The following is a 144,179-nucleotide window of genomic DNA, read 5'->3' on the forward strand; positions in this document are numbered from 1 at the left end:
TAGCCTCCCTGGGAAAGTCTATGCCAGGGTACTGGAGAGGAGAATCCGACCGATAGTCGAACCTCGGATTCAGGAGGAGCAATGCGGTTTTCGCCCTGGCCGTGGAACACTGGACCAGCTCTATACCCTCACTAGGGTGCTGGAGGGTTCGTGGGAGTTTGCCCAACCAGTCCATATGTGTTTTGTGGACCTGGAGAAGGCATTCGACCGTGTCCCTCGTGGCATCCTGTGGGAGGTGCTTCGGGATTATGGGGTTCGGGGCTTGCTGTTACGGGCTGTTCGTTCCCTGTATGACCGGAGCAGGAGCTTGGTTCGCATTGCCGGCAGTAAGTCAGACCTGTTGGACTCCGCCAGGGCTGCCCTTTGTCACCGATTCTGTTCATTATCTTCATGGACAGAATTTCTAGGTGCAGCCAGGGAACGGAGGGTGTCTGTTTTGGTGGCCGCAAGATCTCGTCTCTGCTTTTTGCGCACGATGTGTCCTGTTAGCTTCATCAAGTCAAGACTTGCAGCGTGCACTGGGGAGGTTTGCAGCCGAGTGCGAAGCGGCGGGGATGAGAATCAGCACCTCCAAATCCGAGGCCATGGTTCTTAGTCGGAAAAAGGTGGATTGCCCCCTCCGGGTTAGAGGGGAGTTGCTCCCTCAATTGGAGGAGTTTAAGTATCTCGGGGTCTTGTTCACGAGTGAGGGAAAAATGGAGCTGCAGGTTGACGGATCGATGCGGCGTCCGCAGTAATGCGGTCATTGTACCGGTCTGTTGTGGTGAAGAGGGAGCTGAGTCGTAAGGCGAAGCTCTCAATTTACCGGTCGATCTACGTTCCTACCCTCACCTACGGTCATGAACTCTGGATCATGACCGAAAGAATGAGATCGCGGATACAAGCGGCAGAAATGAGTTTCCTCCGCAGAGTGGCTGGGCGCACCCTTAGGGATAGGGTGAGGAGCTCAGTCACCCGGGAGGAGTTCGGAGTAGAGCCGCTGCTCCTCCGCATCGAGAGGAGCCAGTTGAGGTGGCTCGGGCATCTGTTCCGGATGCCTCCTGGACGCCTCCCTGGGGAGGTGTTCCGGGCTTGTCCCACTGGGAGGAGGCCTCGGGGCAGACCCAGGACACGTTGGAGAGACTATGTCTCCCGGCTGGCCTGGGAACGCCTTGGGGTTCCCCCAGAGGAACTGGAGGAGGTGTGCGGGGAGAGGGAAGTCTGGAGGACTCTGCTCGGACTGCTGCCCCCGCGACCCGGCCCCGGATAAAAGCGGAGGAAGATGAATGGATGGATGGATGAACTGAATTGAATACCTAAAAATGCTCATGAACATTCTGAGAAGTTTTCCATAGTGCAACTCGATGAAGGCTAGTAGTGGACACCAAAATGAGGTCTTTTAGTTCTCTTTCACCTACAGTCTGGAATGTGCCTGCATGACTTCTATGCTCTGTTGTAGCACTTTTTCTTGACCTTTATTGCCTAACCCCATTCTACATTCTGTATCCTCATGTGTCCCATGCTGATCAAATAGTATTTGGGCACAAGCCATCAAAAACCCCTGTGTAAAAGGAAACATTTAGGCCAATTTAAATGTAATATTGTGGTGGAATTTTTAACAACCACATATGAATAGTTTAAATTGCTAAAATTTCACAAACAAGCAACATGATAGGGTGTTTCATGGCTGTTAACATTTAAGAACAAGTGCACATAATCTGTGAAAAAGTTTTATCGCACTGCTCCTTTGCTGACTCAAAATTATTTTTTGAAAGCAAATCGATTAAAAATAGAAGCTGGTGAATAAACATATACATTTTTGTTTAATAATTTAAGAACAATATGTTTGATAATGGAAAGCCTATATGCACCTACTCATCTGGTTTATATGGTGGTATGTGACAAATTACCTGTACTGAAGAACCAGATGTCTATATCCAGATCTCTCCGTATGTTGATCTAATACATTCTTCCTATTGTTCTCTGACATGTACTATATGTGATTTTGGAGAAAATTAATAAATGTAAATCAGCATTTATGCCTTTACATACTATAGTTTCTAATATGTGAATCTTCAGTTAATTATGTGTAACATTTGGGTTATGATTTAAATACCTACACTGTATAAGTTATTTTACAGTAAGGATGTTGAATGTATTTATTCTAAAATAAATGATGCTTTTCTCCAAAACACCTTAATTTTTGTTTTACAGCTGGGTCTTTTTACTGGAGCAATTCAGGGTAAGTAGCCTACCTTGACCAAGGGTACTACAGGATAAGGTGCAATTTAAATGTAGGTCCTTTGAGAGAGAGGAAGCTGCTCTAACCATGACCTCCTACCCCCTATTAAATAGTTATCCTGTATGTATTTTGTGTCTTGATGATTTTAACTTTCTGATGGTGGATTTTTTTCATTGTTTCGTTCTTTAGATCAACATGAGTATAAGCATTTAAATCTTCCCAACTCTTTTTGACAAATCGAATTCCTCTGGGTGCAACATCAATGTTTTTTTTTTCACAAGATGCTGAGTTAACATAGCTCTCTCTTTCTCTCTCTCACACACACACACACACACACACACACACACACACACACACACACACTGAAACCGCTTGTCTCAAGTGGGGTCGCAGCGAACTGGATCCTAACCTAGTAACACAGGGTATAAGGCTGGAGGGGGAGGAGACATACCCAAGATGGGATGCCAGTCCCTCACAAGGCACCCCAAGCGGAACTTGAGCCCTAGATCCACCAGAGAGCAGGACCCGGTCAAACCCACTGCGCCCCCATGTCCCCCTGTTAAGATAGCGGTTGCATTTAATTTAAACTGGCCGTGTTTTACAGTGCTCTCTACAGTCACATTACGGTCACAATCCTTCCTAGAACACACACACACACACACACACACACACACTGAAACTGCTTGTCCCATACGGGGTCGCGGGGAACCGGAGCCTACCCGGCAACACAGGGCGTAAGGCCGGAGGGGGAGGGGACACACCCAAGATGGGATGCCAGTCCGCCTCAAGGCACCCCAAGCAGGACTCAAACCCCAGACCCCCCGGAGAGCAGGACCTGGTCCAACCCACTGCGCCACCGCACCCCCTGAATAAGAACACATTTCCACATTATTTTATTAAAGCCAAACTGGTATCTCCTCACTATCTACTATTCCATACTGCCCTGAGTGATAGTATCAAGGTAAATAACAGTAGTACTAAAAATAGGATAAATAATTTTCAGTGTTGGACAGACAAATACACTTGGGCCTACAATGAAATACCACATAAGTAGCAAATCTAACTACATTATCAACAGTGAAGGCCTATTGGTGAAGGTGTTAGCATTGTATTAGCAAATGTATTCTATTTTGCCTACAAGTAGTTACCAAGCTTGAATGTGTATCATACTCTAACACCAGTTTTTGCAGAGAGAAGCCCATGGCAAAAACTTAGTTTCCAAGAATAAAGAAAATTAGGGTCTGTCAAAATCTATGTTTAGTTTTGCTGAGCTAATATCCATTTGAGACTATAGCTACTATTTTATACTTGCCTAATTCGATTTAATGTTTGTGTGACACTGCAAGGAATATCTGGTTTGTAGCAATGAAACTAGGCAGAGTAGCACTTTTGTCTTGATCTTATGCACCTATACATGACCTTATGAAGTTGAAGAGAGTTGAAAAAGTTAAAAGCACAGCAATTTTGGCTGTATTTTGAGTAACCTTAAAAGTCTCTTTTGCATCTCAGGTGTTAGAATTTAAACTAAGATTTTGACACTGGAAAGGCTTCCAGCCGGCATGTTTTTTTAAACATTTAAGACTGATTAATATTCCTGTCATACTGTATTTTTTATTAATTTAGCTGACACTTTTATCAAAAACACCTTGCTGGGTGGGCAATTTAGGGTAAGTACCTTGATCAAGGGTAGAACCAGGAATCAAACCTGGAACGTTTTGATCGAAAGGTAACAGCTCTGACCAGTCAGCTACCATCTGTGGCTGTACCTGTATCAAAAGCTTAATGCAAATAGAGCTTATAGATTTAGGTTAGTTGGTTTTGATTAGTTTCAAACTAATAGGGAAAGAGGGGGAGCTCAGCACGAAGGCAACTGTCCTTTGCTTTGCACCGAGTTTTTCGGAGCTGACACCTAGGCTAGAGACAATGGAGGTGCCTGGGTTTTGCTAGCGCGACTGGACTGCGGAGAGAGTATCGCCAGGACTCGCCATCATCATTCCACCGAGAAAGTGGATGTGAGGACAGGTCGTTGTCGGTTTCCTGCATCGTACGAAATAGTGCCGTACCCTGACAGCAGATCGTTATGGCGGAGTACTTCCTTCGGTGGTGGACAAGGAGATCCAGCAAGTGCGCCCGACGAGACGGTACCAGAGACTGAGTCATATAAAAAAAAAACCTGGCTAGAAGTGTTCGTTTTCTGTCGTTGATAGTACTGTAATGTGTAGATCATTAGTAGTTTTCATTTAAAATATTCTTTGGGTTTATTTAATCTGCGTGTTGTGACATTGATTGAATTCTGTGTGTACGGTTCTTCTTGTGGTAAAGGCGCTGAGTCTGCTAAGTGTGATGCTTGAGAGGTTTATTATTATACTCAATAACAGCATAACTACACGACGCTAACTGGGCCTCTCCTCACCCTAGCGGGAGTCATACCCCGCAGTTGGAGAAGCAACGGTAGAAGCATCCCCAAAGTTGTGTTGTTGTAGACACCACCGATTCACCATGCTTTAAAAAAAAAAAAAAAAGAAATGAATAAAAAAACAGAATTGAGTGGGTGGGCTACGTTTTCAAAACAGATTCAAACAAATGGTTTGGATAGCAAAAAAAAGTCCGTTGGGTTACAAAAATCCATTTTGAAATTTTTGCATTTGGCATTCTGTGTCTGTGTGTTGCATGTCTTGTTGGTGACTTTAAAATTCCAGTATATACCGTTATATAAGACTTAAGAATCTCTCCAGGTATGTTTTTTTTGTGGATCTGACAAAAAATTAATAAGCTTTTCCCTTGGGAGATGCAGGCAAGTTGGAAAGTACCAGATTTCCCTTTCAGATATCTCCCATTCTCCTTTTTCCAACATATCTTGCATATCAACAACATATCTTTAATTTTCTAGACCACTGAAAAGCAAGGCTATTTTAGTTCAGCAATTTATTTATGAAAAAAGCTCACCTGCTAAATAATTACTTTTCCTTACACTCTGAACTTACATTTGAGTTAGCTAACATTTGTCTTAAAAATATGCAGGAGTTATACAATTAATTTACTATTTGAATAATAAATTCACATTATTTCATTAAAGCAGACTGGCTAGTCCTTTCATCAGAGTGCAAGTCATCAACAAATCACTCAGGTTAAAGTTTATACTGTCAATATGGATGCAAAGAATGTAAGGAAACATCACAGCAATAACCTTATGCCAATATATAAATGTTCTATTAAGTTACAACCATTTGTATTCATTCTACCAAAGGGTCACCATTTGAAAAGTTACACCCTCTCACTTCAGATAGATACCCCACACACCAGTCTTCTCCATGACGTGAAAATCATTTGTATATGTCATCCATGTCTACTTTGTCTGTTCAGTGCTGAATGTATGAAAATACTGTTTTAAATGCATATATTGTCCAAAACACATGCTTGACAATGCCATATGAAAAATCAAATAAACTCATGTATGTTTTAAGAATTAAATATTTTGACTTCTGTAAAATAAAGATACATTTATAAATACCTCCCTCTACATAACAAGTTCATCTAATTTAAACTGATAAAGTCAAATCATGCAGCACTTTTTCTTGGATTGTCGGTATCGATAGAAATTGCCAGTTTAAATAGATTAAGTGCCACTTACATTCCACTATTTACAATACAGTAATTTACTGCAATATTCATGGGCTTTCAGTTCCATAAAAAGAGAAACAAACGCAACAATCATCTGCTATTTTGAAGATCAAAACATGATAAGAAAAAAACATAAGTCTCCCATGTGGCAGTCCCTCTTCAGCATTTGAAAGCACTCTTCAAAAAAAGTTTGAATCCTTTTTGACTTTCCGAAGGCTCATGCATCCTCATTGGATTTCAATCTTCTCAGCGTCTTTGGCATGTGTGGAGGGTTCGCGAAGACTGCCTGACAACATCTCCTTTCTGTACCCGACATGCAAGGCCATCCCCACAGTTGCAGCGCTGAAAGATCTCCAGGCCATGGGTACCTTTTTTCTTGTGCTTTGTACAGACCTGACCCTCTGTCAGCACAGGCTTGCAGATTCTGGACCAGAAGTGACGAGCGCAGCAGAGCCCCTTGGAACAGTCTGTGGACCTCAGGCAAGTCTCACCTTCCAGACCTGGGGAACCAGCAAAAGTCAAGATAGTCAACTTCATACCAATTGTAAAGTGATTTTTCTTCTCTCTCAGAATAAAGCACTTACAAAATGATAGGTAGTCAACAATGCATCCCACATACTTTTTAGTGACTGTCTTCGTGATGTATTCCTGAGATTGCGCTCAACTGTGTAATTGCTGGTCTCATGGGCAAAATTAACAGAAAGGCCATCAGCTCCAGCTTGTTGAGCTGTATCAAGATCATTGGGGAAACACACTCCTAGAACCGCAAGGAGGTAAGGTAAGGTTAGAGAAAGTTCTATGAAGTGGAACTATGGTGACCACTCATGAGACTTTCATGGGAAAAAGAGGGTACAGAAGTATTTGTTCTTCAAATCCAATAAAGACTGAGCTGGATTCAAATTCACATCCAAGCACACATGTCAGAAGCTGTAAGGCACCATAAACATCCACTGAGGACCAGCATAGCATGATTAAATGTTTTAATAGATGGATCATTGTGCAGAGCAGTGGTTAAGACTCAAGAGCACTGTACAAATGCGAAAATCACTGTAAAATGGATTGTCTAGCATTTGGTTAAATGAAGGTTAACAGCACTGACTAATTATAAAAGTGCAGATTTTCTTTGGCGGCGGGGGGACAGTTGCACGACAGCTGTTGCAGCATTTCAGTGGCAGCGCATCAGCAGACCTCACCGTTGTTGCAGCGGTTTCCCGCGCAGCACATGGCGTGTCGTGAGCAGCGCTTCCGGCGCCTCCTGCAGGGCACACAAGAGCCACGGCTCTCGCTGCAGTACTCCTGCAGCCCGCATTCCTGGTCACTTCCACAGTTTAAAGTCTGCGTGTTGGAAAGACGCTAAAGAGTTACGCGGAGTGGACTTGGACCACAAGAGCGGTGGGTATGTTTATGCCGTAGAATAAATATGAGTATATCCTTAATGCAATTATGATAAAATGATATAACTATCTAGTCTCTGTGAAAGGGAGAATTAATGTACTCTGATGAAAGAGGACATGATTCTTCTCTTACCTGCAATGTCTCAATGGCGATGTTCTGGTGGCCGATGATGTCGAGGGTTAAGACGTCCGCGTCCAGGTGGGTGACCCCGCCGGGGGGGTTTTTAATCACGTTCGAGTGGAGCAAGACGGGCTCGCTGTGGACGGGAGCCGGCAGGCGGTGCGGAGCGACACACAAAGCCAAGAAAACGGAGAGCGAGACGGGCAGCATCGCGAGCGGCGGGCGGCAGAGGGTTGTGTTCGTCATCCGGAGCGCGGTGGAAAGCCTGGCAGGCAATGGTCTTTACCGCGGGAACGTGTTCGCTCGGATGGTCTGCTTCAGGCTTTGGGATGTTCTGCTCTTGAGGAGTTGTGGTGTCGGATTTATACACGTGCCGCCGTTGTTCTTCCCGCCCCTGTGTGTATTCGACAGGGCGGGGATGGACTCTGAAACACACTGTCTGCGGGACATTTAATTGTCATCGTGAAGTTTCACAACAAGACTGAGTTTTTTTTTCGCCCCGTTCGGTCGCTGTCTCAATGAATCAACTTAGATGTCGCTGGCTGCAACAAGCAAAAGGAATCAACACGAACACTGTGACAGATACACCTTTTGTGCCAGTTACCGCTCTGTCTTTACTTTGTATTTATTGTTTTGGTAGTCATAGACAAACATTTTTAAACAAATAATAACATAGTTAGATAGAGGCCAGCAGGTAGTGTAGTGATTAAAGGTGGTGTCCTGCTCTCAAACCCACTGCTTGCTGTAGTAGCCTTGAACAAGGTACTTACCTGAACCGTTCCAAGAAAATGACTGTTGTTAGCTGTATAAATGAGTAAAACATTGTCAAGTTGCTCTGAAGAAAAATATCAGTAAATTGAAGACTACATATATAAAGTATCGAAAGACAGTTCTTCTGAATACCTGTACTTTATTCCTTTACAATTTCCCCCTGAAACCCTTAGCTTAAACAAAATGACTGAGAGAATGAGTCAGTGACCCTCTCAATCTCCCAGTGGAACATGGGATCACTTCAGATAAAATGGTGACACAACAAAGATACATGTACATACTTTAAAATCCCTGGATATTCAGCTTTTATTTTCATGGCAACTATTTTATTTATTTACAAAAATTAATAAAACAGAGCGGCTTTGGTGTTTTTGTATTAATGTAAACAATATTTAGACTAAGGCTTATATAGAGAATTAAGTGAAGTTTGGTGAAGAAGCCCTATGGACAGTTGGTAGTGTAGTAGTGAGAGCTACTGTCTTTGGATCCAAAGGTCACATGTTTGATCCCCACCTCTGGCTGTACTTTTGAGCAAGGTACTTACTATAAAATTGCAGCAGTAAAATTCCTCAGCTTTGTAAGTGTGTAAATAATTGTAACCTTAATACTGTAAGTGGCTTTGGAGGAAAGCATCAGCTAAATGAATAAATGTAAGAAAGATGACCCTTTGGGCTGCATCTTCAGAGTTCTTTTTAGCATGTTAATAGGGGCTTTAATTTTGAACTAAACATTCTGTCTTGCAGATTATAAATAATGTATTTAAAAGCATAAAATTATTATATTCTCTGCTACACACATAAATATATATACTCGTGTGATGAGCATTGGTGCATATGGTGGAAAGAAACTAACTTTACTTAAGCACATGTCTGCAACTATGTCTCTCTCTCTTAATGTAATCCACAAATTGTATTTTCTATGAGATGTATGCCACTTTGGAGAAAAACATCTGATAAATGAATAAACGTAAATATTAAAGCACAAAGGGGGTGCGGTGGCGCAGTGGGTTGGACCACAGTCCTGCTCTCCAGTGGGTCTGGGGTTCGAATCCCGCTTGGGGTGCCTTGCGGCGGACTGGCGTCCCGTCCTGGGTGTGTCCCCTCCCTCTCCGGCCTTACGCCCTGTGTTGCTGGGTAGGCTCCGGTTCCCCGTGACCCCGTATGGGACAAGCGGTTCTGAAAATGTGTGTGTGTGTATGTGTATTAAAGCACAATTGTTTCTGAGAATGGGTTACTTCTTGTGATGAGTCATCATAATTACTTGTATACAATAGATATAAAAGATATTATATACAGTGCAAGGCACAATACAAATTAGCAGTCTGAGTCGATTGGGTTCGGCAAGCATAAACTTGATAAAAGGTAAACGGGGAAAGAACAGCACAGAAGTGCCTACTAATAATGCAGTTTAAAGTGGATTTCCAAACTCTGTGGATGTGTTTACCACTTGACAGATGGTAATGTAGTGATTAGAGTCACTGCCTTTGCATCCAGACATTACAAGTTTGATCCTTACCTCTGGTTGCAGTACCCTTTAGCACAATGCTTACCCTGAATTGCACCAGTAAAATTACCCAGCTGTATGAATGAGTTAATAATTGTAAGTTTCTTTGGAGAAAAGTGTCAGCTAAATGAATAAATACAAATGTGTTTATATGTAAATCCAAACTGGGCCTACTGTCAGTCACAAACCTGAATGTTCCTTCAGAAATGCCAAGCATAATTGACTTACTTTTATTGTTTATGTTAATAGCTGGTCTGTTCACGTTGGTGGAGAGTTGGGATAGGGAACCAGCATCAGAGAGGAATGCACTTAACTGGTTATTTGTCATTTAAACAACACACATAGACATGTATGTATGTAAATGTGTGTGTGCCCCAAACAAAAGTAACTTGTTTTTATTTTAGCATTACAAAGTTTTTGACCGGCACTCTGCAGGTAATAAAGAATTCAGCGTAAGATCTGAATACCGTAAAATGATAACGGAACATCAACAGCAAGTACGGTATGTAAAAAATTTCATGCAAGGCAATTTGCATAAATCAAGTTTATTCACAGAGCATCTACATGTAGCCATCCCACTGTACAATGCACTGAACAATACTCTTTTATATAGTATTACAGTGTGATGAGGACATTGTCTAGACTTTGTTTTTGCTTCCAGCTACACTGTATGTTTATGTACATCCGTAATGTACATATTATGTACATTTCTGGAAAAAGCCCTGCTGTGCTATGTGGTGTCGTAACTGTGCAATTTTTTTTTTTTTCTCATAAACAGAAAAATTGTTAATATTTCACTGGGAAATGTTTCAATGGAGCCTTCCTCCATTTCACTTACATTCTGTAAATACTTTTATCTTTTAAGGGGATTATGAAAATAATGTGTTTGCATATTAGTTTAATTTTAATTAGTAATGTTTTATGAGACCTACATCCTTGCTTGGCAATTCTTTTAGCACTAGGATTTTCTATGTACTGTATATGCAGGGAAAACAGCCTGAAAATCATTTATGAATCCATCAGCAAAAGGTAGATTATAACATGCTTAATTTAGTGATTGACACATTTTGACTCTGTGGCTCTTGCTTGAGATTCAGGATTTTTTCCCATTAGTTACATGAAATCTACCTCCCACCTGAAGGTTAAGGAGAGGTCAGCCTATGAAAATTTTCAGTGCAGTCATGTCTTTTGCATGTGAGGAAAAAAACTGAGTAGGACACTCATCAAAGTAGGAAATATGTCCAGCCAGGTGATATGTAATGTTCCTCATTTAAATGAAGCCTGCACAAAGTTTACATTTCACAGAAATGAGGTAATACCTATATTAATAATCCATTTTACAGCCTAACCGCAAAGATACAGTGTGTCATTTTATGTTGTTTAAAATGGACACTGAATATACACAAGGTCTTATAAATAGACAAACCAATCATACAAGAGCTCTGAGTGGATAATGATTTGAGGTGTTTTTCTTTGTCATGCAGCATTAGAACATGTCAGTTCTTTTTTGGTTATATCTGATTTAAGGCACTTGCAATAGTGTTATTCAACTTGTACAGTTAACATTTTGTACTACAACTTTTTTTTACTACAATAATAAGAAAGTGTTGGTAGAGTTGATAATAACCACTATTTGATATTTTTCCCGATTTAATAATAATAATAATAATAATAATAATAATAATAATAAAAAACCACTCTGATACTTTGAAAATTTGTTTTACAAAAAAAAACTTCTCATAAACATTGAATTTTGTAGAGTATGGGAAATCATGTATAAAATGTTATATACTTGTATTTATATTTTTTATATTGCAGTATTTTCAGACTTGTATTTTGCTGCTGTAACATAATAATTTCCCTTGTGGGATCAATAAAGTATATCTATCTATCTATCTATCTATCTATCTATCTATCTATCTATCTCAAATGCCTTTTAGCAAATTCTAAAGTATTATACAGTATGTAGTTCTGAAGCAGTCAAGTGACGCAACACGGGGTGACGAAATGACAAAAATCTGCAGACACAAATTGTGAACGCAGTAAAAAAACCCCAAAAAACTAAATGCGGAGTACACTGTACCAAAAGTGATAGAATGTGCCATTGTGCTTATCTGAATGCACCTTCGTGATCCGAATCCCTGGCTTTGTGTGAAATGTCCGAGATTAAAATCTACCTCTACGGTCCAATTTCGTGTCATTTTTTTGTGTAAAGCCTGCCACCTGCTGGTACACTTAGCGATGCATCACACAATCAAATGCATACTACCAAGGGCCCAAAATGTCATCAATATTTCATTGATTCAAGTGAATCCATGCTTTACAAAGAAATACTGTAAGATGTAATTCCTTTGATGACTCAAGCACTGCTAAAGCATAACAACCATGAAATATTTTTGATGTGTGGATGACTCCAGTTGTCACAGAATTTTTTTTGTGTGTGTGAATATGAGTCTATGCGTAAAGGGTGTGTAAATTAATGTGCATGATGTACATAGCATTCAAAATTTGAGCACCCTGACAATTAAACATATTTCCTGACCCTACTTAAAATAATGCTTCAAGAACACAGACAGCATAATGACAAAACTATGTAAGGTTCTTTCCTTGATAACTGACTGGAATCACTTGCTTTAATCCATCATCTGTGTCAGAATTGTCAAGTTCAGATACAGGTACTGTTGTTACTGTTGATACTGTTGTTCTTCAACCACCAGCTCTGGCTCCATGTTGGGTAGGCATCTAGGTGATGCAGACTCTGGCTGTTCATTTAATTTTTTGCAGGCTGTCTTGGTCCTTCAGAAGTTGCCACAGCAACACTGTGAGCCATTGCAGGAAAGAGTGATCAGAAGTCTGCATCCCAGCCAGAGTTGTCGTCCGGAGGTGGGTTGTCGTTCTCCTCAGGGAAACTGTCGAAGTTACTTGTGTCAACCGGTGATGTGACCTGATTTTTTAATATTATAAAGTCAAGAGGGATTTGTTCAAATACAAACCTAGCTCCAAAGCCATAAAAGTGCAACAGTAGATTATGCTGCAATCACCTTAGTTAATTGTACTGAACACTTTATGATTTAATTATTTCTATTTCTATCCATACATTAAGAAGAAAGTTTCAGTAATGCATCATGTGTACTCACATTGGGAATGACAGGCGGGTTTAGTGTTCCCTTCTCCAAGCCATCCCAGTTAAAGCCTTCGAACCATCTAGAAAGAACACCAATGAGTAACAGTTTCAGTAACTGAGTCACATTATGATTGTTTTGCTGCATAGTGGACACTTTTGTTCAAAACATCTTAAATTTGGCCCTTTCATATAGGAGGACACAGATTAAAGTAAAGAGATAAAAACATTAGTGAGAAATACAGCAGGGATATTTTAGGGTCATATGACTGTGCTCATAACCACATAGGAACCTGCTGTCCTTAACATTATCCGGTTTCAGCATGGGAACATGTATTGTTACTAAGTTTCATCCTATTAGGAATTTTTAAAATCCATTACTTATGCTTCTGAATGTCCTTCACACCATATTTCAGGTTTCCCAGCCTTTCAGAAGGGTTGTCCCTAAAGGAATACATTAGTTAAATAATTGACTGGAATATTATCTTTGATCTTAGAAGGAACTATTCACTGCTCTCTACGCACCTGCACAGTCTTTTTATTAAATTGGCAGCATTTTTGGTAATCTTCTTTGGAAATTCAATCATGTCAATTCCTCTCAGTATGATGTTGTATGTTTTCATAGGATCAGGCCCTGAAAATGGAGGACTGGAAAGTGTAGAAAGAAAATATTCATACACAATATTTTCAGATACATGTTTTACATGTATCTGTCTTCATTTAGATTGCAAGGTATATAAAGTATTGTATGAAAAAGGTGGTTTTCAGATAGGGTCATAAGATGTAAAACAGTGATTTCCAGCAGCAGTTAAATAAACGAAGACAACAGTCACTGATTTACCTGCCAGTTAGGAGTTCATACATGAGAATGCCCAGGGACCAGTAATCTGCCGAGATGTCGTGTCCTTTATTCAGGATGATCTCAGGTGCCACGTACTCTGGAGTTCCACAGAATGTCCAGGTTTTCTTCCCAAAACCAATCTTTTTGGCAAAACCAAAGTCCACCTGCAAAGATGGGGGTTTTCATAGGAGTCAGCCAATCAAATCACCGTAGCACACTTTGAGGGATTAGGCAATATTTCCTCCACTGTGCTATCCAAGGGATATAATACCCTTGATGAACTAGCTGAAACCCAAAATGCACTCAAAACTACATGTAGTTTTGAAGAAAACAAAAACTGATTACAAATGCTTGAGTCACACTTTGCTTGAGTCACATGTCTGCAGCTATGTCTCCTTCTCTTAATATAATGCATAAATTGTACTTTTGCTGAAATGTATGTCACTTTGGACAAAAGTGTCTGCTAAATGAATAAATGTAAATGTAAATGGACTTTTTAATTTATATTCCATAAATGCCACCATTAATGCACAAATTTGACATGTATTTTTTCTTTATTTACTTCTGTATCATTTATTTATCAATACATTAGACTTTATCAGTGTTATGCTAGTTCTATGTTCTTTCTGAAATAATCTTATAATCTCTAATCTATAATCTTACTTAGATTATCTTTCTTAGATTTTAATGCTTTTCTTTTTTGCACCACACTTCTCCATGCAAAGTACTCTTCAAGGGCCCTGGTTTCACTGGTGTCCCTTACCAGTTTTGCATAACCTCTGTGATCCAAAATGAGATTCTCTGGTTTGAGGTCCCTGTAGATTATGCCTTTGGAATGCAGATAAGTGAAAGCCTCAACTACACACGCAGTGTAAAACCTGGTCATGGAGTCTTCAAATGAACCTCTGAAAATTCAGAAATTATTTAATACATAAATGTTGGACAGCAGTACATACTGCACAGGTGCACCTCAACAATACATCCATCGGAATGAACTGAGTCTGTTGAATTATGGCAAAACCTGAAACTGACAACCATTGCAAATGTTACAGAAGTATGTTGGATTGCAATGTACAGACCTGTAACAAGATGGTCAGTGTAACCTGTGATGAAGAGGAATGGTAAACTGTAACCCTCAACCTTAATCCTAAGAGCTTTACACTCAGTACAGTGTGCATTTCCATACCTGTCCCTAAGGATGGTCCACAGCTCTCCTCCAAGACATGCCTCCATTAACATGTACAGATATTTGCTGTCTTTGAATGTCCTGTACAGTCTAGGAAAGGAGAAAAACAGATTCATAGTGTTTCACCATTGTGCATGCAGGATAACTACCTCAAACACACTTCTACATTCCCTGTGCTGAGATACCACCAGAAATGCAAATAATCACTGTAATTTTTTTAACAAACAGCACAGGGTCACAACAGCATATAGACAGAGACAGTACTCTGAGAAATTGTAAATATATCGACATACATAGAGAGATGGCTCAGGGTCAAAAGCTTACAATTTATCACAGGTATAATCATGCAGTACTTTCTAGTAATTTCCAGTAGAATGTCCATATACACCTGAATTCATTAGAACTGTAATGCAAATTAAATGACAATTTCTAAAATAGGAGAAATTTCAACACTTCATACATCCACATGTTTATTGGGAACTTCTGGTGTAGACCACAACATTAAAATACTTTATTTGCTAAATATGCAAATGTTGTTAGTCTTCGTAAAGTTTTATTTGCAACATTTGAGCATGGAGCTCTCTCTAGGCACCTTCCGTAGGGTTCTGTCTTGTACCTCACAATGAAGTCAGAATGTGTTTCCTGCATGATCTGCTTCTCTGAGCGGATGTGCTCCTGTTGCCGTGTGTCCACTATGTGCTGCTTCTTCAAGACCTTCATGGCAAATGTTTTAGCTTCATTACTTTTAAGTTGTACCTGTAACCAGATCACACACACACACACACCTTTTCAGAACTGCTTGTCCCATACGGGGTCGCGGGGAACCGGAGCCTACCCGGCAACACAGGGCGTTAGGCCAGAGGGGGAAGGGGACAAACCGAGGACAGGACGCCAGTCCGCCGCAAGGCACCCCAAGCGGGACTTGAACCCCAGACCCACCAGAGAGCAGGACTGTGGTCCAACCCACTGCGCCACCGCACCCCCCGTAACCAGATCATTCATTATACATCACTGATCTGTAGATATAAGCAGTGATTATTATGGATATAGACAAATTATAGAATATTTTGTTTGCTGCAAATGAAAAACATAAACATTGTTTGTTTTTATTTAACCAGACAACGTGAGAAATAATGTTTTTGCAGTAAAGACCTACATTCTCACAAACACTACATTTTGGAGTCTGGGAGGAAATCAGAGCGCTCACCCAGAACACGTAAAGACACAGACAGGACATGCAAATCATGACACAGACAGAACTGGAGCAGGAATCAAACCCAAAAACCTAGATATGTGGCAACGCTACCCACTGAGCCACCAGTCATCCCGGTGCTTATCTCACATCCGTAATTAAAGCTATTTCAACCAAGTTTATGCTTTGTATGTACCCGCCTTCCTTATGATAGCATTTGACTCACGATCTATATGTGAAACTGAACTGCAGGGAATGGTTGAGCTGAATTCCTAAAATTACTCATTTGAGACATTATTATTTGTCAGTCAACCCTGCTGTCTAGCCTTGGTCCACACAAAAGTGAACAAGATGCCTCTGGCAAAAGGAGACTTGTTTTCACTGTGGGCACTAGAGCACTCAAAATAGTTGAGGACAGTCAACTTTGAACTACCAGGGGACATTTTTCCCAGTCTCAGTAATGTGGGTGGTGCTTTCTGTGCTTGTGTATAAGCAGCTTCAGTCTAAACTGCAGTTAATTACAGGATTTATTTGCAGTGAGCAATGTACTGCAATTCCATTATTAATTTTTTAGTGTTTCATTAATTCACAAAAAATCACAGGGAAACTTTAAACATATTCATCACAGTATAGTTGAGGAAATTTATACATTTCTCTTATTTGTTCTGAAAAAATGGATGAATGGGTGGACATACAGGTGATCCTTGGTTTACAACTGAAGTCTGTTCCAAAAATCTCTGCGCACTACAAGGATATATAAACAATTAACATGCATGAATACTACATTGTATAATGGCCTTTCATATATTTTTATAGTACTTCTACGTTATTCATGTTAAAAGGATACTAATATAGGATTATAATACAAATACAGTAGAATATTATATTTTCATGCTGCATGATTATTTTCACTTTCATTTACTCCGTCTGTTGTCTTACGCTTTTTCTTTTCAGTGTCACTGGAACAGTCACTTATTTGCTTGCTAGCCATTTTAGATTAAAAAAATAATAACTTTAGGGAGGCAGGTGCAGAGGCTCAGTGGGCTTGGCCGGGTCCTGCTCTTTAGCAGGTCTGGGGTTTGAGTCCTGCTTGGGGTGCCTTGCGATAGACTGGAAAGGTTAATGGGACTTCTGTAAGTCCAGGTTGTTGTAAGTCACAAATGTTGTAACTAGAGTATTATACCTACCTTTTATTTTTCCAGATGCGTATCAGAACATTTAATACATAGTAACTTTATGAATAATACGATAGCGAATACATAATTTGAAAAATACATAGCACACACACTTTCAGAACCACTTGTCCCATACGGGGTCGCAGGGAACCAGAGCCTACCCGGTAACACAGGGCCTAAGGGGGAGGGGACACACCCAGGACGGGACGCCAGTCCGTCACAAGGCACCCCAAGCAGGACTCGAACCCCAGACCCACCGGAGAGCAGGACCGTGGTCCAACCCACTGCACCACCGCACCCCCCTAAATACATAGCATTTCAAACAAAAAAAAAAATAAATGTACTGAATGAGTAGATCATACCAGTTCAACACGGCCAAATCCTCCCACACCCAATGTGTCGATGATGTTGAAATCAGTCAAGTTCAAGTTGAAGAAAAAGGCCTTCTCTGCTTCATGTCTAGTTTTTAAGATGAAAAGGGGAAACCTTTTAGAGGTGTGAGTTTCAGGGTGGCATGGTGTCACAGTGAGTAATGCCGCTGTCTGGGTGGTGTGAGAGGACATGGGCTCGATCCCTGCTCAGTCTGTGTGGAGTTTGCATGTTCTCCCCATGTTTGCGTGGGTTTCCTCCGGATACTTTGGTTTCTTCCTACAGTCCGAAGACATGCTGTTCAGGTTCCTCCATGGTGTATGAGTGACACAGAGAGTGTGTGTGTGTTCCACTAATGTATGGATGAGTGACCCATTGTAAGTAGTGTATCTAGCAATGTAAGTCACCTTAGTGAATAAGGTGTGGGAAGACAACAATACATAGAGTTCATTGGAAGTTGCTTTGGAGAAAAGCATCTGCTAAAGAAATATAAATGTAGGTGTGGACTTTGTAGAACAGGACTAGGAATACTCAAGAGGCTGCTGCCTTTTCTTTATCAGAACAAGAAGCATCTTGCAATCACTGTGGTCCCACAAAAAACACCACAAGCAGGAGAGGTAGGTGGCTTTTGCCAGTCTTTATAATGTGTAATATTACACTGTTTTAGACATTCTGCCTACAAGGTGTGTGAAAATGAGATGTCTGTACCAGGAGAAGTTATTTGGTGTAGTGGCTGTCCAATGTGCTCACGCCAAAAACACAGTCTGCCAGAAACCAGTAGTCAGGCATGGGCTGGAATCTATATCAACATATGTCCAAGTTTGTGTCCTGACAGGTACTAGTCTTCACTACACCTTGCTGGTTAAAAATAGTGTTATTTTTAGCTTGGGCACATAGCGGTACTCCTTGTTAGCAAGGGTACTCCATTTAAACCATTTGCCGTAATGTTCCAGAAATAAATGGTCTTGGAGCTGCCTTTAGACATCTGTACTGAAACCTGATGTACACCCAGAATACTTTTATTCAAGGAAACTGTTTTTTTCAAGTTTCATTCAAGGAAACAGTTCTAAAATGGTCTTTCTGTCTGCAGAAAATGATTATTTGTTTAGCTCAGTCAGAGAACTAGTTAGTTTTTTAATAATTCTATTGCTATTTTTTTTTTTACTTCTAGCAACTCCAAAGTCAGTTTTAAAACATCAACAGTGCTGAATTGTTCTACTTCAAAAACTGTATGCAATACAGTATACAATATGTATAATATTTTATGCAATGTGATATGTATAGTGATGATTATTAAATAAGTATAGATAAATTACTATATAAATATAATAATGTTTGATGTGAAAAACCTTTGGTATTGGTTTTGGGACTGACTGTGTGGGAATCACACTGGTTCTGTGGAAGTATAACCTGTCAGACACCCCAGAAGAACCACAGAAAACAAGCTGTACATTTCCAGTGTCCCTTCACCGTCCTGACAGTTCTAGGATACCTGACCAAAGTCCAGGAGGGCAGAGCCAGTCATAGCGGGAGACAACAGCTAAAGCCAGCTGGTAGCTAAGACAGCCACCACAGTAAAAGGCTATCTTCCTCAAGTCATCACTTTGAATTTTTGTTTAGACAAGCCAACAGTGTTTTTAAGTATATATATTTACATCTAACCAGGGTGCTTTGATTATCTTCAACAAACATGCCCTTCTAGGAAAAGGATGGAAGGGAGGTGATGGTAAATAAGCACAACATTGGGAACATTCAGTTTGTAAACCAATTTAATCCATCTAAATCAATCTGATGGAAAACTGTAAATGCTTTACATCAACTGAATAACTGAATAATTAAATACTAATGTACTGCAGTTGTGGTATTTGGAAAATGGCAAGTTAAGGACAAACAGTGGCGGTTCTACCTTGTATGGTGCCCTGGGTGAACCCCCGCTCAGCGCCCCCCAACCCCACCAAAAAATCCTCTCTCGCTCGCTCCCCCCTCCCCTCCTGCTCTCCTTGAAGATATTACCTCAGGTGTTGCCATTGATTGGATGCCCTGAGGTGATGTCAACTAACCCCGACCCCTTCTCGTATTTCTTAGTAAGAGTAGAGGTGTGTGTTCGACTTCATAGAGTGCCTGTGCTGCGCAGTGAGAGCCGCTTATGACATCAAAGTACCGCAAGAGCGATTCAAAAGCATATGGAGGTGCAGTCTGCTCGCGAGACGCTCCCGCGGTACTTTGATGTCATATGCCGAATGGTCTGCGCAGACCTGACGTGCAAATAAGCGGTAAAAACCATTCTTTTTTTTTTTGCGCGGGTGCCCCGTGCCGCCCCCAGTAGGATGCCACCCTGGGTGGCTGCCCTTGTCGCCCATGCCTAAATCTGCCACTGAGGACAAAATTACAGCAGCGTTCATTAGGAACGTTTACTGGAACACCGACACACAAGGACATAATGCTCTCGGTCCAAGGACCCTTTTTCCTCAACGACCGACACCCCAAACCAGCCTGCTTAGCACCCCCCAGACTTTCTCCTCATCTGGCAGATGCAATCACCCGCTTATATTCCCCGTACGTCACCCAAATTCAACCAATTACAATGGATGCATTCTCCTGCCCAAACCGGTTGTTATAATATGTATAGTCTTGATAACACCTAATGCAAAGGAAGATTTTAATCAATCCCAATATACACTGTACTCAGTGGAATGTAGCTCAGTGATTGTGCACAGGCTTTGTGTGTATGAGGTCCTTGGTTCAGTCCCCAGCATTTCATCATAGGCTGGACTACTCTTCTTTGTGACTAAAAGAGTCCTTGAATATTATGGTTTAGCTTGGCTACCTCAGTCAGTAGAGCACAAGACCCTTAATGTAAAAGTGGTGGGTTCAAGCACTGCTCTTTGGTGTGACGGGCAATGCTGGTAAATAAGAGAACACTGGTATGTATGGGGACTTTATGTAAACTTAGTACTACCAGAACTCGACCTTCCACAAAGGCTGAAATTGATGACCAAAGAGCTGCTGCTCATCAACACTGTCCACTGAGTCTTTGTGCTGCCCTCCAAGGACTCAATGATTATACATTTTTGTGACATCACTGGCACTCTTCAGGATTAAAATTTGACATATCCAATCTTGCCATAATTACAGCCATGTGATTCTTAAGTAAACCTAGTTTCTTTCTTTCCACTTTATGCATGGATGTCCATCGCACAAGTAAGTGCACAAAACTCAAAATAGACTATTCCTGATCACCTCCCTACATTTTTTTTAAAGGTACACAAACATTTACATACATTACAGGAGTAGCGGCTGTGTAAAAGCTTATCTGGGCATGATCATAAAGTCACAGTGCATGAACTTTACACTGTACATGAGCTTGAGAGATCATGGGTGAAGTGAGTCCAGAAAAGGTGAGTGTTCAGACCCTTCTTGAATGTAGACAGAGTTTCTGCAGTTCTGAATGAGAGGGGGAGGTGATTCCACCACAATGCAGCCAGAACTGAGAACCTCCATGCTTTAGCTTTCATGTGTGGGACCACCAGGCAAGCAGAAGTAGACAAGTGAAACAGTCTGGTTGGGGTGTAGCAGTTGATCAAGTCTTGTAAATAGCTAGGCGCAGTTTTATTGATGCACTTGTAGGCAATAATCACACACACACACACACACACACACACACACACACACTTTCAGAACCGCTTGTCCCATATGGGGTCACGGGGGAACCGGAGCCTACCCGGCAACACAGGGCGTAAGGCCGGAGGGGGAGGGGGACACACCCAGGACAGGACGCCAGTCCGTCACAAGGCACCCCAAGCGGGACTTGAACCCCAGACCCACCAGAGAGCAGGACTGTGGTCCAACCCACTGCGCCACCGCACCCCACTCCAGCAATAATCAGGGTCTTGAAATTGATCCGGGTAGCTACAGGAAGCCAATGCAGAAAAATGAGTAGGGGAGATACATGAGAATGCTTTGGCAAGTCAAATACAACTTGTAGAGCAGTTTTCTGTATCAGCTGCAGAGGTCTGATGGCAGTAGTGGGAAGGTAACACAAGAGAGAATTGCAGTAGGCTAAACGGGATGTCACAATGGCCTGGACAAGTAGTTGGGCAGAGTCAGTTGTGAGGTTAAGGGCAGATCCTGCGGATATTACGCAGAATGTACTGTATCTGCAGGTCCATGTAGTGGCTTCGATGTGCTGAGTGAAAGATAGACTTGAGTCAATTGTCACTCCCAGACTTTTAGCCGAGGAAGTAGGCAAAACGAGTGAGATGTCAAGGTGATCAATAGATTTTGACAGGAGGACAGGCCAGCTGGGAGGTGAAGAATCTCTGTTTTGGAGAGGTTGAGTTGGAGGTGTGATGAGACATCCATGCAGATATGTTTGACAGGCAGGTGGAAAGGAGAGGAAGAGCTGGGTATCATCAGCATAGCAGTGGTATTTGAATCCATGGAAGGCTATTACTGGAACAAGGGAGGAAGTGTAGCTCAAGAAGAGAAGAGGACCCAGTAAGGAACCCTACGGGACACCGGTTGAGAGGGCTACAAGAGAAGGACAGGAGCTCTGCCAGACCACTTGATAGGATTTGTCAGATAGGTAGGACTCAAACCATCTTAGTGCCACTCCTTCGATCCCAAGCTGACTAAGAGAGGAGAGTAGAATACGGTGGTTGACAGTGTCAAATGCTGCAAACAGATCGAGGAGGATGAGGACCAAAGAGAGGAAGGCGGCTCTTGCCAACTGGAGAGCATCAGACACTGCCAGAAGCGCCATCTCCATGGAGTGACCAACTTTGAAATATCCATCGAGGACATGGTTCTGGCTCCTCCGTGAACCGCCACCTTACCGTGGTGGAGGAGTTTGAGTGCCTGAATGAGTCCAGGAGCTATGTTGTCTGGGGCTATATGCCCCTGGTAGGGTCTCCCATGGCAGACAGGTCCTGGATGACAGACGAGACAAAGCGCGGTTCAAAAACCCCTTATGAAGAAAAAATCAAGGCTTTTGTTTACCCCGCCTGCTATGGGGTCACCGGGGCCCCACCCTGGAGCCAGGCCTGGGGGAGGGGCTCACATGCGAGCGCCTGGTGGCCAGGTCTATGCCCACGGGGCCTGGCCGGGCTCAGCCCGAAGCCATGACGTGGAGCCGCTCTTCGGTGGGCTCACCACCTGCCGGAGAAACCGTAAGGGGCCGGTGCATTGTGATTTGGGCGGTGGTCGGGGCCGAGTGCCCGGCCGACCCAAACCTCAGGCGCCAACTCTGGTTTTTGGGACTTGGAATGTCACCTCACTGGCGGGGAAGGAGCCTGAGCTGGTGCGGGAAGTTGAGAGATACCGTCTAGATATAGTCGGGCTCACTTCCACTCACAGCTTGGGTTCTGGAACCACTCTTCTCGATCAAGGGTGGACTCTCCACTATTCTGGCGTTGCCCAAGGTGAGAGGCGGCGGGCTGGTGTGGGCTTATTAATAGCCCCCCAGTCCGCCATGTGTTGGAGTCTACCCCGGTGAATGAGAGGGTCGTCTCCCTGCGCCTTCGGGTCAGGGAACGGTCTCTCACTGTCGTTTGTGCTTATGCGCCTAGCGGCAGTGTAGAGTACCCAGCCTTTTTAGAGTCCCTGGGGGGCGTGCTGGAAAGCGCTCCCACTGGGGACTCTGTCGTTCTACTGGGGGACTTTAACGCCCACGTGGGCAGCGACAGTGATACCTGGAGGGGCGTGATTGGGAGGAACGGCCTCCCTGATCTGAACCCGAGCGGTGAGTTGTTATTGGATTTCTGTGCTAGTCGCGGTTTATCCATAACGAACACCATGTTCATGCATAAGGGTGTCCATCAGTGCACTTGGCACCAGGACACCCTAGGTCAGAGGTCGATGATCGACTTTGTAGTCGTTTCTTCTGATCTTCGGCCATATGTCTTGGACACTCGGGTGAAGAGAGGGGCTGAGCTGTCAACTGATCACCACACCTGGTGGTGAGTTGGATTCGATGGCGGGGGAAAAAGCTGGACAGACCTGGCAGGCCCAAACGCATAGTGAGGGTCTGTTGGGAACGTTTGGCGGAGGCCCCTGTCAGAGAGGTCTTCAACTCCCACCTCCGACAGAGCTTCAACCAGGTCCCGAGGGAGGTGGGGGACATCGAGTCTGAATGGACTATGTTCCGCGCCTCCATTGTCGGGGCGGGGGTTCGGAGCTGCGGCCATAAGGTCTCCGGCGCCTGTCGCGGTGGCAATCCCCGAACACGGTGGTGGACACCGGAAGTAAGGGATGCCGTCAAGCTGAAGAAGGAGTTCTATCGGGCCTGGCTGGCTCATGGGACTCCTGAAGCAGCTGACAGGTACCGACGGGCCAAACGGAGCGCGGCTCTGGCAGTCGCCGCGGCAAAAACTCGAGCTTGGGAGGAGTTCGGTGAGGCCATTGGAGGAAGACTTTCGGTCGGCCTCAAAGAGATTCTGGCAAACCATCCGGCGACTCAGAGGGGGGAAGCGGTGTTCCACGAACACTGTTGACAGTGGAAGTGGTGCGCTGCTGACCTCAGCTGAGGATGTTCTCGGGCGGTGGAAGGAGTACTTTGAGGATCTCCTCAATCCCTCCGACACGCCTTCCGTAGAGGAAGCTGAGGCTGGGGACTTGGAGGGGGACTCGTCCATTACCCTGGCTGAAGTTGCTGAGGTAGTCAAAAAACTCCTCGGTGGCAAGGCTCCGGGGGTGGATGAGATCCGCCTCGAGTTTCTCAAGTCTCTGGATGTTGTGGGGCTGTCTTGGCTGACACGCCTCTGCAGCATCGCGTGAAGTTCGGGAACGGTGCCTCTGGACTGGCAGACTGGGGTGGTGGTCCCTCTTTTTAAGAAGGGGGACGGAGATTGTGTTCCAACTACAGGGGGATCACACTCCTTAGCCTCCCTGGGAAAGTCTATGCCAGGGTACTGGAAAGGAGAATCCGACCGACAGTCGAACCTCGGATTCAGGAGGAGCAATGCGGTTTTCGCCCTGGCCGTGGAACACTGGACCAGCTCTATACCCTCACTAGGGTGCTGGAGGGTTCGTGGGAGTTTGCCCAACCAGTCCATATGTGTTTTGTGGACCTGGAGAAGGCATTCGACCGTGTCCCTCGTGGCATCCTATGGGGGGTACTCCGGGATTATGGGGTTCGGGGCTCGTTGCTACGGGCTGTTCGTTCCCTGTATGACCGGAGCAGGAGCTTGGTTCGCATTGCCAGCAGTAAGTCAGACCTGTTCCCGGTGCATGTTGGACTCCGCCAGGGCTGCCCTTTGTCACCGATTCTGTTCATTATCTTTATGGACAGAATTTCTAGGCGCAGTCAGGGAACGGAGGGTGTCTGTTTTGGTGGCCGCGAGATCTCGTCTCTGCTTTTTGCGGACGATGTGGTCCTGTTGGCTTCATCAAGTCAAGACTTGCAGCGTGCACTGGGGAGGTTATGGGGGAGTTGCTCCCTCAAGTGGAGGAGTTTAAGTATCTCGGGGTCTTGTTCACGAGTGGGGGAAAAATGGAGCGGCAGGTTGACAGACGGATCGGTGCGGCGTCCGCAGTAATGCGGTCATTGTACCGGTCTGTTGTGGTGAAGAGGGAGCTGAGTCGTAAGGCGAAGCTCTCAATTTACCGGTCGATCTACGTTCCTACCCTCACCTACGGTCATGAACTCTGGATCATGACCGAAAGAATGAGATCGCGGATACAAGCGGCAGAAATGAGTTTCCTCCGCAGAGTGGCTGGGCGCACCCTTAGGGATAGGGTGAGGAGCTCAGTCACCCGGGAGGAGTTCGGAGTAGAGCCGCTGCTCCTCCGCATCGAGAGGAGCCAGTTGAGGTGGCTCGGGCATCTGTTCCGGATGCCTCCTGGATGCCTCCCTGGGGAGGTGTTCCGGGCTTGTCCCACTGGGAGGAGGCCTCGGGGCAGACCCAGGACACGTTGGAGAGACTATGTCTCCCGGCTGGCCTGGGAACGCCTTGGGGTTCCCCCAGAGGAACTGGAGGAGGTGTGCGGGGAGAGGGAAGTCTGGAGGACTCTGCTCGGACTGCTGCCCCCGCGACCCAGCCCCGGATAAAAGCGGAGGAAGATGGATGGATGGATGGACATGGTTCTGGGTGAGGAATTCAGATAGTTGATCACAGGCCACCTGCTCTAGAGTTTTAGACAGGAAGGAGAGGAGGGAGACTGGTCTGTAGTTTTGAACCGAGTTGGGATCCAGGGAGGGTTTCTTTAACAGGGGTGAAATGAAAGCAGTTTTGAAGGCAGCTGGGGAACAGCCAGAGGAGAGCAAGGAGTTGATGATCTTAGAGATGAAGGTGGAGAGTTGCAGGGAGATATTCTGTAGGAGTGACAATGGGATCGGATCAAGCGAGCAGGTGGTGGCTTTGTGTGATATCAGGAGGTCGGAAATTTCAGATTCTGAGAATGGTTTGAATTTGGAAAGCATTTGGAAAGCACCAGTGCAAACCGGGCAGGGTAATGCTGAAAACTTGTCAGTGATTGCATTGACTTTGTCTCTGAAAAACAAAGCAAAGTCATCAGCAGTGAGATAAGAAGGAGTAGGGGGCAGTGGAGGACACAGAAGGGATGAAAAGGTGGCAAAGAGTCTGTGTGGTTTTTCAGTTGCAGACTGTATTTTGTTGTGGTAGAAGGTACTTTTAGCTGAAGAGACAGCAGTGAAAGTAACTACAAGTTGTTTGTAGGCATCCAGGTCCGAGCGAGTCTTGGATTTTCATCATCTTCACTCTGCAGCCAAGAATTTGGTCCAGTTGCACTAGAACAGTATAATTCAGCACATGCTACTACATTATGTGCAAATACACTAATTACACATCACAGACACACACATTGACTGAAACCACTTGTCCTGAGCAGGGTTGCGGCAAGCCAGAGCCCAACCCAGCAACACAGGGCACAAGGCTGGAGGGGGAGGGGAGGGGACACACCCAGGACATAAGACCAGTCCGATGCAAGGCATCCCAAGTGGGACTTGAACCCCACACCCACCAAAGAGCAGGCACAGGCCAAACCCACTGTGCCACTGCCCCCCCCTTTACACTGCTTATGTAAAACACTAATTTGGAATTATTTATATGCAAACTAAAAGGGTTAATGCATCAAATGTAACACATCATTGTTCACTTTCAGAAGCCATTGCTGTGTCTATGGAAATTCTTCCTTGCTGAGGACATCAACCTGCAAAACAGAAACAGGTTTGTTTGTCCTTGGCTGAGCTACATATCGAGTGCCACAACTTGGGAGGTCTCCAGCACAACCACATATAGAAGCTGTTTATACCCAACGGTTCTCAGAAAGATAACATGTGTTCAGGGAGATGAGCCAGCTGTCCCTGTACACCAGCCGCTGGGGTTTACATTCCTGTGCTGGCGCTGCCTGTCATGTGGCAGAATCCGGTCTTAAGCACAAATTTTTTCCCCTCACTTGAAACTGCGGGACCATTATGTGGTCTGGCAAGGAGCTGCCGGAAAAACCATATGTAGGTCCTAGCATATGCTTATTTGTGTTTCTAGGTCAAGTGTCCCTCGATTTCTGCTTGACAGTCTAAGCACACAACCCTTCTACACATCCTCTTAATGTTTGCAAACTAGGAGGTGGGATCACAGGAGAAGTCTGATCTCTCTTAAACATTTTCTTTTTTTGTTTTTACGATATGCATTATTATTCCTCCAAAGCATGTTTGAACACAAAGACAGAATTTGTGTTTTTTTTTTTTTTTTGCCTCAGAAAACTATGATTATACACTGCTTTAATAAAGGAAAGTTCACTCATCAACCACAGTTTTATTTCACAACCGTATTAAGATTTTGTGGTCTGTGAAAAAGGAAGCTCAACGACTTTGCATCCACCAGCTATGCTCATAATCACTGTGCTATTGGCATGGTGGAGAAATTCCTGGGGAATGCTGCAACAAAACCAGAATCACAACATAATGAATTCAATATGAACATTAAATTGCAAAACATATAATAAACCCAAATCACAATGCATTTTATACTGGAAAAGAATCCCATGGTTATATGAATGTTCAGTTCTTGCAATGTTATTTGAGGTTTTAAAAACATATGAAACACATTCACTATCAACCAAAAAAATGTTGCCTGATGTGAACAATTCCAACAGTAGCCTGCATGATATACAATATTTTTTGTCATAGGCCAGTTATCAGCAGAGAAACAAACACTAACAGCACAGTGAGCTAATAGTCATCAGTGAGTACTGGGAATTATCACCACCTTTTAGTGGGTGTGTACCTGTAGCTGTATTTTCTATTCCATTTCAAATTTTAACAAATAGTTGTTCCCTTGAAATATGTAATAAATGTGTCTTCCTATTTAGAATAACTGACTTATTGCACATATGGTCACTGACCTTCTTCACAGGATTCTGCTATACCCCGTGATGTTACACTTTATGCACATGCAACAGCGGGCAGGAGGCCCAGGGACCAAGGGGCTTAATCTTCTCCCCAGCCACCACCTCAACTGACATGGTGCCAACATGGGTATTTCATTGAGATTGTCAAGTGGGCACTTCCCTTTGCCAATGGTTTGTGGAAAGTGGATGGTATTTACCTTTCATTTAACCAAAGTTTATACCTGAAAAGTGCTTACATTTATTCCCAAAACTGTTTTATGTTATGTTTATGTTTACATTATTGGAAAAAAAGGCCTTTCACTTTTAAGCCTGAAATACCAAAAATTGACATTAAATGTTGTTTTAAATATAGCCTACTATTTAAAGGAATTTTTTCATGGGAAATTATCAATTCAACTTAAATTTATATTTTTAATTCTATTTAGTTTTGCAGAGTACTATTCTGAACAAGGTGACACAAGAAGAAGAAAAGCATGGTTGGTCTAAATGGTTTTGACAATAAATAGTACAAGTGCTGATAATGTGTTGTTTAAGGTATTGCCATTCTATACCATGTATAAAGGAACAACATTGCCTAACTGCTGCAGTGGGTTGGACCACAGTCCTGCTCTCCGGTGGGTCTAGGGTTCGAGTCCTGCTTGGGGTGCCTTGCGACGGACTGGCGTCCCGTCCTGGGTGTGTCCCTTCCCCCTCCAGCCTTGCGCCCTGTGTTGCCGGGTTAGGCTCTGGTTCCCCGCAACCCCGTATGGGACAAGCGGTTCTGGAAATGTGTGTGTGCCTAACTGCATATAATTTTGTGCCTTTGTGACTTTACACTGCAACTAGTTTATAAGCTTAAAACTCTGTCCTCTTGTGTCTTCAGAGATGTTTTGCTAAAAGAAGGTTGTACAGCATAGAAGGCCTTACGTCACAGTATAGGCACATCAGTACATTACAAGCAGAAATGAACTTCCCAAGTTTAAGCTTCTGAGACTTTGGAGAGAGCACATATAATTGTTGTGAATGCCAGTTGCCCTTAGTGCATATATGTTCCGGGTTCACATCTCTTATCAAACAAATATCATTGTATACATTTTGAGGAATCATTTTGCGGTCTTACGCAAGGGTTTAATTTCAAGCAAGTGCTTTCTGAATGTGGTTGCTGCCTCTAGGGGACAGTATTTTCACATTACAGTAGATTCTCAAACGTTACCAAAATAGCCTTCAATAATTATTAACAAGTACAGAGACTTAAACATTGCCCATTTAATTATCTCTTTAAAATAGGGAATATTTCAAGCTTTGCAAAAAACCTAAATCACAAATGTAACTTAAGCATTTAAAATATTTTACAATATGCTTTGTATGATGCTTACTTCAATAGATGGTTTTATCTCAAAAGTTCTCTTACTTACAGAAAAGAACGACTAACTCAGGGAATAAGTATCCCTGAGATGCCGGCAGTTAAATACCACAGAAGATTCCCTGGCATGCCAGTGATAGTTTGGACTACAAACAATGACTTTATAAATGCAAAATAAAGTTACATGTTTTTGCCCCCTCAGAAAAAAAGCCTTGACATTAACAGTATTTAAAAAAAAAAAAAATCACCACGTTGTAATACAAACTGTGGAGTGACAGTTTGGCATTTAATTTCAAGCTGGCAAGGTGGAAGTTCATAAAGATAATTTTACTAATGATCATAGTACAAGGAGATGGCTTCACATTGTGCAGCTTCATGTAAGGTTATTCCATGCCACATATAGTTGCTGGTTTGAAAGGACACTGATGTGAAAATGCTCTTTTTTTCTTCTGCAGAAGAGGGAAAAATAAGGGTCAAAAGTTTAGCTGAAATAAAAGAGTTAAGTCCTGAAGACTGGATAGTTTATATCATGTCAGATTTTTAAACAGAAGAGGACACCAATCACCTTACATTACACAGCTGTCTAACAGCATCGGACAGCCAAATGATCCTTTTTCCACATCATATTGCTTTTATTTGACTCTGTCCAATGTCTAAAAACATCTCACTGCCAGCAATCAAAGCAAACCCAGTATTCTTTAACTAAAAAGAATGGAGAACGCTGGCATAAAGCTGGTGAGTCTATCCCACTGTAATCAGTTATACTAAATCAATTATACTAAGGATTCTGAAATCAAATTACACAAAAAGGCAACCTTGTAACTTGTAGGAAATACTACTGTGACAAATCAGAGTCTATTGGATATGGCAACTGAGCAAAATAGAGAAATGCAACTCTTATTCATGAAACTAGTAGGGAATATCAAATGTAACGAAAAGAAAAAATAATCTGAGATGCATTCATTTGAGATTGTTATTGCAAGAATTTATTACACATAGCAGAAGAAAAAATAACCTCTGACAAAATGCAGTTCCTTCTCAGATAAACGCTGTTGTGACCCTGTACATACCTGGTGCTAATGTATCAGCTTGTGCTGCCTCACAGCACTTTCGCTGTTTGGTTCAAATCTGGCTCAGTCTGTGTGGAGTTTGCATGTTCTTCCCTGTCTGTGTGAGTTTCCTCCTACAGTCTAAAGGCATGCAATGTATTTGAACTGATGATGCTAAATTGCACGTAGAGTCTGACTGGGTGTGTGACTACCCTGTGATGGACTGGTGTCCTGTCCAGGGTGCACCCACCTAGCCTTGCATCCATGATTCAGGAATAGGCTTTGGACCACAGTGACCCTGACTGGGACAAGTGGTTAGTCAAAGTGAGTGAGGGTGAATAGTGGTCTGTAGCAGAATGAAAGCAATCTGCTTCTCCTCATCTTGCCAATAGATGGAAGTAACGTATATCCAAACACAATACAGGCAGTCTCCGGATTCAAACAAGCTTCGTTCCTCAATCTGTCTTTAAGTTGGATTTTGACATAAGTTGGAACAGTTAGGTATGGTGGGTATCTAACATCAGTTTGTCAAATGTTTGTCTTAGTATATAGTATATCGTGTACCTTTCTATGCATAACAACATTAAAGGGACACCTCTGAATACACTACAAAATCTTTAATATAGCAATAGAGTAATAATAATAATAACAATAATAATAATAATAAATGTAACTACAGTATTTGTAATAGAGAGAGACATAAAAAAGATAATGATAAATGTTACTACTGTCATGATGAATAGAGGACACGGAGGAGACTGGACCCAAGTGCAGGATTATTTATTCAGAATCAAAGGACTAGACATGTTCTCGTGGTTGGGGACGGGCGAATGGTCGGTTGGTCGATCGGCAAACTGAACAGAGGTGAGGATCCAGTACTGTGGTCAAGGGACAAGGTGGGCGGTCGTTATCAAAGAGACGTGGAATGGGACTGGGGGACAATGAGGGACAGGACATGGAAGAGCAAAGCAAGATACGTTTGAGAACACAGAGGGGACAGTTGTCTCGAGGATCTTTTATAGCTGAGTGCTCCGATTGAAGCTGCTGGTTGAGGTGCGAGCGTGGTTGTGACAACTACAGTATTTATAATAGAGAGAGAGCTTGTGCGCACGCGTGCAAAACACTGAAGAAATTTTGTTTGCTTTTCCAATGTCTGTTGGCATTTCGCCTTTTTTCCACTCGCTTTCTAATTTCTACTTTAGTTTCAATCGTGATCGTTTTCCTTTTCTTGAATGCATCACCATCACTTGCATCACATTTACGCTTTGGTGCCATGGTTAGGAGGGTAAAAACAAAAATTAAAGCCAAATACAGTAACACACGAGACACTGTTAACAGAAACATGGTCCGATTGAAAAGAACGAAGTCTGTCCTACCTCAGGCTCAAAAGCCCAAGAGCCGACAAACCGCTGTAGACGTGCAATGTTTTGATGTGGGTTGCAAAGTAGCACCTGTTTATTACGAACCATTGTATGTAACTTGAATTTTTAATATAATAGGTTTAATTATGAAATTTTCATCTGATTGTTACTTAAGTGTGACAAAGGGTGTAGTTAGGACCACATTGATTCAACTTGCTTCCACCGAGTCTGGCAGAGGACTCAATGACAAAATGAAAAATATTGCCCATATTTATGTTATGAATTGCTCAATACTGAATTGAAGAACTGAACTGAGGAATTGAACAGTAGTTTGTGGGCGCAAAATATTTTTATTTTATGAATCAAAGGATGTGGCCTAGAGGTTGAAGTGACTGCATTTAAGAACAAACTGAATAATGTACAAGTTTCCAGTCCATTTTTGTTTGCAAATGTATATGTTTCTAAATATTCAGATTTAAATTTTTAACCAGTTTCTGCAAATGGAGGCTAGCACTTCACATATCCAGCAAAGAACTCTGTGCACAGATATGGACAGCTGTCACCAAATATTTTTGTCATGTTACAATACAGATAAGTGCCATCAAAATTTGGCTGATATTATTCAGGTACAGAATTTTGGTAACAAACCCTGATGAAATCCTTTATACCCTATACGCATTCAAAGAATATTAACTCAATTTCTTTGGACACCTGCTTCAGCAGTCTGTCTATCCTCATGTCAACGCATTGCACACTCTTAAGACACTTTTAAGACATGACTGTCATAGCAGTAGAAATAGTTACACGTAGTACTGACTATGGATGGACCATGGAAGTGTCATTGAGTCGGAGTTGAAACAGAGCAACTTGCATAGTCTCCAAAGCAAGAGATGAACAGAAGTGGTTAATCCTGACTATATCAAGACAAAAAGTAAATGACATGCTTACATTTTCCCAGCAATTATGTACCACTCTGAAAATACTCACTCACACACTCACACACACACACACACACACACACTTTCAGAACTGCTTGTCCCATACAGGGTCGCGGGGAACCAGAGCCTACCCAGTAACACAGGGCGTAAGGCCGGAGGGGGAAGGGGACACACCCAGGACGGGATGCCAGTCCGCCGCAAGGCACCTCAAGCAGGACTTGAACCCTAGACCCACCAGAGAGCAGGACTGTGGTCCAACCCACTGCGCTACCACACCCCCTCTGAAAATACTCATTACGCTGAACTGTATCCACAACCAGAAGGAATGAGGTTTTCTATTAGTCAGTAATTTTTGTAATTTATTAGTCAGAATGTGCATAGCACCTAGTTATTTTTATATTATTACTGTAGCTATTGTGGACAAGAGCCATGTTTGGTTTTGACTGGATACATAAATTATTCAAGTTTTATGACAAACATGACAAAAATTCTCAAAGCAATGAAACACTTAAAGCAATAAAATTTCAAGTGCTGCCAGATATCACACGGTAATGCTCTTTATCACTTTGACTTCCTATTTAAAACAACATAATAAAAGTAAAACTATTCCCTATCATGTAAATAGAAATTTTTGATTTTTGTGTCTGTCATAGGGGGGCATGGTGGCACAGTGGGTTGGACTGAGTCCTGCTCTCCAGTGGGTCTGGGGTTTGAGTCCTGCTTGGGGTGCCTTGCAACAGACTGGTGTCCTGTCCTGGGTGTGTCCTCCTCCCCGCTTGGCCTTATGTCTGTGTTGCCGGGTAGGCTCTGGTTCCCCCCAACCCCGCATGGGACAAGCAATTCAGAAAGTGTGCGTGTGTGCGTGCGTGTGTGTGTGTGTGTGTGTCATGCTATTCCTGTTTTTTTATAGGGAGAGGTAAACATCAATCTACAGGAAGAATATTTGTGTACTCAACTAAATAACATCTAAGAAGAAATTCACAGTTCACCACTGTAATTAAAAAGATACATTTCATAATACTACTTAAATACCATTAATAAAACACAGGGTGTAATAATGGTGGTAGAAAGATATAGTGGCTTACTTTGCCTTAGCTTCAGCATCCTCATAGCCTTTATTGGACATATCCTCCAGGCCTCCGATCAGATGCTTAAATGAGCTGAAAAAAGACAGAAGCATCCAACACTGTCAATGACTGCCTTTCAAATGTTTATTAATTCTTTTAAAAATATATAGATATTAACTGTGTTCTTCAATGAATTGCCTTTTATCATTTTTGTTTTTGTACAGTGCAAAGGTACACAAAAGGGAGTTCAACTAAACTGCAGTTGATTATAATTAGTATTTGGAATTTAACATGTTTGTATCCTCATTTGTATTTACTACACCTCCACAACTGAGACTCCAGATACATAGCTGGTACATACTGTCAGTATTTTTGAGATTGGTTTACACTGTCACATCTAGCAAAACATTTTCATATAGGCCGGCAAAAAAGGGAAAAGAGGATATATTTTTTTTCAGAATTAACTCCAGTAAAGGCTAAAATCAGCAGAACTTTTGACACACTTTATCCATTAAACCTGTCAACAAAACCAGTCACATTAAAGCAGCTGTCATCTGGCACTGTCCGACTTCTCGGACCAAAACCAAAGTCCCTTAATATACCAACGATTATAATTAATACCACTAGGTTCTGAGTGATCTATTCAAATGGTAAGTCAAGCAGTGCACCCTGCAAGGACAGTAAAGGGCTTCATCAACAGTAAAATTTACACTATATCATAGAAAACAACATATTTTGGAAAAAATAGTAGTTACTGACATGAATTAATGACAAAATTAGGCAATAAAATAAAGAAACCGAATGAAACAGCAAAACCATCTCCGCAGCCATGTATACAGTCTGTCTCATAACCTTCATCACTGTCATAATCTTAAAATTTGTAAAACAGAAGGGAGACATTACTCTGCATTCTTTACATATTTCCTTGTTCATCACATTGGCCTAACTCCAAAACATACATAAACACCACAATACTAGAATCACCAGATTCTACTCTCCTCTCTTAGTCAGCTTGGGATCAAAAGAGCGGCACTAGGATGGTTTTAGTCCTACCTATCTGACAGATCCTATCAAGTGATCTGGCGGAGCTCCTGTCCTGCTCCTGTACCTCTCTCAACTGGTGTCCAGTAGGGCTTGGTACTGGGTCCTCTTCTCTTCTCCATCTACACCTTTCTCCCTTGGCCAGGTCATAGCCTTCCAAGGACTGAAAAACCACTGCTATGCTGATGATACCCAGCTCTTCCTCTCCTTTCCACCTGGAGCATCAGACACTTCTGCACGCATTGCTGCCTGCCTGTCGGACATCTCTGCATGGATGTCTGATCACCACCTCCAACTCAACCTCTCCAAAACAGAGATTCTTCACCTACCAGCTGGTCTGTCATCCTGTCACGATCTATTGATCAAACTGAACAACTCACTCATTTTGCCTACCTCCTCGGCTAAGAGTCTGGGAGTGATGATTGACTCAAGTCTATCTTTCTCTCAGTACATCGAAGCCGCTACCTGGACCTGCGGATACATCCTGCATAATATCCGCAAGATCCGTCCTTACCTCACTGACTCTGCCCAACTACCTGTCCAGGCCATGAAGACATCCTGTCTGGACTACTGCAACTTTCTTTTGTGTGGCTTTCCCACTACTGCCATCAAACCTCTGCAGCTCATACAGAATTCAGCTGCACGAGTTGTGTTTGACTTGCCAAAGCGTTTCCATTTATCTCCTCTACTCATTTCTTTGCACTGGCTTCCTATAGCTGCCCGGATCAAATTCAAAACTCTGATTATAGCCTACAAATGCATCAACAGAACTGTTCCTAGCTATTTACAAGACTTGAACAACAGTTACAAGCCAACCAGACCGCTTCATTCGTCTACTTGTGCTGGCTTGGTGGTCCCACGCACGAAAGGTAAAGCGCGGAGGTTCTCGGTTCTGGCTCCGTTATGGTAGAATGAACTCCCCCTCTCACTCAGAACAGCTGAAACTCTGTCTACATTCAAGAAGGGTCTGAAAACTCCTTTTTCTGGATTCACTTTGCCCATGATCTCTCAGGCTCATGTATGGTGTAAATGTTCATGCACTGTAACTTTATGATCATGCCCAGACAAGCCTTTACACAGTCAGTATGTATTGCATTGCATGTTTGTGTACCTTTTTAAAAAAATAATAAAATTTGTAAGAAGGTGATCAGGATTTGTCTATCCGGAGTTTTGTGCACTTACTCGTGTGATAAACATTGATGCATAATGTGGAAAGAAACAAACTAGGTTCAGGTCTGCAGCTATGTCTTTCTTTCTCCTAATGTAATCCACAAACTGTATGTACATGGCTTTGCAGAAAACACACACATGCATGGTCTGAAATCATGTATGTCAAGCAAGGTCATGGGGAGCCAGAGCTAACCCAGCAACACAGGGCATGGGGCTGGATGGGGAGGGGACATCCATCGCAGGGCACCCCAAGCAAGACTCGAATCCCAGACCTACTGGAGAGCAGGACCCAGGTAAACCCACTGCGTCACTGCACCACTGTGCCCCCCCTTGTAGAAAAGCATCTGCTAAATGAATAAATGTAAATGTAATACTTGTTTGTTTAATGTATCTTATTTGTTTGTTTATAGCACGGAGCAACATAGTTTACTTGCTATTATCTGGAAAAAGGGGTTAGAAAATTGAAATATTCTTGCTAGTCTACCAAGCCTTCAGATCCTTTCTTGCACAAAATAGCTACTTTTTTATGCAACACAACACCTGTTTATTAAGAGAATTAATTAAATTATATTCAAGTGGAACTGCTGCAATTATAATAAAGTCCTTTTTCTCTACATTTGGTATGACAAACCAGCTAATGGACAGTATGAATAGATGAAATAATGATAAAAATGTGTGTGCCCTCACAGGAGGTGAACAAAATAATGGAAATACTACATGAAAAATGAGTTTACCAATCTATCCATCATCAACAACCGCTTGTCCCAAGTGGGGTCACAGTGAGCCTTACCTGGCAACACAGGACACAAGGCCAAAAGGGGAGAGGACATACCCAGGATGGGACGCAAGTCTGTCACAAGGCACCCCAAGCAGGGCTCAAACCCCAGACCAGCCAAACCCACCACGAGTTAACAATGAAGTGACTAAATCGCAATTACAAATGCACCTGCAAATGTGAGTCATATTATGTTGGCTGCCAACTACTGGTATGTGTCATTGAAAACAGGTCTGATCATTTGCATTTTGATATGTTAACTTTCAAAGCAACAGGAGGCAACTTGCAGAGTTCAAAAAAGGCCAAATAGTCAGCGCCTGAATTGCAGATGCATTGGTCATAAAAACTGCAAAATTATATAGGCTAATGTGTCAAAGGAACACTCAAATTGTCATTACAGCATATGCTAAACATGGAAAAACTGCATGGACAAAAAGAAACAGTGGTCGCAAACTGAAGCTCATAGACAGGAATAGACAGACACTTCACAACAGTTACTAAATGCGACAAAAGTACAGTCTTGAAAAATTACAACTGAAATGAAGCATCTCTGTGACCCAGTATTAACAAAAACTGTATGTTGTGAGCTCCAAAGAGTTATAATTTATGACAGGGCTGTCATTTGCAAACTGCCTGTATCCAAGGCCGGTGCCTGAAGATGCATAACCTGGTTTGCAATGGAAAAAAGTTGTAAGGTTGATGAGTCATCTTTCACCCCATTTCCTACATTCAGAGAAAGCCAAAGGATGCCTTCAACCCACAATGCCTGTTGCCACCTGTTAAACGGGGGTGGGTTCTCCCCCTCCGGCCTTACGCCCTGTGTTGCCGGGTAGGCTCCGGTTCCCCGTGACCCCGTATGGGACAAGCAGTTCTGAAAGTGTGTGTGTATATATATATATATATATATATGCAGGATCTGAAGGCTTGGTATATATGCAGTGGGTTGGGCTGGGTCCTGCTCTCCAGTGGGTCTGGGGTTCAAGTCCTGCTTGGAGTGCCTTGTGACAGACTGATGTCCTGTCCTGGGTGTGTCCCCTCCCCCTCCAGCCTTATGCCCTGTGTTGCCAGGTTAGGCTCTGGCTCTCTGCAACCCTGTATGGGACAAGTGGTCCAGAAGGTAGGGGTGGTTTTAAAGGTCTAAACCAGATGACAGGCCATGCAGACACATCTAATCCAGCAAATAAATGATGCACTGGAAATATAATGAAAATAATAGCCTCTATATCCCACTTGATACAACAGTTTGAAAGGGGAAAGATACAGAATTTCCACAAAGAATGTTTGCTACTGTAGGTGGTGAAAAGAAAAAAATATTTTTTTCTCAAAACTGTTTGCTTTTACAAACATCAGCCAGCTGTGTCTGTGACCCAGTTCCAAAGGGTTTTACTGTGAATTTCCCATGAATCAGCCAAATATCTGGATGGCGAGAGGACATGGCAACATGACACAGCAGCCAAAGCAGACAGAACTGAGTGGGAGGTGCCATAAACCTTTCAGTCAGACTGCGTGATGAAACAGTTCATTGATTTCCAGCAGAGCAGAGATTCCTTTCAACGCCCAGCCCCTTTGGAACCCCATCCCAGTGCTGAGCAGAGCCAAGTTTTCTAACACACATACCACTGTGGTCCTGGGGACTGAAGCTGTGTAATTTATCTTCACCGTGCTCTGCACACCTTAAAAATCACCTGGTCTTTCAGGGGGTCCAACTGGGCTACAGTGCTTGAAGTGTTTCTGGTGATTGTTGTTCATTAATTTGCATACAATACCTATATTCCTGACACACAAAGTCCAGGTAAATATTTCTGTACTGCTAAAAGGAATTAGTTTAAAAGCTACTAACATTCTGCAGCACAGAAGGGATGAATCCTTATTGAATTCCTTGTATGTATAAATAAAAGAACTATGAGGTTTTTGAAAGAAAACCGTGTTTCATGCTCTGTCTCTGGGCAGAAGAGGGCAAAAGGAGGGAAGGCGGATATGTCTGATACATACTCTCTGTCGATAACCAGGCAGGTGACAGTTTCTGCTGCGATGACATTGGCGGTTCTTATGTCCTCCCTATGGAAATAAAAAATAATAATAATAAATATAGCATCAAAGCTATGAGCTCGTGTGACCTAGTCCTTTTCAAAGAAGGAGGCAGTTCTTCAATATGCAAATATCTCATTAAGAAGCAAATACATCTTTCTCAAGGTTTTACAGTAATTTAGTAGTTGCCCATTAAGAAGTACCTCTAGCTTCTGATAAATGATTACTAATTACTTTGACCAATTTTCCTTCGTACTGGAATTAAGTTAAAATATGAAGTATAAATTTCTGTGAATCAGAAAATATCTAGAAGCTGTGTAAAATCCCTATACATAAAGAATATTATGAACATTACATTAAATGTGAATTACTGGTAATGTGCCTTTTAATCATTTCATCAATCACAATTAAAAACAGATATTTTATCTTAAGAAAAGTGAAACAATGTCTGCGAGCTCTGCCACAGAAGTCTAGCTAACATCATCATGCTACCAACAACAGAGTTGAGAAAATAATGAGAAATAAGCATTACTCAGTACAGCCCTGTGCTTCATCATCAGAATCGTTGTCACTAAAGTCCGGGGAGGAATCCCCCCAGTCACAGGATTCCAAGTCAGAGTCCATTAGGCAAAGATGACCACAGACAGACCACCTCAGCTCAGCGACAGGGTCTTCTGCTTAAACCATAACCGTGTTCTTTCCCTGTGCTTCACATTAAAGGTCCGTGTCATTGGTAGTGCCCGGCTAGTGAGTGCCAGCAGTGGCAGGGTGGTGGGATCCAGTTCATGCTCGTACGAAGCGAGGACACAGATTTAGTGTGACTGAAGACTCTGCCAAGGGGGACCTTGGGTATTTGGCCACAAGGTGCTCAAATCCTCGGGTTGCACAGGCGTGGGATTGTCATTGCATTTGGAGAAACGTGACACTCAGTGAGGACACCTGCTAGGTGTGAATTGTTCCACCATTCCCTGTTATCTCTATGAGTCTGTGGTTGAGCACACTAGTTTTTCTTGGCCACAGCAGGACTTTCAGTGCACTCTTTTCCAGGATCAGTTCCTTGGTTCCACGTGTGATGTACTTCTCTGTTTTCTATTTTAGGTTGATTCAGTTTTTGTCAGCATTAGGTTATGATGAGCCATGGGCAGTTTATAGTCAAGTTCAAGGGTAAAACAACAAGATCCCTCCTGAAGCATTAGCTGCTCTGAACCACCATGCTGCCTGTTTGCTGTTATGCAGGTATACGGTATTTATCAGTAACATTTGAACAGCATTAGAACATTGGTTTGAACAGATGGTAATGCAGAGCTGCTACGTTTAGATCTGAAAGTTGCTGGTTTGAATCTCACCTACTGCTGGTAGCTCCTCTGAACAAGATGCTGTCACAGCAGGTACTGGTTAAACATTAGAGGGCATTTTCAAACCCCTTCATGTTTCTTTGTAGCGAAGGATCTTTTTTTCCCAGCACGCCCCACGGATGTGTTCTGTAGTGCGCTCTGATGTCCCTCATACAGGCAGTTCTTTGATGCACTCAATACTCTGCCACTCTACAACTGCAGGAGGCAACACCTCCTTGACATGCTGCGTTTGCCACAATTCTTTAATACAGTCATATGAACACCAAAGATTAAGGTTCATAATGTGAAATGATGCTGGGCTCTAAAGGGATAACTAATGACATATTTGATGATGTATCAAAATAAGTATTAAAAATTGTCTGCAAGAGACCATTGTTTTATTAGATGTTTCCTTTACTAAAGAAAGGATAAAACAGGTCCCATTCAGAAAGCAGCTGCATTTCCTGCTCATTAATAGTTTAAAAAAAAAGCATAAAACAACAACTTACTGGAAAGTAAATTAATAAAATGGACAGCAGGTAGGAGAAGGAACATCAGTGCCATTTCTACTTATACTTATCAGGTTACCTCATACAGACTTCTGAAGCATCTGGGCAATGGACAAGGAAATTGTAACGTCACTTTAATCCACTAGATGCCACTGTCAGCCAGCTTTTTCGCACTTATAGTATGACTCCTATAGGCATACAGGCAGTCCCGGGATGACGAATGAGATCCGTTTCCTAAGTCTGTCTTTAAGTCGGATTTGTACATAAGTCGGAAAAGTTGGGTACGGTTATGTCTAAGGTCAGCTAGTCAAATGTTTGTCTTAATATATAGCATACTGTGTATATTTCTATGTACAAAAAACATTAAAGAAACACTTCTGGATACTCTAAAACATTTTTAAAATAATAATAATAATAATACGAAGAAGAAGAAACGTAACTACAGTATATATAATAGCAAGAGACATAGAAAGCGATAATAATAAATATTACTACAGTATTTATAATAGAGATAGAGAGAGGACATTGTGTGTGTGTGTGTAGGTAAAGAAACTTTAACATTTGCTTTTCCAATGGTCGTTGGAATTACACTTTTTTCCTATCGCTTTATTACTTCCACTTTAGTTTGAACCGCGATCATTTTCCTTTTCTTGGATGCATCACCATCACTTGCATCACATGATTACAAGTGTAAAAACAAAAAACAAACAAAAAAAAAAATTACAAATACAGTAACACACACGAGACACTGTTAACAGCAATGTGGACTGTGTCATAGTGAGCAGGCAGGAGTCTGAGGTTGGTGTGTGTGGACCCAATCATGGGATCTTTATTGTCGATACACAAGGGATCAGGCGAGACTCATGGTTGGTGACAGGGATGGGTCGGTCCATGCACAAACATAGGCCTTGGGGAAAATTCAATGCTGCAGTCAAGGAGGCAATGCAAGTGTCGGGAGCCATGGACATCAGAAGCAGGAACGAGGGAGTGAGGAGAACGAGTGACTTGGAAGGATGGTTGTTGTGGGTTCACTTGAGAGCGCTGGAGAGATGGGTTTCTGAAATGAGATTCCACAACCAGGGTGTGTAGGTGCGGCTCCTTTGTATGCCACTGCTCTGATTTGGGCAGGTGCAAACGTTCAAGGCAAGGTGTGGGTGTGACAGTCCAACTGAAAAGAACCAAATTTTTGTCCTACCTCGGGCTCACGCGCCCACGAGCTGACAAACCGTTGTAGACACACAATGTTTTGATGCATGTCGCAAAGTAGAGCCCATTTGTTATTACGAATCATTTTATGTAACTCGAATTTTTAATATACAGGCAGTCCACAAATTATGAACAAGTTCCGCGTCCTCAGTCTGTCTTTAAGTCAGATTTTGACACAAGTCTAAACAGTTAGGCATAGTTGATATCTAACGTCAGTTTGTGAAAAGTTTGTTTTAGTATATTGTATATCATATACCTTTCTATATACAACAAACAAAGAAACACTTCGGATACACTAAAACCTCTTTAACATAACAATACAGTAATAATAATAATAATAATAATATTAAATGTAACTACAGGAACAGAGGACATGGAGGAGGCTGGACCCAAGTGCAGGATCATTTATTCAGAATCAAAGGACTAGACAGACGTGTTCTCATAGTCAGTCAATTGGCAAACTGAACAGAGATGAGGATCCAAAATCGTGGTTGAGGGACTAGGTGGGCAGTCATTATCAAAGAGATGTGGAAATGGACTGGGGAACGAGAGGGAGGGGACTTGAAGAGCAGAGCAAGGCAGGTTTGAGAATGTGGTGGAGGAGAGTTGTCTGGAGTGAGATTCTGCAACTGGGAAGAAGTATGTTTTGTAGCCGAGTGCTCTCTCAGAGAGAGAAAGGGGGGAGGGGACAGCGTATGTCTGTGTGTGAGTGCACTCGCGCACACGTGCAAGACATTAAAGAAACTTTAATGTTCGCTTTTCCATTGTTCGTTGGCGTTTCACCTTTCTCTTTATTATTTTGTCTTTAGTTTTGATCGTAATTGTTTCTCTTTTATTGGATTCATCAGCATCTCTTGCATCACATTTATGCTTTGGTGCCATGGTTAGGAGGGTACAAAACAAAAAAAAAAAAAAAAAGTCAAATACAGTAAGACACAAGACACTGCTAACAGGAAAAGAAGGAAGTCTGTCCTACCTCGGGCTCATGCACCCCAACCCTGAGCCGACAAACTGCTGTATACTCCCAATGTTTTGATGCGCATTGCAAAGTAGCGCCCATTTGTTATTACAAACCATTGTCTACACTGTAACTTGAATGGTTAATATAATAGGCTTAATTATGAAGTTTTCATTTGACTGTTATTTAAGGGTGACAAAAAAAAATCAACGTTAGGTCAGGAAGGGGGTGGTTCGTAAGTACAGATTGTACGTAACTTGGACGTTCGTAACTCGAGGACTGCCTGTATACATTTACACATTTATTATTTTTTTTTAATTTAGCTGTTGCTTTTCTGAAATGCGACTTACAATGTTAAGCCGCTTAAAATTATTTACATTTTTTTTTTTAGCAGACGCTTTTCTCCAAGGTGATTTCCAATGAACTTTATGTAGTATTATCAGCCCACACACTTTATTCACCACGGTGATGTAGGAATCCACAATTTAGGGTCACTTGAAGATTAATTGATCATCTGTCTATCGCATATTATCATATGAAAACATCAGGGTAATACACATTGCTTATGGGCATTCAAAACAACATCTGTTGGATGATTAAATCAAATTTACAGTTGAATGGGTCTGCCTATTTATGTGATCACAGCGATTACTTGTGATTATTTGCATCTAAATGAAACTGTGAGAGTGTTAACATATCCCAGTTCTTGTTACTAGATGGTGGTCAAACCATTTGGTGATAAGGAAAGTTTGGGGTAGCTAGCAGTCAGGGGTTGATTCCTGTGAAGGCTTCCTTGCCTTTGATGCTTTGTTTGCAGGTATCACCTCTAAAGCTTTGCGTAAGGTCACACCTTTAAGGACTGCCCACTGAATGCCTATAAAACCACAGTGTATGTCTCCCTTACTTAGACTTGATGACAACAACACGTTCTGATGTTGTAGACTGATGATCTCATCTGCAATAAAGAATCCTGCTGAAGATACTGCCAAGTCTCCTGATCTTCTCTGCAAATTCCCAACAGTGACTTACACTGCTAGAGACACTACTTACAACAGGTCACTCATCCATACATCAGTAAAACACACTTTTTCTGTCACTCACACACTATGGGTCAATCTAAACAGTATGTCTTTGGACTGTGGAAGGAAACCAGAGCAAACCCACACCCTCTCACACCACCTAGGTGCTGTGAGACAGCAGTGCTACTCACTGTGCCACCACATTAGTTATTTACACACCTGGGTAATTTTACTAGAGTAATTTAGGCTCCCATGCTAAAGAGTACTTCTATTAGATCTGAGTAACAGTTGTATTGTTCACACAAGTGCGATCTAAACCTGTTGCATAACAGGCACATAAAGTTTAAAACGTTAAATATTAAAATGAAGTAATCCATTGAGAATAACATTATTTGAGGCAGTTATTTCACCCAATAACTGTAAAGTGTTAAAATGTAAGCAAACACTGAATGTATAACCTTGCTCCTTGTGATAGAAAATCAGACATTTTAGAAAATGGTACATATATATTTTTCTGGTTATTTATTTATTTTAATAGCATTTTCTTTACTTCTCCATTTTTATCATGGATTTTGTTGATTGTTGACATAGTGGTAAAACTGACTTTAGATTTACAAACAAATCTATTTATCAACATACTTTTATGTTCACTGAGGAGTCAATATATATGTATGTTCTGGGTATAGTGAATAAAAATAAGAAACATAGACTACGTGGACAGCACTAATCAAACAAACCACTAGGATGTTGTTTTTAAAGACAGGAATGTCTAATGGCTCCATACTTTGTTTTTGTGTGAATGCCTACCTTCAGCTGAGTAAGGTTCTACCATTTTACCTAAAACACAATCATTTTTGAAACTGTATCTTGTGGAAAAATCTATATCATGTTATTTGTAATATGAGATTTTGACATTTGATTTGGCTTTCTCTCAGTTATCCTTCACTAAAACACCACCCAAAAAGTCTAAACATGAAAAATGTGTAACTCAGCAACATATCCCACCTAAAAAAACCTTAGTGAGCACCTAGCAGGTTGGATGCTGACTTTGAAAGTGTCAACTAGCAATTGCCTATTCTTATCTTGCAAAATTTATAAGTCAGTTTGCACACAAACCTAGCCCTGGAAATGTCAGCTAAATATTTAATTAGTCCCTCTCGTTCCCCAGTCCATTTCCACGTCTCTTTGATAATATTAAATATTTAGCTAATAATTACAGGCTGATTGAATGTCCTTTCAAGAATGGCATTCTACAACTTGTCCTGTTGTCAGTGTCTCTAGATTAGTTCACCAAGTGCTTCGATACCAGCATACAGTCTGTTAGAGAGAACAAAGATGACTCTGCTTTTCCAGCTAACTTCAGGTTTATACAGGTGTTTCAGGCAATGAATCATAAAAACACATTTAACCACAATCTACTGCTCATGTTTATCAACAGTGGTATTATACATGATAGGCCATACTTGTTCCATTTATACACGATATCTGGATGTGCATGTTGTACATACCAACACTAAACCAGGATGTTTGTCATGGATAAAGGATCTGATATAAGGAAAAAACTCAGAAAAATGTTCTTGTGTTTTTTTTGTTAGGTTATTACTGGCCGGTCTTTCAGTAATTTCATGTACCATTAAAATATATTAGCATCTTCTGACGTAACTGAGATATGAAAATGTTATAAATATTTTATTTTTTATAAACTGCAACACCTACTCTTGCAACCGGCTTCAAAGTTTTAAAACACTATCTTTTAAAATTGTACAACATATTTTTTTTCAAGTACCTAGTGACTAACTGATGTGTGTGTCAGATGCCCTTATGTACAGTGAGAAATAATCCAGTGAACACAAAGTCATCATTGACAAAAGCCTCCTGGAGAATTGAAAGCTAATCTCCAGCTAAGGACAACCACTCTCAGTCTCCAGTCACACAAAATGAAGACACTGCTGTTAAACTGTTGGAGGAAGCCTTACCCCTGAAGGGCCTTTTCTCCAAACCAGTCCCCCTTCCCCAGAGTGTGCAGGTAAACATGGTCCTCGCTGTCCAACTCTTCCCGGCTGACATTTACCTGTCAGGGAAATGTACTTGAGAGGGCTGTTGCTCCAATAACTATGGCAATGGAACTGTCAGAGCCTCGCAACTGAAACACAGTAAATCGGTCTGTCCAAAGATACTTGTATGCTTGTCCAAGCACAGACAGTGTACTAATTTACCATTTATGGCAATTACATTAATACTAGTTCATCCTTAGGTGACATTTAATAACTTCAAGCAATATCCATTAAATATCATGAACCTCATTGGTCTTTTAATATTGTTAGAAAAGGCGGCAGGTTGTTATATTGTTAATTTTGCAACATATCTACTTTGATTTGCTTATTTTTAGGAAAATTTCAGATTTTTTTTTTTTTTTTTACAAATTTTGCAGAAACTGAGAACTACCATAAAATCAGTTTTTGTCTGGGAATTATGAAAACCCTTTTCACCTACTTGAACACATGTGTATGAGCTTGTTTTCAAATGTGCAGCTCTAACATACAACGAGTAAGAAATATTTAAAAATTATCTGATCTTTTCCAATGTCAGGTAATGACTGCACTAGTTCTGTGTAACCAGTATTTGTTTATACTCCACTGGGGCCTCAAATGACAAAACAGTAAAAATTTAAAGGAGTTATTCAGTTATAGTAAAAGGGGACATGAAGGCATAGGATTAAAGCACATTTCTCACAGCTCTCGAGATGCTTGGTGGGTGTGGGGTTTAAGTTCAGCTCAGGTGTGCGGAATGTGTATGTTTCTTCCCTGTATTTGAACCATCCCACATTCTGCTCCTCGTTTACCCTGGAAATCACAAGTGGTTGGTATGAATTGAACTCAACTGAGTGGCACTTCCATTCATCCATTCTTTTGGAAATTGTGAGGCTGGTATTCCATGCCTATCCTAAGTAGCCTAGTGAACTACTGTTCTGCAGTAGAATCTGGATAAGGCAAGTGAATGAATGTGCTTTTGAAAATGTTTCAAAACAATATTGTGTACATGACCTGATAGACAGGCAAGGCTCACTAGTGACCTTCCTCACCTTTAACAATATCTGACACACAGACAACTTACCTTTCCCTTGCCGATGATATAGAATGTGTCTCCTCTGGCTCCCTGCCGAACAATGTACTCTCCACTCTCATAGTGTGTCTGCAGAGAGAGGACAGGCCTCATTCAGTGTGAAATTGAGTGGGACCCAGTGCCCAGCGCCTTCTGGGGACAAGTGAAGAGAAGCCATGTATACAGTGATCAGCTGTATACTTAGTTTCTCCACACACTATACCTATTAAACCCTTAAAACTACTAGTGGATGAAAAAATTACTACAAAAACTAATCGCTGTTTAACATTTCGAGCCATGAAGTATTAAAATTCCTATTAATTTGTAATGGACAGTTTGAGAAAAAATGTATTTGGTATGAAGTAAAATCATTTCTGTATGGATATATGATAATGAATGAAAGTGAGGAATTTGAATACTTTTTCATAAAATTCAATTCTACAAGTGAAATATCACACATAAATTAATAGTGTCTCTCCACTGTTGCACTTTAAGACATTTGTATCAAGTATGTAATATAACATATCAACTCACACAGAACTGCATTCTAGCTCTATCTGTAAACACAACAGCAAGTCCAAGAGTGAAAATGGATACAGACTGTGATTGCTGTGCCATTCCATGGTTACACAATAATCAATGTAACACATGGAACCTTAGGTGTCTATAGATCACCCAGAAGACCATGAACTGTGACATTTACCAACAACAGGTGGATTTGCAACATGAAGGTCACAGACAATTACAATTATCCAATTAATTGTGAAATTGTCACATTCAATGTATTATATTTGTATGCAACCTTTGTCAATTCAGGTGTCAGCACAGTATGATTAGCACCTTAAAGATTGATTTGCACTTTAGAATGTTTTTCAGAGTTGCTAATCAAACTCACATGATGGAAATAAAATCTATTTTTTTGCATTGCTTTTTTGTAGATTGCAGTACTTGAAAATATTCAGTAATACATTAAAACATTTTTGTCTTTTTACCATTTTCAGTCATATTTCTATATTTATTTAATTAATATTTTACTTATGGTTTGATTAATTTAGAACAGTCTGGCTTTCTGAATCTCTCTGTATTATTTAGTATTTCAGTACTTTTGGATTAGTATATCCAACTTTAAGAGGCATAACTCACATGGTCATATTACCATTCCAATATTCCAAGATTTCCCTGTTATCATATTTAGGCTATTGCTGGTTAATTACACCAATCCAGTGGAACAAGAGAAGGAAAGTCTTATAGATCTTAGAGCTATTACTGAGATAGCTGTTGCAGACCTATCCAAAGGCCTGTAAGATTTTTGATTTGTGGGCATGTTTCTCTCTCTGTCTTCACAGGGGAAAGACTATCTAGCTCCAACTGTGATTGGCCAGCAAAAATGCAAGATGACTGAAAAAGTCACATGGCCACTGGACTTCCGGGCTACCCCAGAAAGATTAGCTATTGTTATTGAAGTGCAACAGTCAACCTGTCTAGTTGGGAATGAGAACTTGTAGATATATGCTTAGAAAGTGTAACTGCTGTATAAATAGCGGTAAGGGCCTCAACTGTGTTTCCAGTTTTCTCCTGTTTTTTCTTTAATTAGGAGTTAAGTTAGACTGGTGTATTTTGTTTGTTTTATTTGGATAGAGTAGATAGTGCCACAAAGGGTAGGGTTTACTTTTGATTTTTGTGTTGGTGTGCCTCACCCCTGGAGAGATGGCTTATGAGTTGCTAATGGTCAATAAAACAGACCCTTTTGTGTTCCAAACAAATTAGTGTACTTCTGTCTGGTGGTAGTCAGTCTCCATAACCCTGTGTTGCAGTCCGACCCGAGACTGGACTGTCACACTATCAGCATGTATATAAGGTTACCCCATGTGAGGAGGCAAATTACCCACTAGTGTATCAAAGTCACTCAGTTTTCTTCTTTGCCTTACAAAAACTAATTACTAGTTACTGATATTCCTATTTTATAATTTACAAAGAGAATTGTTCAGTAAATTTTCCCAAAAATTCTGTTGAGGAAAAACATGATTAGTATATTCTACACAGTTTCCAGGGGGCATGGTGGCGCAGCGGGCTTGGGCAGGTCCTGCTCTCTAGGGGGTCTGGGATTCATGTCCTGCTTGGGGTGCCTTGTGACAGACTGGTATCCTGTCTTTGATGTGTCCCCTCCCCATCCATCCTTGTGCTTTGTGTTGCTCGGTTAGGGTCTGGTTCACCACGACCCTGCTTAGGACAAGTGGTTTCAGACAGTGTGTGTGTACATAGTTTCCATCTTAAATACACACACAGTGTCTGAAACCACTTGTCCCAAACAGGGTTGCAGTGAACCAGAGCCTAACCCAACAACACAGGGTGCAAGGCTGGAGGAGGAGGGGACACACCCAGGACAGGACACCAGTCCGTCGCAAGGCACCCCAAGCAGGACTTGAACCCCAGACCAGACCTGGAGAGCAGGACCCAGTAAAACCCGCTGCGCCCTCTTTAAATATACTATAATAATACTATTTTCATAGTAAGTCAAAGAAACACTTCAAAAAAAGTGGTTTTGGAACTAATGAAAACGCTGAGAAACTGTGTTACAGTGCTATGTAATTTTTAGCTGAAAAACATAATGAAACTACACAATATTTTTTCTATTGTGATTCATTTGAACTATTATTACTAATACTAAACTACTACTGTAGCGTCCAGACGGGAGTCCGACACGGACGCGCATTGCTATTACGTCCGAACACGGATGAAACGTAAAATGACCTCACGTGCAGTGTGATGTTAAAAGTGCACTGTGCATACTGCAAGACACTCGGTGGAAGTGAAACAGGAAACACGAGACCAGGAAACACACACGGTGTTTGAACTACGGTGAACAGTGAAACGCTACTCTGTGAGTATGACCGCAACCCCGAGACGTGACGAAATACCGGACTGGAACACTGGACCAGGACTGGAGAACAAGAGGCAGGAACTGACAGGACGGGCACTCGGGACTGGAACATGAACACCTAGCAAACAGACTAAGGGACCAAGAGACTACTAATCGCCAAGAGAACCGCTGATTAAGAATCCGCAAGTAGTTGTACTCCGCTGACTCCTTTTATACCTCCGTGTCTTATGAGACTGTGAGGTGATACGTGAGCGTTACCTAGCGGCACTGAGTGACGCCGCCTCTGATCAGGAGGGGCAGTGACCCCGTGGGACGTGACAACTACTAATTTCTACCTGACTGATAAAAAAGACAAAGCTGGTTAATCAGATCAATAAAAATACTGTAAACATAAACTCAGTTTTATCAGTAAAGTAAAAGTTGAAAGAGTTAGAACAAGTAGAAAGTATAGTAGAGTAACTCATCTGGGATGTAAAAAAATTGCAAATAAATTACACTGGCTCCTTGCATGATTAGAAACATTGTAGTTTCATTTTTCGAAGATGTAAATTTGTTCATTATTCAGTTCTGTTTTCTAAAATTCCTCTGTCAGAGTGAGAGAGGAGAGTACATTGATTGTCCACTCCACTCTTTTTGATCGTCCTGTCCGACTAGAATTGGACAGGAGACAAATAAGAGTGGCTGAAGGACCTGAGAGGCGCGAGTCTTTTCAAGTCAAAGAAACTTCCTGAATCTCTCTTTTGGAACTCTTTCTGATACACCTTTCTTCTTGCAAACTTCGACTATGTTGATACATTTGTATTATCTCATTTAACAGACTTTTTTCCCCTCAGTCAACTTATAATGCTAAACTTATGACAATCATTTAACCATTAACACAACTGGATAATTTTATTGGAGCAATATAGGGTAAAGACCTTGCACAGGGTAAAGAACTGAACCTTGGGGGCCAGAGACAGGAGCTCTAACCACTATACTACCAGCAGTCCTTATTAAGTTACCTCTTTGTGTTCATTTATGTTACTTGTATACTGCTTGTTTGTTCATTTGATGGTTAGTTAGAGTTGGTCAATTGAATGATTTGGCCAGTTAGATTGCTTTTTCTTATAATGGTTCACCTGGGTTCCTGATCTTGTCACTTCAATTCAATTTTCTTATACACTCCCTTCTTATGTAAATTGACTGTTTTTGCACAACATAAAATACACTTTGTCACATATTACTTATAGTCCTGTTTTTTATTACAAATAACTTGGGACTACTTTATATTATACTCCACCATACCCCTGGAGAGCCTTGCGGCCGTAAAAACGCCTTCTGTCCATTACTCATGGGTTTAACATTGAGCAACATCCTAAATTCTTTAAACTTCTTTATTAAAAGGGGGAAAGCCGCTCATATTTACAACACTCACCTCCTCAAGGACATCAGCAAGTTTGCTCAGTATTTCTTCTGGAAGGTCTTGAAAAGTTGGAATGCTAAAGGGGAAAAAATCCAGGGAATAGGAACACGTGAGAGTACACACAGGTCTCCGCACATAATTGTCATCTAACATACAGCAGCAAATCTTGTGCACAGATCACTACAAGTTCCCACTCATTGCAGATGCTAGTTGTATTCCATTCTTTAGGATTTCATTTATGTTTAGTTTGCTGTTGTAGTTTAAATATTATTTCTATAATGTTTAAACTATGAAACTGACTACTAACGCTGTCTGGTCAGGTTATTGAATATTACAGTTTATCTTTCATTCACATACAGCAGTGCAATTTCCGTGCCTTTCTTATCTACACATCCACATTCAAATTTTCACTAGATTATTATTAATCCCATTCATTACTCATAATAATAGAGTAGTTTTCTACGCTGACACAGAGAGTGACACAGATAGAGTGTGTTTCACTGATGTATGGATGAGTGACCCATTGTAAGTAGTGTATCTAGCAGTGTAAGTCACCTTGGTAAATAAGGTGTATGGGCTAGTAACACTACATAGTATCCGTTGTAAGTCGCTTTGGAGAAAAGCGTCTGCTAAGTGAATAAATGTAAATGTAAATGAATGTGAACATTCATTTCTGTTGGCCAACCATTTTGATGTGTAATTCCTCTTAAACATTTTAATGTATTTGAATGAAGTTCTAAGGAATTTCTACAAAAGTGCTAAAAACTTCTTTTATTACATAATTTTATTCACCACTTAGTTTCAGAGCAGTTCCCTGTAGCTGATCATTTCAAAAGGCAATTTTTCCAAAAGATTACATTTGAGTGTGTTTGCCTCACGTGGTGGAGTGGTGGCGGATTCAGCCGGTGCCAGCTGTGTGGCGGGTCTGGGTTTGAGCCCTGCTCGGGGTGCCTTGTGGCAGGCAGACCAGCATCCGGTCCAGGGTGTGTCCCCTCCTCCATCTGCCTTGTGCCCCTCCTCCATCTGTCCTTGTGCCCTCTGGCTTGCCATGACCCCCCTTGGGACAAGTGGTTGTTGGCAAGGGATGGATGTATTTGCCTCAGCCTCTAAGCTTCAGAAGGCTTTAGAATAATTATTTTTAAAAAATGGCATCAAACTAATAAACTATTGAAAAACTGGATTGTAAAAGTTAGATATTTTGGCAATATGACAAGGCATATGACTAAAATAAGTGAATGAATCAACTTTATGATCTTTTAGATTAAATATTTAACATTGCATACATTATATACATATCTCTGATAGCTACGGGAATGGAAGAGAAGAGGAAAGAATCGTGGTTTTAGTGGAATTTGGCATTAAAACAGTGATAACAACAGAGGCATTTGTATGACCATGGGGTGATTCTCTAATTAATACTGACTGCTTCTCAAGCAAATATGTTCAGTTATGGGTAGTGTTGTTTATGTCTGTGCAATGCTTATTTCAAAATGGTGCCTGGATTATTTTAACTCTTCCTGAGGAACAAGGGAATGTTCTGTGCTGAGCCACTTACAGGGAAACTTTAAAGACTTGCTTAAGGAAGCGCTGAGGATGGCTTTGATCCTACCCTGCTCACTTCATCATGATGTGAGACTAAACAGTAATAGGGCTGTGTAACTAAGAGCACCTTCCCAGAAACAAGAGCAAGATTTCCTGGCAGAGCCTGCTTTGTTTTTTCATGCTTCTATTGGATGCCCTCAATGATAAGTTTATTCAAGAGCAAAATGACAAAAGGTTCACAGTCAGGAACAAAAAAAAAAATCACTTTGTTGGCAGAACAGCCTGTATATGAATCATTATCCACTTGATGTTTGTGTCTTTCTATTTACAATCGAGAAAAAAAGGCTTTTATACTGTACATTAATAAGAAGATTAAGTACACATTAAGTTCACCGCAAGTGGACAAAAACAGACAGTAAATAAATTTAGAAGTTTAGACAAGGCAAACTGTTAATCTTTGTTTTATATACATTACTTCCTCTCCCCTTTTTCATTCTCTTTAATAGTCAGGCAGCAAGCATTGGAGCTTTTCACTCCTAACTAATGATCCTGTTTTGTAGGCATTTTAAACATCTCAATCAATGTTACATTACCAATAAAAGTTTACTTCATGTGTAAATTTACAAGTACTGTGGTAAGGATCATATTACAAATAACAACAATAACAACAACAACAACAATAATAATACACACACACATACACACACATTTTCTGAACCGCTTGTCCCATACGGGGTTGCGGGGAACCGGAACCTAACCCGGAAACACAGGGCGTAAGGCTGGAGGGGGAGGGGACACACCCAGGACGGGATGCCAGTCTGTCGCAAAGCACCCCAAGTGGGATTCGAAACCCAGACCCACTGGAAAGCAGGACCCGGTACAACCCACTGCGCCACCGCACCCCCATACAATAATAATAATAATAATAATTGCACAAATATCTAACATGTCATTAGTACTGCCACTTTCATTTACAATAGAAAACTTGCTAAGTTAAATGACTGAAATATGCGTAAAGTTTACATTTTTTTATTTAGATTATGCTTTCTCCAAAGGAAGCATAATTTGTTTCACCCATTTCTACTGCAGGAAAACTTTTACTGTAAGACACCTAATATATGACCCTAACATTTTACATTGCTTTGTGAAGAAGTCTCAGCTACATACTGCAGAAAATGCAGATTAGATTAAGTAGATTTTAAAGATTGCAGGCCAGTTGCCATAGGTTTACAAGATGGTATGTTTCACTTGTAAAGGCAAGAGCATTCAGACTCAGCAGAAAGGCACCCACCTTTTCAATAACTCCATGTATTCAGCGTGCTTGATTAATCCGGTTCTCATCATAATGGTTTGGAAGCATTGCCTGTCAATGGCCCACAGTTTCACATTGGTGATAGCTGGAAAAAAGAAAATACCAAAAGTTTTATGTGATTGTTACCAACTAATAACTGTCATAGCACTGAAACTGTTCTTGTTAAGTTGGTAAATCTGGATCATTTTTCTTGTGCAATCAGGATAATTTTTCTATATTTCTGTTTCTGGAATAAAGCTTTGCTTTTCACGGAATAGAGCCCCAGATTCTTATATTTATTCATTTAGCAGATGTTTTTCTCCAAAGCTCTATTTCTCCAATTCTTCTGAGCAGGTTTACATTTACACTTACATTTATTAATTTTCCTGACGCTTTTCTCCACAGCGACTTATGATGTTAAGATTTGAAATATATTTTGTTCAAATAGTGTGCTCAGACCATACTCATTAAAAGACTCTCACCAGAAAAACAACAAACCAACAAAATAAAAGTCCAGGTCTCAGAAGAAATCTAATTGATACATCTCTAAAACAGATAGGTAGTCATACTGCCATCTTTGGATTTATGTGTTAGAAGCCTATTTTTCTATGAAAACAGATAAATTAATCCATCATCTAAAGACTTCTTTATTCACTTTTTGCTGCTACCATTTCTGTGTTGTGGCATATTTATTTTGAAGAGCTGTGTGATTAATTTCAAATACTTTTTTAGTTGTACAAAAATGCATGCATTTTATATACATATTAAGATACATTGACTAGATTTACATTTACTATATATTTACACAGACTTCAAGATGTAGTCCTGAGACCAGGGTGGGTGTAGTGACTGTGTGCAGCTCTTAGGAAGTGAGGCCATGCATGAGTCTGCCTTTTAAAGCACAAATTTTCCATAGCGTCCACTAGTTCAGGGCTATGCTGCAGTCACCCACTGGTGGAAAAAATAGGCTATGTTTTACCACAATTACTCAGTTAAACACACACAGAGTTATTTCCAGATAAGACTAGACAAAGTTCACAGTGAAAAAGCAAATGACCATAAATAAAAAATGTATATTGGTTGCTGTGCTTTCTTGTTTCAGTATCCTATGAAATTAATTAAATTGCACAAGAGAAAACTGAAAACACAAGCTAATGCATGTTCCTCTTTCAGTACTGAATATTGTGTCATGGCATAATCTCAAATTCAGAGCAACACTGGAAAAATGTCAGTAATCAGTCTCTTAATGACACATACAGACAACTAGAGGTGATTGTACGGTTCACTGTTTAGATGCCTTTTTGATCTATGACAGAACCATGTAACCAAAAGCATTGCTTTCACAGGGAGAAGCATCCCTGTGGTATCTGTATACAGAGCTAGAAAGTGTCCCTGGGTATTTTTTCATTGCAATTTTTACTCATTTACTCATATTCAGTGACTGCAGAAGCCAGAATTTACACATCAATAAGAACAAAAAACTATCCAGTAGAAATGTCAAGGCAGCCCAACCCTTCATTTTAAAACATTTAATAAAAAAGCAAATTTGCAGAAAGTCAACACCCTGCTGTATTTGGATCTGAGGTGAGAACACCCAGCCTCCTTAGCAACTGCGTTCTTATCACCCTTCCTACTAGGAGGTTAAGTACTTCAACAGCCATTATTAGCATGTATTAGGCTCCGGTTCTCCGCGACCCTGTATAGGACAAGCGGTTCAGAAAATGTGTGTGTGTGTGTGTGTGTGTGTACTTTAAAGACTGACACGTTTTAATCAGTGTGAAGACCATTAAAACAACTTGGGCTTCACTAAAATGTGCTGGGTGCAGAGTTTGAATGAAGAAACAAGAGGTCATTACATTTATCAATTTAGCTGATGCTTTTCTCCAGAGCAATTTACCATTGGATCTACCTGTAACTACGTACCCATTTGTACAGCTGGGTATTTTCTTTAGGGGAGCAATTTAGGGTCAAGCATAATAGCTACCAAAGGAAGGGATAATTGAACCTGCAACCTCTGAGTCCCAAAGCAGCAGCAGCTGTAACCACTACACTGTGAATTGCCCCCAGTTGATTGTGCTAGAGCCAAAGGATAAAGGCTATATGACCACTGACTCCAAAAAAATCCCTTTGTGTTACCATTATGCCATGCCCACGTCATCAGCGTAATCAGATATACCTGGGGCTCGACAGCTTAAAAGGCTGAAGCGAACGATGAGGGTTGCGGAACCTTGTTTGATGCTCATGCATGAACTCCATCCTCCCACTCGGAACCCTGATCTGCTCACTCATGTTCTGACCTGCTGCCTGTTCTCCTGACTCCGACACTGGGTTTCCTAGTTTAGCCTGTTTGCAGTCTGAAGACCCTTGCTTGTACCTGACTTTGATTCCTGTCTAGCGTCAGAATAAAACCCCGGCGCACTCTGCTCTTGAGTCTGCCCCTTCCTTCTGGGACGAAAGCCATGACAGAAGGTTCTCCCTTCCAAACGGACTCAGGGGAGCTTGACTGCGTCAAGAGGGCCCTCACTAACCAGGGAACCCGTATGGGTTCGATGGAACGAAACCCTGAATAATCTTGCTGAAGCTTTCTAGTCCCTGGTGGAAATGTTGCAAGAGCAAGGTCTGCTCACGTCGGCTGCACCCGTCTCCAGACCAGAACCACCGCCTCTGCCTCCTTATGACCCCTGTCTTCTGCCACCAGCTCATTTTGAAAGTGACTCCGCTTGCTGCGCCGGCTTTTTGATGCAATGTGAGTTGGTGTTTTTGAGCCTGCCACAAGTTTACAACGCAGACATAAGCCGTATTGCTTACATCATGTTGCTCCTCGCTGGTTGGGCTTTGGATTGGGCCACTGCCACCTGGGAATGCAATTCCAAGTCAACATACAAAGACTTTAAAGCCCGATTTCAAGTCGCGTTTGGTTTACCCCCGTCCGATGAAACAATCTGTGATTGGCTGTTCGTGATAAGGCAGGGGGAATGGACGGTGACAGATTACACTATTGAATTCCACACCCTCGCTGCGCGCAGTGACTGGGGCCAGACAGCGCTCCTGGCCAGTTTCCATAGAGGCTTGGATTCTCGCGTACGCAAAGAGATGGCTTTCAGAGGGGAAAAGTGGACCCTAGATCAGTTCATCGACACAGCGGTGGCCGTCGAGAATGCCGCGCCTCTCCGGAGCGAACCGGTCACGAGCACAGGGGAGCGGAGCCCATGCAGCTGGGGCGAGGTTGATTGTCGCCAGCCGAAAGGCAGCGGAGGTTTCAAGAAGACCTCTGCCTGTACTGTGGGGAGCCAGGCCATCGTCGTCTCCAGTGCGTCGCCCGTCCCAGAGCCCAGGTGAGTGGAATTCTGCACTGCGACCACTTGACTGTACCAGTTTCATTGTTATGGGGTAAGGGGAGTGTATCAGTCCAAGCTTTGGTCGACTCAGGGGCCGCTGGATGTTTTATGGATGCTAAGTTTGCCCGGTTCCACAAGATACCTATAGCCCCATGTCCCAAGGGCCTGAAAATCAACGCCCTGGATGGGCAACCCCTCGGCAGGGGTTTCGTAGATTCCCAGACTGTACCCATTCAAACAGCCATTGGGGCTTGTCACCATGAATCACTTCAGTTCTACCTTATTGCATCACCTGAGATCCCTGTGATACTGGGGTTTCCGTGGCTAGCTCATCATGACCCCGTGTTTACTTGGAGTACAGGAGAACTAACAGCTTGGGGACGTCAGTGCGAAGGTTGCTGTCTTAAGTTGCCTTGCAGGGTGACCTCAGTCGAGGGCACGATGCCCGTACAGCCTCTCCCGATCCCTTCTGAGTACCGAGAGCTGGCCCAAGTCTTCAGCCATGAGCGCGCCGCCAAGCTCCCTCCTCATCGCCCCTGGGACTGTGCCATTGACCTCTTACCAGGTACTACACCCCCTCGTAGTCGCATTTATCCACTGTCCTGGCCTGAACACCAGGCACTACAGCAATATATCACAGAGGCACTCTCCTCCGGTATCATTCGGCTCTCCAGCCTCTGCCAGATTTTTCTTTGTGGAAAAGGACGGAGGGCTCCGCCCATGCATAGATTACAGGGGCTTGAACCGCATCACTGTCAGGTACCCCCATCCCATGCCACTGATCACAGCCGCCCTCGAACAGGTACGTGATGCAAGGTGGTTCACAAAATTAGACCTCCGAAGCGTTTATAACCTCATACGTATCAGAGAAGGGGACGAGTGGAAGACCGCTTTCAGTACCACCATGGGGCATTATGAGTACCGGGTAATGCCTTTTGGTCTTGCCAACGCACCGAGTGCTTTTCATACCTTTGTCAACCACGTGCTGGGGGACCTGGTCAACAACGGGGTGCTTGTCTACCTGGATGATATTCTGATCTGCTCTAAAGACTTGCACCACCACGTGGAGCTGGTCAAACAGGTATTAAAGCATCTGCTCCGAAATCACAAATGTGAGTTCCACTGACGAGTATCCTTCCTCGGCTTTGTACTGACTCCAGGCAGAGTGACCATGGACCCCGGTAAGGTACGTGCTTTATTAGAATGGCCGCGTCCGACCACCACAAAGGCCCTTCAACGTTTCCTCGGGTTTGCAAACTTTTATCGTCACTTCATCAGAAATTTCAGTATGATCGCAGCCCCCTGACTGCGTTAACAGCAAATAAAGCACCTCGACTCCCTTGGAACCCTGAGGCTCAGCAGGCATTTGATGTACTTAAGCTTCAGTTCACCTCAGTGCCTATCCTGCACCAACCGGATCCTGAACTCCCGTTCATCGTGGAGGTTGATGCATCAGAGACCGGGGTAGGTGCAGTGCTGTCCCAACACCAAGGTGCACCTGAGAAAATGTACCCCTGTGCTTTCTTTTCTAGGAAGTTGTCCCCTGCGGAGAGAAATTATGACATAGGAAACCGGGAGTTATTGGCGATGAAATTGGTGTTAGAAGAATGGCGCCATTGGTTGGAGGGTGCCAAACATCCCTTTTCAGTACTCACTGATCACAAGAATTTGGAGTATCTTCAGAGCGCTCGACGTCTGAACTCCAGACAAGCCAGGTGGGCCCTCTTCTTTTCTCGTTTCAAGTTCACTGTCACCTATAAGCCCGGAACGAAAAACACCAAGGCTGATGCCCTATCACGCATTCACGAAGAAAAGCCATGCCCAGAAGAACCGGATTACATCCTGCCCCAGATCAGCGTGGTGGCTCCCGTACTATGGGACATAAACCAAGGACAGAACCACGACCCCGAACCGTCCAGAAAACCCATTGGTAAGCAGTATGTCGTCCCCCCCCCGGGATGTGAAGGACGCTACTCCAATGGGCCCATGACCATCCAGCCGCAGGCCATCCCGGCTTCAGTAAGACCCAAGAGCAATTACAAAGACAATTCTGGTGGCCTTCCCTGAAGGAAGACGTACGGGGCTACGTCCGGGCGTGTCCTGTCTGCTCCCAAATCAAGGAGCCCAACCAGAAACCTGCCGGCTTCCTTCAACCATTGCCAGTGCCTCATCGCTCCTGGACCCACATCGCCCTAGACTTCCTAGTTGATCTCCCCAGCTCGGAAGGTAAGACCACGAACCTGACTGCCTTTGACTGCTTTTCCAAAGGATGTCGTCTAATTCCCTTGCCCAAATTGCCAACTGCATTAGAGACCGCTGAACTTCTTTTCCATCATGTTTTTCGTCTCTACGGATTACCCGAGGATATCGTATCTGACCGCAGGCCTCAGTTCACCTCACGGGTATGGAAGGCCTTCTGGAAGAAGTTGGGAATCTCAGTGAGTGGGAACCTCAGGTTATCTGCCCCTTCCTTCTGGGCCGAAAACCATGACACATTATATGTTATATCTGGAGTTGAGGCTTAGCTTCAGTAGAAACGAATTTCAGCGAAAATACTGTATGTGTGTTTTTGTAAAAGGTTTTAATATACACACACACACACACACACACACACACCTTCAGGACCGCTTGTCCCATACGGGGTTGCGGGGAACCGGAGCCTCCCCGGCAACACAGGGCGTAAGGCCGGAGAGGAAGGGGGGACACCCAGGACGGGACGCCAGTCCGCCGCAAGGCACCCCAAGCGGGACTCGAACCCCAGACCCACCGGAAAGCAGGAATGCGGTCCAACCCATTGTGCCACCGCACCCCCGACAAGGTTTTAATAATTCATAGAAATATTTAAAATAAGAATATTTAACTTTGTTTTTCTACATAATATATTTCAAGGATGGGGGTGCGGTGGCACAGTGGGTTGGACCACAGTCCTGCTCTCCAGTGGGTCTGGGGTTCAAGTCCCGCTTGGGGTGCCTTGCGACGGACTGGCGTCCCGTCCTGGGTGTGTCCCCTCCCCCTCCAGCCTTACGCCCTGTGTTGCCGGGTAGGCTCCGGTTCCCCGTGACCCCGTATGGGACAAGCGGTTCTGAAAATGTGTGTGTGTGTGTATATTTCAAGGATGTTCCATGGTTATTGGACATTTGCAATCATGCTTGGGATTCAAAAGTAAAAAATAACAATGATCTTGTAATGGAAAGATCCACTGCAGTGTCTTGCCATCATTTCAATCATCTTTTCTAAAGACAATATCCTGATATCCAACAAGAAAAAAAAAATCTCCTAGTCAGAAATTCTTTGCACAAAGCTTTTATAAAAAGTCATATTCTGAAAGTAGGTTTAGACAATAGCTGTTTGCCCCTGTTTCCGCAGTTTGTTCCATAGGTGTTAATGTTCCAATCCCGAGTGTCCACCCTGTCTACTCCTGCCTCTTGTTCGCCAATCCTGGTCCAGAGTTCCATTCCGGTATTTTGTCACGCCTCCGTGTTCAAGTCCTCCTTAGATGTAGCCCTGTAGCGCTACTAGGTTGCGTATTTAATTTTGAAGATTTAAATAAAGCTTCTTAAAATTGATATAGTTTGGTTGAAGCTATATCACACATTTTGGAACAGGTTTAACGTACAGTTATGCCAGTTATGCACGTACTGTGAATTGATTGGAGGGGGGGGTTCGATTTGGCGCCGAACCAATGAGAGAACAGAGGGACGGAACGAATGGGAAAATTTTCTAGACTTTTCTAGAAGGGTCGAGAGAGAAGGCCCAGAAGAGAGTGTGAGAAGGAGGTGTTCGAAAGAGCGCTCCAGAGTGTGAGGAGGTGATTTTTTTTTTTTGGTTGCTGGAAGAGTAACCAAAGAGAAAATATCATTTCGTGTGGATTTGTGTAGGTGAGTTTTAGTTTCTGTGGTGACCTTGTGGTTTGGCGAGACAAAACGACGAGTTTTCAGCCCCCTCTCGTCGAACAGAGGAGGACTGAGGAGAACCCGATAGCGCTTCGTGCTACCGGTAACGCGCGCGAAGTTCCTCGTGCATCGCTGGAGTTTTCGCCCGCCCCGAACGCAAGTGGACGGGTGGATAAAGGTAAACTGCGGTTTTTTCCCCCTTTTTTGCTCGCAAGAGCGAAGCGACCCATAAATTTGGGTCTCAACGCACACACAAGCTTGAAGCTGCGTCCAGGCCTGCAACGAGCCTTACGAGGGTGTTTTTACGTGTGTTAGAAATACTCCGGAGTATTCGAGGCATTTTTATTATTAATATTGTGTGCGAGCAAGAAAAGGTTCTGTAACTGTTAAACTTCTAGTCTGTTGTGCGTCGAAGAAGTGTGTGTGGCACCGAGGTTATTCGTTGTTGTAAGATAATTACTGTACGTGTTATGTTGCATTCGTTTTGTGATGGGATTTTCAATTTTGGGGTTAATAACTTTGAATATTTCTTTGGGTTTTATGGGGGTTTGGAGAATTTATTAAATTTGTTGTTGAAATACCCAAGTTGTTATACATTCATTGCATTGATTGGAATAGAACCCATAATTAGGCGAAATGGAGGGTGGTGCTACACAGACTCACGTTTCACTTTTCATCTTTGCGCGAATACACTCTCTCTTTGTCCCGTGTTCATTGTTTCTGTCCAGTACTTTACAGTTTGCACTGTGCTCATCTATTATTGCACAGCTATGCTTAGATGATCAGCACCACACTTGAGTCAGAATTTCCAAATATCCCAAAGAAAAGTCAACCTATGCCAAACACTATGAATATGAATGAACGCTGACATTTGCATGAGCGTTTTTCTTTTGTTGGCTGTTAAACTTCACTTCTTGTCTGTACAGTCCTCTCTCTCATATTGCAATAACAGAACTCAAAAGTTGAGACCTGTTTTATAGCCAAGTTTTAATGGAATAAGGATGTATTACTTAAATAACGTTTGCTCAACAAGTCTTAAGGAACTTAAAGATTAAATTAGTCTCTACATATAGTATAGTGGAAATGAAACTGCTCTTTTTCATATTTAAGCTGTTTTAAGTTTTCCTTTCACTGGCAGCAAGTAAGATGTACAGCCTTACACTCAATGGACCCAAGTTTGAATCCCCCTCCCTCCCTACTGTTGTACCCTTTATTCAGGTGTCTATCATGAACTGCTCCAATGAAAATTACCCAGCTGTGTGAGTAGGTAAATCATTGTAACTCGGTGAAATATTATTAGTTGCTCTAGAGAAAAGGGTCATCTAGATGATGTAAAATGTATTCCACCAGGAAATATTCTGTTATGAATTCTGATACCTGTTATAGATTCTATTTTTTTGAAAATCTCTATAATATTCAATAATCTTGCACTAGGAGTGGTCCCCAGACAGATTGCATTAAAACTTGAAGAACCTAGATGAAAACAAAATCCAGTTTAAACTACATTTAATAGAGGTGAACACTCTTTATTATTGCTCATATTAACTTGGCCAGCATGATCTCCAGCACTTTTGTTTTTCAACTGACAGCTTATTTATTAAGTATATTTATTTTCAATTGAATGTCTTTAGTCATTGCCCTGCCCACTCCGCCAAGCCAACGCGGAACACCTGGGACGCAGCACACATGCATATAAGGCAGCATCAGAGCAGGGAACAACGTGGAACCTTGTTCAGCCTTGTTACTTGTGACCTCCTTGCTATTGCTCATCTCCTTCCTGAGTCCTTTTCCAGTCCCTTACTCCTAGTCCTAGTACCTCTTTATGATCTTCGACCTCTTGCTTGTGTACCGACCTTGTCTCTTGGATTACCCCTTCAATAACGTTTGCGCCTCAAAGACCTTTTGCCTGTCCTGCAATGAAGCCTCATGGATTTGCCTGAATAAAGCACTTATTCCGCTCCACACTTGGGTCTGCCACTTCCTTCCGGAACCAGCCATGACAGTTCTAAAGATATGTAGCAATGTTTCACGACAAATTTTGATGCCCTAAGTTATAACTCTTTCACAAAGCAATGTTTTTTCTGTGCAGACTTTCAGAAGTCAGAACTGACAGTTTTTCAGACCGAATTTGGCTCTGCTGCAGACCTGTCCTGTGGGTACCTGCAGGGCCAGGTCATCTGCGTACTGTGCATTTTATTTATCACAAAGGAGCTGAAGTGTTGCAGGCTGTGCTCTTTACACATTTTTCTCATTTGTTTCAGTTCTACAATGGTAGCAGGCCTAACTTTTGGATGAAAATATTTACTCACAATGTAATGAATCCTTGAGCAGGTTGCATGAGGCAAAGGTATTAAGACACTGCAGCTGTTCATGCGCTACTGAGCGGCACATAACATATAACTTTGCTCACTAAAACTGGTTATAGGTGAATAGAACCACCTGATATTACCTTTCTAGATACTGCCAAAAGGTGTGGGGAAATATTTGAAACAGAATTTTAGGATGGTGTGTGACGCAGCAGCTTGCTTTGTGAATACATATTACTAAAAAAAACTTGGGAAAACCTAAATAACTACATCAGTCAGACCTGTCAGTTAATTAAAATAATTCATGCAAAAAATAGCCTTTTTCAAAAGTCAAACACATCTAAAAAAACAAACTTTTCTAAAGCTGTAATTTTAAAACGAGTGATATGTAGAAATATGAACTCCCTGACATCTCAACTGCACTGCCCATAAAACCAGTTTTTGTCTTGGAAAAAAGCAGTTGGTTGAATCTTTTCTCCTAGTTGTCATTCCTCTTAAAAACAAATCATGTGCAGCACCTGATCTCTGATGTTGTTCAGGTAGTGAGACCATTCTGGCAGGATCACTGTTTTGTGCTTCTTCCGGTCACTTTCTAAGTAAAATCCAGTAGAGTAATTGATTTGTGCCAAGAGCATTTACAAGGCATTCACAAGTGATGCAAGCTTCTACCATCACTGAACATTTTGGTTAGCAAATAAATTTAATGGAATGTATGTTTTATATGTATAACAATGTAAAGAATTATCTTGCACATGTAGAATCATTGATTTATTTTGTTTATCCCTAAAAAATACAACACAGAGTAATGTTAGGGACCAGTGCAATTTAAATATAAATTATTCCATCAGAAACAGAACATTGGAAACAATGGGATAAATGGTGTGTAAAGTTAACTTTCATTATTTCAAAATGAAGAGAAAGGGGGCAGTATGTAAGACTGTACTTAAAGCACACTGTCAACTGAGCACTTTGTTAAACCTAAATTTGCAAAGGGGAACAAATGAAGAGCAAAATGTACTGCAGCTGGGCCTCTGCTCTGATGCAACTGTTTGTGATCAGGCTGAAAGTATCCAGTGGGCTGATGTATGCAAATATGTCTGTCAGGTATGCAAAATACCTTACACACCATCAGCATTGCCTTTCACTGTGTGATGACCTCAAAAATAAAGCAACTTAAAGGTACCGATACTGGTACCGCTGCCCATAGTTCCTTTTATAAACTTTCAAGAAACCAGATTGCATATGGATAATTTGTCTTGATTGGTCTTGAATGTATGGAAGGAATATTCAAGAACATTTTGGGAAGCACAATGGTGAACAATGCTGGGGAACACTATTCCTGACAATAGTTCTCATGAAGGGGGCAAGTAATGAAGTGGATGAAATGAATGAGAATTCAGTAACAATGCATACATATTAAGAGCATTCACTGTGTATCATACCCTGTTACTGATGATATAGCGTGCAGTTTCATACCTTGTCAATTGTGTTCATTTATTTTGAAGAATTAAAAATAAAGGATGGCATGTTGGTGGGTTCTCTGAATCAGTCTGTGTGGAGTTTGCATGTTCTCCCCATGCTCATGTGCGCTTCCTTCAACAGCCCACAGACATATACTTTAGATCAACTGGTGACTCTAAATTGCATGTAGTGTGTGTGAGTGCCCTAGGACAGGCCGGTGTAGTACACCTTGTGCCTTATGTATCAGGGATAAGTTTGCAAAAAAATAAAGTTAGCAACCCATGTCACTGTTATGAGCTTAAAATGATTAAATCAACAAAGTGCCAAACTTCCTCAAGAATATTTAATTTTCCTCTTGGACAAGAATTCTTTAAGATAAAGGAGCAAATGGCACGTGTTTTGTACATAAATCAGAGTACTAGTATACTAAATATATATATATATACACATATATATTTGTACTAGAATTTCAATCAAAAGAACGGGGATGTTTCGGCCCTCCAGGTCAACAGCGCTGAAGGATTTAGTTTTACCTTTCATTTAGCAGCAGGTGAGATTACATACACACGCTGTCTGAAACCACTTTTCTGAGCAGGGTTGCGGCAAACCGGAGCCTAACCCGATAACACAGGGCCCAAGGCTGGAAGGGGAGGGGACACACCCAGGACGGGATGCTAGTCTGCCACAAGGCAACCCAAGCAGGACTTGAACCTCAGACCCGCCAGAGAGCGTGCACAGGCCAAAGCCCAGGTGAGATTACTTATTGCCTAAATAAGTCATATCACAACATGGAGTAGTGTGATTTAATAAAACTCATCACAGCCAGTGGACATCAAGGACTGAATCCTTACACCCCTGCTCTAGATTAAGTCAAATGAAGTCTTATTACTGAGGGGAGGAATCCATCTACTGGGCTCTGCCATGTGTGCAGTGTCTCCCAGTAAACTCTCAGCTACCGATCAAATTATGTTTTTGTCAAATAAAAATGAAGGGGAAGACCAACAAGAGTCTCAAAAATATTATAGTTGTGTCAACTAAGCCAGTTGATTTCCTGCAACACCTGCTGAATCATCTGCGATCATAAAATATATTTTGAAAATGTTTCACTATGTTTTCTGAAGACTACAGAAATAAAAAAAAATAGTGCATACTTAAAACTTCATACTTTTATATGTGCACTTATCTAACACCTGCTGTTTGCAAACACAGTGACTACTGTGCTGGTTTCTTTTAACAGTAAATGTGCTGAGACTCACTCTTCACTGTGGCAGTCCTGGTGCAGTTGTAGAGGATGGCCAGTTCCCCAAACAGCTTCCCTGGTCCCATTGTGCACAGCTTTATGTTTTCCTTTGTCACTTCAACCTTCCCATCTGAAAAAAAAAAGAAAAAAAAACATGAGTAGAATATCTTTTAAATTCTTGAAACAAGGCAGTGAAGTCTTAATGCATGAATTGAAGACCTTCAACAAATTTTAATATTTTAAACTGAGGGTTCTTAACCTATGGTTAAGGTTAAGGGGGAGATGTAAATGGTATACTGGGGATGGTTGGGTTACCTCCTAGAAAACATTGCAATTAATTCATTAATTTCAGGAAGGACAGGAGGTGTAAACATTTAAGTTCACTTTCAAGTGAGATAGGAGTGTAAAAAGGTTAAAAATATTTGTTTTAGATGAAGAGAAAATAGCCATGCTTTATAAAATTATGGCCTGTGAGTGTAATCTTTACCTTTTATTATTTGGCTCAGACCTTCAGTAACAATAAATTCCAGTAAATTGAAATCTTTAAACAGACTGATCTGACATAATAGCTGCATGATTACCTATTTCATATGTTGGTTTACAAGAAATCATGCCTCTAGCAGAAAAACGGTAGTGGTGCATGTGCAAAAATAAATGAACCCCAGATTGGTTTAACCAATGCAAACAGGTATATAGAATCACGCATGTAAATCATAATTTATTCATTTATGTTTATTTTAGGATTTACATTACATTTACATTTATTTATTTAGCAGACGCTTTTCTCCAAAGCGACGTACATCTCAGAGAAATACAATTTGTGCATTACATTAGGAGAAACAGAGACATACTTGCAGACGTGATTCTTAAGTAAACTTAGTTTCTTTCCACTTTATGCACCAATGTTCATCACACGAGTAGGTGCATAAAACACAGAATAGACTGATTAGATTTTATAAGTTTCTTATATTTTAAACAACAATAATCACCCCTAGGGGTGGTGGAACAGCAGGTTTGGCCTGTGCCTGCTCTCTGTTGGGTTTGGAGTTTGAGTCCTGCTTGGGGTGTTTTGCAACAGACTGTCGTCCTGTCCTGGGTGTGTCCCCTCCATCTCCAGCCTTACACCCTATATTGCCGGGTTAGACTCCAGCTTGCTGCGACCACACTTGGGATAAGCAGTTGCAGTCAGTGTGTGTGTAATCACCCTTATAGGGTTTACATACTTTCAAGCAGCACTGTACATAAGATGATCTTCGCAACCAGAAAACAAACCTTACGAGTCATAACAACACCTTTGCAAAAACCAAGCCTTGCTCAGTTTATTGAGTGTGAGAAGTTAACATGAATTTCATACTCTGCATGCAAAACACCCATTTCAAAAAATACATCTGCATCTTTGTTTTCAAAGGATACAATATACTACAGCCCAAAAATTTCTATAAATAAAACTTGCTACTAAAAATCTAAGATGACCTGAAAAATTACTCAGGACAATTAATGTGGACAATAAAAATCATTAGAATTATTGATGGCTTGATGACCATACTATAAATGGCATCAGAAATCAGAAACACCCACTTTCAACATCCATCCATCCATCCATCCATCTTCCTCCGCTTTTATCCGGGGCCGGGTCGCGGGGGCAGCAGTCTGAGCAGAGTACTCCAGACTTCCCTCTCCCCGCACACCTCCTCCAGTTCCTCTGGGGGAACCCCAAGGCGTTCCCAGGCCAGCCGGGAGACATAGTCTCTCCAACGTGTCCTGGGTCTGCCCCGAGGCCTCCTCCCAGTGGGACAAGCCCGGAGCACCTCCCCAGGGAGGCGTCCAGGAGGCATCCGGAACAGATGCCCGAGCCACCTCAACTGGCTCCTCTCGATGCGGAGGAGCAGCGGCTCTACTCCGAGCTCCTCCCGGGTGACTGAGCTCCTCACCCTATCCCTAAGGGTGCGCCCAGCCACTCTGCGGAGGAAACTCATTTCTGCCGCTTGTATCCGCGATCTCATTCTTTCGGTCATGATCCAGAGTTCATGACCATAGGTGAGGGTAGGAACGTAGATCGACCGGTAAATTGAGAGCTTCGCCTTACGACTCAGCTCCCTCTTCACCACAACAGACCGGTACAATGACCGCATTACTGCGGACGCCGCACCGATCCGCCTGTCAACCTGCCGCTCCATTTTTCCCTCACTCGTGAACAAGACCCCGAGATACTTAAACTCCTCCACTTGAGGGAGCAACTCCCCCCTAACCCGGAGGAGGCCATCCACCTTTTTCCGACTGAGAACCATGGCCTCGGATTTGGAGGTGCTGATTCTCATCCCCGCCGCTTCGCACTCGGCTGCAAACCTCCCCAGTGCACGCTGCAAGTCTTGACTTGATGAAGCCAACAGGACCACATCGTCCGCAAAAAGCAGAGACGAGATCTCGCGGCCACCAAAACAGACACCCTCCGTTCCCTGACTGCGCCTAGAAATTCTGTCCATAAAGATAATGAACAGAATCGGTGACAAAGGGCAGCCCTGGCGGAGTCCAACATGCACCGGGAACAGGTCTGACTTACTGCCGGCAATGCGAACCAAGCTCCTGCTCCGGTCATACAAGGAACGAACAGCCCGTAGCAACGAGCCCCGAACCCCATAATCCCGAAGTACCCCCCACAGGATGCCACGAGGGACACGGTCGAATGCCTTCTCCAGGTCCACAAAACACATATGGACTGGTTGGGCAAACTCCCACGAACCCTCCAGCACCCTAGTGAGGGTATAGAGCTGGTCCAGTGTTCCACGGCCAGGGCGAAAACCGCATTGCTCCTCCTGAATCCGAGGTTCGACTATCGGTCGGATTCTCCTCTCCAGTACCCTGGCATAGACTTTCCCAGGGAGGCTAAGGAGTGTGATCCCCCTGTAGTTGGAACACAATCTCCGGTCCCCCTTCTTAAAAAGAGGGACCACCACCCCGGTCTGCCAGTCCAGAGGCACCGTTCCCGAACTCCACGCGATGCTGCAGAGGCGTGTCAGCCAAGACAGCCCCACAACATCCAGAGACTTGAGAAACTCGGGGCGGATCTCATCCACCCCCGGAGCCTTGCCACCGAGGAGTTTTTTGACTACCTCAGCAACTTCAGCCAGGGTAATGGACGAGTCCCCCTCCGAGTCCCCAGCCTCAGCTTCCTCTACGGAAGGCGTGTCGGAGGGATTGAGGAGATCCTCAAAGTACTCCTTCCACCGCCCGAGAACATCCTCAGCTGAGGTCAGCAGCGCACCACTTCCACTGTAAACAGTGTTCGTGGAACACCGCTTCCCCCCTCTGAGTCGCCGGACGGTTTGCCAGAATCTCTTTGAGGCCGACCGAAAGTCTTCCTCCATGGCCTCACCGAACTCCTCCCAAGCCCGAGTTTTTGCCCCGGCGACTGCCAGAGCCGCGCTCCGTTTGGCCCGTCGGTACCTGTCAGCTGCTTCAGGAGTCCCATGAGCCAGCCAGGCCCGATAGAACTCCTTCTTCAGCTTGACGGCATCCCTTACTTCCGGTGTCCACCACCGTGTTCGGGGATTGCCGCCGCGACAGGCACCGGAGACCTTATGGCCGCAGCTCCGAACCGCCGCACCGACAATGGAGGAGCGGAACATAGTCCATTCGGACTCAATGTCCCCCACCTCCCTCGGGACCTGGTTGAAGCTCTGTCGGAGGTGGGAGTTGAAGACCTCTCTGACAGGGGCCTCCGCCAAACGTTCCCAACAGACCCTCACTATGCGTTTGGGCCTGCCAGGTCTGTCCAGCTTTTTCCCCCGCCATCGAATCCAACTCACCACCAGGTGTGGTGATCAGTTGACAGCTCAGCCCCTCTCTTCACCCGAGTGTCCAAGACATATGGCCGAAGGTCAGAAGAAACGACTACAAAGTCGATCATCGACCTCCGACCTAGGGTGTCCTGGTGCCAAGTGCACTGGTGGACACCCTTATGCATGAACATGGTGTTCGTTATGGATAAACCGCGACTAGCACAGAAATCCAATAACAACTCACCGCTCGGGTTCAGATCAGGGAGGCCGTTCCTCCCAATCACGTCCCTCCAGGTATCACTGTCGCTGCCCACGTGGGCGTTAAAGTCCCCCAGTAGAACGACAGAGTCCCCAGTGGGAGCGCTTTCCAGCACGCCCCCCAGGGACTCTAAAAAGGCCGGGTACTCTACACTGCCGCTAGGCGCATAAGCACAAACGACAGTGAGAGACCGTTCCCTGACCCGAAGGCGTAGGGAGATGACCCTCTCATTCACCGGGATAGACTCCAACACATGGCGGCTGAACTGGGGGGCTATTAATAAGCCCACACCAGCCCGCCGCCTCTCACCTTGGGCAACGCCAGAATAGTGGAGAGTCCACCCTCGATCGAGTAGAGTGGTTCCAGAACCCAAGCTGTGGGTGGAAGTGAGCCCGACTATATCTAGACGGTATCTCTCAACTTCCCGCACCAGCTCAGGCTCCTTCCCCGCCAGTGAGGTGACATTCCAAGTCCCAAAAACCAGAGTTGGCGCACCGAGGTTTGGGTCGGCCGGGCACTCGGCCCCGACCACCGCCCAAATCACAATGCACCGGCCCCTTACGGTTTCTCCGGCAGGTGGTGAGCCCACCGAAGAGCGGCTCCACGTCATGGCTTCGGGCTGAGCCCGGCCAGGCCCCGTGGGCATAGACCTGGCCACCAGGCGCTCGCATGCGAGCCCCCCCCCCAGGCCTGGCTCCAGGGTGGGGCCCCGGTGACCCCATACCGGGCGGGGTAAACAAAAGCCTTGATTTTTTCTTCATAAGGGGTTTTTGAACCGTGCTTTGTCTCGTCTGTCATCCAGGACCTGTCTGCCATGGGAGACCCTACCAGGGGCATGTAGCCCCAGACAACATAGCTCCTGGACTCATTCAGGCACTCAAACCCCTCCACCACGATAAGGTGGCGGTTCACGGAGGTTCACTTTCAACATCCGACATAAAATAGAACTAAATCATAGTTAAACATTGCAACACAACAATGTAATCAGTAACTATCCATCCATCCATCTTCCTCCGCTTATCCGGGACCGGGTCGCAGGGACAGTAGTCCAAGCAGAGCCCCCCAGACTTCCCTCTCCCCGCACACCTCCTCCAGCTCCTCTGGGGGAACCCCAAGGCGTTCCCAGGCCAGCCGGGAGACATAGTCTCTCCAACGTGTCCTGGGTCTGCCCCGAGGCATCCTCCCAGTGGGACATGCCCGGAACACCTCCCCAGGGAGGCGTCCAGGAGGCATCCGGAACAGATGCCCGAGCCACCTCAACTGGCTCCTCTCGATGCGGAGGAGCAGCGGCTCTACTCCGAGCTCCTCCCGGGTGACTGAGCTCCTCACCCTATCCCTAAGGGTGCGCCCAGCCACTCTGCGGAGGAAACTCATTTCTGCCGCTTGTATCCGCGATCTCATTCTTTCGGTCATGATCCAGAGTTCATGACCATAGGTGAGGGTAGGAACGTAGATCGACCAGTAAATTGAGAGCTTTGCCTTACGACTCAGCTCCTTCTTCACCACAACAGACCGGTACAATGACCGCATTACTGCGGACGCCGCACCGATCCGTCTGTCAACCTGCCGCTCCATTTTTCCCTCACTCATGAACAAGACCCCGAGATACTTAAACTCCTCCACTTGAGGGAGCAACTCCCCCCTGACCCGGAGGAGGCAATCCACCTTTTTCCGACTGAGATGCATGGCCTCAGTTTTGGAGGTGCTGATTCTCATCCCCGCCGCTTCGCACTCGGCTGCAACCCTCTCCAGTGCACGCTGTAAGTCTTGATTCGATGAAGCCAACAGAGACGAGATCCCGCGGCCACCAAAACAGACACCCTCCGTTCCCTGGCTGCGCCTAGAAATTCTGTCTATGAAGATAATGAACAGAATCGGTGACAAAGGGCAGCCCTGGCGGAGTCCAACATGCACCAGGAACAGGTCTGACTTACTGCCGGCAATGCGAACCAAGCTCCCGCTCCGGTCATACAGGGAACGAACAGTCCGTAGCAACGTGCCCTGAACCCCATAATCCCGAAGTACCCCCCACAGGATGCCACGAGGGACACGGTCGAATGCCTTCTCCAGGTCCACAAAACACATATGGACTGGTTGGGCAAACTCCCATGAACCTTCCAACACCCTAGTGAGGGTATAGAGCTGGTCCAGTGTTCCACGGAGAAGGCGAAAACCGCATTGCTCCTCCTGGATCCGAGGTTCGACTATCGGTCGGATTCTCCTCTCCAGTACCCCGGCATAGACTTTCCCATGGAGGCTAAGGAGTATGATCCCCCTATAGTTGGAACACAATCTCTGGTTCCCCTTCTTAAAAAGAGGGATCACCACCCCGGTCTGCCAGTCCAGAGGCACCGTCCCCGAACTCCACGCAATACTGCAGAGGCGTGTCAGCCAAGACAGCCCCACAACATCCAGAGGCTTGAGAAACTCGGGGCGGATCTCATCCACCCCTGGAGCCTTGCCACCAAGGAGTATTTTGACTACCTCAGCAACTTCAGCCAGGGTAATAGACGAGTCTCCCTCTGAGTCCCCGGTCTCAGCTTTCTCTACGGAAGGCGTGTCGGAGGGATTGAGGAGATCCTCAAAGTACTCCTTCCACCGCCCGAGGACATCCTCAGTTGAGGTCAGCAGCTCACCATTTCCACTGTAAACAGTGTTGGCGGAACACTGCTTCCCTCTTCTGAGTCGCCGGACGGTTTGCCAGAATCTCTTTGAGGCCAACCGAAAGTCTTCCTCCCAGGCCTGAGTTTTTGCCATGGCGACTGCCAGAGCCGCGTTCCATCTGGGCCGCCGGTACCCGGCAGCTGCTTCAGGAGTCCCATGAGCCAGCCAGGCCCGGTAGAACTCCTTCTTCAGCTTGATGGCATCCCTTACCTCCGGTGTCCACCACCGTGTTTGGGGATTGCCGCCGCGACAGGCGCCGGAGACTTTATGGCCGCAGCTCCGAACCGCCGACAATGGAAGTGTGGAACATAGTCCATTCGGACTCAATGTCCCCAGTCTCTCTAGGGACCTGGTTGAAGCTCTGTCGGAGGTAGGAGTTGAAGACCTCTCTGACAGGGGCCTCCACCAAACGTTCCCAACAGACCCTCACTATGCGTTTGGGCCTGCCAGGTCTGTCCAGCTGTTTCCCCTGCCATCAAATCCAACTCACCACCAGGTGGTGATCAGTTGACAGCTCAGCCCCTCTCTTCACCCGAGTGTCCAAGACATATGGCCGAAGATCAAAAGAAACGACTACAAAGTTGATCATTGACCTCTGACCTAGGGTGTCCTGGTGCCAAGTGCACTGATGGACACCCTTATGCATGAACATGGTGTTCATTATGGACAAACTGTGACTAGCACAGAAATCCAGTAACAACTCACCACTTGGGTTCAGATCAGGGAGGCCGTTCCTCCCAATCATGCCCCTCCAGGTGTCACTGTTGCTGCCCATGTGGGTGTTAAAGTCCCCCAGTAGAACGACAGAGTCCCCAGTGGGAGCGCTTTCCAGCACGCCCCCCAGGGATTCTAAAAAGGCCGGGTACTCTACACTGCCGCTAGGTGCATAAGCACAAACAACAGTGAGAGACCGTTCCCTGACCCGAAGGCGCAGGGAGACGACCCTCTCGTTCACCGGGGTAAACTCCAACACATGGCGGCTGAACTGGGAGGCTATTAATAAGCCCACACCCGCCCGCCGCCTCTCTCCCTGGGCAACGCCAGAATACTGGAGAGTCCACCCTTGGTCGAGAAGAGTGGTTCCGGAACCCAAGCTGTGAGTGGAAGTGAGCCCGACTATATCTATCTAGACGGTATCTCTCAACCTCCTCCGCTAGCTCAGGCTCCTTCCCCGGCAGTGAGGTGACATTCCAAGTCCCAAAAGCCAGAGTTGGAGTCCGAGGTTTGGGTCGGCCGGGCACTCTGCCCCGACCACCGCCCAAATCACAATGCACCGGCCCCTTATGTCCCCTCCGACAGGTGGTGAGCCCACCGAAGAGCGGCTCCACGTCATGGCTTTAGGCTGAGCCCAGCCAGGCCCCGTGGGCATAGACCAGGCCACCAGGTGCTCGCATGCGCCCCCCCCCCCCCCAAGGCCTGGCTCCAGGGTTGGGCCCCAGTGACCCCATACCGGGCGGGGTGAACGAGATCCTTAAGTTAATAGTCATAAGGGGATTTTGAACCGCGCTTTGTCTTGTCTGTCACCCAGGACCTGTTTGCCTTGGGAGACCCTACCAGGGGCATATAGCCCCAGGCAACATAGCTCCTGAGATCATTCAGGCACTCAAACCCCTCCACCTCATTAAGGTGGCGGTTCGCGGAGGGGAATCAATAACTAGAACACAATATATCCTTGCTGAACACAGCAAAGGTGAATGAATCCAGCACCTTCAAGTTAATTTAATGCTACCATATACAAATGATTTGTATTTTTTCCTAAACAGCTTTCACCTGTATCCTTTTTCTGTACGTTATTCATTAAAATACTGTCTAAAGCACTTTACAACAGCCTGACAGCTTTGTAATTTTATTCATGATTTTGGTCATATTTCCAAGGAAATCACCAAAGGTTATACACTAGTGACTGCAAACAGATAACGTCTCAGACAGCTGTTTCTTTTAAATATGAGAGGTTAATTCCAAAGGTTAATTCCTTCAGCTGTCCATTGACTAGGTGAGAAGCTGGACAAGTTACGCATTTTCCAGGATACACTCTTGAACACAGTAACCCTGTGTAGGTTATGTTGTATTACTAAAAATTTTTAATTACTGCTGTGAATAAAAGGAGGAATGACTTATTATTAAGCTTTTATTGATTATGCTATAGTGGTGGGACTTAAAGACAAACTGAGTTACAGACTTCCAGTCCAAATTATGTTCATCGTTGAGGGTCTAGTGCACAAACTCTAATTTGGTCCAGTAAAATGATCCAGCTGTATAAATAGTTGAGACACTGTAAGTTGCTAAGTAGTGTGTGGTTTCCGAGACAAGCATTGGAAAAACAAATGTAAATGTAACAAATGTTTGATCCCTGTTGTAATATCTCTGAGCAAGGTACTTACCCTGAATTGTTCCAACAAAAACTGTTACTTTGTAAATGGGTAAATAATTGTATCTTAACATAACATAGGAAGAATAAAGCGCGCGCACGCACGCACGCACACACACACACACACATTTTCTGAACCGCTTGTCCCATACGGGATCGTGGGGAACCGGAGCCTACCCGGCAACACAGAGCGTAAGGCTGGAGGGGGAGGGGACACACCCAGGACGGGACGCCAGTCCGTCGCAAGGCACCCCAAGCGGGACTCGAACCCCAGACCAACCCACTGCGCTACCGCACCCCCTTCGGAAAAATAAAGCAAAATTATTAATTGATAATAATAGTATTGAATCTGGTGTTCTTAGGTTTACATTAATTGATGGCTGTGATTGGTGGAGACAAATTGTTTTGCATCTAACGATGTCTCCTGACAATGCCCCCCATTTGCTAGATGGTGACCCAATGTTTGTTGTTCATTTGTTGCCAAGTTACCAAATGAGCCAATGTTGCTTACCTGTTTCTTGCAGAGAAAAGATGGCAAATACAACAGTTTATGAAAATATATACCCTTTTTTCACAGAATAAGCTTGTTAACTTTAAAACAGCATGTTTTATGTTGTACGGTCACTCTCGGCTATCAGTTCAAAGCAACACAACAGTGAACATGGCATAAATACATGGGGACAATTAAGAAAATTAAAGAATACGATAAATGTGCAGAAACTATGTACAGACTATGTACATAAACTTCCCAAGAAAGCATGGGAAGACTACTTTAATGATTAACCATTAAACCAACCACAACCACTTTTTAATGTATGTGACGCACAATCTGACCAGGCGCAAGAAGGAGGAGCAGGACAATTCATGTTGGTTAACAAAAAAGTTATTATAAGTGATTGTGTAACATTCCCCAGAGTTATTAGGTGATAGAGAGAGAGACAGAGACAACACTTAAACCTTGATGACCCACACACCTGAACTGTTGACTCCATACACTTTTGTGTCACTTAGCTGTGCAAGCCACTTCCACTAGTGTATGTACATGGAAATTCAATAACAGTAATAAAGCACCCCTTAACCCAACTGGGTCGTGTCTGTTAACCAAGTATCCTGTTGTTCCATGTTTACTCATGCATTCCACCTCGAAATTTAATTCCACTTGGCTGTGTTTGTTTTTCCCACCTGTATGCCAATGCAAATTAAATTTACTTGTTTAAGTTACAAATTATTAACTCTGTTCTTCTTGTAGGGGGCGCAGTGGGTTGGACTGGGTCCTGCTCTCTGGTGGGTCTGGGGTTTGAGTCCTGCTTGGGGTGCCTTGTGGTGGACTGGTGTCCCGTCCTGAGTGTGTCCCCTCCCGCTCCGGCCTTACGCCCTGTGTTGCTGGGTAGGCTCCGGTTCCCTGTGACCCCATATGGGACAAGTGGTTCAGAAAGTGTGTGTGTGTGTGTGTGTGTGTTTTCTTCTTGATGAACATTGCCTCACTACATAAGACTTGAGGAGGCCAGCCAGTGGTCACAGATGCATCCCATGCTGACTGAAGATGATGACCAACTGCCATGATGGACGAGACGTACCATGCTGAGCTGGGGATTCAAGCTACCATACAGTAACAATATCATTATTACTTGTAAACTGGCTTAGAGTTGTCACTTAATGCAGAATGTCTAGAAGGGGTGGGCAGCCACTGGCCCTTGCACCCCCAGAGGTTTTTTTCTCCCTCGATTTTCAGTTAGGAGTTTTTGTTCCTTTCCTCTGTGGCCAGTAGGCATACTTACAGCTCTATAAAAGCATTATATTATGATAGTCATGAGTCAACTGTCTTCTTTGTTTCTTTATCTGATGTATTTGTTTTTCTTGCCTTATGCCTGTGTTAAAGCGCTCTGTGTCACTGCATAAGAACAGCGCTCTATAAAAATAAATTGAATTGAATTGTTGTTGGTGTTATAGATAGAATATGGATAGAACTGCTAAATAGAACTGTTCCTAGCTATTTACTAAGACTTGATCAACCGCTACACCCCAACCAGACTGCTTCGCTCTTCTACTTATGCCCGCTTGGTGGTCGAAAGGTAATTCTTAGTCCATGGCTGTGGTGATTGTGTCGATCCACCGTGTTGCTGGCCTCCCTCTTCTACGCTGACGTTCACCTTTGCCCAGCATGATGTCTTTTTTCATTGACTGTTCTCTCTGCATGATGTGTCCGAAGTAAGAGAGTATAGACCTTGTCGTCTGAGCTTCCAATGACATCTTTGGTTTGATCTACTGCAATACCCACGCATTTGTTTTCTGGGTCATCCAAGGTAAACGCAGGATTCTTCGCCAGCACAGTAGTGGAAAGGCATCAGTTTTCTTCCTGTCCATCTTCTTCACTGTCCAGCTTTCACAACTGTATGCTGTGACTGAGAAGACCGTGCCTTGAAATTGTCGGGCTTTTGTGTACAGAGTCACATCCCTGCACTTCAGAATTTTGTCCAAGCTCTTCATGGCAGTTTTGCCCAGAGCAATTTGTCGTCAGATTTTCTGGCTGCTTGTCACTTTATTTTTGGTTATTGATCCGAGTATACTGAACTTATCTACTATCTCTATTTCTTCTCCATCAAGTGTGAAGTTTTCTGGTTTGCTAGTTGTGAACAACTTTGTCTTCTTCACGTTGAGATGCAAGCCCATTTTCAAGCTATGTTCTTTGATCTTGGTGAGCAGATGTCTCAAATCGTCCTCGCTTTCGCTAGTATGGCCGTATCATCAGCATAGCGAAGATTGTTGATGAGTCTTCTTCCGATTTTCATGCCCCGTTTCTCTTCATATAGCCCTGCTTCCCAGATAATCTTTTCCGCATATAAATTGAACAGATGCGGAGAGATTATGCAGTCTTATCTTATGCCTCTACCAATTTTGAACCATTCCATTTCCCCTTGTCCCATTCGAACTCTTGCTTCTTCGTTGTAAAGGTTATGCATGAGAACAACCAGGTGTTCTGGTATACTCATGCTGCATAGCGCAGTCCAGAGTTCCTGATGATTCACACAATCAAATGTCTTGCTGTAGTCGATGAAGCACATGTAGATATCCTTTTGATATTCTTTGGCTTTTTCAAAAATCCATCTCATATTTGCGATCATACCTCTTGTCCCTCGCCCTGTCCTGAATCCTGCTTGGTTTACAGGCAATTCTTGCTCCAAGTACGGTTGCAGTCTCCACTGAAGGATCCTGAGTAATATTTTGCTGGCATGCGGGATCAGGGTGATTGTGTAATAATTGCCACAGTCAGTCGGATCACGTTTATTTAATATGGGTACACATAAAGATCTTTTCCAATCTGTTGGCCACTGCACTGTATTCCAGATTTCTTGACAGAGCTTTGTTAGTACTGAAACAACTGCATCTGACTCCTTCAGTAATTTGATGGGAATACCATCAATGCCAAGTGTCTTTTTCTTTGATAAGGCTTTTAATGCCGCTTCTACTTCTTCTCTCATCACTTGTGGTTCTTGCTTGTAAGGCATAGATGGAAATGCCTGTTCCTCCGCTTAGGCTTCATGGTGCAATGACGTGGTACATTCCTTCCACTTGTTCTTGATCTCCTCTGCATTGTTGAGCATGAATCCTTGAGCGTCTTTCAGCATTCCAGTTCAAAGTTTTAAGTTCTTCTTTAACTCGTGTAGTTTAATGAAAGCCAACTGGGTTCTTCCCCTGATATTTTTGGACTCTATTTCCTTGCACATGTGGCTATAGTACTTTTATTTGTCCTTTCTGGCAGTGTGCTAAAATCTCCAGCTGAGTTCAATAACTTCTCTTTGTCCTTTCCCTTTAATATTGCTCAGAGACATAGGAAGACTAAAGTGGTTCTTTCAATTTGTTAAAGCATGATGTGCTTGATGTCTTCCCATAGTTCTTCTGGTGCTCTGTCATCTCTGTCCGATGCAGCAGAATGATTTGGTCGTATATTCTGGTATATGATTTGGTGGTAACTGGTGGTATATTCTCAAGATTGTTCTATATCACTTGCCTGATTGGCTTGATTTTTCGCAACTTGAGCTTGAGTCTGTATACTAGTAACTAGTGATCTGTACCACAGTAAATTCCTGGTTTTGTCTTCGTTGACAGTATTGAGCTTTTCCATCACCTACTCGCGAACATAGTCGATCTAACAAGCATCCTACCACAGTGTAAATGTAACACCATAACATAAAAAATCTAATGCAATACTATTATTAATTCATTTAGCTGATGCTTTTCCCTGAAGTTACTACCAGTTTTAACTTACCTAAGCTAATTTACTCATTCATACGGTAGGATAATTCTCAGTGGAGGAATTCAGTGGAATCAACTTGCTCAAGGATACAACAGCCCTATAGGACAGCTGATAGCATAGTGGTTAGAGCTGTTCCCTTTACACCCAAAGATCACAGATTCAAGTCTTAACTCCATTTGTAGTATGCTTGAGGAAGGTACTTACCCTCAATTGTTTCAGTCAAATTACCCAGCTCAATAAATGTAACTAGCTTTTGGAGAAAAGTGTCAGCTAAAAAAATAAATGTACAGCAGGAGTGGATAATTGAACTGAAGGCTTTGTCATTGTACTGCTGTGCAATACAACAAAAATATTCTTGGAGTTTGTATACAAATAAATTATAAACTGGTAACTCAGTACTTTAAATCATATAAACAGCTTTAATGATTGGAATTGTCTGACACCAGTATAAATAAAGCCTTAGTCTCATGATGAAATGAATATAATCTTGCCTCATACATTTGTCAGTAATGCTTCAGAGTTTCTAAGGACATAGAGTTTGTGTGCTTTGCAAACTGAAAGGTATAGGCAATGATCTTCTGAATTTTTTTCTTAAATTGTAAGCACCTGTAAGACAAATTATCCAAATGTCTCTATCCAGGATGTGCAATGTCTTACCCCCAATGCTTGGGTAGTAGACTCTGGACTAGTGCGACTCAGCATTATACAAGCAGTAATAGAGAATTACTAAGTAATTAATTAATGAGGAATGGGTGTACATACTTACACTTATATCACTATTATATTTATTCATTTAGCAGACACTTTTCTCCAAGGCAACGTACATCTCATAGAAAATACGAGTGCATTACATCAGCAGAAAGATGGACTTAGATGCAGATGCGTAATTTTAAAGCACAGTTACTTTCTATCATATGAGCAAATGTACATCACACATGTACCTGCATAAAGGTTTATCCAAATAATCGACAATTCCTAATCACATTCCTAATTCTTTTTTTAAATAAACATTTACCTTACATGAGAAACTGCATGAAAGTTTATCCATTATTCAACAGTTACAATCTCAAAATTATGGAGTATGAACATTTGCATATTACATTAACTTAAGAGATCATGAGAGAAGTGAATCTGGAAGAGGTGAATTTTAAGACGCTTTTTAGATGTAGACAAAGATTCAGCAGTTCTCAGTTAGAGGAGGAGGTCATTGCACCATATCAGACCCAGATGTACTTTGCACATTAGCTAATCCGAAGTTAAATAACCACTTTATTAAATCCTGTAGACAGACTATACCTTGTAATAAATAGTCTTATATTCTTTTCCCAGTTTGCCTACAGTTGTTTGCATTGTAACAACTGTCTAATCACACAGACATATGTATGGTGGTACTGGGTTTATCTCAATCAACACCATTTGCACACATGCAAACACTGTCCAATTCTATTCAAATATTATACAGTGACCTATTGAACAGATCCTGTTCAACCTGGTAAGCAGGATTTTCCATGCCACAGCTGATGGTCTCTTTCAGGACTAAGGGTTAATTGAACAATTTGTTTCTTATTAAAGGGGTTCTCAAGGTTAAAATTATGAGCATTAGATTTAAAAATTGTGCACCTCTGTATCTCTGTACTTCTGTCAGTTGTTGATACATCTTGCAGTCCAATATTTTTTTACAGTGAGACATACATAAGTCTCTAAGATGCATTTATCTCATTGCATCGTGGAATCCTATGCATCCAAATACAGTGTGACCAGATAAGTCATGTGCAGAGGTGAAATGCAAGGAAGGATGAATTCATGTCAATTTATTTCCAAAACGAAAACCTTCCAGTGCACTGGTATGCAAACCATATATATACACCTACATAAGACTTTCACTTGTTTCCAAACAACAATCTCAATACTGTTATTAGGCCTTACGTTTTTCTACACTCCTCTTTCATTGTCCTCCTCCAAACTCTGAGACCAGCTATGTATAAAACACTCTGCCCTCATCCACTGCACAACATTAATATTTACAAATTTAGCTGATGCATTTCTCCAACGCTACAAACAACTCAGAGTAAACACGTACATTTTTCCAAGAGACAGAGAGATACAGATGCAGATACACAATTCTCAGCTACCAGCTGCCTTAACCTTGTCTCAAACTAAATTATTCAACTCAAATTTAATTTTTCATTAAGTATAACAGAATAAAAGTTAATAAAATCAGTATTCTTTAAAGCTACTGAATTTTCTATTTGTTTTCTTATTTAATTGAAACAACCGCAAAATCACTTTCTCCCACCAACCACATACCAAATGGATTCTTCTAGGTAACATTTAAATGCCTCAGTCTCATAATCCCCCTTTCTGCTATCCTGGTAGTTGGTTAATCTGTCCTTTTTTGTTGGTCAACTTTGACCACCAATGTGGAAACCTGGAAATGTGAATTTCCTTTTGTGGCCTGTCTGTCTTTCATTTACAGCAATTACAGGGGACAATGCTCCACTATTCACTTTGCTGCTCACTTTTGCTGCAGATATATCATAGCCGTCTGTTCCAGACAGACAGACAATTGAGACATGGACTTTAAATTGGAAATTGCTGACCTGTGTCCATAACAAAAGGCAGAAAACAAGAACCTGCCAGTTTTTTGATGGCTATTAGATGGGTAACAAAAATACCTGCTCAATATTTGTTTAAATTGTCATAATACAGCAACCAAACACTTTTTTTCTTTATAAAATAATTATATAATTTTATGATCTAACCAAAGGCAAACTGAGGGACTGGACTGATACCACACGCACACCCACACAGAAGACCACACACCATTCCACTCCTTTTGCAATTTTTTTGCACTGCTCATCTACTGTACCAATCAACTTTTTGCTGCTAATTAGCATGTTTATATCTATAGTATGTATTATTATACTGTAATATCTTCTGTTTTTTTTAGTGTGTTTATTGTTTAGTTATAACTTAACTGTCTTGTACTGTTTTGCACAGGTCTTGCACATATGCACTTTATGTAGTCCTGTGTAAGTAGCTTTGTGTTGTTTTATGTAGCACCGCAGTCCTGGAGGAACGTTGTTTCATTTCACTGTATACTGTACCAGCTGTGTAGAGTCCGGAGAGGAGTCCGACATAGACACATGTTGCTGTTAAGTGTGAACACAGACAAAAAGTAAAATGACCCCACGTGCAGAGTATATTTATAAGTGCACAGTGCAAACTGTAAAGTACCGGAGAGAGGCAAAACAATGAAAGCGGGACAAAGAGACACACAGTGTATTCGCACAAAGGTGAAAACTGAATCTGTGAGCAGGTCTTGAATATGGAGGTGTGATGAAATAACGGACCGGAACACTGGACCAGGACTAGAGAACAAGAGGCAGGAGTAGACAGGACAGTTACTTGGGACTAGAATATAAACATCTAAGGAACAAACTGAGGAAACACGGAAGTAATGATCACCAAGCAAGCACAATAGAAACGCTGATTAAGAATCTGCAATTTATCCTTCGCCGCCTGCTCCTATTATACCTCAGCAACTAGTAGATTGTGAACCGGTGCATAGGTCTGGGCTAGCGGCACTGAGTGCCACCTCCTCCTCCGCCCTTAGGGGTATTATCCCTGTGGGTTGTGACAAGCTGTATATGGTTGAAATGACAATAAAACCACTTTGACTTGACTTCATAATCATAAGTGTTACCCTCAAGTAAGTCACTTATTTGCTCCAGAAAAAAGAATTAGTTATATAAATAGATAAATCTTTATAATTACTTTAGTATACAAAGCTAATATGTTAAGTTGTTTTGAAAACCTTTGCAAGCTAAAACAAATTAATTCATAAATAAACAACTAGATAGGGAACTAAGCAGAGTCATCAGGGACTACATATGGAGAGAATGCAGAGATAAGTGAGAACACAGGTGTGTGGTGATAAAGCAGTCATGCAGCTATTACTTTTTTATGTAGTGTGTACACCTGAGGGGACGCGATGGCGCAGTGGGTTGGACCGGGTCCTGGAGAGGGGGGTCTGTGGTGCGAGTCCCACTTGGGGTGCCTTGCGACAGACTGGCGTCCTGTCCTGGGTGTGTCCCCTCCCCCTCCAGCCTTACGCCCTGAGTTGCCGGGTTAGGCTCCGGTTCCCTGTGACCCTGTATGGGACAAGCGGTTCAGAAAATGTGTGTGTGTGTGTGTGTGTACACCTGAATACATTTGTGTGTCTAGGTTTCTGTGCTCACTGTACCAGAAGGAACTGCTTCAGTTCTGTCTAGACACCCATACACAACCTCTGCAAGACCAACTGCAGAAATATTCAGTGAGAACAGTTTTTTATGCTTTAATTTCACAGTACACCATTGTACTAGCTTTACAAGTCACTTTTTCTCATTATTGTGCTTATTTATTGGTTATTTCTGATTAGTAAATACCGAGACAAACAGTTCAACTTAACTTATTGTATTTATAATTTATAATATTATTGTCATTTATAATTAACTACTGTAATAATTTAATAATCATTATGGTTATAATTATATTTGAAGAAGAATTACTTTTAGATTGTAGTTTTTTAGTTTTACATTACATTTCCTTGTTTAGGAGATGCCTTTCTCCAAAGCAACTTCCAACAAGGCTCTATAGTGTAGTATCAACCTATACCTTATTCACCATGGTGACTTACAACATTAGTACTCTACACTGCTTACACTAGGTCACTTATCCATACATCAGTGGAACACGCTCTCTCTATCACTCAGATACTATGGTTGAACCTGAAAAGCATGTCTTTGACCAGAAGCAGAGAGTACATGTAAACTCTACACAGACTTAGCAGGGATCAAACCCATGTCCTCTTGCACCACCAAGGCTCTGTGAGATACACTACTCACTGCACCACTGTGCTGCCATAAACTGAGTGCATTATATTTGCATTGGAGGATCGCCACTACAGTTCATCATGATTTGTGTAGGTTTATTTGTTTGCTACCGTTACCCAGTCCTGCAGATACATCATACATAACATCCACAGGATCCACCCCTATCGAACAACTGACTCTACGCAATTACTTTTCCAGGCCATGGTGATATCCCACCTAGACTACTGTAACTCTCTTCTGTCTGGCCTTCTGTTATATCTTTAATTGTTGGCTTGGTGCTGTTCAATGCTGTGTGAAAGGTGTTGTTTGTATTTGGTTGCCAACTTGTAATTGCTGACAAGTGATTAATTGATGGCAAGTGATCGAGTTTAAATTGTACAACTTGGAATGTGATTTATAGAACTGCCACTAGATGTCCATACGTTAATTACGTTCGTCTTAGGGAAAATGTGATAGTAGTAGAGAAGAAGAGTTTGCCTCAGAGTGTGTACAAGTGGAGCGACGGATGTTTGTTGGTATTTTAATTAACTGCAACGTTGTTATTAGAAATCCCAGAAGTAGGTCTCGTCATTTGTGAACTCAAGAAGCTGCATCGGGGTTAGTGACAACACCTTCTGGCATCTGCCATCAAACCTCTACAGCTGATACAGAATGCTGCTGAACAAGTTGTGTTTGACCTACCAAAACGTTCCCATTTATCTCTCCGCCTCGTCTCTCTGCATTGGCTTCCTGGTTATGGCCTACAAAAGCATCAATGGAACTGCTCCCCGATATCTACAAGACCTGATCAATCCCTACAACCCAGTGAGACTGCTACACTCCTCCTGCTCTGCCCACTTGGCGGTCCCATGCACAAAAGGTTCAAAAGCAGAAAAATTTTCAGTTCTGGCTTCAGCATGGTGGAATGACCTCCCCCTCTCATTCAGAACTCCTGAATCTCTCTCTACATTTAAGAAGGGTCTTAAAACTCATCTCTTCCGGACTTACTTCTCCCATGATCACTTAAGTGCATGTTAATGTGTAATTGTTTATGCTCAATAATATTTTGATTATAACTTGAATAATGGATAAAGCTTTATGCAGGAACTCTTGTGATATAAATGTTTGTTACAATTTTATTTATGTGTGATGTACATTGGTTCATATGGTGCAATATGACAAATTAACTGTCCTTTGACACACATCTGCATCTAAGTCTTTCTATCTGTTGATGTAATGCACTTGTATTTTTCTGCAAGATGTATGTCGCTTTGGAAAAATGGATCTGGTAAATGAATGCTGTAAATATAAATTTAAACAGAATATTTAATAACAAAGCAAAACTGTGGATCTGGGATTTAATCAGATTTTAAAAATTTGCAGAAACTATTTGTACATTAAACTACATTTAATTATATGGTGGGGGGAGCGGTAGCACAGTGGGTTGGACCGGGTCCTGCTCTCCGGTGGGTCTGGGGTTTGAGTCCTGCTTGGGGTGCCTTGCGACGGACTGGCGTCCCATCCTGAGTGGAGCCCCTCCCCCCTCCAGCCTTACGCCCTGAGTTGCTGGGTTAGGCTCCGTGTGTGTGTGTGTGTGTGTGTGTGTGTGTGTGTGTGTGTGTGTGTGTGTGTGTGTGTGTGTGTGTGTGTAAGTAATTATATGGCCCCTGTGGCCACAGTGACTATTAACATATGTGAAATTTACAAACTGAAAAGGTGACAATCAAATATGCAGTACTGCACAAAATTAAATTCTCGATCTAAGAAATGATTTTTTCTGTACATTTAATCATGTTATTTAATCACACAAATCATGCTACTTAAAAATTTACAAAAGGATATCCCTCTTGGGCTCTCTTCAAATCTTACCACATGGCACTGTCAGGAGTTATTGGATGAGTCATGAGCACTGATTGATACTGCTGGATATGAAGGACTTCCCTGTGCTTTTACATAATGATAGCACCTCAAGAAGTAGATGAAGTCATCCAGCCCAAAGATATCACTACAGTACATTCGTAAGGATACATTCTAATTGTGTCTCATAAATATCAAAGCAAAGAATGTAGCACTAAAAAAACCTAAAAACTGAGTAATCTAGTTGAATGGGGTCAACATTAAATAGTATTTACTTCCACAACCGAAGAAACCTTTATTAACTGAACATTAGCTGTATGTCTCTTTTTTTTTTGTTCATCCTCAGAAGTAAAAGGTATCCAAGCAGCATGATATTCAAAGACTTAAATGGCATTACGTTGTTTTGTTTGAACTGTGTACTGTATTTTTACCTTTTAAAGCCCAAAATGGAAAATGTACATTTCTCTCTAAATCCAACACACACGCTAAAATTGACATGGACTTAAAATAATTATAGGGTTGCACTCATGATGTTGCTAAACTAAACTTGGTTGGATTAACCAGGCAGTGGGGTGCGGTGGCGCAGTGGGTTGGCCTGCAGTCCTGCTCTCCGGTGGGTCTGGGGTTCAAGTCCCGCTTTGGGTGCCTTGCGACGGACTGGCGTCCCGTCCTGGGTGTGTCCCCTTCCCCCTCTGGCCTTACGCCCTGTGTTGCCGGGTAGGCTCCGGTTCCCTGTGACCCCGTAAGGGACAAGCGGTTCTGAAAATGTGTGTGTGTGTGTGTGGATTAACCAGCAGCATTTTCATTTATAAATGGTAAAGTATATTCAACATTTTGAAACGTTAAACATCTGTAGGATAATTTCCTTCTTTCTTAGTGCTTAAATAAATCAATATCCTATTTTCTCTCTATTTTGAAACACAAGGAGAAAACATTTATTTTAATATATGTTGGTTTATAAAAAACATCTCACATCTCTCAAATCATCTCTTTTTAGTTAAGTTATTTTGGTAATGATATAAACTAGACTGGTGAGTGAAAATATAACAAAGTTCTGTTAACGATCACAATGAGAGAAGAATGTTACAGTTGAGAACAGACCAATATTAGGCTCATTATAAAAGACTGGTACCCTGCAGCAGCGTCACATTGTACATCAGTGGGTACACTTCAGTTGAACTAGTTTTCCACATGTTGTGTATGTGTATCTGATTACATCCATAAAGCAGAACCTGTTTTTAACATCTGTACCTTTGACTGCAGGTAGGTCTAAACAGCTGTGTTGCTTCATGACATGATCAGATGGAGATTGCAGTCTAAAAGGAAGAAACCTGGTTTCTTGTACAGTATGGCATAACTGAAGCATTAAACACCTATGGTTTGATTGTAAAACTACGATTTCAATATTTCTAAAGTTAATGAGATCAACCCCCCACCACGGTGATTATGTTGAAAGAAAATGGGGGTTTTTTTGTATATAAAATATACACCAGTCCTTTTACATCATATATGGTTTACTAATTTTGAGCTCATATTTAGATTAGTCTGACCTTTACAGAATGCCACCAGGTACTGAAGAGTCTCAGGGAACTCTTATACTATATGCAGCCTATGCTTCAGCATGTCAGGAAAGTGATCCTTTCATATGAGGTAATGCAAATGGATTCTACACTAATCTTGAACTAACAGTACAAGACTAAGAGTACTGGGAGAATTTGCATATTTCCATCCATCTATCGTTAACAACCGCTTTTCTCAAGCAGGATGGCAGCGAGCCTTACCCAGCAACACAGGGTACAAGACTGAAGGGGGAGGGGAAACACCCAGGACAAGATGCCAGTCTGTTGCAAGGCACCCCAGACAGGGCTCAAACCCCAGACCTGCCACGCAGCAGGCACTGGCTGAACCCACCATGCTACCCTCCCCCCTAATTTGCATACTTCTGTACAGTAAATGTGCTTTCTCTGAGTGTGAGCAAGGGACATTTGTTTTTTACACTGAATGGTGCTCTGTGGTACAAATGTTTGTTGTGTACAGTGCACGGTCATGTAGGGTGGATGGTGTTCTCTGGATGACACTGCATACAATGGATGCTTTTGTCTACAGATATACAGATATACATTATTTACTTTTTACTCTCCAAACCATGTAGTTTCTTCTTTTTGCTCTCTATGCAATGGCAGCTTCACAGGCACTCCATCTCACAGTTGTGGAGCGGCGATACAGTTTCCTGGCTTTCTGGAAAAGTGAACAGTCTTGGCAGTTGTATTTGCTTTTGGTAATTTGAATCCTTGGATCATTGCATTAAATGTTGCATATACATTTTTACCATACTTCATAATTATATTTATTATAATTTAAGCCTAATTTGAAATATGTTCTCGCATCATGAGAAGAAACTTTACCACTGCACCACTGAGTTCCTCTTGTTTTTACAGATGATGTAGTCTTGTGTACTCCTTGATTCATTAAGTTCTTCGCTTACGAACAATACAGGGACCAAATATTGGTTTTGAAGTCACTTTTTTGCAACCATTAGTAGCAACTTGGTTGGGGTGTTGAGGAAATGTTGGTGATGCTGGGGTTAAAATTTCTGATAAATGCTGGGCATGATAGTAGTTGGTGCACATTAACTTAAAGCATAGTTGAATTGACAATTATCTCTCAGCACAAGACTATGAACATAAAGCCAAGTTTGTTAGTATCTCTGAAAGTCAGTAAGTTGAAAGCTTGAGAGGTAATTATTTATTGTAATATACATTTAATGATTTATTTAGCTGATGCTGCTCTCCAAAACAACAGTATTAAATTACCTACAATTATATTTATCCAACTGAGTAATTTCACTGGAGCAATTTAGGGTAAGTACCTTACTCAAGGGTACTACAGTCAGAGGTGGGATTTAAACCTGTAACCTTTGGGTCCAACAGCAACAGCTCTAACCTTGACGAGTGTGGTGGTGTCATGGTTAGCACAGCTGCCGTTGGACCCAAAGGGTAAAGACAAAGCCGTAAGGTTTTACATTCACATTTAGCCATAGGCAGCAACACAATTTAATTCCGTGAGCTAGTATGACCCCTCCGCGAACAGCCACCTTACTGAGGTGGAGGGGTTTGAGTGCCTGAATGATCTCAGGAGCTATGTTGCCTGGGGCTATATGTCCCTGGTAGGGTCTCCCAAGGCAAACAGGTCCTGGGTGACAGACGAGACAAAGCGCGGTTCAAAATCCCCTTATGACTATTAAATCAAGGATCTCGTTCACCCCGCCCGGTATGGGGTCACTGGGGCCCCACCCTGGAGCCAGGCTTGGGGTGGGGGGGCTCGCATGCGAGCGCCTGGTGGCCAGGTCTATGCCCACAGGGCCTGGCCGGGCTCAACCCGAAGCCATGACGTGGAGCCACTCTTCGGTGGGCTCACCACCTACCGGAGAGAACATAAGGGGCCGGTGTGTTGTGATTTGGGCGGTGGTCGGGGCCGAGTGCCCGGCCGACCCAAACCTCAGGTGCCAACTCTGGCTTTTGGGACTTGGAATGTCACCTCACCGGCGGGGAAGGAGCCTGAGCTAGTGCAGGAGGTTGAGAGATACCGTCTAGATAGATATAGTCAGGCTCACTTCCACTCACAGCTTGGGTTCTGGAACCACTCTTCTCGACCAAGGGTGGACTCTCCACTATTCTGGCGTTGCCCAGGGTGAGAGGCGGCGGGCGGGTGTGGGCTTATTAATAGCCCCCCAGTTTAGCCGCCATGTGTTGGAGTCTACCCCGGTGAATGAGAGGGTCGTCTCCCTACGCCTTCGGGTGAGGGAACGGTCTCTCACTGTCGTTTGTGCTTATGCGCCTAGCGGCAGTGTAGAGTACCCGGCCTTTTTAGAGTCCCTGGGGGGGCATGCTGGAAAGCGCTCCCACTGGGGACTCTGTCGTTCTACTGGGGGACTTTAACGGCCACGTGGGCAGCGACAGTGATACCTGGAGGGGCGTGATTGGGAGGAACGGCCTCCCTGATCTGAACCCGAGTGGTGAGTTGGTATTGGATTTCTGTGCTAGTCGCGGTTTATCCATAACGAACACCATGTTCATGCATAAGGGTGTCCATCAGTGCACTTGGCACCAGGACACCCTAGGTCAGAGGTCGATGATCGACTTTGTAGTCGTTTCTTCTGATCTTCGGCCATATGTCTTGGACACTCGGGTGAAGAGAGGGGCTGAGCTGTCAACTGATCACCACCTGGTGGTGAGTTGGATTCGATGGTGAGGGAAAAAGCTGGACAGACCTGGCAGGCCCAAACGCATAGTGAGGGTCTGTTGGGAACGTTTGGTGGAGACCCCTGTCAGAGAGGTCTTCAACTCCCACCTCCGACAAAGCTTCAACCAGGTCCTGAGGGAGACTGGGGACATTGAGTCCGAATGGACTATGTTCCACACCTCTATTGTCGGGGCGGCGGTTCGGAGCTGCGGCCATAAAGTCTCCGGCGCCTGTCGCGGCGGCAATCCCCAAACACGGTGGTGGACACCGGAGGTAAGGGATGCCGTCAAGCTGAAGAAGGAGTTCTATCGGGCCTGGCTGGCTCATGGGACTCCTGAAGCAGCTGACAGGTACCGGCGGGCCAGACGGAGTGCGGCTCTGGCAGTCGCCGCGGCAAAAACTCGGGCCTGGGAGGAGTTCGGTGAGGCCATGGAGGAAGACTTTCGGTCGGCCTCAAAGAGATCCTGGCAAACCATCCGGCAACTCAGAGGGGGGAAGCGGTGTTCTACAAACATTGTTTACAGTGGAAGTGGTACGCTGCTGACCTCAACTGAGGATGTCCTCGGGTGGTGGAAGGAGTACTTTGGGGATCTCCTCAATCCCTCCGACACGCTTTCCGTAGAGGAAGCTGAGGCCAGGGACTCGGAGGGAGACTCGTCCATTACCCTGGCTGAAGTTGCTGAGGTAGTCAGAAAGCTCCTTGGTGGCAAGGCTCCAGGGGTGGATGAGATCCGCCCCGAGTTTCTCAAGTCTCTGGATGTTGTGGGGCTGTCTTGGCTGACACGCCTCTGCAGCATTGCGTGGAGTTCGGGGACGGTGCCTCTGGACTGGCAGACCGGGGTGGTGGTCCCTCTTTTTAAGAAGGGGGACAAGAGATTGTGTTCCAACTATGGGGGGATCACACTCCTTAGCCTCCCTGGGAAAGTCTATGCCGGGGTACTGGAAAGGAGAATCCAACCGATAGTCGAACCTCGGATCCAGGAGGAGCAATGCGGTTTTCGCCTTCTCCGTGGAACACTGGACCAGCTCTATACCCTCATTAGGGTGTTGGAGGGTTCATGGGAGTTTGCCCAACCAGTCCATATGTGTTTTGTGGACCTGGAGAAGGCATTCGACTGTGTCCCTCGTGGCATCCTGTGGGGGGTACTTCGGGATTATGGGGTTCAGGGCACATTGCTACGGACTGTTCGTTCCCTGTATGACCGGAGCAGGAGCTTGGTTCGCATTGCCGGCAGTAAGTCAGACCTGTTCCCGGTGCATGTTGGACTCCGCCAGGGCTGCCCTTTGTCACCGATTCTGTTCATTATCTTTATGGACAGAATTTCTAGGCGCAGCCAGGGAACGGAGGGTGTCTGTTTTGGTGGCCGCAGGATCTCGTCTCTGCTTTTTGCAGACGATGTGGTCCTGTTGGCTTCATCGAATCAAGACTTACAGCGTGCACTGGAGAGGGTTGCAGCCGAGTGCGAAGCGGCGGGGATGAGAATCAGCACCTCCAAAACTGAGGCCATGCTTCTCAGTCGGAAAAAGGTGGATTGCCTCCTCCGGGTCAGGGGGGAGTTGCTCCCTCAAGTGGAGGAGTTTAAGTATCTCGGGGTCTTGTTCATGAGTGAGGGAAAAATGGAGCGGCAGGTTGACAGACGGATCGGTGCGGCGTCCGCAGTAATGCGGTCATTGTACCGGTCTGTTGTGGTGAAGAAGGAGCTGAGTCGTAAGGCAAAGCTCTCAATTTACTGGTCGATCTACGTTCCTACCCTCACCTATGGTCATGAACTCTGGATCATGACCGAAAGAATGAGATCGCGGATACAAGCGGCAGAAATGAGTTTCCTCCGCAGAGTGGCTGGGCGCACCCTTAGGGATAGGGTGAGGAGCTCAGTCACCCGGGAGGAGCTCGGAGTAGAGCCGCTGCTCCTCCGCATCGAGAGGAGCCAGTTGAGGTGGCTCGGGCATTTGTTCCGGATGCCTCCTGGACGCCTCCCTGGGGAGGTGTTCCGGGCATGTCCCACTGGGAGGAGGCCTCGGGGCAGACCCAGGACACGTTGGAGAGACTATGTCTCCCGGCTGGCCTGGGAACGCCTTGGGGTTCCCCCAGAGGAGCTGGAGGAGGTGTGCGGGGAGAGGGAAGTCTGGGGGGCTCTGCTTAGACTACTGCCCCCGCGACCCGGTCCCGGATAAGCGGAGGAAGATGGATGGATGGATGGATGGAGTTAGTATGAACAAAAGTACAAAAAACAACCTTTCTACATCATTCATACAGCAATCCAATAGTGACCATTCTACAAAAAAGATGATTTTTGTGAGGATGAAAGAGTTGATATTTTGCATTAATGCCATATGAAAATGAATTTCTGCCTTCAGTTTACGGGAACACTAAATGTGAATATGAGCTGTCAATTAGTTAAAAGAAAGCCAGAGTGACATACCTTGCATGACATATACCAGTGAGCCCACATCGCCTTCCTTGATGATGCAGCTGTCTTTGCCATATTCAACTGGGTACATGCAGTCCACAATCTCTTGGATCTGCGATAACTCAAGGTTCTTCATAAAGTCATTATCCAAAATCGCCTCCTTTATTAATTCTTTAGACCTGTAAATAGAAAGATGAAAAATGATTCATTTGCACAATTTGATTTGCTCCAGTTTAAATGCTGGTTTGGCAAAACATAATTGGATGGGCAGCTGTAAAAAGAAGAAAACACAGGATCGCAGTTCAAACAAAAATTTTAACAAAAAACAAAATATCCAAAGATTACAAATTTCTTCTTGCTGTATTCAGTGTTCTTTAACACTTTTTAACAGAGCTATACATCTTATGATTTAAACCCATGAACAAAGAAAAATGAAAATATGACAATTGCTACAAAAGCACAAAATATTTTTCGTGCTGGGAATACCATTTCAATTTACAATACTATCACAATATTCCAGACACTGCCAAAGTGACAGGTTGAAGTTACTACTATGTGCTATGCCTCAGGAACTACAGATCTTATATGACAACTTATTTGATAACCTCTGACTACGAATTACAATCAACATACTCCAGATTTGAAGCTGAGGGTGGGCAGTATTTAGTGTAACAGTTAGAAACATTGCCTTGTACTTCACAGACCTTGGTTTGAATCACTGCTCACACTCTTTTACTCTTGAGAAGGCTCCCTACCCTGAATTGCTTCAGCAAGAAATTCCAAATATATAGAATTGAGTAAATCATCAATAGTAGTTTATAAAACTATCCTTGTAAGTTGCTTTGGAGACAAGCATCAGCTAAATGTAATGTGTCTATGTAATGAATTATATGACAAAAAAACACACCACCCTTTGTTGTGAACAATCTGTCAGAATTATTAAATTTACATGTTTTATACATAGATTGAAGCTAAGTAAAAACTTCAGATTATGTCATATTGCATGATACATCTAATATGGTGCAATGTCTTTGCCACGAGGCTTCGTGATGCTATGCGCCCTAACCCTGCTCCCTGCTGCCTGGAAGGCATTGCACCCAACCCTCACGTTGCCTTTTTGGACTGAGCCCGGCTGGGTTACATGGGTTGCCCGGCCACCAGGCGCTCGCCCAGGAACACTTCCCTCAGGCCTAGCTCCAGGGAGGGTATATGTTGTACTCTTAGTCTCTTTGATGGGGATTTTTGGATCGTGTTAGTCTGGATCTTCACTCCACACCTGTTTGGCTTGGGAAACCCTACCAGGAGCATACTGCTCGTGACGATATAGCTTTGGCGATCCCTAGATCATGCAAGCCCTTACACCACAACAAGGCCCTGATCCAGGAAGGGAGTAATGCCACCTGAGCACCTCCCTTTGGAGGAATACCAGGCACGGCCAACTATGCCGAGGCTCCGAGGTCAGCCCAGGACCTGCTGGAGAGATTATATCTCCCAGTTGGCCTGGGACTGGCTGGGGATTCCCGGGTTGAGCTGGAGGAAGTTGCGAGGGACAGGGACGTCTGGGCTTCTCTGCTCTTCCAATTACCACTGCGACCCTAGTTGGACAAGCAGTCAGGAAAATGAATGAATGGATGGATGAATTTGTTTGTAGCAATATATTCACTCTCATTCCTCATCCACTTCCTTCTAGGTTATAACACACTAAACTCTATAGCTATAAAATATGTTGTTATATTTATTTAACTGTTGTATTATACTAAGTAAATTTAGAGGAATTTCTTGAAGATATTCTGGTGGGACTAGATTCAGGTAAACCTTATTTCCATGTAAACCAATGTATAACTGTCACTTTCACCAACTTTCTGAAATATATGACAATACAGAAACTATTTTTTTTGTTGATGTTTTAAATATGCAATGCCAAAAGTGATTGACTCATCAAATTAAATGTAATTTTTAATTCCAGCAACAGATGAGGAAAAGCAGTCCACACTATTAGCACTTGAAGAGGTAGCTCTTGATAATTATGGCATTCGGGCAGAAAAGTTATAGAAAAAAATAATGAGTGGTGAAACCCAATTATGACTCTAAAAAAGGTTTAGTTTCTGTCCATTAAATGAGAAGAAACACCACTGCCACCACTGGCTCAGTCTAATACTGTCTAAATAGGCCAACGTGAAATATGAAGAGTCTCCAGCTAGCAAAAAAAAAGTCGATAAACAAAGCTGATTCCAGAAAAAACAATACTTAAACCTAGGTTTCTCTAAAAAACAATTCTCGTATTCTCAGGAAGGCAGTCACAGTCTCATCCTCCCTGTCAGCTTTACCAAAACTTCAGTGACCAGCCTTCAGCCACTGAACTACCCAAATATGCCTGCTATCCTTCAGCGTCTGCCATCTGTTTGTAAACAGTACAATATGCATACTTTACTAATTCAATTCAATTCATTTTTATAGCGCGCTCTTCTCACACAAGGGGGTGCAGTGGTGCAGCAGGTTTGGCCTGTTCCTGTTCTCAGGTGGGTCTGGGGTTCAAGTCCTGCTTGAGGTGCCTTGCAACAGACTGGCATCCTGTACTGGGTGTGCCCCCTCTGCCTTCAGCCCTATGCCCTGTGTTGCTGGGTTAGGCTCTGGTTAGCTGCAACCCCTACTTGGGGCAAGCAGTTTCAGTCAATGTGTCTGTGTGTGTGTCTTCTCACACAGAGCACTTTAACACAGGCATAAAAATAAACTAACGTGATAATCAGCAAGCTTACTTATGTAACATCATGTATACTGCTAGTTCTTACTGAAATACAAAAATAATGTGTGTAAATTCATTTTTCACTAAAGGATGTCCAATCAGTTACTTGGATAAGTAGGGAAAGGTCAGTGGAAGGATGACATCTTACAAATTATTCTTATGCTAATGAGGCTTCAAAGGTCTGCTGAAATATCTAGCACATTTTTGAATGGGAAAAAATATGCTGAACAACAGCTGTAATTTCTATCAGACAAAATGCAGTTTTTTTCAGACAGAACTTATTGCCTATATGGAAATTAAGCAGCTGGAACAGCACTGACGTTACTAATAACCTTACTTAATAGCTCTAGCCTAGCAGCTTTGATATGAAAAAAAAATTAGTTGAAGTTAAGTTCTGATGCTATATGATCTGCACAGATAGAGTAACAGTCAGACAGATTACTCTGAAGTACTCACATTTATATGGTGCATGGGAATAAAGAAGTACTTCTTAAACAAAGGAAATATTTAATATTAATATTTAAACTGCCATGATGGATGAGACATAGCATGATGAGCTGGGGATTCAAGATACCATATAGCACCAATATCATTATTACTTGTTAACTGGCTTAGAATTGTTACTTAATTTAGAATGCCCAGAAGGGGTGGGCAGCCACTGGCCCTTGGACCCCCAGAGGTTTTTTTCTCCCTCGATTTTCAGTTGGGAGTTTTTGTTCCTTTCCTTTATGGCCAGTAGGCTTACTCATAGCCTTATAGAAGCATTATCTTATGATATTCAGTAGTCAACTGTCTTTTTGTTTCTTATCTGATGTATTTGTTTTTCTTGCCTTATGCCTGTGTTAAAGCGCTCTGTGTCACTGCGTGAGAAGAGCTCTCTCTAAAAATGAATTGAATTGAAATATTTATCATTTCTAGGGGGTGCGGTGGCGCAGTGGGTTGGACCTGGTCCTGCTCTCCGGTGGGTCTGGGGTTCGAGTCCCGCTTGGGGTGCCTTGCGGCGGACTGGTGTCCTGTCCTGGGTGTGTCCCCTCCCCCTCCGGCCTTACACCCTGTGTTACCGGGTAGGCTCCGGTTCCCCGTGACCCTGTATGGGACAAGCGGTTCCAAAAATGTGTGTGTGTATTTATCATTTCTTTCTTGAAAATCTCCCTCTTTTTCATTTTGCCTTTTTTAACCCTTTTTTCTTTTATAAAGGGAGATTTGCATCAGTTTTGCTGTTAGGTCTGGGTCTGAGAACTAACCCAAACAGTTACCCTTAAAAGGGAAAATATGTTCTGTTGGGGGGGCTGATGGACACATTCTGCAGGGCTTCATAAACCCTACTAAAGAATTACCATACTGGTCACACTTTACAGTCTGGCATTATTTAAGCATGTTTTCATTTAAACTGAACAAGACCACAATACAGTAAGATGAAAATGTTAAGAAAAATACTTTGTTGACATTATTTGTATTTTTAACTTTTCACTAACTTTTATGACCTGATAAACTGAAATTACAACATACAATGGAACTAATATTGCAAGTTTCCAGTCAGGCAGCATTTCATTAATCTGCCCAGCTGTCCAAATGACTAAAGACGTCTAGGACCGAGCTCTACCCTAACCTCAAAATTCTGTCATTGTTTAATGTCAACTTGTTTGAGAAGATGAAATCCAGAATGTTTCAACATCATGAATACCTTTTGCTTTCTGAAAGACTAAAAGGATGGGTTCCTTTCTCCTGTGACCACCCTCCCACAACTGATTCATTCAGGAGAGTTAGAATACACACTCTAATGACAGAACTTACACTGTTTTCAGAATCTTGCATTTAAAGAACCTCATACTTCTTAGTTAGAGGCTATATTCTTATATGTGGTTGTGAGCATTGCTTATATTGTGAAATTTACATTTATTCATTTAGCTGACACTTTTCTCCAAAGCAACTTACAATGTTAAGGTTACAGTTATTTATCCATTTATACAGCTGGGTAATTTTACAGGAGCAATTGAGGGTAAGTACCTTCCTCAAGGCTACTACAGCCAGAGGTGAGGCTCAAAGCTGTGACCTTGGGGTCCAAAGGCAGTTGTTCTAACCACTACACTACCAGCTGTCCCATGCATATTTATACATACATGGTTGTGAGCATATATTAAATTTTGAGAAAAAGTATGTTCTTATCAGTGATACATGTAAAAAAGTATGTGTGATGCCATGAGCCATTCATTATGTTATTATCAGTAGTAAGGCCTACATCCCTGGAGGACTGGAAAATTAATTTCTCAGGCACACTAGAAGTTCAGTTCTTATTTGTTTAGCAGATTCTTTTTTCCAAATCAACATGCAATGTTAATTTACCTACAATTTTTTACCCATTTGAAGAGCTGGGTAATTTTACTGGAGCAATAGGGGGTAAGAACCTTGCTCAAGGATACTACAGCAAGAGAAGAGGTTCAAATCTGCAACCTTTGGGTCCAAAGGGGGCAGCTCTAACCACTACACTACAAGCTGGACTAATTGCACACTCATATTTGTACATATCTGGAATAAACTAAAAGTTATGGATGAGCAAAAAATACAAGCTTGGGTCGACAATCTTAACTGGTTTAATTTTTTTATCCCTTAAAAACACACACACACATTTTCAGAACTGCTTGTCCCATACGGGGTCACGGGGAACCGGAGCCTACCCAGCAACACAGGGCGTAAGGCCGGAGGGGGGAGGGGACATACCCAGGACGGGACGCCAGTCCGCCGCAAGGCACCCCAAGCGGGACTCGAACCCCAGACCCACTGGAGAGCAGGACTGTGGTCCAACCCACTGCGCCACCGCACCCCCCGCCCCTTAAAAACATCTACCAACAATTTGACCTGAAGAAAGAGATCGCCGCATACAGTATATGACTGTATCATTAAAGATCATTTTAAACACTAAAACAAAGCCACAAATATCAAGGTACAGTTAAATGTTACTGGTTGGACTGAGATCAAAAGTATTCAGGTACTACAGAAACAGGAAGTAGGTATTAATAAAATCAAAAAAGCACAGAACTTCACCTCCAGCAGCAGTGGGTCCCAGTAACCCCCATTCAAGCAATATGCTCTCATTTGGATTTCTTTTTGACTGATCCCTTACCTTTGACGAGTTTTCCAAGGGTAACCTTTGAAAAAGACAAGGGTCATGATAGCATAGCTTGCAGGATGCTATGGATGCTCACCCTGCTCCACCACAGTAAAGTTGCAATGATTTGGGTATCCAGTTAGAATGCCCCCTGGGCAACTTTCCACCAAAGGGGAAGTAGAGTCAATTTGTTCTACATACACATTGTCTGAACTGCTTGTCCCATACAGGGTCACAGGGAGCCAGAGCCTAACCTGACAACACAGGGCATAAGGCTGGAGGGGGAGGGGACACACCCAGCAGAGGACACTAGTCTGCCACAAGGCACCCCAAGCAGGACTCGAACCCCAGACCCACCCAAGAGCAGGACCCAGTCCAACTGACTGCATCACTGTGCCCCCCAGTTTGTTCTGTGTGGTGCTAAAATATTCAACAAATATGACTGCAGAGTTCAACTTACCTTTTGTACAGAAAAAACATCACTAATTTGCCACTTTTGAGATTAAAGGTGTTGCCCAAAATGGTGTGACCACACAGCAAAAATATAGAGAAGAAAATCATCAGTCCTCTAGAGTCAGCAAGTCCAGAACTGGATTCAGCCAGTAAAGCCAGGAGAAGAAATTGACTCTATTCCCATATGGGGGAAAAGTCAGTGTGGGGAATATATGGTCCCTGTGGACAGCATGAATAATTATTGTTCTTCCACCAGCCTCTCTCAGCCATTAGTGTACAAAACTGTGCTATGTCAATGAGTAATTCATGGTAGCCAAAGTTAGATGAGGACATTGCAAGTCCAGTGGCAAATATGATCATCTATAACGAGAATTCTATTTCATGTACAAAATGATCACAAAGGTATGCTTATAGAAAGAAAAAAAATCTCCTCAGTAGCATCAGATGTGCATTTACAGCAGTTGGAGAATGTCCTAAAAATTCAGAAACATTACCTTTTAAAACTGATGTAAATGCTGTATAATTCTTTTGTGATGGTGTCAAGTTTTAGAATTCAGATAATTGAGGTAAATAAAAAAGCATAAATGGAACTGTCTTTGAGTCAAGCCTCTTCTATTTTAACTGTTCAAAGTACACACATTTTCAGAACCGCTTGTCCCACACGGGGTCACGGGGAACCGGAGCCTACCCGGCAACACAGGGCGTAAGGCCGGAGGGGGAGGGGACACACCCAGGACGGGACGCCAGTCCGTCGCAAGGCACCCCAAGCGGGACTCGAACCCCAGACCCACTGAACACGAGGACCGTGGTCCAACCCACTGCACTGTTCAAAGTAATCTGAACAAAATGCCTTAGACGAGTATCCTTGCAGGACTAACTACAAGGGTTACTCTTTCATTTTTCCAAAATAGTGATTTTGGAGTGCTGGACTCTTGTATACTCGGGAAGATCTTGTTGCTGTTCACAGGATGTGAAATTAAGAAAGGGAATCAGCTCGAGATACTATTAATATTTATAATATTTCTAGTGTTTGCATTGCTGTGAGCAGTTTTTGAGAGAATTCATTTAATGATGGGATAGGACTAATGTGGAGTCATTTCGCATATTTATCTAATTTTTACGGACCGTTTTTGAGACAGAACATTTTCGCTCATAATCACAGCTGGTTGGAATTTAGATGAAAATTTGTATGTTTCTCATTGAAGCCATATGGAAACTTTTTATGTCTCATATCTATACAGTGTATGCAGAAGAGCCCAGCAGTGAGCCGTGAACCCGCCGCAGTATCCATCGAGTACATCGCTTATATTATTAAATCACTAAATCACTCGCGGGGGGCGCGGTGGCGCGGTGGCGCAGTGAGTTGGACCAGGTCCTGCTCTCTGGTGGGTTCAAGTCCTGCTTGGGGTGCCTTGCGACGGACTGGCGTCCCGTCCTGGGTGTGTCCTCTCCCCCTCCAGCCTTACGCCCTGTGTTGCCGGGTTAGGCTCCGGCTCCCCGCGACCCCGTATGGGACAAGCGGTTCAGATAGTGTGTGTGTGTGTGTGTGTGTGTGTGTGTGTGTGTGTGTGTGTGTGTGTGTGTGTGTGTGTGTGTGTGTGTAAATGATTCGCATAACTGAATTTTCCAGCGGTGGTCTGTAACCGTGGAAATGGCAGAAACAGAGCTAAAAGCAAGAGGTTCATCGCAAGTGAAAGAAACAGAACTTGAGGAAAATAAAAAAGTGAACGAATGAATGGCTGAAATGCCGGATTTCAACAATCAGGAGTGTCGCGCGGTACAAGTTACGAGCGCAGCGGGAAGAAGGGAGCGGGACGTACGGCAAGTTCTTGGGGTAGAAGGGCAGGGTAAGGTGGCTGATGTCTTGGATGTCCAGCGCTGTCGGCTCCGCCGAGATGGCCTGTCTCTTGGTCCTCTGCTGCTCCTGCAGGATGCTCCTCTTGCGGACCTGCTGGGTGCCTGGGATCATGACGGAGCGGTACTTATCCAGCTCGTTCTGGAGTTTCTGGATGAGTTCGTCCTTCTGATCGAGCTCCAGCTCGAGCTCGTCGATGAGCGCGTCTCTCTGCCGCAACTCCTCGATCTTCTCCTGTAGCGCGTACTGCAGGTCCCTCAAGGTGCCCATGGCTGCAGAGCCACTGCACTCCCAAACTTCCCCAAAAGCCCCGAGAGAGTCCCTTCTCTTTCTCCGATCGCAAGGAACCCGACTTCTCACTGCGGACACCACTTGGAAAGACTCTGTGGCTTCCGATTCTGTCCTTAGAAGAGCAAACACCGGAGCTCAGCTGTCAGAACTCCGGTTAAATGGTGTAAAACCCCCTGGTTTCCCTGGTTATAATCCTTCTCCAAGCCTGTTCTGAGGACTAGTGATGTGCCTGCAGAATGCTGCAGCTCAGTGTATTCAAATGAGAGATGAGCAAGAACATGGGATACATGAAGATTTCTTCCACTGTCTCTGTCAGTCCATAAGGTTACGGGCTCCTTTTACTCCACTCCAAAGTAAAAGGAGCCATATATGGCATTTAGACACGCACACTGGCTGAAGCTGCTTGTCCCAAGTGGGGTCACGATGAACCAGAGCCTAACTCAGCAACACAGGGCATTGGGCTGGAGGGGGAGGAGACACACCCAGGACAGGACAGGACACCAGTCCGTCACAAGGTACCCCAAGCAGAACTTGAACCCCAGACCTGCCAGAGAGCAGGACCCAGCCAAGCCTGCTGCGCCACCGCACCTCCATTATATGGTACTTAATTCAGTGCAATTTAATACTGCCCTTCGTACTCTAAGTGAGGAGAGTAACTGTAATTGCTAGAAAGATACTCTGAAATGTGAATTCTCTTTCTTAGAAGTGTGGCATTACCTTTTCCCTCTATTAATGGTATAGGTGCTATGCAAACTGGTTACAGTATTATCATAATAAGAACCTTCCTGCTATTTACACCTCCTTCCCGGAACAGTAAGGTGTGGAAAAGGGACACTATCAGCAGCTAAAGGTGTGACAGAAATGGTTACACTGGTTGCATTTTTTTTTTTTTCATTTAGTTGACACTTTGCTCAGAAGTGACTTGCAGTGTTAAACTACTTATAATTACTTACCCATTTATACTAGTGGGTAATTTTACAGAAGTAATTTCAGGGTATCTTACTTAAGCATCTTACAACTGAAAATAGAAATTGAACCTGTGATTTCTCCATCCAAAGGCAACAGCACTAACCCCTGCACTAGAAACTATTTCACAAGAAACCAGCTTCAGATATAACCAAAATTTTTCCTGGATTTTTAAACAAATACATATAACCATCAAAACAATCAGGGAGCCTACTGAATTTTCAGTTAATATAATAAGAAATTATCTGGGGAAAAAAGAGGAAAAAAATCATCCAAAATAATCATCTAATTGCATATTATATTTTACCTAGCTATTGTTTTCAGGAAATATTCATTGCTATACAGTCAGAGACTCTTGAGTACACCTGTCGAGACCTCAGTGCTTCTTTGCGCATCATTTTCATAACTCCAAAGCAATATCGGCACTGCTGAATTAAATTTATGAGTAATATCGTCTCTCAGAGAGATACTGAAGTCCTGCATGGATTACACGAACTCGCCTGGGGTTGATTTAACACTTTTTGTTTCAATTCTCCAATTCTAAAGAGAAGAACCACCATCTGTTTTCCAGCACTGGTCCAAGCAAGAGACGAGTGCTTATTCTTACATCCCACATACACTCAGCACAGAACTGGTCCCACTGCCCCTCTGGCTTTCGGGTATCCTTCCATAGACTGTTCTTGAGTTTAAGAGGCATTAAAGATCTGAAAGAGGTTCTAAAAAAACTACACACTTTAAGTTAAATGATTTTTTCAGGAGCAATGTGTAGACTAACAGTATTGACACTGGGAGGAGGATCACAAGCGCCCTCTACTGGGCAAATGAAAGGAAAACATCGTGAGAATAAGTTTGTTATAAGAGATTTGGTGCTCTTTTCTGGGGTCTTTACCTCTACTATTATACCTTTTTTTTACTATTACTGTATTAACTTGAAGGGCATTTTGTCAGACAAAGACAAAGACAAGGGAACACAAGCTACATCTAGCTTCTGCTATTATAATGTGTTGATAGGACATTTTCAAAACATGATAAAAAGTGTTCATTCAGCACTACATTCGCTACCTTCACAATTCACTTTTCAGCTGTAAGTATGTGTAGCTGTATAGCTCTCATACTTCATATATTGCCTTGTAAGAAACATCAGTTTTTCAGTGTTAGAGATTATATTTACATTTACATTTATTCATTTAGCAGGTGCTTTTCTCCAAAGCGACATACATCTCAGCAAAAATACAATTTGTGCATTACATTAAGAGAAAGAGACATGACTGCAGACATGTGGTTCTTAAGTAAACCTAGTTTGCTACTATCACCTTGATGCACCGATGTTCATCAATCGAGTAGGTGCATAAAATGAAGGATAGATGAATCCTGATGACCTCCTACCAATTTTTTTTTATTTTTTTTTTTTTAAGAATAAGGTGCACAAACAAACAATCACATACAATGCCGGAGCAGCAGCTGTATAAAGGCCTATCTGGGGAAGATCATGAAGTTACGGTGCATGAACTTTTACACCACACATGAGCTGGAGAGATTGTGGGCGGGTCCAGAAAACGTAAGTTTTCAGACCCTTTTTTAATGTAGACAGTTTCTGCAGTTCTGAATGAGAGGGGAAGGTCATTCCACCACAGCGGAGCCAGAACTGAGAACCTCCGTGCTTTCCCTTTTGTGCACGGGACTACCACTCAAGCAGAAGGAAATGAGCGAAGGGGTCTGGCTGGGGTGTAGCGGTTGATCAAGTCTTGTAAATAGCTGGAAGCAGTTCTATTGATGCATCTGTAGACAATAACCAGGGTCTTGAATTTGATTCGGGCAGCTATAGGAAGCTAGTGCACAGAAATGAGTAGAGGAGATTCATAGGAAGGCTTTGGCAAATTAAACACAACTCATGCAGCATCATTGTGTAACAGCTGAAGAGGTTTGATGGCAGTAGCAGGAAAGCCACACAGGAGGGAGTTGCAGTAGTCCAGACTGGAAGTCACCATGACCTGGACAAGTCATGGTGAATCAGTTGAGAGGTAGGGACAGATCCTACGAATATTATGCAGGATGTATCTGCAGGACCGGGTTGTGGCTTCGATGTGCTGAGAGAACGACAGACTCGCATCAAGCGTTACTCCCAGACTCTTGGCTGAGGAGGTAGGCAAAATAAGTGAGTTGTCCAGTTTGATTGATAGATAGTGACAAAAGGACAGGCCAGCTGAGAGGTGAAGAATCTTTGTTTTGGAGAGGTTGAGCTGGAGCTGGTAATCAGACATCCATGCAGAGATGTTCGACAGGCAGGCAGCAATGAGTGCGGAAATGTATGACGCTCCAGATGGAAAGGAGAGGAAGAGCTGGGTATCATCAGCATAGCAGTGATATTTGAATCCATGGAAGGCTATGACCGGGCCGAGGGAGGAGGTGTAGATCGTGAAGGGAGGCAGGAGGTGTAGATCGAGCTCGTTCAAGTCTTTGAATTATAAATCATCAGTAAGAAACAAATATTATCACCTCTGTTATTTAAACAAAATAAGAAAGTAGAAAAGTCAGAAAAAAATTGTCACATGCTTTGGACCTCTAGCGACTCCCATTGGTTTAGTTGTTTCTGAGGCTGCTGGATAACAAGGCTGATAAAATGGGATTTTATTTACATTTACATTTATCCATTTAGCAGACGCTTTTGTCCAAAGCGACGTACATCTCAGCAAACGTACAGTTTATGCATTACATTAAGAGAAGGAGACATAGCTGCAGACATAAAAGTCTCAAGCAAACCTAATTTGTTCCCTACCACTTCCTACACCGAGGTTCATCATTCAAGTAGGTGCATAAAACACAGACAAATCTCGATACCCACAACAATTTTTTTTTTCTTAAATATTATAAGATACTTATAGGTGACTCTCCCACCGGAGAGTAGGACTGCGGTCCAACCCACTGCGCCACCGGTGGCGCAGTGGGTTGGACCACAGTCCTACTCTCCGGTGGGTCTGGGGTTCGAGTCCCGCTTGGGGTGCCTTGTGACGGACTGGTGTCCCGTCCTGGGTGCGTCCCCTTCCCCCTCCGGCCTTACACCCTGTGTTGCCGGGTAGGCTCCAGTTCCCCGTGACCCCGTAAGGGACGAGCGGTTCTGAAAATGTGTGTTATAAGATACACAAATGAGTAGTACAATACCAGAGTAATGGTTGAATGAAGGTTGTATCTGGGGATGCTTCTGGAGTTACGATGCATGAACAGTTACACCATAAATGATCTGAAGAGATCTTGGGCAAAGTGGATCTGGAAACGGTGGGTTTTCAAACCCTTCTTGAATATAGACAGAGTTTCTACAGTTCTGAGTGACAGGGGAAGGTCATTCCACCAGAACTGAGAACCTCTGAGCTTTACCTTTCGTGCGCGAGACCACCAAGCGAGCAGAAGTAGATGAGCGAAGCCTGGCTGGGGTGTACCGGTTGATCAAGTCTTGTAAATAGCTGGGAGCAGTTCTACTGATACATTTGTACACAGTAACCAGGGTCTTGAATTTGATTCGGGCAGCTATAGGAAGCCAGTGGAGAGAAATGAGTAAGAGGAGATACATGGGAGCGCTTTGGCAAATCAAACACAACTCGTGCAGCAGCATTCTGTAGAAGGAAGACCACACAGGAGAGAGTTGAAGTAGTCCAGATGGGAAGTCACCATGGCCTGGACAAGTAGTTGAGCAGAGTCAGTAGTGAGATAGGGAGAGATCCTACAAATATTATGCAGGATGTATCTGCAGGACCGGGTTGTGGCTTCGATGTGCTGAGAGAATGACAGACTCGCATCAAGCGTTACTCCCAGACTCTTAGCAAAGGAGCTAGGCGAAATGAGTGAGTTGTCCAGTTTGATTGAGAGCTCATGACAGGAGGACAGGCCAGCTGTGAGGTAAAGAATCTCTGTTTTGGAGAGGTTGAGTTGGAGGTGGTGATCATACATCCATGAAGAGATGTCCGACAGGCAGCAATGCATGCGTACGGAGATGTCTGACGCACCAGGTGAAAAGGGAAGGAATAGCTGGGTATCATCAGCATAGCAGTGGTATTTGAATCCATGGGAGCTATGACCGGACTGAGGGAGGAGGTGTAGATGGAGAAAAGAAGAGGATCCAATACCGAGCCCTGCGGAACACCGGTTGAGAGAGGCAGAGAAGAAGGACAGGAGCTCTGCCAGACCACTTGATAGGATCTGTCAAAGAGGTAGAACTCAAACCATCTAAGTGCCACACCTTTGATCCCAAGCTGGTTAAGAGAGGAGAGTAGAATCCGATGATTTACAGTGTCGAATGCTGCAGACAGGTTGAGGAGGATGAGGACCGAGGAGAGGGAGGCAGCTCTAACAGCTTGGAGAGCGTCAGATACTGCCAGAAGGGCAGTCTCAGTGGAGTGACCAGCTTTGAAACCAGACTGATAACCATCAAGGAGATGGTTCTGCGTGAGGAAATCGGACAGCTGATCATATGCTGCCCGCTCAAGAGTTTTAGAAAGGAAGGAGAGGAGAGAGACCGATCTGTAATTTTCAACCAGATTGGGGTCCAGGGAGATTTTTTTTTACAGAGGTGAAATTAGAGCAGTTTTGAAGGCAGCTGGGAAACAGTCAGAGGAGAGTGAGGAGTTGATGATAGAAGAGATGAAGGAGGAGAGTTGGGGGGAAATGTTCTGAAGGAGTGATGATGGGATTGGATTAAGCGAGCAGGTGGTGGCTCTGCGCAATATCAGGAGGTCAGCAACTTCAGATTCGGAGAACGGCTTGAAGTTGGAGAGGATAGCCTTGCAGGGAGGTCCAGCGGAACGAGAGGTGTGAGAGAAGAAATAGTTAGTAGAGGGTGCTGCAGGTGTGGCTGAGTTGTCTGGGGTGATCCAGGTTTCACTGAGGGCCAGGAGGTCCAGTGAGAGATGGGAGGCATAGGCTGGTATGAAGTCAGCTTTTCTCACAGCAGACTGGCAATTCCAGACTCCCATAGAGGAAGTAAAGCAAGATGGAAGGTTTGACATGTGAGGATAAACCAGATTGCTGTAGCAGCGAGAGCGCCCAGGTCTCCTGCGGTGGCAAAATCGCACAGCTCGCTTACCGTAGAAGAGTTTGACGGCCGACATGTTGGACGCATATTCCCTTGAGGACAACTGTAATGGTGGCCTTCCTTGGTGGACTCCCACAGGTAGACTTCCTTGTCTTTGCACCCCAAGTCTTCGCACCAAGAGGCTGCCGCAACCACTGCCACTACGGGTTACTGGCTGCTATTTAAACTGGGCTACTGCCTATCAGCTGCCTAATCGAAACCGAAACTACACCACCAAAACAAACAACTAACCAGACGCGATTAATCGAACTCACGGAGTTACGCCCACTCCCGCTACAGGACACAGAAATGATCGGGAGAACAGTCGTCTTAACAAACCACTAAATACTACTTAACAAACAAAATAATTACAGTGCTGCACAACGCTACACAAATTACTATGGACCCAACGCTACACAGGATCTCTATGACATCCTGGAGATTTTCTCTGTGCCTTACTGTAGGGACCTGGGTTCATATGTCTGCCGTCACACAGTAGCCATTTGTGGTAAAACTAGTCTGCCTCCCTTAGTTTTGTAAGCACTAGTGCTACTGTATACGGTGGCACAGCGGGTTTGGCTGGGGCCTGATCTCTGGTGGCCCTGGGGGTCCAGTCCTGCTTGGGGTGTCTTGCGATGGACTGGCGTTCCCTCCTCCTCCAGCCTTGTTAGGCTTGGGACAAGCAGTTTCAGACAGCATGTATTGTTACTGTACTATTATTTTTTGACAAATATTTTGTAAACGGGGGCGGGGTGGTGCGGTGGGTTGGACCGGGTCCTGCTCTCCAGTGGGTCTGGAGTTCAAGTCCCGCTTGGGGTGCCTTGTGACAGACTGGCGTCCTGTCCTGGGTGTGTCCCCTCCCCCTCCAGCCTTACGCCCTGTATTGCTGGGTTAGGCTCTGGTTCCCCATGGGACAAGTGGTTCAGAAAATGTGTCTGTGTGTATGTATGTATGTAAACTGGCTAATAATGTTCAAGTTGATGCTTCTAATGTTGTAATTTATTACATCCTCCCTTCTGGGATAAGGTCAATTTTCTTAGGATATTAAATGGAACTCCACCATAGCTGGTCCCAAGCCCGGATAAGAAAAGAGGAAGGTTGGGCATGGGGCTAGCAACCCCACCCCATAAAACTCTTGTGGTCCAGAAACAAGGGAAAGATCTTCACCTGGCAGAGGAAGCAAAGCAGCCCAGGCAACTGGACTAATGATGGAGGGGGAGAAAAGTTGAAATGACGTCTCTAGCCCAAAAGCAAACGTCCTGATACCAAAACAATATATTAGATGCTGGAATGTGCAAACTATGATCCTAAACACTGGGGAAGTCATCATCTGGTAAGGAAAGCAAGATTACAAACTACCAGGAAGGAGTGGCCCTCATCCTCAGCAAGAAACACATTGATACCTTGCTGCAATAGAAACCCATCAGTGAACGCCTGCTCTGTGTGAGGCTGAATTTAAAGTTTGCCAAGCTGTCCATCATATATATTTCAAATGAGCAAATAATTTCATTCCATCAATCCATCTCTAGAAATATGGCAAATAGGAACAGTAAGCAGATATGTAAAGAAAATTGCTTAATAACGAAAGGTGTTGCACACACATTCAACACTCAGCCCATGGGAGAATGCAGCTGAATTTCAGTTGAAATATTTTGGGTTGTACTTATGGATTTTGGTGTTATACGCATGTTATGTATTCAATGTTCTCTTTGTCAAATAACACACCAGGAACTGACGAGATGGCTTGTGTTCTCTCCCTCTTTTTGCTCATAGCAACACCTATGGCTAACAAGATGACTGTAGGGTGGTACATGGAATTGGATGAACAGACCAGCGTTTTATATTGCTCAATAAATAGTTGGCTCAGATTAAAAAGTAAGTTCAGTAAATAAATAAGCCGCTCTCCGAATCTGAAGTCGCTGACCTCCTGATATTGCGCAGAGCCACCACCTGCTCATTTGATCTGATCCCATCAGCACTCCTTCAGAACATTTCCCTGCAACTCTCCTCCTTTATCTCTACAATCACCAACTCCTCACTCTCCTCTGACTGTTTCTCAGCTGCCTTCAAAACTGCTTTAATTTCACCTGTGTTAAAAAGCCCTCCCTGGACCCCAATCTGGTTGAAAATTACAGATCGGTCTCTCTCCTCTCCTTCGTCTCTAAAACCCTAGAGCGGGCAGCCTGTGATCAACTGTCTGATTTCCTCACCCAGAACAATCTCCTTGATGGTTATCAGTCTGGTTTCAAAGCTGGTCACTCCACTGAGACTGCCCTTCTGGTGGTATCTGACACTCTCCAAGCTGTTAGAGCTGCCTCCCTCTCCTCAGTCCTCATCCTCCTCGATCTGTCTGCAGCGCTCAACACTGTCAATCACCAGATTCTACTCTCCTCTTTTAACCAGCTTGGGATCAAAGGTGCAGCACAAATATGGTTTGAGTCTTACCTCTTTGTCAGATCCTATCAAGTGGTCTGGCGGAGCTCTCGTTCTTCTCCTCTGCCTCTCTCAACAGGTATTCTGCAGGGCTCGATATTGGGTCCTCTTCTTTTCTCCATCTACACCTCCTCCCTCAGTCCGGTCATAGCTCCCATGGATTCAAATACCACTGCTATGCTGATGATACCCAGCTATTCCTTCCCTTTTCACCTGGTGCGTCAGACATCTCCGTACGCATGCATTGCTGCCTGTCGGACATCTCTTCATGGATGTATGATCACCACCTCCAACTCAACCTCTCCAAAACAGAGATTCTTTACCTCACAGCTGGCCTGTCCTCCTGTCATGATCTCTCAATCAAACTGGACAACTCACTCATTTCGCCTAGCTCCTTTGCTAAGAGTCTGGGAGTAACGCTTGATGCGAGTCTGTCATTCTCTCAGCACATCGAAGCCACAACCCGGTCCTGCAGATACATCCTGCATAATATTTGTAGGATCTCTCCCTATCTCACTACTGACTCTGCTCAACTACTTGTCCAGGCCATGGTGACTTCCCATCTGGACTACTGCAACTCTCTCCTGTGTGGTCTTCCTTCTACAGAATGCTGCTGCACGAGTTGTGTTTGATTTGCCAAAGCGCTCCCATGTATCTCCTCTTACTCATTTCTCTCCACTGGCTTCCTATAGCTGCCCGAATCAAATTCAAGACCCTGGTTACTGTGTACAAATGCATCAGTAGAACTGCTCCCAGCTATTTACAAGACTTGATCAACCGGTACACCCCAGCCAGGCTTCGCTCATCTACTTCTGCTCGCTTGGTGGTCCCGCGCACGAAAGGTAAAGCTCAGAGGTTCTCAGTTCTGGGTCCGTTGTGGTGGAATGACCTTCCCCTGTCACTCAGAACTGTAGAAACTCTGTCTATATTCAAGAAGGGTTTGAAAACCCACCGTTTCCAGATCCACTTTGCCCAAGATCTCTCCAGCTCATTTATGGTGTAACTGTTCATTCATTGTAACTCCAGAAGCATCCCCAGATACAACCTTTATTCAGCCACTACTCTGGCATTGTACTTGCTTATTTGTGTGTCTTATAATATTAAAAAAATAAATAAATAAAAATTGTTGGAGGGTATTGGGATTTGTCTATCCTGTGTTTTACGCACCTACTCGAACGATGAACCTCGGTGCAGCAAGTGGTAGGTAACAAATTAGGTTTGCTTGAGACTTTCATGTCTGCAGCTATGTCTCCTTCTCTTAATGTAATGCATAAATTGTACTTTTGCTGATATGTACGTCTCTTTGGACAAAAGTGTCTGCTAATGAATAAATGTAAATGTAAATGTAAAATGTAAGTAACATACCGATTACTTTTAAAATGTTAAATAGTTGTTTGTAAGCCAACTACTGGATTTAACCAAGACATTTAAAACAGCAAAATTTACAGTTTACAGTGCAATTATCTCAAAAAGTTATAGTTGTTCTGCAAATTAATTTTTTGATGTTTTCCAGAAGAAGACGTTTTCAAAAGAAGGAAAGGCGCTTTCTGTTTTGTCCAACAAAGCTCCTAATGCTCATTCAACCATGGCATTACTATACGGTCCTTCAAATAGCATTTCCAGATCAAATCCTTCACTTTAAGTTCTTTACACTTCCAGAAAGACACTGTTCCATTTAGACCAATAAAAATGTGATCTTTGGACTAGCGACATTGAAATGTGAGGACTAAAACTGTGTGGTGCTGTCAAATTTACCATTTGTCGGTATCAGTTTCTCAGTGCTGAATTTCTGCAGTCAGTGACCCTTAAAAGACTGTAGCAAAATACTGCAAACTGCTTTGTTTTTTTTTGAGAAAAAAATGTCTCTCATATGTGTCTACACATCTGTGCTATAACAACAACATCTAAATTAAATAAAACTATTTGTTTATAGAGGGGAGGCGCAGTGGGTTGGACCAGGTCCTGCTCGCCGGTGGGTCTGGGGTTCGAGCCCTGCTTGGGGTGCCTTGCGGCGGACTGGCGTCCCATCCTGGGTGTGTCCCCTCCCCCTACGCCCTGTGTTGCCGGGTTAGGCTCTGGTTCCCCGCGATCCCGTATGGGACGAGCGGTTTGGAAAATGTGTGTGTGTATTTGTTTATATGTTTTCAAGTAGAAACATTTCAAAAACATACATACATAGCATGCTTGCTTGTTTAAAAGTAGATTCTCTTTCTGATTGTGCTGGTATTTTTGTTTTTCTGAAGGCAAGCCCAAACTGAAAATATTGTTAATATTTTAGCATTCATAATATCCGCTTTGTAGATCTTGGTAATACAATTTGACATGTATTAAAAATGCGTAATTATTGATAACTATGAAGAGAGTATCATTAAGCAAGCGGTCCTCTACTGCCACCCAGTGGCTTTAACAAATACTAACGGGCATATGTTTGTTTTTTTGTTTTTCAAATATGCTGAATGTACCGTAATCCTCTGATTGTTTTCAAGATTTTACTTTAGAAATCCTACAAGTAATCTCATAATAAATTTTAAATATATTAATCAAGGTGTTCGAGAATGTTAAAACCGCAAGGACTCTAGTTACAAAAAGATTATCTTGTTTTATAGTATGTACATTTTAAGATTTTCCGTAAATGTTATTACTTCAATGCTACTAAATAGAAATTGAAGATATATAAGTATATACCTTCAAGCTCTGTATAAAAACTGAAGGCTGTTCCTCACATGAATATTACTACGGCATCCACTGCTGCTGTTTTCTCTTTCCATACACCCATATACAAAATGAATAATTTTAATTTTAGTACAACAACTATATCTGAAGAGAACAGTATTTATATAGAAAATGTATTAGTGAAGAACAATGTGCAGAACACAATATGAACATAATACAATAATAATAGTAATAATACAGTAATAATACAAGTTCAATACTTGGATTGAAAGTAGGTATGTTTTTCTCTTTAATCGCTCAATTCAATCTTTGTTTCTATGGATTGATGCCTATTGCATGATGTTTATTCTTTTTGCAGAAATGCTTTCATTTCTTTTTATAACACTAATAAATGTACATTTAAGGTCCTATAATCTGTAATACATTTTTCTGAATGAAACATCTACCTCAAGCAGTCTCAGTTTCTTTTGATAAAATTTCAGTGTTTTGAGGTACAGTAATTACTGAGGTTGCGGTTCCATTCCCCGTGTCTTTTGAATTTTTCACGTGCGCAGCAGTGGGAAGAAACACGAATATATTGACATATATTGACATACTGTATTCTGGCATGGGAGGCACGACTTTGCGCTTGAGGATCGTACATCGTACGACAAGCATTTGAGCCCCAGGGAGCCACTAAAAGGCAGTAATGCATCGCACTTGACCTGCCCTCGCTCCAGCTGGACCGCACTTAGGATCGGGTCAATAACTGTCTTCTTCTAGCGCTGCGTAATCCCCTGGGCCCCCGGGAGAGCGCTAGCAAAGACCGTCGAAAGGCTTAAAGCTAGAGGGAGCGGTCCGCGACAGCGTCACCCCCTGCTACAGAATAAAGAGAAATAATTACTGTAACTGTCAATCAGACATAAATAAAAGTATTACAGGCGACCCAAATGAAAAAATGAACAGAAGCCACATTTCACATTACAGCAACGCCAGGGGGTGAGGTCCGTACCGGTCAGTTTTGGTATGTTTCCGAAGGGTGAGGTCTCGGTGGGTCTGTGGTTCTGCAGAGATGCCCTGCGCTCTGCGGGTTCGTGGTCCGCTCACCGCCGTGTTCGGCAGAACTGACTGGCATTTCTGCAGTTTCCTCTTCAACTCGTGGATCTCGTCCTCCTTCTGTGCAAGGCGTCTCTCCAGCTCCTTGATCCTCTCCTCCTTAAACATGAGGATCCGGGAGAAGTCCTCCTCCAGCTCGCTCATCATTCTCCCAATATTATATCTATTATTCCGATGGTTGTTTGAACTTGTACAAACTTTGTTTTGCTTCAGTGACAGTGGACAAGCCACCTGGCACAGCGGTCTCTGTCTCTGTGTGTGTGCGCGTGTGTGCGCGCGCCTTCATCCAGCGCTCATCTCCTTCACGAACCCACTTCGGACTCCATCCTCCTTCGACACGAGTCCAAACAGAGTGCTGGAGACGGAGCCACATGTGCAGCGCTGACAGTCCGACACCAACAGAACATAAGAAAACATGAGACGCGCTGTGTTTGGACATCACTGAAACTGAGGTTTCACTTGAGAGCCTCATACTCTCCTCAAGGAGTGTAATGAGACGTGTTATGTGAAAGGAACGCAGGCTCAGATCACATGCTCCAGCCGGGCTCCTCGCGCCCGTGTTTCCATTACAGCATTTCTGCACAGTCAGTGTACATAGCAACGCACCAAGGCAACATCACAGCACTGAATCCCCCCCACACATACCACTAGTCTCGTAGCTGTGAAAATCAAGCTATATTTTAGTATTCTTGCTTTGTTATGACATGACAACATTTCTCTTCTTGCATGTGCTGTAATTAACTGGGGAACAACCTTTAAAAGATTCTAAATATACTATTATGGATTTCTGATTTCTACTTTTCACAATCTTTTCTGTTTTATTGGGAAAAATCAAGTCTATTAAAGGAAGTAAAAATATCTGTATGAAAATTGCTGGGTATAATTTAACAAACTAAGTAATGATAGATGTAATGGTACTAGAATGCTGCTTGCATGAGTCATAGTATACTTTATATTTAGGAGTCTGACAAGACTGAATAAATCTGAAAATATGGAGCATAACATAATTAACAAAAATTGCAGTAAAATGCTGGTTTAGTGCACAGCTGAAGAAAAAATAATCTTTAATGGCTTTTCATTATATCTTACAACTCTTAGTTTTGATCACATTGCCCATCATGTAAAACAGCATGTTGATGATAGACACCATCTGAGTATTTTTTTTTACATGTATGACTGACAATCACTTCCTTAAACTACCTATGTGTATGGACTCTTTTTTTAGGAAGGCCCTTTTGTAAGCATGGCTTCAGCTGAACTCCCTAAAAAAACACTGTGCTAAACATAGATGCAGCTGGTCAGAGAATCTGTCATAAATGATCTAGTTGCTCTAACTAAACTCATCCCTTGACGTGTCAGTGCATTGTTTTTCCCCGGTACGGATGAACTGTAGAAGATTTAAGGAGGACACAAGCTGCACATCCTTCAGGTCTACTGTGTGTCATGACGAGTGTGAAGAATTAGGAGGGCAGACTCAGTTGCTGATGCTTGTTCTATCACTTTATTTGTATCACACGGAATTTCACCCAAAACACAGAGCAGAACAGTCAGTCTCGGAAGATAGGTGTGTTGCGTATTTATTATAGTGAAAACTCCGAGCTAAGTGTTAATAGGCCACTCTTAATAGCACCATGGGTTAGAGTTTGGTTGGCTGGCAATATGTACAGGAAAAAGGGTAGAAGAGTTGTTGCTGCACGTGGTTCAGTAAAGGAAAAAGAAAACATTATCCATCGCGTCTTATCTTTGTGTTCGAGTGTAGTTATTGCACCCGTAAACACAACAAGGTGAGGAGAACATCTCTCAGTTGGAAGTTCCACGGCCAGGTGCGTCGAGGCTGGTGCTTTATACTGTGTCCCGAGGCTGTCAAGGGAGGGTCATGGTGGTCGTGTTGTTGCGTGGTGTTGTGTTGTCAGGTACGCAGACACCAGTGACACTGTGAGCTTCTCAAAGCAACCCTATATAGCCCTGCAGTTATAGACATGTAACAGGTAATTGAAAGCCTATCTCCCATTATTTTAAATGAGAAAATTAATGAGTAACCAGCCCATCTGAAAGCCCCAAAAAATTTGAAAACTGTAAAACGCAATAAATGAATGATTTCAGAATAATATAAAACACAAACATTTACATATTCATTTTATCCAAAGTTATGTACATCTCAGAAGAAAAGTGCACTATATCTGTTACCTTTGCAAACTCTTCTGTTTTCAGACCTTGCTCAGAAAACCTGGAGCAGTTTTTAGGAGTTACTGGTCCAGGGTAATTCTACCTTTTCTTTTTAATTGATCAATTTTCCTCAGGATGAGCAATAAACCAAGTAGTGATCACATTTATTGTAAACAATTTTCTAAAACTACACCCTGTTGCCAAAATGTGGCTATATATCTGAAAAACCTTCAGCTAAACTCTTCCTTGTAATTGCTCTATTGTCTCCACATCCAATTTGGCCGACAGACATTCCTATGGAATTCCATGCACTTCACATAATGCCCCCCACTCTCTAACATATATATATATATATATATTCCTGTTTTAGATATAGTATATTAATATAATATTTGATCATTTCAACCATCATAAATAGTAAAATGACTCTACACTTTGCTTGTAAAGTTGGAAGAAAGTGAGACTATTTAAGCAAATACTATTAACTGAGTCATATTCTCACAACCCAAATGTGTATCTGTCACGCCCATGTCCATGAGCCAAGTGACCACACCTGTTGCTAATCAGCATGGTCAGGTATAAAGGCAACGCCGCCACAGCACAGGGTTGTGTAATCTACAATGACCACCTGTTTGGCTTGTGAAGTCAGTGGCCCATTCCCCGTTCCTGATTCTCCTGGCTTTTGACCTTTAGCTTGTTCATTTGTTTACTGAGTTCTGCTCCCCCCCTGGAAACGATGTCTGAGCCTCTGAAGACCCATGCCTGTCCCCGCCCCCCGTCTCTGTTTGCTCCTGTGTTCTGGCACGGAAATAAACCCACCCGCACTTGGGTCCAAAGCCTACCTCCTTTCTCCCATCCTTGTCACTGACAATATCTAAGGAGTGACTGCAGAATGATCTGGTTTTAAAATGTCCAACAATTAATAATGAATATTTAATAGACAATGAATGACAGTTGGGGTGCGGTGGCGCAGTGGGTTGGACCACGGTCCTGCTGTCCGGTGGGTCTGGGGTTCGAGTCCCGCTTGGGGTGCCTTGCGACGGACTGGCGTCCCGTCCTGGGTGTGTCCCCTCCCCCTCCGGCCTTACGCCCTGTGTTACCGGGTAGGCTCCGGTTCCCCGTGACCCTGTATGGGACAAGCGGTTCTGAAACTGTGTGTGTGTGAATGACAGTTATGGGGGGTGTGGTGGCGCAGTGGGTTGGACCAGGTCCTGCTCTCCGGTGGGTTTGGGGTTCAAGTCCCGCTTGGGGTGCCTTGCGGCGGACTGGCGTCCCGTCCTGGGTGTGTTCCTTACACCCTGTATTGCCAGGTTAGGCTCCCGCGACCCTGTATGGGACAAGTCGTTCAGAGAGTGTGTGTGACTGACAGTTTTATAGTAAAAATAATCTGATATGCAGTATTAATTGATTATATTTTTATTTACTTTTGACTATGTAGGGTGGTTGGTAGTGTAGTGGTTAAAGCTAATGCTTTCAGGCCCAAAGGTTGCATGCTTGAGTCCCTCCTCCAGCTGTAATACCCTTAAGCAACACATTTACAATACATTGCTCCAGTAAAATGACCCAGCTGAATAAATGGGTAAGTAACTTTGGAGAAAAGCATCTGAAAAATGTAAATTGTCCTTTTGGTGTAGCCATGCTTCAAAGTAATACATACTATATTATCAGTAATACTTATATGGCCAGCAAATTTGAGTTTGCAGTACAAAATGTCTTGTGAAACTTTTGCTGAAATTTTTTGGAGAAACTTGAAAAAAATATGGACTGGAATATATACACCATATAGACCAGAGCTTCAGAGAAATTGAATTAAGGAGAATGTACAGTAGATTGTTCATTCTTGCTTCAGATTTCAGAAGGCTGAAGACAGCTGGAAAAACTGATGCTCAACAGCTTGTGTTTAGAGAAAACTCTGATAGACCACTTATTTACTGGTATGTCACTGTTTAGTATAGAAGTATGTTATCTTGAGGATGAAAAGACCACAGATTGAAGACAGCCGCAATTATTTCATTTGGCAAAAGTTTGAGTTGCTTCTTCCACAACATGTCACTGCAGCTCAGTGTGATTAAAGGCCTCCACAACATGGCATTGTGAAATGTGAATTATTCCTGTTTTCCAACATCACAGTTACAGTGCAAACACATTTTAGAGTTTATCTCTTGTGCAAGCCAATAATATCACAGGATTTTCCTCATCTATACTGTTAAATTATGCACTGTATGCTACAGGTTTGTGTTGCATGATACAGGAAAAAAAAAAATTCTCCACCTGTAACCTCTTACAGTTGTGACAAAAAACAAAATTTTAAAAACTGTGAGAAGGGTAAATTGCCCCTCTGCAAACTGCCACCTTAACGTGGTGGAGGGGTTTGAGTGCCTGAATGATCTCAGGAGCTATGTTGCCTGGGGCTATATGCCCGTGGTAGGGTCTCCCATGGCAAACAGGTCCTGGGTGACAGACGAGACAAAGCATGGTTCAAAACCCCCTTTTGACCATAAAATCAAGGTTCTCGTTTACCCCTCCCGGTATGGGGTCACCGGGGCCCCACCCTGGAGCCAGGCACGGGGGGGGGAGCTCGCATGCGAGCGCCTGGTGGCCAGGTCTATGTCCACGGGGCCTGGCTGGGCTCAGCCCGAAGCCAAGATGTGGAGCCACTCTTCGGTGGGCTCACCACCTGCCGGAGAGGATGTAAGGGGCCGGTGCGTTGTGATTTAGGCAGTGGTCGGGGCCGAGTGCCCGGCCGACAACTCTGGCTTTTGGGACTTGGAATGTCACCTCACTGGTGGGGAAAGAGCCTGAGCTAGTGCAGGAGATTGAGAGATACCGTCTAGATATAGTCGGGCTCACTTCTACTCACAGCTTGGGTTCTGGAAACACTCTCCTCGACCAATGGTGGACTCTCCACTATTCTGGCATTGCCCAGGGTGAGAGGTGGCGGGCGGGTGTGGGCTTATTAATAGCCCCCCAGTTCAGCTGCCATGTGTTGGAGTCTACCCTTGTGAACGAGAGGGTTGTCTCCCTGCGCCTGTTGTTGTCACGAACCACGTTGCAGCCTTTCAAGTTCGCAAATGACGAGACCGACTCCTGGGTTTCTAACAAAACGTTACATTTAATTAAAAATACCAACAAATATCCGTCGCTCCACTTGTACACTCTGAGGCAGTACACTCTTCTTCACTACTTCTTTTTGCATTTTACGCAAAACGACCAAGGAACGTAATTAACGTATGGACATCTAGTGGCAGTTCTAGAAATCGCATTTCAAATTGTACAATTAAACTCAATGCCAATCATTCATCAGCAATTACAAGTTGACAACCAAATACAAACAATAAAATACAACATCCTCCCCCCCTATGAAGACCGTAACACCATCAAATTTCTAAAGGATATAAACGCTGAACAGGTCTTCTTAACACAGTCCCAGCTGGAAGATGCACAGTGCACGACCTCACACGTCCATCTCTGCCTGGGATCAGCTCCTTTATTATCCCAGTTTTCCAGATCTGTCGTGGCATTCGGTCGTCTCCAACCAAGACCAGATCTCCTTCCTTTAGCGGAGTAGGAGGGGGTATCTTATTGGCATGTGCGGACTTCAAGTCTAACAGATACTCCGTTCTCCATCGCTTCCAGTACTCATTCAGAAGCCTCTGACGATATTTCCATCTTCGTGTGAGTTCCTCTTTGCCAACGTTGGTGGCTTGACTCTCAATGTGGAAAGACTTTGGTGGTAAAGAAGTAAGTCTTTTCCCAACAAGAAAATGTGCTGGTGTCAACGGTTGAGGCTCTTCCAACTTACTGTACACAAATGTGAGCGGCCTTGAATTGACTATAGCCTCCACCTCTGTCAACAACGAAGACAATTCTTCAAAACTCAGTGAAGCTCTCCCCATCACTCTTTTCAGGCTTGTTTTCACTGATCGGATTAACCGTTCCCAGAATCCACCCCACCAAGGTGCTCTTTCTGCAATGAACTTCCACCTGATGCCGTTTGAGGAAAAATATTCCAGAAGCTCAGGCTCTTTAATTGCTGCCCAGAGTTCTCTGAGATCATGATCAGCCCTTTTGAAGGTTTGAGCATTGTCTGAGTAGATGACTCTGCAGAGGCCACACCTGGACACGAACCTTTTTAGAGCCAGGAGGAATTTTTCTGTGGACAAGTCTGACACCAACTCTAAGTGTACCGCTCGTGTCACAGCACAAGTGAACAATGCAATGTATGCCTTTTCTACGGTGGTCCGAGTTTTCACATAAAGAGGGCCAGCAAAGTCAATGCCTGTAATTTCAAATGGAGGCGCTTCAACAATCCTGTCCCTCGGTAGGGGTGCAGTCACCTGCTGAGCTGGGGTTGCTGTGAACCTTTTGCAGATCATGCAGACAGATATGATCTTCTTTACCTTCTGTCTGGCACCTGGGATCCAGTATCTTTCTCTCAGCTGGACCAATGTGTCCCTGACCCCTGAATGCATTACCTTGTTGTGGCAACACATAACCAGCATGTCAGACAGTCGGTGGTTGGTAGGTAGCAGCCATGGATGCTGCTCTCTCTCACCCAGTCTTGACTGTTGCAACCTTCCTCCCACACATATTACTCCATACTCATCAAGGAAAGGGTTAAGGTCTCTGATTTTTGAGTCCTTGTGAATATTCTGCCCTGTCTTCAATTCATTTATTTCTCTGGCAAACACCTTGCCTTGTGCCTCCTGAATCCACAATCTTTCAGCTTCTGACAGCTCCTCTGCTGTGAGGTCTCCTCGTTTCTTGTCTTGAGCACGACAATTATGGACAAATCGTCTGATCCAAGCAGTGACTCTTAAAACAGTGATAAGCTTACTGAATGCTTCTAGTTGTAGTAGTGGTTCAGACTGAGTCACTTCAGTGTTGCTAAGCTGGACTGTCACTTGACATGGCTTCATCTCAGACTTCAATTCTTCCTCAGAACACCTTTCCACTGTTGATTCTGGTTGTGTTGGTGACGTTAGGAAAGGCGGACCTGACCACTACAACCCATCTCCTTTCAGCTTAGATGCTGTCTGTCCTCTTGTGATGAGGTCTGCTGGGTTGAGCTTACCACAACAATGTGACCATGATTCTGGTGCTGTCAGTGACTGTATTTCTGTGACTCTGTTCGCAACGAACTGCTTCCATTTTTGTGCTGAGCCACGAATCCACTGAATAGCTATCATGGAATCTGACCACAAACAAAGCTGGGATGGCATCATGTTCAGAATCTTTAACAAGTTGCTCCCTACTCTAGCTCCAACTAAAGCTCCCATCAACTCCAAACGTGGTAGAGTTAGTTTCTTTATGGGAGCCACTCTCGATTTGGATGCAACAAAACTGGTGACAGTTCTTCCATCCTTAGTTCGTCCTTGGAGGTATGCAACTGCTCCATATGCCCTTTCACTGGCATCACTGAAGACATGAAGAAGTGGGGATTGCGCATTCTGCCAGTCGCTTACTCCGTACCACCTCGGAATGGCAATCTGATGCAGCTGTGGGAGCTCCATGCACCATTGTTGCCACTCATGACTGAGGTCTTCTGGCAGCTCCTCGTCCCATCCTAAGCCCCTTTGCCACATGTCTTGGAAAAGGCACTTAACTCGTATAGTGAATGGTGCCAGGAAACCTATGGGATCGAATATTCTAGCTGATGATTTTAGGATGCTTCTTTTCGTGTTACCCTGCTCCTTTAAGATGCTCATCAGTTGTCTAAGGTCAAAGACAAAATCATCACTATCTGGCCTCCACACCAACCCAAGCACCTTTAGCACGCAACCATGTGCTTCAGGTTCTGGCATACATTCAAATCCACCATTCAACCACTTAGCCTTCAGTTCTGCAGAATTCGTCATCCACTTACACAAGTTCATGCTGGCTGTGGACAAGATCTCCTTTGCTCCTGATGTCAACATATAAGCCTCGTCAATATCCTCTGCGCTGGCAATCAGATCATCTACATAAAGGCAGGTTTCTAGAATGTTAACAGCATGTGGATGGCTGTTTCTGTACCCTTGTAGATGATGCCGGATAGTGGCTGCTAGCAGGAATGGGCTTGAAGAAACCCCAAACACGACATGAGCCATCCTCATCTTGCGTGGCCTTGAGTTCTCAGTGTCAGGTGGTCCTGTTATCCATAAAAATCTTAAGGCATCTCTGTCTTTCGTTGCAATGGATATCTGTAGGAAAGCCCTTGTAATGTCTGCTGTGAATGCAACTGGATGCAGTCTAAATTTCACTAAAATGCTTAAAAGGTCTGGATTAAGGTTTGGACCGGTCAGTAAACAATCGTTAAGAGATGGACTGCCACGCTCATGAGAGGAAGCATCAAAGACCACTCTCAGTTTAGTTGTCATTTTGTCTTCTCTGATAACAGCATGATGGGGCAAGTAATACATTACATTGTCCTCCGTCACCTGTGAACAGTTGTCTTCTGGGACATCTTCACACACCCCCTGCTGTAGATAATCCTCAATGACATCATTGTATCTCTTGAACAATACTACATCTGTTCTCAGTTTCCTTTGCAGTCCATCAAGTCTTTTCTGGGCAACTCTGAAATTGTCTGGGAGGTGTGGGGCATTTTGCTTCCACGGTAACCCTACCTCATATCGCCCTCTAATGTATTTGACTGACTCCTCAAAGCTCTGTCTGGCTTCGCGGTCATCTGCGCTGTCCCCATCTCCCTGTGTTATGCCAAGGGAATCCAATTCCCAGAACATGCGCAGCTGCTTTGAGACTTCATTGCATTCACTTATTCCAATGTTCATACAAGCAACCTCACCCATATTTGAAGCAGAGACTGGTCCCTGTACTGCCCAGCCAAATATTGTTTCTACAGCTACTAGGGCTTCTGATATTCGCTCTACTCTTCCTGACAATATCCTCCAGTAGTAATCGGCGCCAATCAGTACGGATATTTCTGGCTCCTCCCTGCTATCGACTGAGACATCTGCTAGTGGTAGGCTCCTCTTCTCTAGCTGGTGTCGAATGTGTTCACCAGGCACCTTCATAATTGCAGTGCACACTTGCGGTGTCTCAATGGCTTCAATCTCTATTTTCTGTTCCTTATTCCAGACATTCTCCAGCACTAATTTTACAACATTTCTCACAGCCGTTACCGGGTTCTCAGAACCAAAGGTATGCAACTTTAGAGTCTCCCTCCTTTGAACTGGCAGACCCAAAATCTTTACCTGCTTCTCGTGGATGAAACTTCGTTGGCTCCCACCATCCATTAAACAGCGCACCGCCTTCCGTCCGCTGGGTCCTTCAGTCCATGCTCTCACTGTTTGCAAGAGCACAGTGTTCTGACCCTGCGTGTGTGCGTTTGCAGTACGGGGCATAACGGATGAAATTAGTGCATCTGTAGAACCTTCAGTGTCATTGGGGGCTTCTGCTTGTTTGGCCTTGTCACACAATGTAGCGTGGTGTCTTCTGCCACAAGCAGTGCATGACACACCCTTTGTTTTGCAAACCTTTGCGATGTGTCGTGGTCGTAGGCAAATAAAGCACCTCCCCATTTTCTTTAATTTCTCTTTTCGGGTGTTCACTGTGTCATCCGTGCACGCTTCTGATTTGTGGCTTGTGCTATCACAGAATATGCAAGTAAGAGGTGCGGTCGAACTGCCTGTGTGGAGAGCTGCGGCTGTAGGCACATTTGCCCTTCTGACCCTTGTCTCGCTCCGTACATCTACTTTACAGTGTTGCTTGTGAGAAGCCTGTGCATCCTTGGTTATGGTTCCTGCGTTAGTCAAGTGCATCGCACGCTCTCTACTTTCAACCTCCCATTGCAGAAAAGTAACAAGCTCAAGAACCTTTCATTCATGACCTGGACTCATTTTGCGGGTGTATTCAAGGGCAAGATCGTCTGGTATCATTTGAAGCAGTATGGGGCACAATAATCCTCCATAAGTGTCTGATACGACACCTAAGGATTCTAAACTTCTGATCTGTACCTCACACTCGTCATACAGTCGTCTTAATGCTTCAACGTCGGAAGATTTCTTTACTGGAGTCAACTTCAATAATTTGGACATGTGCGCACTCACCACAAGGTCCTTTCTTCCAAATCTTTCCTTCAGCATATCAACTGCTGTGTCATAATTGCTGTCCGATATCTTTAATCCTGCAACAGCTCGGGCAGCAGGTCCAGCGAGGTATGACTTCAAGTAAGCAAATTTCTCAGTTTTGCTTAATTCTCTGTTTTCATGGATAGCAGTTTCAAACTGATCCCAGAACTCTTGCCAAAGACATACTTCTCCGTTAAATTTACTTATAGACAGCTTCGGTAATTTCACCGATGATCTATTAGTTAATCTGTCTGTATGCGTACTCACATCACTTAGCCGGGCCGCCCTTACTCCCTCCGCCGCTTCAGTCTGACGTTCAATCAACCTGGCAGCACGGGTTTTCCACAGACTGATGTGGTCCTGATAGTCTGCGGTTTTCGCGAAATCTGCATCTAGCTCGTCTATTGGTATTTCGTCTTCTATGTCTTTATCCAATTCGCGGAGATTCTCCTCCTTAATGGAGAGCATGGACAACAACTCTCTCAAACGGTCGCAATTCACGTTGTCCTTACATGTTTCTTCTTCTAGAGACCGCAGTAGTTTCGTTGCGGATGCCCGCAAAACTCCGCGTTTATGTTTCAGCCTCTGTAGTCGGTCCGACATTTTCTCTTTCACCTTTTACTTCGCGGCTAGGTGCAACGAGCTATGCGTTTAGTTCTCCTCTTCCCGGGTTTCGGCACCAAAAAATGTTGTTGTCACAAACCACGTTGCAGTCTTTCAAGTTCGCAAATGACGAGACCGACTCCTGGGTTTCTAACAAAACGTTACATTTAATTAAAAATACCAACAAATATCCGTCGCTCCACTTGTACACTCTGAGGCAGTACACTCTTCTTCACTACTTCTTTTTGCATTTTACGCAAAACGACCAAGGAACGTAATTAACGTATGGACATCTAGTGGCAGTTCTAGAAATCGCATTTCAAATTATACAATTAAACTCAATGCCAATCATTCATCAGCAATTACAAGTTGACAACCAAATACAAACAATAAAATACAACAGCGCCTTCGGGTCAGGGAACGGTCTCTCACTGTCGTTTGTGCTTCTGTGCCTAGCGGCAGTGCAGAGTACCCAGCCTTTTTAGAGTCCCTGGGGGGCGTGCTGGAAAGCACTCCCACTGGGGACTCTGTTGTTCTACTGGGGGACTTTAACACCCACATGGGCAGCGACAGTGATACCTGGAGGGGCGTGATTGGGAGGAACGGCCTCCCTGATCTGAACCCAAGTGGTGAGTTGTTATTGGATTTCTGTGCTAGTCACAGTTTGTCCATAATGAACACCATGTTCATGCATAAGGGTGTCCATCAGTGCACTTGGCACCAGGACACCCTAGGTCGGAGGTTGATGATCGACTTTGTAGTCGTTTCTTCTGATCTTCGGCCATATGTCTTGGACACTCGGGTGAAGAGAAGGGCTGAGCTGTCAACTGATCACCGCCTGGTGGTGAGTTGGATTCGATGGCGGGGGAAAAAGCTGGACAGACCTGGCAGGCCCAAACGCATAGTGAGGGTCTATTGGGAACGTTTGGCGGAGGCCCCTGTCAGAGAGGTCTTCAACTCCCACCTCCAACAGAGCTTCAACCAGGTCCCGAGGGAGACTGGGGACATTGAGTCCGAATAGACTATGTTCCACACCTCCATTGTCGGGGCGGCGGTTCGGAGCTGCGGCCATAAAGTCTCCGGCACCTGTCGTGGCGGCAATCCCCGAACACGGTGGTGGACACCGGAGGTAAGGGATGCCGTCAAGCTGAAGAAGGAGTTCTATCGGGCCTGGCTGGCTCATGGGACTCCTGAAGCAGCTGACGGGTACCGGCGGGCCAGACGGAACGCGGCTCTGGCAGTCACCGCAGCAAAAACTCGGGCTTGGGAGGAGTTCGGTGAGGCCATGGAGGAAGACTTTCGGTCGGCCTCAAAGAGATTCTGGCAAACCATCCGGCAACTCAGAGGGGGGAAGCAGAGCTCCGCCAACACTGTTTACAGTGGAAGTGGTGCTCTGCTGACCTCAACTGAGGATGTCCTCGGGCGGTGGAAGGAGTACTTTGAGGATCTCCTCAATCCCTCCGACACGCCTTCCGTAGAGGAAGCTGAGGCTGGGGACTTGGAGGGGGACTCGTCCATTACCCTGGCTGAAGTTGCTGAGGTAGTCAAAAAACTCCTTGGTGGCAAGGCTCCAGGGGTGGATGAGATCCGCCCCGAATTTCTCAAGTCTCTGGATGTTGTGGGGCTGTCTTGGCTGACACGCCTCTGCAGCATCGCATGGAGTTCGGGGACGGTGCCTCTGGACTGGCAGACCGGGGTGGTGGTCCGTCTTTTTAAGAAGGGGGACAGGAGATTGTGTTCTAACTATAGGGGGATCACATTCCTTAGCCTCCCTGGGAAAGTCTGTGCCAGGGTACTGGAGAGGAGAATCCGACCGATACCGGATAACCTCGGATACAGGAGGAGCAATGCGGTTTTCGTGGAACCGTGGCCGTGGAACACTGGACCAGCTCTATACCCTCACTAGGGTGTTGGAGGGTTCATGGGAGTTTGCCCAACCAGTCCATATGTGTTTTGTGGACCTGGAGAAGGCATTCGACCGTGCCCCTCGTGGCATCCTGTGGGGGGTACTTCGGGATTACTGGCAGTAAGTCAGACCTGTTCCCGGTACATGTTGGACTCCGCCAGGGCTGCCCTTTGTCACCGATTCTGTTCATTATCTTTATGGACAGAATTTCTAGGCGCAGCCAGGAAACGGAGGGTGTCTGTTTTGGTGGCTGCAGGATCTCGTCTCTGCTTTTTGCGGACGATGTAGTCCTGCTGGCTTCATCGAATCAAGACTTACAGCGTGCACTGGAGAGGTTTGCAGCCGAGTGCGAAGCGGCGGGGATGAGAATCAGCACCTCGAAATCCGAGACCATGGTCCTCAGTCGGAAAAAGGTGGATTGCCCCCTCCGGGTTAGGGGGGAGCTCCTCCCTCAAGTGGAGGAGTTTAAGTATCTCGGGGTCTTGTTCATGAGTGAGGGAAAAATGGAGCGGCAGGTTGACAGACGGATCGGTGCGGCGTCCGCAGTAATGCGGTCATTGTACCGGTCTGTTGTGGTGAAGAGGGAGCTGAGTCGTAAGGTGAAGCTCTCAATTTACCGGTCGATCTACGTTCCTACCCTCACCTATGGTCATATGGAGATCGCGGATACAAGCAGCAGAAATGAGTTTCCTCCGCAGAGTGGCTGGGCACACCCTTAGGGATAGGGTGAGGAGCTCAGTCACCCGGGAGGAGCTCGGAGTAGAGCCGCTGATCCTCCGCATCGAGAGGAGCCAGTTGAGGTGGCTCAGGCATCTGTTCCGGATGCCTCCTGGACGCCTCCCTGGGGAAGTGTTTCGGGCATGTCTCACTGGGAGGAGGCCTCGGGGCAGACCCAGGACACGTTGGAGAGACTATGTCTCCCAGCTGGCCTGGGAACGCCTTGGGGTTCCCCCAGAGGAGCTGGAGGAGGTGTGCGGGGAGAGAGAAGTCTGGTGGGCTCTGCTTGGACTACTGCCCCTGCGACCCGGTTCCAGATAAGCAGAGGAAGATGGATGGATGGATTGATGGACACACATCATTGGACTATGGGAGAAAACACTGTGGGAAGCCCATGCCAACTGCACAAGAATATGCAAGCCCTACATGAACAGAGCTCAATTTGGACCCACAGTCCAGTCGATGTGAAGCAGAAGTTCTACACTCTGTATTGTAAATGTATCGTAAGTGTGCCATGCTGTCCTTATTACAAGGCAATTGCTGTCAAATCACTCTGATCGAATATAAATAAATGTTAAAGTACCATGAACAGAGGAAAACCTTGGGCAGCTGTTTCAGATATATTTGGTGCTTGCAAATTAAAGCTTTTATAAGTATCCCTCAATATGAATACAATATTTGTTGAATTGAGAAGTTTTAGGGAATAAACCAGAATATATATCAATGTTTTCCTTAAAATATATAAATTATTTCAGCTCTTGGTTTGGCTTCAGATCTCATTTGTTTATTTCAACTGCCTTTGTTGACAAAAATTGATGGAAACCACCTTTTGTTTTCCTTTTCTTGCTCCATCCTATTGAGAGAACTGCATTAACATAAATTATTACTAGAAAATTCATGAGAACTTCATTCATTTTTTATTTTTGCATTTGCTCTTTATTAAATTCCAGATTATTAATTTTAGATTAGCAGTAAAGCAATACATGGAGCTGGCAAACGGGTAATGCACATGAAAGATTTTAAATTGTTTACAAAGCAGATCTAATTGAAATGTGATAACTTTATTGTGTGTATTTCCCATATCTTATCTGTAATCTGAATGCATATCGCCCCCTAGCTATTTGACACTTGACAGTAACAGAACCTAACATTACCATAATTACTTAAATAAATGAATCAGTGCTGTTTCCTTCCACTCTTTACTGAGTTAAGCCTCTCCAGTTTTAGCCTTGTGTTTTAAATCTATGTCTCAGTTGAGTGTACTGTGCATATAACTGATGTCAGTCCAATTACATGTCCATCTATTAATTAAAATGGCCATATTTCCCATATTTCAATATGCTGTTATGAAAAGTTGGATTTTTTTTGGCCTCTTTGGTCTCACATTCTCTTGATCTTACTTGGTTGTATCTTCTTGGTTGCATCTTCTTTCTTATTAAGAAAGACAGAAAGAAAAACTTTTAAGAGCTGGCAAATCTAGAAAAAGTGACAATTCTGAGCACAGACTGGAAGGCTATAGCTGCTTTCTACTTTTTCCCAAAGCTTATAGCTCTATAATAAGTTCTTCATTATGGTAGCCATTAGTTGACCGTCTTCTCTGTTTGTATCTGTTTTTCTTGCCTTATTTCTGTGTTAAAGCGCTCTGTGTCACTGCGTGAGAAGAGCGCTCTATAAAAAATAAAATAAATATGATATGATACAACATAGTAGACACTTAGTTTACACTTCCTATCACATTTTATTTCTGTTACAATAGAATCACCGTGAATGCTTCTCTGTGAGCTGAGAAAGAATTATCTTAGCCAGATTGCCTGACTTAACTATAATGAAGGTTGATTTGAATTTTTGGTCAGTGGTGTCACGTAATGGAGTGAAAAGAACAGAGAGATTGATCCTAAGTATAACCTTCTAAAGCTGTATTTCTGCGCATTAGTCACTATATAATATGGATGTCATTAGACAGATATATGGAGTGATTAATGGAAAAGAAGCTCACAGATTTTAAAAGGATATCTTATTCATGTATTTGTGCATTCGCAACTCTGCAGTCACACTGTACATTAAGTACAAAAAGGATCAAAGGAAGAAAAAGAAATTTGAGACTGAAAGTAAAAAGATGTTCACATTATTCCAGAAGGAAATCATTACTGTTTTAGCATTACCACGTTCTTCAGTTTTTAGTGGGATTTTTTCAGAAAAAAAAAAAAAAACATTTGTGTACAAATTGAAACTGAAACATAACAAAATGACCTTTAAATGGTAACATAATACAAAATTCCATGCTCAGTAAATGAAATTCTCTGATATATTAGCAAAATAGTTTCTTACTAAAATTGTGCAAAAAAAACTCTAGCGAAGGGTGATTATTTTAATTGTTCAGCTTCAAAACCCTATAAAGAACTGACATGCCATAAATTTTATAGTGTGTATTACATCTGATGGTGTCTTCTTTCCTGTTAACAGACAAATGCAGAAATAATTTTTTAATTCTAAAAAGAAAGAACCCAAGTGTGGGATTGTTTATTGGAGATGCAAAGGGGCAAAGCAATTCTTGTGGTCGGAGGGCAGGTGAAGGTCCAAACTCGAGGGACTTACGTTGTACAGGGGGTGAGCCAAAGACATGGTCGAAGGGATGAGGTGAAGGTCATGGCTGTGGGAGGCAGTATTCATTGATCCAGAGAGGACCAAAGGAAGGCGATGCAAGGAGCAGGTCAGGACAATCAGGGCAAAGGGTCAGAAGTGCAGAGGAGACAGTTGTCTCAGTGAGATGAGGAGAGTGGTGCTCTTTATACCCTGTTGCATTGATTACAGCCAGGTGCTTGTGGTTAGGCTGTGGGCGTGACAGCTATATTGACTAGGTCATGCTTCCTTCAAATTGAGAAATATCACTAAATTAAAGCATTCCCTATGTCAGCAAGATGCTGAGAAATTGGTTGATGATTTTGTTTCAAGCAGGTTGGACTACTGTAATGCTTAATTATTGGACTGTTCGTACCAGACTGTATCCAGACTACAGTTGGTAGAAAATGCTGCTGCAAGAATTCTTACTAGAATTAGGAAATGCCACCAGATAATACCAATACTTAAATCGTTGCATTGGCCCTCGGTTACTCTTTGAGTTGATTGTAAAACTTTACTTTTCACCTATAAGGCAGTAAATGGCATTGCTCCAGTTTACCTTTCTGAGATTAATGATTCTTGTATCTGAGGACGATATATTTGTTCATTGGATGTGGGTTAACTTTAAGTACCCGTGATCAACAAGATCTCAGTAGGAGGATATGCTTTTAGCTATAGAATGCCTAAGCTCTGGAATAGTCTACTAATTATTGTCAGGAATGCCCCATCTGTCTCAGCCTTTAAATCCTGGATAAAGACTTCACTCTGTTTACTCTGGCATACAAATAACCAGGAAAAATCTTTTTGACTGTGCTTTTTCCATCTGTATTACCCTCTGATAATCATACTAAGTCATAATTTACTAACAGTTTCTTTCTTGTTGAGCATTGTTTCCCTATGATAAGACCTGAAGAGGCCGGCCAGCTGTGATACCAGCAGCCCATGCTGACTGAAGGTGATGAAAACCTGCCATGATGGACAAGACGTGCCTATGTGAACTGGAACATCAAGTTAACACTCAGCTACAAGGTTATTATCAATTGTCATCTAGAATCCACAGGAGGGGTGGGCAGCCACTGGGACTTGGACCCTCAGAGGTTTTTTCCTTGACTTTTAGTTGGGTGTTTTTTGTGGCTTTCCTCCATGGCCAGTAGGCATGCTTATAGCTATCATAACTATATGGATAATGTAGTACTCTAGCATATGGCCAGCTGTCTGATTTGTTTGTCCTATCCCTTTGTTCAGGGCTCTGTGTCACTATGTGTGAAGAGTGCTTTATAAAAATGAAGTGAATTGAATTGACTTGAAACCAGTTTGAAAAGCAGCATACTTTTGCCTGTTAGCTAACCTTTAACTCCTATTGCATCCCCTATCAGTTCTACACCATCTTCTTTAAAAGGACTATAGCATCAGCCATGTTTTATGATTAACACAGTCTGGCTCAGGAGCTAAAATCGCACTGTATCCTATGCCAAGACTGACAGTAAGCTAAACATTTTTTGTTCCAGTTTGGGGAAAATAAGTTTAAACAGAATAAATTTTCCCAACAAAACTGACAGGGCTATCAACATAAATATAGAAAAGCTCTTCATATGGATAATCCTCTCAAAAATATTTCTCCCTGGCATTATTTCCTTAATTGTTTTCAAATACATTTATCAGCACCTGACGTATTCAAGGGTGCAGCTTTTGAAACGTATATCTCCTGGGACTCATCAATGATTTATCTCTGCAAATTCACACTTGCTTTTATATGTTCTCAGGATTTTCGTATTTACTAAGTCTTGACCGAGGCTGCAAAGCAGGCGTGAATCTAAATTTTTCCTTATAAACATTTTTTTTAAACAAAAAACTGAAAAACCCAATCCAAAATCCATCTTTTACTGCTTGTCCAGGATAGAGTTATGGTGGTCCAGAAGCTACCCCAGATGCACAGGGTGTGAGCCAGGCTACACCATGTACTGGATGCCAGCCCCTTCCAAGGGCACTAGACACATACTCATTCATTCACCCAAATAACCCTATGGACTTTTCATTTTGGATTGCTTGTGAATGGAGCATCAAATGGTCAGAGGTAGAGTGTAATGCTTTTGCTGAGGTGTAGGGAGTGGTCAGGTCTTGTGAATATTGAGCTGCAGAGCCTCTGACCATCTTATTACATTTTAATCAGTCTTGAATTTGAACCAGATAGGGATGTTTTAGAAAGAAATACTTTTTACTAGACATAATTTCAAAAGTGATTTAATCAACTAGAGAGAATATAAAAATCAAGTAAATGCTATTCCCTATACTCTTCTTCTTGTTTTGAAAGAAAATGAATGCATTTTGCCTCAAGTGCAAAAATAAAGTATTTTATCAGGTAAAGAGAAAACAACACACAAACACACACACACACACACACACACACACGGTCGTGGGGAGCCGGAGCCAAACCCAGCAACACAGGGTGTAAGGGGAGGGGACACACCCAGGACAGGACACCAGTCCATCGCAAGGCACCCCAAGTGGGACTTGAACCCCAGACCCACCAGAGAGCAGGACCCGGTCCAACCCACTGCACTACCACACCCCCCACAACATGAACAAGACAAGCAAATTGTTTTAATTAATTTTGTTAAAGGTGTCACACCCTCCTCAGCACAACGAGGAGCACCTGCGGCGGCTCAGGGGGCGACCGCATAAAAGGACGCTCCAGAGCACATGCAGGTATGGAACCTTGTTCACCCTTGTCCCTCAATCACTCGCCTGTTTCCTGGATTGTGATTCTTGGATTTGCCACTTTGGATTCTGTTTGCATATCGGTGACCCTTTGCCTGTTTCCTGACAATGTCTACGGGATTGCCCCAAACCCAGGCTTCCTGTGCCCTGCACTTGGGTCCGACGAACCTGCGCCAAGGGAACATCATGACAAAAGGATTTTTGTTGAAGTTCAAATGACATTTCTGCAGGAGAAGATTCGCATTCATACAGTATAATGGATAAATAATTATCCCCTGATAATTTAAAACCTGAGATTCTCAAAATAGTGGTACTTCGGTTTTTGCTACATAATTTAAATTATGATGGCATAATGACACATCTAAATGAAATTAAGACTTTTTACCTGACAGAGATCTGGGCAGTCCAGTACCACCAGGTTACTTCAACAAACAGTGGTCTCCAAGGCATAGTTCTACTTTTCTGGGTGATCTCCATGGGTAACCTATAATGTCAACTAGAAATGAGAGCATCGGGAGTCCTGCAGCATTGCTAAGAAATAGAAAATGGGAACATAAAAAAACATCTTTGGATACTGTTGGGCTTATTTGTTTTCTGTGCCTCCATGTTTAAGTCAGTTACCACCAAATTAACAAAACTCCCTGCCTTGTCTCATTAAAGGTCACTGCGGGAATGATTTAACTTGCTGTGTAACTGACTGAAGTGGAAGTTCTATTTCTACACTAGAATTTGACTGAAGCTATTAATTAATTTAGCTGTTTGATACTGTCAAAAACTACGAAGCTTGATACTGCAAGCATCCTGGAGCCTATAGGGACGTTAATGTTATTCCTGTGTACCATTAAGTTATTTAACTCCTTCCATGTCAATTTACCCTTCCATCCATCCATCCATCCATCTTCCTCTGCTTATCTGGAACCGGGTCGCAGGGGCAGTAGTCCAAGCAGAGCCCACCAGACTTCTCTCTCCCCGCACACCTCCTCCAGCTCCTCTGGGGGAACCCCAAGGCGTTCCCAGGCCAGCTGGGAGACATAGTCTCTCCAACGTGTCCTGGGTCTGCCCCGAGGCCTCCTCCCAGTGAGACATGCCCGAAACACTTCCCCAGGGAGGCGTCCAGGAGGCATCCGGAACAGATGCCTGAGCCACCTCAACTGGCTCCTCTCGATGCGGAGGATCAGCGGCTCTACTCCGAGCTCCTCCCGGGTGACTGAGCTCCTCACCCTATACCTAAGGGTGCGCCCAGCCACTCTGCGGAGGAAACTCATTTTCGCAGCTTGTATCCGCGATCTCATTCTTTCGGTCATGATCCAGAGTTCATGACCATAGGTGAGGGTAGGAACGTAGATCGACCAGTAAATTGAGAGCTTTGCCTTAGGACTCCTTCTTCACCACAACAGACCGGTACAATGACTGCATTACTAGTCTGACTTACTGCCGGCAATGCGAACAAAGCTCCTGCTCCGGTCATACAGGGAACGAACAGCCCGTAGCAGCAAGCCCTGAACCCCATAATCCCGAAGTACCTCCCACAGGATGCCACGAGGGACACGGTCGAATGCCTTCTCCAGGTCCACAAAACACATATGGACTGGTTGGGCAAACTCCCACGAACCCTCCAACACCCTAGTGAGGGTAAAGAGCTGGTCCAGTGTTCCACGGCCAGGGCGAAAACCACATTGCTCCTCCTGTATCCGAGGTTCAACTATCGGTCGGATTCTCCTTTCCAGTACCCCGGCATAGACTTTCCCATGGAGGCTAAGGAGTGTGATCCCCCTATAGTTATAACACAATCTCCGTCCCCCTTCTTAAAAAGAGGGACTACCACCCAGGTCTGCCAGTCCAGAAGCACTATCTCCGAACTCCACGTAATGCTGCAGAGGCGTGTCAGCCAAGACAGCCCCACAACATCCAGAGACTTGAGAAACTCGGGGCAGATCTCATCCACCCCCGGAGCCTTGCCACCGAGGAGTTTTTTGACTACCTCAGCAACTTCAGCCACGGTAATGGACGAGTCCCCCTCCGAGTCCCCAGCCTCAGCTTCCTCTACGGAAGGCATGTCGGAGGGATTGAGGAGATCCTCAAAGTACTCCTTCCACCACCCGAGGACATCCTCAGTTGAGGTCAGCAGCGCACCACGTCCACTGTAAACAGTGTTGGTGGAACACTGCTTCCCCCTTCCGAGTCGCTGGACGGTTTGCCAGAATCTCTTTGAGGCCGACTGAAAGTCTTCCTCCATGGCCTCACCGAACTCCTCCCAGGCCCGAGTTTTTGCCGCGGCGACTGCCAGAGCCGCGTTCCGTCTGGCCCGCCGGTACCCGTCAGCTGCTTCAGGAGTCCCATGAGCCAGCCAGGCCCGATAGAACTCCTTTTTCAGCTTGACGGCATCCCTTACCTCCGGTGTCCACCACCCTGTTCGGGGATTGCCGCTGCGACAGGCGCCGAAGACTTTATGGCCACAGATCTGAACCGCCGCCCCGACAATGGAGGTGTGGAACATAGTCCATTCGGACATTGAGTCCTGTCAGAGAGGCCTCCGCCAAACGTTCCCAACAGACCCTCACTATGCGTTTGGGCCTGCCAGGTCTGTCCAGCTTTTTCCCCCGCCATAAAATCCAACTCACCACCAGGTGGTGATCAGTTGACAGCTCAGCCCCTCTCTTCACCCGAGTGTCCAAGACATATGGCCGAAGATCGGAAGAAATGACTACAAAGTCGATCATTGACCTCCGACCTAGGGTGTCCTGGTGCCAAGTGCACTGATGGACACCCTTATGCATGAACATGGTGTTTGTTATGGACAAACCGTGACTAGCTTAGAAATCCAATAACAACTCACCACTCGGGTTCAGATCAGGCCCCTCCAGGTGTCACTGTTGCTGCCCATGTGGGTGTTAAAGTCCCCCAGTAGAACGACAGAGTCCCCAGTGGGAGCGCTTTCCAGCACGCCCCCCAGGGACTCTAAAAAGGCTGGGTACTCTGCACTGCCGCTAGGCACAGTAGCACAAACGACAGTGAGAGACCGTTCCCTGACCCGAAGGCGCAGGGAGACAACCCTCTTGTTCACCAGGGTAGACTCCAACACATGGCGGCTGAACTGGGGGGCTATTAATAAGCCCACACCCGCCCGCCACCTCTCACCCTGGGCAATGCCAGAATAGTGGAGAGTCCACCATTGGTCGAGGAGAGTGTTTCCAGAACCCAAGCTGTGAGTAGAAGTGAGCCCGACTATATCTATCTAGACGGTATCTCTCAACCTCCTGCGCTAGCTCAGGCTCTTTCCCCACCAGTGAGGTGACATTCCAAGTCCCAAAAGCCAGAGTTGTCGGCCAGGCACTCGGCCCCGATCACTGCCCAAATCACAACGCACCGGCCCCTTACATCCTCTCCGGCAGGTGGTGAGCCCACCGAAGAGTGGCTCCACGTCTTGGCTTCGGGCTGAGCCCGGCCAGGCCCCATGGGCATAGACCTGGCCACCAGGCGCTCACATGCAAGCCCCCCCCCAGGCCTGGCTCCAGGGTGGGGCCCCAGTGACCCCATACCGGAAGGGGTAAACGAGAACCTTGATTTTATGGTCAAAAGGGGGTTTTGACTCGTCTGTCACCCAGGACCTGTTTGCCATGGGAGACCCTACCACGGGCATATAGCCCCAGGCAACATAGCTCCTGAGATCATTCAGGCACTCAAACCCCTCCACCACGTTAAGGTGGCGGTTTGCGGAGGTGTGTGTTTTCAGATGAATTACTGACTAAATTTTTATAATGTGTGAACACATTAATCCATTCAGTGTGAACCCTGACTCACACCCTATGAGTCAACAATTTTGACAGTGAGTTCCAGACTTCCATGACCCTTCAATGGACAAACAGGTATTGATAACGGATAGATTAATTGCAATGTTTATAATTAATGCATCATGTCTTGCAAATACGTCAGTAAACTATGCACAACTTTTTTGTGTTGCCTCAGATCTTAAAATCATTACTCACTCAATTAAAAATTTGCTGTCCTCTCAGTCACTTCTCAGCTCCAGAGCTGTCACTTCAAATCCAGTCACAGTTCATTCAATAAGAGCATTATTGTTCAAAGAGACAGAATTCACTTAATGATGCAGGAATACTCCCCAGCACCAGGAGCTGTGAAACTTCACAGGACAGAGCAAATAAAGCAACATCTACTGACTCAGATTAATAAATACTGCGTCCCTGAAGTAAATCAAAGCACACAAATCATGTGGAGAGAATGTGTAAACATGGTGAGAAACATAGTGGTAATTTTAACTGGATAAAATAATGCAGAAATTGCAATACTTAAGGAAATCTGCAGGTTGCAATCACACTCTTTGATGGAAAATGACCATATATGCTACAAATGTTGCACTGAATAAAACAGCCTGCTACAAAATTGTAAATACTAATATGTAAATATTTAGAAGATCTTGAGTAAGCACAATATACTATGCTGGAAATGCTTTGCTTATGCAATCAGAAGCTAAATTTGTTACATCTCACTGCAGCCAACATAATTATTTTGCCAACCCACTGTCAAGGTATGGAACTCTTCTGGAATCCTGTGGGAGTTCAGCTGTGTGCAGCAGGAGGACTAACATTATGAGGATGTCAGATCTTGGGTGTAGAAACTACACACTTGTGCTGAATAGGGGTAACTCCGTAACAGTGAGAGGTCACTGTCAGTGTTCTAACCGAACTTCACAAAAACTGACCGCATTGGCTACAAAAAAACTTGAATAATGTAATGACCCACATTTCTGTGTTTAGGTGGGAAGATTTGTTTAATGTAAATAGTTGCATTACAGGAAAAATGTGGAATGTAAGTGTGCAACTACTGGGGGCACGTCTGGGGAAAATGATGGGATGGCCATGTTGGCCAGTGTGTTAAAGAAAGCCTGGGGGTCGCTAAGCAGGCTGGGAAGGCTGGCTGGGAAGGCTGGCTGGACACACAGGTCCTGTGTTTCTCTTTAGGTTGTATAACTCTTTCGCACAGGTCCTAGAGGAAACGGGTCCTCGGATTGAGAGCATTATTTCCCAGCATGCCAGTGTTCAATAAAATGTTTGAGATGTAAGCATACAGATTGTGTCAAGGATTTGGGTGTCCTGCTGGATGAAAAGCTGTCATTTGTATCTCATGTAAATGCTTTGACTAAGTTGTGCTTCCTTCAGTTAAGAAACATAGCTAAATTGTGGCGATTCCTATGTAGACAGGATGCTGCGAAACTGGTTCATGCTTTTGTTTCAAGCAGGCTAGACTGCTGAAATGCTTTATTGTCGAGTTGTCCATACCAGACTGTATCCAGGCTACAGTTGGTACATGCTGCTGCGAGAATTGCCACTAGAACTAGGAAGTATGACCATATAACACCAGTACTTAAATCGTTACATTGGCTCCCGGTCACATTTAGAGTTGACTATAAAATCCTTCTTTTGACCTATAAGGCAGTACATGGCATTGCTCTGGCTTACCTTTGTGAGATTATTGACTCATATCCCAGGATAATACCTTCATTCATTAGATGTAGGTTACCTTAAAGTACCTATGATCAATAAGACCTCAGTAGGAGGTTGCGCCTTTAGTTATAGAGCACCTAAACTGTGAAATAATCTACCAGTTACTGTCAGAAATGCCCCGTCTGTTTGTGTTGTCAAATCCCAACTAAAGACTTACATGTTGACTCAGGCATTCCACCTCAAAATGTAATTCCACTTGCCTTGGTTGTTTATTACCACCATTATAAAAATGCATAATAAATTAACTTAAGTAACACATTACTAACTCTGCTCTTTCTTCTTGTTGAGCATTGCCTCGCTACATAAAACTTGAGAAGGCTGGCCGGTGGTGACAGACGAATCCCACGCTGACTGAGGATGATGACCAACTGCCATGATGAACGAGATGTTCTATGCTGCGCTGGGGATCCAAGATACCATTTAGCAACAATATCATTATTACTTGTTAAACTGGCTTACAATTGTTACTTAATCTAGAATGCCCAGGAGGGGTGGTCAACCACTGGCCTGTGGACCCCCAGAGGTTTTTTTTTCTCCCTCAACTTTCAGTTTGGAGTTTTTGTTCCTTTCCCAGTGGCCAGTAGGCATACTTATAGCTCTATAAAAGTACTTTATTATGGTAGCCATTAGTCAACTGTCTTCTTTGTTTGTATCTATTTTTCTTACGTTATGCCTGTGTTAAAGTGCTCTGTGTCACAGCGTGAGAAGAGCACTCTATGAAAATAAATTGAGTTGAATTGAAAGCTGCCTCTGCATTCTTTTTTGCCCCATCCAAACCCACGGCGCTGCGCGCCACAATATTTTCTTAATTAACTTGAATATTCTCTTAATGGGTAACATGGTGGCACAGCAAGTAATGCTTCTGTCTCACAGCACCTGGGTGGTGTGAGAGGATGTGGGTTTGATCCTAACTTGGTCTATGTGGAGTTGCATGTTCTCCCCATGTCTTCATGGGTTTCTTCCCACAGTCCAAAGATGTGCTGTTCAGGTTCACCCACAGTGTGTGAGTGACAGAACGTGTGTTCCACTGATATATGGATGAGTGACCCTTTGTAAGTAGTGTATGTAGCAGTGTAAGTCACCTTGGTGAATAAGGTATGAGGGCTGATGACACTATATAGAGTTCATTCGAAGTTGCTTTGGAAAAAAGTGTCTGCTAAATTAATGTAAAGTACATGTCACATGTATGCAACGTATTGTAAATATATCAATTTTCATCAGCATGTACTCAAGAAAGACATTAAATCAAATTAAAGTTATAGACATGCATACACAAAGAAAGATGACTTCTGCTATGAAAAAAAAATGTTTCTGAAACAAAAAGCCTATATGTTTGTACTTAATTGTTCAGTTTCTCTGTATGAAATAGAACAGTATGTTCCAATTTTCTAGTTCTGTATTTCTGAAAATATAAAGTTTATTATAGTCATATAAAATGTTTTAACAGGGGAGTTCACCACCTCCATTAACAATTGTGGTATTAAAAGATCTGTGACTAGACTTCTGGACCCTGAAATCTGTCCTCCAATCAGTGAACTGTAAATACCTAAGGGCTTTAACTCAAACGTTACATATTTGAATGGGAAGCATGCAACAGTGTGCCTCATTTCTGAATTTCTGCTTTAGAACAGAAATAATAAAATTTAAGAAATTATGTACTCCAATTCAAAATGGATAATGTCTGTTAAGAAGATCCATAAAAAAGCCTTAACTATTGAAAATTAAAAATGCTGAGAAACCTCAAGAGCACACAACAGTGGATAGTGAAAGCATAAATTGAATTTTTGCTCCTCCTTTAACTGGAAATATGCCACTTAAAGTAACTGGCAAAAAAAAAAAAAAAAAAATCTGAACAAGTGAAATTTTAATTTTCTGAAGAATGTCAATAAAACAAGAATGTCATGATTTAGTTACAAAGTCAGCTCAGTGTTAGGTCACTTCAGCATTCAAAAATTTTTAATACCACCAGCTTTAACTTTACCATAATAATGACAGAAATGGTACAAAAATTTCAGGTGATCACCAGCAATTGATCAGTACTCATTTTTAAGTTAATCAATAATCAGAGAAGATATTACTTGCATGAAACATTCAACCCAAAAGGTATTTAATTTAACATTCCTATAAGCATCTTTTTTCTGAAGGCATTCAAACTGAATTACCAATCGTTTTTCAATCTGAAATGTATCCTACAACAGTTTATGACCTGAATGACTAGCACGTAAAGGCTACATAAAATCATACCTTCCAAAATACTCAATATACAGAAATAGCCTTTTCTGTAATATTGATGAGTTCATCCTATCATACAAATTCAGGAAATCTTAATTTCAAGGAAGCCCATTATTTCAAACACTGGCTGGTTTGATGAATTAATGGTTTTTTGTGTGTTCTAAAAGCACTTTCTTGACTTGGACAATTACTGACTAAATATAAAACAGGTGAATTACATACATTCATGTACACATTACATTACAAAAACACATGAAAACAACAAATACAATTCAAGGACAGATGGATATCTACAGACAAACCAATAAACATTTAAATAACTAAATTAATGTAAAAAAAAAACATTAAATATTCCAGATTTTTCAGCTTTGGTTTTGTTTTTCATTAAAGTCTGAAATATAACATTGGAATACTCCTATATAAACAAGAACATAAACAAGCTTGCATCACTAAAAGTCAATTAGTAAAAAACCATGCATATAATCCTCATTTTGAAAAACACACCAGCTACATATTTCTGTTTTAAAGAAGGCATTAGTTTATACTGGCATGAAAATGATTTAAAAATATTAACGGAAAACACCAACATACACAATAGAGAAATTAATTATAACTATTCAATGTAGTATATTGTAGATGCACACTATGTGTCTTACTGTTCATTTTTCATGAAGCACACATTTCTACATATTTAAAAAAAAAAAAAAAAAAATCTAAAAGTATGACATATTGTAGCACGCAGTACCATGAGTTTGAATGGGGCGAAGGAGGACACAGAGGCAGCATTCATCATGAATAATTTATCTGAACACCAGCACCAAGGAAATAATACTCTTGGTCCGAAGACCCTGTTTCCTTCAGGACCTGCACCTTAAGACAGCCTCCTCAACATGCTTAGCACCCCCAGGCTCTCTTTCCACACAGCGAGAAACACAGTCACCCCATCATTTCCCCCAGAAGTGCCCCCAGTGGTTGCACATGCTCATTTCACATTATTCCCCATAATGCAACTATTTACTTTAGGAGTTTGCCTCCTAAAACAGTAATGTGGGGTCGTTACATAGCCCCCCGTCAAAAGAAATAGCAGCGTCCCCGCTGCTGCCTGTCCCACACAAGTGTCTCAGTGTCCAGCTCCAGTCAGGAGTGTAGGTCCCGGACGCTCAGCGCTGGTGGTCAGGGCGAGGACACTCGCAGCAGCCCGCCATGGCATGGCGGCGCGCTCGGGGGTCGAGGCGGCCATCCTCGTCCTCTGTCTGCCCAGCCTCGGAACCAGTACAGCTCCTTCGTTCACACATGGAACGTAGGAGAAATGGCAGCGCCCACGTGGCTTTCGCCGACCGCATTGCGCTTCATGCAGCTGACCGGCTTCCGTGGGACCTTCGCGCTGGCTCTTCACAGCTGCTCTGCTGCCCCATCTCCGTCGTCGGGGGCGAACACCCCTCTCTTGTGCCCCCTGCCGTCTCGCGCCTCGCTGCTCGGCCATCTTTCGGCGGAGGACCCGGCAAAGTTCCCCTGCTTGCCGCTCACGCCTCTGCCGATTCGTCGCACGCCGAGCCCGCCGCCACCATGCTTGTTGTAAACCCGGTTTCTTGCTGCGCAGTCCTCCTCCTTTTGGCGTTTGGTCCGCCGCGCCGCCCTTTTTTCGGAAAGCTCGCCGGGACTTCACGCAGGCTGGACGCTTTCTTCCTGAAATCTTGCACCGAGGGCGAATTCGCGTCGGCAGGTTCGCTCACCTCCATCACGGGAGCCCTGCCTGTCCAGAGACAAGGTGCGCTGCTCTGCGTTGTCTAGCACGTCGTCCGACCTGCCCGGGAAAGCGGCACTCACCGCGCCGTGTGACTTTCCTCAGCCCCAGCGCTTGACGATGGTTCGCTGCCTCTTCCTGCTGCTCCTACCGTGAGCACATGGAGACCCCACTCGACCTGCTAGCCTGTCTTCAGCAGCACCTCGCAACTCTTCTCCGCCGTCCTCGTCACAGCGCGCACTTCCCAAAGGTCCCCCTGGACACCCGTGCTCCGCCACAGCTCCTCCGCCTGAACCTTCACCGTTGCTTCTTCCGCCGGACGCTGTTCTTCCATCCCGCTGGCTATCGGTGTCGTGCCGGTTTCCTCTTTGGTGTTCAGCTGCTCCCTGATCCAGCCTCTCATCGTCCTGCCCCATCCCACTTCTAACACCAATGTGGCACGCAGCGCTATGGGTTTGGATGGGGTGAAGAAGGATGCAGAAGCAGCGTTCATTATGAACGATTTATTTGGACACCAGCACCAGGGAAATAATACTCTCGGTCTGAAGACTCCATTTCCTTCAGGTCCTGTGCCTACAGCCAGCCTGCTTAGCACCCTCAGGCTCTCACCCGCTCGCACGCACGCACACACTAGGGAGACACAGTCACTCCATCATTTTCCCCCTAAGTGCTCCCAGTGGTTGCACAGCCACATTTATCAGTATTCCCCACAATGCAACTATTTACGTTACAAAGGTTTCCCTCCTAAAACTGTAACGCAGGGTCGTTACAATATTGTGAAGTACTGTTGTGACTTTGGACCTGAAGTCTATGATATTTATTGACCACAACTCCTCAAGTAACTCCTCTCATTCTTAGGGTGACAAGTCCACTATTAAAGTCCAATCCTGAGTCAAAGACACCATCATGTATTTGTGAATCATAAGAAGGGTACAAAATAGTCATTTTCTTTATTTAGAAAATTAAGACACTGAAGTCTGAAGAGAAAACATTCATGCCCTGTGCATCCACCATTGTGAGAAGATGTTAAGTGAGTAAAAATTAATGTTTATCTGAACTAAGGCACAAAGGTGTTAAACTGATGAATGAACTGAATGGAAAAATGCACTACTACAAGAAACAATTTTGTTGTGTAAGATCTGTCAATTACCTTATCCAAAAAAGCAATAAAATTATGAACATAATATAATTAAAATATGGGGGTGCGGTGGCGCAGTGGGTTGGACTACAGTCCTGCTGTCCGGTGGGTCTGGGGTTCAAGTCCCGCTTGGGGTGCCTTGTGATGGACTGGCGTCCCGTCCTGGGTGTGTCCCCTCCCCCTCCAGCCTTACGCCCTGTGTTGCCGGGTAGGCTCCGGTTCCCTGCGACCCCGTATGGGACAAGCGGTTCTAAAAGTGTGTGTGTATAATTAAAATGAAAAATGTGTTGATAATGAAAATGTATTAACTTTAAGACTTATATGCTGTCTGAAACAAGTTCAAGACTATGTGCTAAAGCACAACTCACACACACACACACACACACACACATTTTCAGAACCGCTTGTCCCTTACGGGGTCACGGGGAACCGGAGCCTACCCGGCAACACAGGGCGTAAGGCCAGAGGGGGAAGGGGACACACCCAGGACGGGACGCCAGTCCGCCACAAGGCACCCCAAGCGGGACTTGAACCCCAGACCCACCGGAGAGCAGGACTGCGGTCCAACCCACTGCGCCACCGCACCCCCACTAAAGCACAACTCCAAGTCATAAAAAAGGTGCAGTCCAAATCAAATCACACACATTTTCGGAACCGCTTGTCCCATATGGGGTTGCGGGGAACCAGAGCCTACCCGGCAACATGAATTAAAAATAACAACTGAAGACAGACTTAAGCCCAAGTCCTAAACTGTAGTCCCACAACAGTACTGCAAAGTTAGTATTGCTTTTGCCACATTTAGTGTGTTTACAAGAATGCAAATAATAAAATGATACACTGCTTCAAGAATGTCTTTTTCATTGACTTGCTAAGTGATACCTCGTACATCACTTAGCAACCAGCCGCATCACATGTCAAGTTTCAGAACTTTCAGACATTATAAGAAATAAGCCACTGGTGACACAATTCTTTAATTTTGTACTCTTTTCATTAGTTCCAACATGAGACAATTTCCAAACAGATATCGCACTGATCAGCATGATAAAAAAAAAGAGGTGACAAGGTGCAGCCTGGCAAATTGAGTAGCCCATCTGGGACTTGCTCCACCTCCATATGTTACATGTACATGGGCACTATATGTCAATCCTGCTATATTTCCTCCTAGTCCAAGGCACTTTGGACCAGGGAAAAGGCAGTTCGTATCTCCTGGGCACTGCGCCATGGATATTTGCTTCAAA

The 144,179-nt window shown here is 43.7% G+C and overlaps 3 protein-coding genes across 4 annotated transcripts in view; all 3 read right to left on the reverse strand.

Moving 5' to 3' along the window:
* Nucleotides 1-5,809: 5,809 nt before the first annotated feature.
* LOC108932720 (dickkopf-related protein 1-like) lies at nucleotides 5,810-7,567 on the reverse strand. Its single transcript, XM_018749285.2, has 4 exons — nucleotides 7,370-7,567; nucleotides 7,036-7,177; nucleotides 6,462-6,599; nucleotides 5,810-6,342 (listed from the first exon to the last, which is right to left on the reverse strand). Exons 1-4 carry the CDS (start codon nucleotides 7,565-7,567, stop codon nucleotides 6,089-6,091), a joined length of 732 nt encoding a protein of 243 aa, XP_018604801.1. The 3' UTR covers nucleotides 5,810-6,088.
* Nucleotides 7,568-12,457: 4,890 nt separating this feature from the next.
* LOC108932765 (cGMP-dependent protein kinase 1-like) lies at nucleotides 12,458-113,648 on the reverse strand. Of its 2 annotated transcripts, none has more exons than XM_018749336.2 (18): nucleotides 113,401-113,648; nucleotides 92,840-93,006; nucleotides 66,153-66,266; nucleotides 53,899-54,004; nucleotides 51,078-51,141; nucleotides 46,795-46,872; nucleotides 45,657-45,751; nucleotides 38,619-38,684; nucleotides 33,659-33,733; nucleotides 17,509-17,605; nucleotides 15,396-15,535; nucleotides 14,780-14,869; nucleotides 14,357-14,498; nucleotides 13,594-13,757; nucleotides 13,278-13,400; nucleotides 13,134-13,196; nucleotides 12,769-12,835; nucleotides 12,458-12,575 (listed from the first exon to the last, which is right to left on the reverse strand). In XM_018749336.2, exons 1-18 carry the CDS (start codon nucleotides 113,646-113,648, stop codon nucleotides 12,477-12,479), a joined length of 1,998 nt encoding a protein of 665 aa, XP_018604852.1. In that variant the 3' UTR covers nucleotides 12,458-12,476. The 2 variants fall into 2 exon arrangements, with proteins under 2 accessions (XP_018604852.1, XP_018604851.1); XM_018749335.2 differs by lacking the exon at nucleotides 113,401-113,648 and adding an exon at nucleotides 100,950-101,456.
* Nucleotides 113,649-143,520: 29,872 nt separating this feature from the next.
* The window catches only part of LOC108932775 (phosphatidylcholine:ceramide cholinephosphotransferase 1-like), a 16,748-nt gene continuing 16,089 nt past the window's right edge, over nucleotides 143,521-144,179 (reverse strand). The window contains exon 6 of the mRNA XM_018749346.1: nucleotides 143,521-144,179. This exon is cut by the window's right edge and continues 66 nt beyond it. Coding sequence (XP_018604862.1) covers nucleotides 144,075-144,179 — 105 coding nt within the window. The 3' untranslated portion in view covers nucleotides 143,521-144,074.

This window comes from Scleropages formosus, chromosome 4 (assembly GCF_900964775.1).
Source record: "Scleropages formosus chromosome 4, fSclFor1.1, whole genome shotgun sequence".
Lineage (NCBI taxonomy): Eukaryota > Metazoa > Chordata > Actinopteri > Osteoglossiformes > Osteoglossidae > Scleropages > Scleropages formosus.

Bases quoted from the DNA above. Each gene is read 5' to 3' on its own strand.
- LOC108932720 (XM_018749285.2), bottom strand. From the start codon at position 7,567: ATGCTGCCCGTCTCGCTCTCCGTTTTCTTGGCTTTGTGTGTCGCTCCG. The intron at 7,178-7,369 runs GTAAGAGAAGAA...TCCAACACGCAG, and splicing joins TCGCCATTGAGACATTGCAG to ACTTTAAACTGTGGAAGTGA. The intron at 6,600-7,035 runs GTGAGGTCTGCT...TTGCGGTTCTAG, and splicing joins GGGAAACCGCTGCAACAACG to GAGTGTGTTTCCCCAATGAT.
- LOC108932765 (XM_018749335.2), bottom strand. From the start codon at position 101,254: ATGGGCACCTTGAGGGACCTGCAGTACGCGCTACAGGAGAAGATCGAG. The intron at 54,005-66,152 runs GTGAGTCTCAGC...TCTTTTTTCCAG, and splicing joins CAGGACTGCCACAGTGAAGA to CTATCACCAATGTGAAACTG. The intron at 13,197-13,277 runs GTGCGTAGAGAG...GTATTCCTTTAG, and splicing joins TTAATAAAAAGACTGTGCAG to GGACAACCCTTCTGAAAGGC.